This window comes from Salmo salar, chromosome ssa10 (genome assembly GCF_905237065.1).
Source record: "Salmo salar chromosome ssa10, Ssal_v3.1, whole genome shotgun sequence".
Classification (NCBI taxonomy): domain Eukaryota; kingdom Metazoa; phylum Chordata; class Actinopteri; order Salmoniformes; family Salmonidae; genus Salmo; species Salmo salar.
In genome coordinates this window covers 123385237-123529415 of record NC_059451.1, presented here as the reverse complement: position 1 = coordinate 123529415, position 144179 = coordinate 123385237, and the positions used below count along the sequence as shown (strand labels likewise).

Here is a 144179-nt window from a genome sequence, read left to right as displayed (position 1 = left end):
AATGACATCACAATACCCCATGACGACATCACAATACCCCATAATGACATCACAATACCCCATGACGACATCACAATACCCCATGACGACATCACAATACCCCATGACGACATCACAATACCCCATAATGACATCACAATACCCCATGACGACATCACAATACCCCATAATGACAAAGCGAAAACAGCTTTTTATTTTATTTTAGCAAATTTTGACGGCAGTAACGTATGTGCCTGATTATCTCCTGTCTGTTGAGTGCAGGTGTCTGGCTGAGGCTCTCTGAATCCATCCAATCCCCGCTCTTATGCTGTTGACCAATGACGTGGACGTATAAAGGCTGGAATTCGGCCCTAGCTGAAAAGGGCCGTGGCTTTGGCTAACCTCGTTTGGGGGAGGGGGGGGGAGGTAGACGCGCCTCGACCAAAAACCCTCGATACAACGGCAAATAGGCATAACTTCGATGCCTAATGTGAAAAAGGCTGAGTTTTTAGTTTATTTGTTTGACTAGTCAGTTTGGGGCACTGGGAGAAATGTTTGGATAATGGGATCGTTTGAAGAAGATGGCGGAAAAGGTAATAAGGAAGAAAGTGGAGCAAATAAATAAATATGGAGTAAGGGATTACACAGGCCTTCTGGAAGATCTGGTGAAGGACAAGATTATGGACAAGAAAAAAAAAGGACAACAGTGGAAATGGTTATGAGGGAATATGGAATGAAGGATTTCACAGAACTTTTGGAAGAACTTGAGGAAACGGAGTGTGAGGATGAGTTAGATGTGGTGGCAGGTGCAGTGATGACTGTTGAGAAGAAGTTGAGTATAAAGGGATGCAACAGTGTGGAGAGGAAGGTTGGCGTCAAGTGCAAAAAGAGAGATACGTGTTCCAGAAGATCAGAGATGGAACCTGACGAGAGTGTGGATGAAGTTCCTGCAGTAAGGACCGCCAAGGTTGGGCCTCTCGGTCAGAGGATCTAACGGATGATTCTGGCCCAGTGGGAGAAAGATTTGTGGAGAGAATGGATCCTTGCATCTTGGCTAATTCATATGTGATGTCAGGTTGGGTACTGTCGAGTTGGTGAAAGTAACTAGGAGTAGACTAGTGATGATTGTTTCTCCAGCCCAGAGTGAGCAGGCGTTCACGGACAAGAAATGTGACTTGCTTTACTCTCCGTAGCAGGGCTCTGTTGAAACGAGTGATAACTGGGGTGGCATTAAACGTTGAGGAAGATCAGTTGAAAGTGAAGATTCCCTGTGTCTGTGATGCTCGTTGTTTGGTGCAACGTAGATCCGGCGGAGAGCGTCGGGGAAACGGAGAAGACGTCTGTTCTGGAGAGTTTTGATGTACAGTCTTTGCCAGTTAAGGTAGGAAGTCCAAGTTATCCCGTGAGACCATTTGTTCCTAAGATACTACAGTGTTTTAGGTGTCAAGTTTATAGGCATGTTGCAGGAGTATGTAGGAGGGAGAGTCATAGATGTGCAGGAGACAAAGGAATATGTAGTTTCAGTGGAGAAAGTTGTTTGTTTTGTGGGGGTGCCCATTGGGGCTCGAGATGTCTGGTGAGATAATGGCAGGTTGAGGTTACTAGAAGCAGTTAAGAGAGGTCAAATCAAATTTTATTGGTCACATGGTTAGCAGATGTTATTGGTCACATGGTTAGCAGATGTTATTGGTCACATGGTTAGCAGATGTTATTGGACACATGGTTAGCAGATGTTAATGCGAGTGTAGCGAAATGCTTGTGCTTCTAGTTCCAACAGTGCAGTAATATCTAACAAGTAATCTACCAGTTCCCCAACAACTACCTAATAAACACAAATCTAAAGGGGTGAATGAGAATATGTACATATAAATATATGGATGAGCGATGGCCGAGCGGCATAGGCAAGGTGCAATAGATGGAATAAAATACAGTGTGTGTATATTTATATTTATATATATATATATATATATATATATATATATATATATATGATATGATATGATATGAGTAATGTAAGATATGTAAACGCTATTAAAGTGGCATTGTTTAAAGTGACTAGTGATCCATTTATTAACCAGTGGCCAGTGATTGGGTCTCAATGTAGGCAGCAGCCTCTCTGAGTTAGTGATTGCTGTGTAGCAGTCTGATGGCCTTGAGATAGAAGATAGTGAGTGTTCTGTTCTCCAAGACCATTGGTCAGGAGTATAATTAGATAAGGTAGATAGTGGAATGGATTTGGGATGAAAAAATGTTGTTTTTTTTTAGTTTTTCCTTTCCCCGCCAATTTTATAGTACCAAAACAAAGAACTGAATGTAGGTAGGCCGTGAATGGCCTCACACTCCAGTACAGTAGGTGGCGATGTATGCACCTTAAATTGGATGCGATCCGCCAACACAATCCCAAAGAAGAAGTCTGCTTTGTGTCTGACCAGCATCGTTCAGTGGAGGCTGCTGAGGGGACAACTGCTCACAATAACGTCTGGAACGGAGTAAATGGAACGGAAATCGTGTATTTGATACCATTCCACTCCGGCCATTGCCACGAGCCCATCCTTGTTTCAGTATGATATGTTGGATAAAGGAATAGACAGACGCCAATGTCAAGTTCAATAGCTTTGTTCAAGCGTTGTACAAATCCCTACACGCGGAGTCCGGGGAACAGTCTGGCTAGTCGATTACCTATCAACTAGACTCCGTAACAATCCTCCTCAATTAAGGTGCCACCAACCTCCTGTGTCAACGATTTATTAAATGTTATTGTTGCTAGATAGATAGCCGATTAGCAAGATAACGCTAGCAGCCTTGCTTGAATAGGTAGCTAGCTAGAGGAAGTTAGTGAGCTTACCAGGCATTACAGTCCTGTTTGTTTGTGATACACCGTTGCTATCAGTTCATGGCCTTAGCTGTGAAGTTGTTTACATTCTAGCTAGCTAGAATGAATCGGACTGTCAAACTGTTCAGCAACAACTCCGCCTACCAAAAAATGTTCTCTTTGACATGAATCACTGAAAGACTGAATAAATCGAACCATGGCCGTAGCAGATGTTTATCAACTAAAATAAAGTCGAACCCTCACGACGCATTCGGTCGGCCAGTGTGCAGAATAAGACATGGGTGGTTAGTCCACTGTGTGCAGAATAAGACATGGGTGGTTAGTTCACTGTGTGCAGAATAAGACATGGGTGATTAGTTCACTGTGTGCAGAATAAGACATGGGTGATTAGTTCACTTTGTGCAGAATAAGACAAGGGTGATTAGTTCACTTTGTGCAGAATAAGACATGGGTGATTAGTTCACTGTGTGTAGAACAAGTCATGGGTGATTGGTTCACTGTGTGCAGAATAAGACATGGGTGGTTAGTCCACTGTGTGTAGAACAAGACATGGGTGATTAGTTCACTGTGTAAAAGCATACATGAAGACCTTTTATAATAAATCAAGGTTCTAGGTTAATGGAATTAGAAGAAAGGTTGTTTCTGGACACCATTTTCAGGCATACTTTTCACAGGCCAGTGTCGTGGACTGGTTCGGTCCATTAGCAAACCACTCTCTATTCATTTTGAAACATGAGAAGATGCTGAAGCCATCCTCTGCAGCACACACCAAAATAGGCAGCCCACTGAGATGAGATGAGGAGAGTCATTAGCTGCTCCCAGATGCTGGGAAATGGTTTCCAGACCCGTCGTGAAGGGATCCCGTAGCGCTACATGTAGCACAGATAGGAGGTCCAAAAGGTCGGGGTGACATCACAAAGGACCATCGAGATAAAGTCTGATGAGTGGATAGACTGGTTGATCCAGTCTGATGAGTGGATAGACTGGTTGATCCAGTCTGATGAGTGGATAGCCTCGTTGATCCAGTCTGATGAGTGGATAGCCTGGTTGAACCAGTCTGATGAGTGGATAGCCTGGTTGATCCAGTCTGATGAGTGGATAGCCTGGTTGAACCAGTCTGATGAGTGGATAGCCTGGTTGAACCAGTCTGATGAGTGGATAGCCTGGTTGAACCAGTCTGATGAGTGGATAGCCTGGTTGATCCAGTCTGATGAGTGGATAGCCTGGTTGAACCAGTCTGATGAGTGGATAGCCTGGTTGAACCAGTCTGATGAGTGGATAGCCTGGTTGAACCAGTCTGATGAGTGGATAGCCTGGTTGAACCAGTCTGATGAGTGGATAGCCTGGTTGATCCAGTCTGATGAGTGGATAGCCTGGTTGAACCAGTCTGATGAGTGGATAGCCTGGTTGAACCAGTCTGATGAGTGGATAGCCTGGTTGATCCAGTCTGATGAGTGGATAGCCTGGTTGAACCAGTCTGATGAGTGGATAGCCTGGTTGATCCAGTCTGATGAGTGGATAGCCTGGTTGAACCAGTCTGATGAGTGGATAGCCTGGTTGAACCAGTCTGATGAGTGGATAGCCTGGTTGAACCAGTCTGAGTGGATAGCCTGGTTGATCCAGTCTGATGAGTGGATAGCCTGGTTGATCCAGTCTGATGAGTGGATAGCCTGGTTGAACCAGTCTGATGAGTGGATAGCCTGGTTGATCCAGTCTGATGAGTGGATAGCCTGGTTGATCCAGTCTGATGAGTGGATAGCCTGGTTGATCCAGTCTGATGAGTGGATAGCCTGGTTGATCCAGTCTGATGAGTGGATAGCCTGGTTGATCCAGTCTGATGAGTGGATAGCCTGGTTGATCCAGTCTGATGAGTGGATAGCCTGGTTGATCCAGTCTGATGAGTGGATAGCCTGGTTGATCCAGTCTGATGAGTGGATAGCCTGGTTGATCCAGTCTGATGAGTGGATAGCCTGGTTGAACCAGTCTGATGAGTGGATAGCCTGGTTGATCCAGTCTGATGAGTGGATAGCCTGGTTGATCCAGTCTGATGAGTGGATAGCCTGGTTGATCCAGTCTGATGAGTGGATAGCCTGGTTGATCCAGTCTGATGAGTGGATAGCCTGGTTGATCCAGTCTGAGCACAATCAAGCACCCCATTTACTCTGGTGTTAGGCTGCGCTAGAGAGCATCCTCTTCATTCTGACAGTTGGGAATTACTGAATTATTTGGACAAATACATTGAATCCTTCGGTTTCACCCAACTCCGCGGTGAAGTTTCCCCAAGATACAGATCTAGGATCAGCTACCCATAACCACTAGTGGGGAAAAAACCAAAACGTCATCCTTCACATTACACCCTTAAGATCATAGGTAAGAATCACCACTAAGTACTAAACACAGTCCAGACCAAACGGTGTCATGATCAACTAATAAAAAAAAACATGAGTGTTTTTCACTTTAATGTTTGCGTAACATCCAGACAAGTGTCTTCAGTGCAGCTAGAAGGTGCAGAACAGACATTATAAACCAGTGCAGTTTTAAAGTGTGATTGGGGCAGAGTCACACACAGTTTGAAATGGTGCACTACTTTTGACCAGAGCCCTATGGACCCCTAATCCCTACATAGTGCACTACTTTAGACCAAGGGGCCCACAGAACTCTGGCCAAAAGCAATGTACTATATACAGTGAGGGAAAAAAGTATTTGATCCCCTGATGATTTTGTACATTTGGCCACTGACAAAAAAATGATCAGTCTATAATTTTAATGGTAGGTTTATTTGAACAGTGAGAGACAGAATAACAACAAAGAAATCCAGAAAAACGTATGTCAAAAATGTTATAAATTGATTCGCATTTTAACGAGGGAAATAAGTATTTGACCCCTCTGCAAAACATGACTTAGTACTTGGTGGCAAAACCCTTGTTGGCAATCACAGAGGTCAGACGTTTCTTGTAGTTGGCCACCAGGTTTGCACACATCTCAGGAGGGATTTTGTCCCACTCCTCTTTGCAGATCTTCTCCAAGTCATTAAGGTTTCGAGGCTGACGTTTGGCAACTCGAACCTTCAGCTCCCTCCACAGATTTTCTATGGGATTCAAATCAAATTTATGTAGCCCTTCTTACATCAGCTGATATCTCAAAGTGCACAGTGGCTAGGAAAAACTCCCTAGAAAGGCCAAAACCTAGGAAGAAACCTAGAGAGGAACCAGGCTATGAGGGGTGGCCAGTCCTCTTCTGGCTGTGCCGGGTGGAGATTATAACGGAACATGGCCAAGATTTTCAAATGTTCATAAATGACCAGCATGGTCAAATAATAATAATAAATAATAATAATCACAGTTGTCGAAGGGTGCAACAAGTCAGCACCTCAAGAGTAAATGTCAGTTGGCTTTTCATAGCCGATCATTGAGAGTATCTCTACCGCTCCTGCTTTCTCTAGAGAGTTGAAAACAGCAGGTCTGGGACAGGTAGCACGTCCGGTGAAAAAGTCAGGGTTCCATAGCCGCAGGCAGAACAGTTGAAACTGGAGCAGCAGCACGGCCAGGTGAACTGAGGACAGCAAGGAGTCATCATGTCAGGTAGTACTGAGGCATGGTCCTAGGGCTCAGGTCCTCCAAGAGAGAGAAAGAAAGAGAGAATTAAGGTCTGGAGACTGGCTAGGCCACTCCAGGACCTTAATGTGCTTCTTCTTGAGCCACTCCTTTATTGCCTTGGCCGTGTGTTTTGGGTCATCGTCATGCTGGAATACCCATCCACGACCCATTTTCAATGCCCTGGCTGAGGGAAGGAGATTCTCAACCAAGATTTGACGGTACATGGCCCCGTCCATCGTCCCTTTGATGCAGTGAAGTTGTCCTGTCCCCTTAGCAGAAAAACACCCCCAAAGCATAATGTTTCCACCTTCATGTTTGACGGTGGGGATGGTGTTCTTGGGGTCATAGGCAGCATTCCTCTTCCTCCAAACACGGCGAGTTCAGTTGATGCCAAAGAGCTCCATTTTGGTCTCATCTGACCACAACACTTTCACCCAGTTGTCCTCTGAATCATTCAGATGTTCATTGGCAAACTTCAGACAGGCATGTATATGTGCTTTCTTGAGCAGGGGGACCTTGCGGGCGCTGCAGGATTTCAGTCATTCACCGCGTAGTGTGTTACCAATTGTTTTCTTGGTGACTATGGTCCCAGCTGCCTTGAGATCATTGACAAGATCCTCCCGTGTAGTTCTGGGCTGATTCCTCACTGTTCTCATGATCATTGCAACTCCACGAGGTGAGATCTTGCATGGAGCCCCAGGCCGAGGGAGATTGACAGTTCTTTTGTGTTTCTTCCATTTGCGAATAATCGCACCAAATGTTGTCACCTTCTCACCAAGCTGCTTGGCGATGGTCTTGTAGCCCATTCCAGCCTTGTGTAGGTCTACAATCTTGTCCCTGACATCCTTGGAGAGCTCTTTGGTCTTGGCCATGGTGGAGAGTTTGGAATCTGATTGATTGCTTCTGTGGACAGGTGTCTTTTATACAGGTAACAAACTGAGATTAGGAGCACTGCCTTTAAGAGTGTGCTCCTAATCTCAGCTCGTTACCTGTATAAAAGACACCTGGGAGCCAGAAATCTTTCTGATTGAGAGGGGGTCAAATACTTATTTCCCTCATTAAAATGCAAATCAATTTATAACATTTTTGACATGTGTTTTTCTGGATTGTTTTGTTATTCTGTCTCTCACTGTTCAAATAAACCTAACATTAAAATTATAGACTGATCATTTCTTTGTCAGTGGGCAAACGTACAAAATCAGCAGGGGATCAAATACTTTTTTTCCCCTCACTGTAAGGCACATGTGAAACACATTCCACAGAGGGCTGAGCGCCTGCAGGTTTATGCTCCTCCCTTGTCCTTGATTGATGAATTAAGGTCCCTAATGAGTTAACTCCCCTCACCTGGTTGTCTAGGTCTTCATTGAAAAAACTAAAACCCACAGACATTAGGCCAGGGGGGGGTCACGTTTTGCTTTTGCCCCCTCACACTACACAGCTGATTCAAATAATCAACTAATCATCAAGCTTTTGATCATTTGAAATCAGCTGTGTAGTGTTGGGGGGGCAAAAACCAAAAGGTGCACCCCTTAGGGTCCCGAGGACTGAGTTTGGGGGAACGCTGCACTAGGCCCCTCCGAGGACTGAGTTTGGGGGAACGCTACACTAGGCCCCTCCGAGGACTGAGTTAGGGGAACGCTGCACTAGGCCCCTCCGTGGACTGAGTTTGGGGGAACGCTGCACTAGGCCCCTCTGTGGACTGAGTTTGGGGGAACGCTGCACTAGGCCCCTCCGTGGACTGAGTTAGGGGAACGCTGCACTAGGCCCCTCCGAGGACTGAGTTTGGGGAACGCTGCACTAGGCCCCTCCGTGGACTGAGTTAGGGGGAACGCTGCACTAGGCCCCTCCGAGGACTGAGTTTGGGGGAACGCTGCACTAGGCCCCTCCGTGGACTGAGTTTGGGGGAACGCTGCACTAGGCCCCTCCGTGGACTGAGTTAGGGGAACGCTGCACTAGGCCCCTCCGTGGACTGAGTTTGGGGAACGCTGCACTAGCCCCTCCGAGGACTGAGTTTGGGGGAACGCTGCACTAGGCCCCTCCGAGGACTGAGTTTGGGGAACGCTGCACTAGGCCCCTCCGTGGACTGAGTTAGGGGAACGCTGCACTAGGCCCCTCCGAGGACTGAGTTTGGGGGAACGCTGCACTAGGCCCCTCCGTGGACTGAGTTAGGGGAACGCTGCACTAGGCCCCTCCGTGGACTGAGTTTGGGGGAACGCTGCACTAGCCCCTCCGTGGACTGAGTTTGGGGAACGCTGCACTAGGCCCCTCCGTGGACTGAGTTTGGGGAACGCTGCACTAGGCCCCTCCGTGGACTGAGTTTGGGGGAACGCTGCACTAGCCCCTCCGTGGACTGAGTTTGGGGGAACGCTGCACTAGGCCCCTCCGTGGACTGAGTTAGGGGAACGCTGCACTAGGCCCCTCCGTGGACTGAGTTTGGGGGAACGCTGCACTAGCCCCTCCGTGGACTGAGTTTGGGGGAACGCTGCACTAGGCCCCTCCGTGGACTGAGTTTGGGGGAACGCTGCACTAGGCCCCTCCGTGGACTGAGTTAGGGGAACGCTGCACTAGGCCCCTCCGTGGACTGAGTTAGGGGAACGCTGCACTAGGCCCCTCCGTGGACTGAGTTTGGGGAACGCTGCACTAGGCCCCTCCGTGGACTGAGTTTGGGGAACGCTGCACTAGGCCCCTCCGTGGACTGAGTTTGGGGAACGCTGCACTAGGCCCCTCCGTGGACTGAGTTTGGGGGAACGCTGCACTAGGCCCCTCCGTGGACTGAGTTTGGGGGAACGCTGCACTAGGCCCCTCCGTGGACTGAGTTAGGGGAACGCTGCACTAGGCCCCTCCGAGGACTGAGTTTGGGGAACGCTGCACTAGGCCCCTCCGTGGACTGAGTTAGGGGAACGCTGCACTAGGCCCCTCCGAGGACTGAGTTTGGGGAACGCTGCACTAGGCCCCTCCGTGGACTGAGTTTGGGGGAACGCTGCACTAGGCCCCTCCGTGGACTGAGTTAGGGGAACGCTGCACTAGGCCCCTCCGTGGACTGAGTTTGGGGGAACGCTGCACTAGCCCCTCCGTGGACTGAGTTTGGGGAACGCTGCACTAGGCCCCTCCGTGGACTGAGTTAGGGGAACGCTGCACTAGGCCCCTCCGTGGACTGAGTTTGGGGAACGCTGCACTAGGCCCCTCCGTGGACTGAGTTAGGGGAACGCTGCACTAGGCCCCTCCGAGGACTGAGTTTGGGGAACGCTGCACTAGGCCCCTCCGTGGACTGAGTTTGGGGAACGCTGCACTAGGCCCCTCTGTGGACTGAGTTTGGGGAACGCTGCACTAGGCCCCTCCGTGGACTGAGTTAGGGGAACGCTGCACTAGGCCCCTCCGAGGACTGAGTTTGGGGAACGCTGCACTAGGCCCCTCCGTGGACTGAGTTAGGGGAACGCTGCACTAGGCCCCTCCGAGGACTGAGTTTGGGGGAACGCTGCACTAGGCCCCTCCGTGGACTGAGTTTGGGGGAACGCTGCACTAGGCCCCTCCGTGGACTGAGTTAGGGGGAACGCTGCACTAGGCCCCTCCGTGGACTGAGTTTGGGGGAACGCTGCACTAGGCCCCTCCGTGGACTGAGTTAGGGGGAACGCTGCACTAGGCCCCTCCGTGGACTGAGTTTGGGGGAACGCTGCACTAGCCCCTCCGTGGACTGAGTTTGGGGGAACGCTGCACTAGCCCCTCCGTGGACTGAGTTTGGGGGAACGCTGCACTAGGCCCCTCCGTGGACTGAGTTTGGGGAACGCTGCACTAGGCCCCTCCGTGGACTGAGTTTGGGGGAACGCTGCACTAGGCCCCTCCGAGGACTGAGTTTGGCACCCCTGATATAGGGAATATGGAGCGCAGACATACTAATGCACTACAGTGGGAAAAATGTCTTTACAGTATTGCTACTCCCCTCGCCTGTCCTGACAGCGCAGGTTTCCTGGACCTCGTAGTCCGCTCCCTGAAGAGGCCTGCGAGCGCTGAATCACCTCTGTATTCAGCCCCCAGTCTCCACCAGTCTTTTGTACTGTTGAGTCGTTAAGCTTCACATCCACACAGCTTTATTAAACATGGTCTTGTTCACTTCCTGAGTTCCTTTCGACTTTCCCCTCTGAACTTTGGCCGTTTGAAGTTTGTCTCATGTCCGTTCAACCCTTATAAAGGGAGTGTCAGGGACGACGTCATCATCATTGAGGGAAAACCCGCCCAAAACCCCCCCAAAAAAACAGAAAGAAAGAAATGAATTTATATTTGTGATGGAGATCCAGTGAGTGAGTTTGTTTGTGTCTGTCGGCTGATGTAGCAGCAGCACCTGCTTTCATCTTCATCCCACCACACGCAGACCACTGTGACTATGCTGTCTGTCTCTCTCTCCACTGTCACAAGCAGCCTGGTAACTAGACCAAGGTCTGTATATCCATCTTGTTGTCGTTCATTCGTTCTTTCTTTCTCTCTCATTCCCCTCTCTGACAAGCCGTCCATTTTGTTTGTTTCTCTCCCCTCAGGTTTTCCTCAACATCCGACGTGTTTGCCAGGCGTGGAATTTATTGTAGGCCATCTGAAACATGTCCATCAGGTGTCCTGTAAGCTGTGGGAAAGATTCAAAACAAAGAGTTTAAATGATTTCACTTTATAAAAATGTAGGTATAGAAGTTTATTAGCGCCTATGTGGAATTATGATGCATTGTCTCATAAGGCATTTTGAAAAAGCTTCCATTGATAACCAGTGAGCTGTGAGAGATTCAAAACAAAGACATCTTATTCTGAGACGAAGAAGAAATTCGTTGGAGCTCTCTCAAGGGGTTAAAGGTTAAACACTCTCTGTAGACTGAGAATGATGTGCTGGAGCTCTCTCAAGGGGTTAAAGGTTAAACACTCTCTGTAGACTGAGAATGATGTGCTGGAGCTCTCTCAAGGGGTTAAAGGTTAAACACTCTCTGTAGACTGAGAATGATGTGCTGGAGCTCTCTCAAGGGTTAAAGGTTAAACACTCTCTGTAGACTGAGAATGATGTGCTGGAGCTCTCTCAAGGGTTAAAGGTTAAACACTCTCTGTAGACTGAGAATGATGTGCTGGAGCTCTCTCAAGGGGTTAAAGGTTAAACACTCCCTGTAGACTGAGAATGATGTGCTGGAGCTCTCTCAAGGGTTAAAGGTTAAACACTCTCTGTAGACTGAGAATGATGTGCTGGAGCTCTCTCAAGGGGTTAAAGGTTAAACACTCCCTGTAGACTGAGAATGATGTGCTGGAGCTCTCTCAAGGGGTTAAAGGTTAAACACTCTCTGTAGACTGAGAATGATGTGCTGGAGCTCTCTCAAGGGGTTAAAGGTTAAACACTCTCTGTAGACTGAGAATGATGTGCTGGAGCTCTCTCAAGGGGTTAAAGGTTAAACACTCTCTGTAGACTGAGAATGATGTGCTGGAGCTCTCTCAAGGGGTTAAAGGTTAAACACTCTCTGTAGACTGAGAATGATGTGCTGGAGCTCTCTCAAGGGTTATAGGTTAAAACAAAAAACACTCAGGATGCAAGGGGCTCTTTATAAAAAGGTAGATAGTCCATAGTAATATGCACTCAGCGGCAAGTTAATTCGGTACACGACCCTGTTCATGGAAATCGACCTAGCATAGCGCAATGACTGGAAGTCTATGGTTATCTACAAGCATGCTAGTAAATACCCATTGACTTCCAGTCATTTCAGAACACTAGTTAGCATTGGCTCACGAAACAACCTCCAACTTCATACTGGACACAGAGACATAATAATGGTTTCCACAAGTTCATCTGACTCTGGGTCACCAACTGATCCAGACAGACAGACAGGACCTCTACTAACTGATCCACAGGCAGACAGACAGGACCTCTACCAACTGATCCACAGGCAGACAGACAGGACCTCTACCAACTGATCCACAGGCAGACAGACAGGACCTCTACCAACTGATCCACAGGCAGACAGACAGGACCTCTACCAACTGATCCACAGGCAGACAGACAGGACCTCTACCAACTGATCCACAGGCAGACAGACAGGACCTCTACCAACTGATCCACAGGCAGACAGACAGGACCTCTACCAACTGATCCACAGGCAGACAGACAGGACCTCTACCAACTGATCCACAGGCAGACAGACAGGACCTCTACCAACTGATCCACAGACAGACAGGACCTCTACCAACTGATCCACAGACAGACAGGACCTCTACCAACTGATCCACAGACAGACAGGACCTCTACCAACTGATCCAGGCAGACAGACAGGACCTCTACCAACTGATCCACAGGCAGACAGACAGGACCTCTACCAACTGATCCACAGGCAGACAGACAGGACCTCTACCAACTGATCCACAGGCAGACAGACAGGACCTCTACCAACTGATCCACAGACAGACAGGACCTCTACCAACTGATCCACAGACAGACAGGACCTCTACCAACTGATCCAGGCAGACAGACAGGACCTCTACTAACTGATCCAGGCAGACAGACAGGACCTCTACCAACTGATCCAGGCAGACAGACAGGACCTCTACCAACTGATCCACAGACAGACAGGACCTCTACCAACTGATCCACAGACAGACAGGACCTCTACCAACTGATCCACAGACAGACAGGACCTCTACCAACTGATCCACAGACAGACAGGACCTCTACCAACTGATCCACAGACAGACAGGACCTCTACCAACTGATCCACAGGCAGACAGGACCTCCCTATAGCAATTGGAGACTATTTATTCTAGAAGGTATCATCACGTCGGGCCTTACGTTAGGACTGAGGTACTGGCGCTGAATCTTCTCCTGGAAGGGGCGGAGCTTTGTCATCTGAAATCTCTCTAGATTGGACCTCATCTTCACCAGCTGACAGGAGAGAAGACATGTTAAAAGTTATCCAACTTTTATCAAACCCAGGTGGTACTTTTCCTACAGAGACATTTTCAAACGTCACGTTTGACCGACGCCCCGCAGCAGAAACCTCTGTAAGCAGGATAGCTAACACTGATGTCGAGACCTTGACATACTGAACAGTGAGTGAGTGATGACCGTGAAAACGAGTGTAACGTTCTACTAGCTCTACTCGCGATACTCATCTTACCTCGATCGGCTTGCTAACTAATCAATCCCTCTGACGACACAGCGATGTTATAGACAATAACCACCTGTTTACCAAAACAGTGGCGGGTGACACGCTTCGTTATTGTTTGAGCTGCAGATTGCCCCTTTAAGGAGTGGTCACCTTCTCTTCCAGGAAAGGCGTGTTGACAGGAAAGCAGGACCAGAAGTGTCTCAGCAGCTCCCCAGCAGCCGTGTACAGATGCTTCAGCTCCCCCTGAACGTCGGAGGGGACCATCTCTGTAACCAAGGAAACAGAACCAATAGAACTAAGCAATAAGTAACAAGGGACAGGGGCTATACTGTAGCACGACTACAGTCACAGGTAAGAGGCAGGGGCTATACTGTAGCACGACTACAGTCACAGGTAAGAGGCAGGGGCTATACTGTAGCACGACTACAGTCACAGGTAAGAGGCAGGGGCTATACTGTAGCACGACTACAGTCACAGGTAAGAGGCAGGGGCTATACTGTAGCACGACTACAGTCACAGGTAAGAGGCAGGGGCTATACTGTAGCACGACTACAGTCACAGGTAAGAGGCAGGGGCTATACTGTAGCACGACTACAGTCACAGGTAAGAGGCAGGGGCTATACTGTAGCACGACTACAGTCACAGGTAAGAGGCAGGGGCTATACTGTAGCACGACTACAGTCACAGGTAAGAGGCAGGGGCTATACTGTAGCACGACTACAGTCACAGGTAAGAGGCAGGGGCTATACTGTAGCACCGACTACAGTCACAGGTAAGAGGCAGGGGCTATACTGTAGCACGACTACAGTCACAGGTAAGAGGCAGGGGCTATACTGTAGCACGACTACAGTCACAGGTAAGAGGCAGGGGCTATACTGTAGCACGACTACAGTCACAGGTAAGAGGCAGGGGCTATACTGTAGCACGACTACAGTCACAGGTAAGAGGCAGGGGCTATACTGTAGCACGACTACAGTCACAGGTAAGAGGCAGGGGCTATACTGTAGCACGACTACAGTCACAGGTGTTACGTTCCCCAGTTTCTGTGTTGTCACAGGTAAGAGGCAGGGGCTATACTGTAGCACAACTACAGTCACAGGTAGGAGGCAGGGGCTATACTGTAGCACGACTACAGTCACAGGTAAGAGGCAGGGGCTATACTGTAGCACGACTACAGTCACAGGTAAGAGGCAGGGGCTATACTGTAGCACGACTACAGTCACAGGTAAGAGGCAGGGGCTATACTGTAGCACAACTACAGTCACAGGTAAGAGGCAGGGGCTATACTGTAGCACGACTACAGTCACAGGTAAGAGTCAGGGGCTATACTGTAGCACGACTACAGTCACAGGTAAGAGGCAGGGGCTATACTGTAGCACAACTACAGTCACAGGTAAGAGGCAGGGGCTATACTGTAGCACGACTACAGTCACAGGTAAGAGGCAGGGGCAATACTGTAGCACGACTACAGTCACAGGTGTTACGTTCCCCAGTTTCTGTGTTGTCACAGGTAAGAGGCAGGGGCTATACTGTAGCACGACTACAGTCACAGGTAAGAGCCAGGGGCTATACTGTAGCACGACTACAGTCACAGGTAAGAGGCAGGGGCTATACTGTAGCACGACTACAGTCACAGGTAAGAGGCAGGGGCTATACTGTAGCACGACTACAGTCACAGGTAAGAGGCAGGGGCTATACTGTAGCACGACTACAGTCACAGGTAAGAGGCAGGGGCTATACTGTAGCACGACTACAGTCACAGGTAAGAGGCAGGGGCTATACTGTAGCACGACTACAGTCACAGGTAAGAGGCAGGGGCTATACTGTAGCACGACTACAGTCACAGGTAAGAGGCAGGGGCTATACTGTAGCACGACTACAGTCACAGGTAAGAGGCAGGGGCTATACTGTAGCACGACTATAGTCACAGGTAAGGGGCAGGGGCTATACTGTTGCACGACTACAGTCACAGGTAAGAGGCAGGGCTATACTGTAGCACGACTACATTCACAGGTAAGAGACAGGGGCTATACTGTAGCACGACTATAGTCACAGGTAAGAGGCAGGGACAATACTGTAGTCACAGGTAAGAGGCAGGGGCTATACTGTAGCACAACTATAGTCACAGGTAAGAGGCAGGGGCTATACTGTAGCACAACTATAGTCACAGGTAAGAGGCAGGGCTATAGCACACCTACAGTCACAGGTAAGAGGCAGGGCTATACTGTAGCACGACTACAGTCACAGGTAAGAGGCAGGGCTATAGTGTATCATGAATATTCTGTGTTTTCGGAAAGAATTCAGACCTCTTTATTTTGTCCACATTGTTACAGCTTTATTCTAAAATTGATTAAATAAAAAAAATGTCCTCATCAAGCTACACACAATACCCCATACTGACAAAGTGAGAAAAAAAATGTTTTTAATAAAAAACTGATACCTTATTTACATAAGTATTCAGACCCTTTGCTATTGAACTCTGGTGCATCCTATTTCCATTGATCATCCTTGATTGGAGTCCACCTGTGGTAAATTCAATTGATTGGACACGCCTGTCTATATAAGGTCCCACAGTTGACAGTGTATGTCAGAGAAAAAAAACCAAGCCATGAGGTCGAAGGATTGTGTCGAGGCACAGATCTGGGGAAGGGTACCAAAACATGTCTCCATCATTCTTGGAACCACTAAGATTCTTCCTAGAGCTGGCCGCCCGGCCAAACTGAGCAAGCGGGGGAGCAGGGCCTTGGTCAGGGAGGTGACCAAGACCCTGATGGTCACTCTTCCAGAGTTCCTCTGTGGAGATGGGAGAAGCTTCCAGAAGGACAACCATCTCTGAAGCACTCCACCAAATCAGGCCTTTATGGTAGGCTCAGTTGGTAGAGCATGGTGTTTGCAACGCCAGGGTTGTGGGTTCGATTCCCACGGGGGACCAGTACGGGGAAAAAAAATGTATGAAATGTATGCATTTCTGGATAAGAGCGTCTGCTAAATGACTAAAATGTAAAATGTGGTAGAGAGGCCAGATGGCAGCTACTCCTCAGTAAAAGGCACATGACAGCCCACTTGGAGTTTGCCAAAAGTCACCTGAAGGACTCTCAGACCATGAGAAACAATATTCTCTGGTCTGATGAAACCAAGATCGAACACTTTGGCCTGAATGCCAAGTGTCACGTCTGGAGGAAACCTGGCACCATCCCTACGGTGAAACATGGTGGTGGCAGCATCATGCTGTGCGGATGTTTTTCAGAGGCAGGATTGTCAGGATTGAGGGAAGATGAACGGAGCAAAGTACAGAGAGATCCTTGATGAAAACCTTTTCCAGAGCGCTCAGGACCTCAAACTGGGGCGAAGGTTCACCTTCCAACACGACAACGACACTAAGCACACAGCCAAGACAACGCAGGAGTGGCTTCAGGACAGGTCTCAATGTCCTTGAGTGGCCAAGCCAGAGCCCGGACTTGAACCCAATCGAACATCTCTGGAATAGACCTGAAAATAGCTGTTCAGCGACGCTCCCCATCCAACCTGACAGAGTTTGAGAGGATCTGCAGAGAAGAATGGGAGGAACTCCCCAAATACAGCTGTGCCAAGCTTGTGGAGTCATACACAAGAAGACTCAATGCTGTAATCGCTGCCAAAGGTGCTTCAACAAAGTACTGAGTAAAGGGTCTGAATACTTATGTAAATGTGATATCACTTTTTTTTTTATACATTTGCAAAAAATGATACAAACCTGCTTTTTCTTTGTCATTATGGGGTATTGTGTATAGATGGAAGAGATTATTATATGTTTTTTAATCCATTTTATAATAAGGCTGTAACGTAACAAAATGTGGAAAAAGTGAAATGGTCTGAATACTTTCTGAATGCACCGTAGTCACAGGTAAATGGCGTTGTTCGGCCCGACGCGAAGCTCGTCCAATCAGCATTCAGGATCCAAACAACGTGTTTCATAATAAGTTTGAAACCATTTGGGTTGATGACTGACTAATAAGTACACTGAGAAAAACCTAACATTTTTTCCACCAAGCTATAAAACACAAATGAAGCGAGATTTCAAATGTATTCATTAGATGAATAAACGTGAACTTTAGTGACATCAGTAAACTCACGGTTAATGGCTTGTTGTGCTCCTGCCTGCATGAGAACGCCCCCTGGGGAGAGGGCAGTGATGGCAGAACTGGCTGTACTGCTGGACATCACCTGTAAAAGGTAGGATCACTGTTTAAGAAGGTCATACCAAGGATAATTTAGCTGTTTGATAGAATTTTAAGACCCCTTAGAAGTATCGACAATATTTTGTGGGCCTTACTGCTATTAGCCGATACAAACGCATTGAATAACAGATTCACTTTATGGAACAACAGATAGTCCCCCTCCAAACAATCTAAAGGAAGTTTGTTCTGAAGTGTCTGTCCTATATCTGAGAGATCAGGAAACAGTTGTTAAATATTATTTTTTTTACACGTCTTTAACTGCTTATTTTTGGCACTAAACTATCTCCATATATGATTCTATTCATTTTTGTTCAACTGGTACCGGGGGACCTTCAGATGAGCCTTGTGAGGCCAGTGGGCGTCCTAGAGCAAAATAACTGAGATTCTCACGTTTCCACAGAGGTGTCACATTAGTGTGGTGCCCAAACCGTTCGGACGCTACAGACAGAAGTTGGCAGATCGGCAGACCCGACTTCAGACGAGTCCCAGGAAGCTTGTGAGGGTCGTCGAGCAAAACAGAGAACACCATCGTGTTGGTGAGAGTCTCATCTTTCCATCGAGGGGTCATAATAGTTTCTAGGCCAAACCGTTCGGACTGTTAGATTCAAATTTTTCCAGAGTAAATAACTCACGGACACTAGAGAAGCTTTAACCAAGTTTAATTCTTCCCAAAGGTTCGACGCAGCTGTATTCAGACAGCAAAACATTTCTCACCATCACAGGTATATACATCCCACTTAAGACACTCCTCCTTCTCTCCAATCCTTACATCTTATGGTTCCACAGGAAGAGGATAGTAAGCCCTTATTACTCCCTTCAGGGGATCTGACCTCAACCCCTCCTTCGCCTAATCCAGATGTCCATCTGCTTCCTCTATAGCAATCCTTTGATCTCCTCCCGTCCACCCAGCACATTCCACAGCCACTCTGTCTTTCTACAGATAACCATTACCTTCTGTCATAAAACCCAGTCTCTTTCCCTCCTTATATTCTATGCTTCTGATCGATCATTTATTTAATATCTCAATGTTCAAAGTTTAGCCCGATTCCAACAGGACGCTTCAGATGATTTTGAGAGAAGACCGATTTTCTGGATGTCTCATGGCCTGACAAACACTGCTCTAGCTGTCAACTTTCATCACAGATGCGGAAATGCGACATAGGTGAATGTGGTAGATTGAGATGCATCCAATGCAACAAAAAAAAACATATCTCTAGCTTAAACTGACAGATTTTTATGGGTAAACAAGACCTTTAGAACAAATATTACAGAATTCGACAGAAAAAGTATATTTTTTTGACTGGACAGGACCTTCAACACAAGAAGTACAGTTTGGGTACAGTATGAATTTCAACAGATATTTGTGGATAGTTGCAAAATTCTACACCAAAATCCGCTTGGTTTTCCAGGAATCCTGTTTGGAGGATGCTAGATGTCCTGCTTATTCCCTCCTGATTCTGTGAATCTTCTAAGAAGGATTTCTGAAACATCTGGAAATTTTGGAAAAGTTACCGGAATTTTGCAATGCTATTTGTGGAAAAGCATGCTATCTAACCTGAGTAAAACAGGGCTTGTAGCTGGCTAGCAGAGTGCTATCTAACCTGAGTAAGACAGGGCTTGTAGCTGGCTAGCAGAGTGGTATCTAACCTGAGTAAGACAGGGCTTGTAGCTGGCTAGCAGAGTGGTATATAACCTGAGTAAGACAGGGCTTGTACAGTAGCTGGCTATCAGAGGGGTATCTAACCTGAGTAAGGCAGGGCTTGTAGCTGGCTATCAGAGGGGTATCTAACCTGAGTAAGACAGGGCTTGTAGCTGGCTAGCAGAGTGGTATCTAACCTGAGTAAGGCAGGGCTTGTAGCTGGCTAGCAGAGTGCTATCTAACCTGAGTAAGACAGGGCTTGTAGCTGGCTAGCAGAGTGCTATCTAACCTGAGTAAGACAGGGCTTGTAGCTGGCTAGCAGAGTGGTATCTAACCTGAGTAAGACAGGGCTTGTAGCTGGCTAGCAGAGTGGTATCTAACCTGAGTAAGACAGGGCTTGTAGCTGGCTAGCAGAGTGCTATCTAACCTGAGTAAGACAGGGCTTGTAGCTGGCTAGCAGAGTGGTATCTAACCTGAGTAAGACAGGGCTTGTAGCTGGCTAGCAGAGTGCTATCTAACCTGAGTAAGACAGGGCTTGTAGCTGGCTAGCAGAGTGCTATCTAACCTGAGTAAGACAGGGCTTGTACAGTAGCTGGCTAGCAGAGGGGTATCTAACCTGAGTAAGACAGGGCTTGTACAGTAGCTGGCTAGCAGAGTGCTATCTAACCTGAGTAAGGCAGGGCTTGTAGCTGGCTAGCAGAGGGGTATCTAACCTGAGTAAGACAGGGCTTGTAGCTGGCTATTTCATGCTGTATACAGTTGACAGAGTTGATGATGTCTTGACTGGTGGTGTACTGTTGGGGCAGGAGAGGCACAGGACCATGAGAGTACCTGGGGGGGGAAAAGTTGAGGGTTTTAGATACATAAACAAAAGAACCGGAGAGAACACCAGTTCCAAAGTATGGTGTCCATAAACAAACACCAGCTAGAGAGCAGAGCAACCACTGTGTTATAGAACCCACCTGTCAGATTTCTTCAGGTTAAGAGTGACTGTCTTCTTCCTGTTTTCTCTGTGAAGGTCCTCATACTCCACGGCCTCTTGTATTCTCACCTGAAATATACCACAGCTGTAAACAACAACGTCACCTGAAATATACCACAGCTGTAAACAACAACGTCACCTGAAATATACCACAGCTGTAAACAACAACGTCACCTGAAATATACCACAGCTGTAAACAACAACGTCACCTGAAATATACCACAGCTGTAAACAACAACAAAATATACCACAGCTTAAATAGCAGAATCAACGTCATCTTGGAAAGTGCTACAGCAGAGTCTAAAGGTTCAGCTAACATCAGAGCCTGAAAGTATACCACAGCAGTAAACAACAACGTCCCTAAATAGTACCACAGCAGTAAAAAAGGTCAGTGCCTACAGCAGAGTACCAAAGCAGCTGTATACAGCAGAGCCTAAAGGTTCAGTGCCTACAGCAGAGTCCTAAGTGCTTACAGCAGAGTCCTAAAGGTTCAGTGCTTACAGCAGAGTCCTAAAGGTTCAGTGCTTACAGCAGAGTCCTAAAGGTTCAGTGCTTACAGCAGAGTCCTAAAGGTTCAGTGCTTACAGCAGAGTCCTAAAGGTTCAGTGCTTACAGCAGAGTCCTAAAGGTTCAGTGCTTACAGCAGAGTCCTAAAGGTTCAGTGCTTACAGCAGAGTCCTAAAGGTTCAGTGCTTACAGCAGAGTCCTAAAGGTTCAGTGCTTACAGCAGAGTCCTAAAGGTTCAGTGCCTACAGCAGAGTCCTAAAGGTTCAGTGCCTACAGCAGAGTCCTAAAGGTTCAGTGCTTACAGCAGAGTCCTAAAGGTTCAGTGCCTACAGCAGAGTCCTAAAGGTTCAGTGCTTACAGCAGAGTCCTAAAGGTTCAGTGCCTACAGCAGAGTCCTAAAGGTTCAGTGCTTACAGCAGAGTCCTAAAGGTTCAGTGCCTACAGCAGAGTCCTAAAGGTTCAGTGCTTACAGCAGAGTCCTAAAGGTTCAGTGCTTACAGCAGAGTCCTAAAGGTTCAGTGCCTACAGCAGAGTCCTAAAGGTTCAGTGCCTACAGCAGAGTCCTAAAGGTTCAGTGCTTACAGCAGAGTCCTAAAGGTTCAGTGCTTACAGCAGAGTCCTAAAGGTTCAGTGCCTACAGCAGAGTCCTAAAGGTTCAGTGCCTACAGCAGAGTCCTAAAGGTTCAGTGCTTACAGCAGAGTCCTAAAGGTTCAGTGCTTACAGCAGAGTCCTAAAGGTTCAGTGCTTACAGCAGAGTCCTAAAGGTTCAGTGCTTACAGCAGAGTCCTAAAGGTTCAGTGCCTACAGCAGAGTCCTAAAGGTTCAGTGCTTACAGCAGAGTCCTAAAGGTTCAGTGCCTACAGCAGAGTCCTAAAGGTTCAGTGCTTACAGCAGAGTCCTAAAGGTTCAGTGCTTACAGCAGAGTCCTAAAGGTTCAGTGCCTACAGCAGAGTCCTAAAGGTTCAGTGCTTACAGCAGAGTCCTAAAGGTTCAGTGCTTACAGCAGAGTCCTAAAGGTTCAGTGCTTACAGCAGAGTCCTAAAGGTTCAGTGCCTACAGCAGAGTCCTAAAGGTTCAGTGCCTACAGCAGAGTCCTAAAGGTTCAGTGCTTACAGCAGAGTCCTAAAGGTTCAGTGCCTACAGCAGAGTCCTAAAGGTTCAGTGCTTACAGCAGAGTCCTAAAGGTTCAGTGCCTACAGCAGAGTCCTAAAGGTTCAGTGCTTACAGCAGAGTCCTAAAGGTTCAGTGCCTACAGCAGAGTCCTAAGTGCTTACAGCAGAGTCCTAAAGGTTCAGTGCTTACAGCAGAGTCCTAAAGGTTCAGTGCTTACAGCAGAGTCCTAAAGGTTCAGTGCTTACAGCAGAGTCCTAAAGGTTCAGTGCTTACAGCAGAGTCCTAAAGGTTCAGTGCTTACAGCAGAGTCCTAAAGGTTCAGTGCTTACAGCAGAGTCCTAAAGGTTCAGTGCTTACAGCAGAGTCCTAAAGGTTCAGTGCCTACAGCAGAGTCCTAAAGGTTCAGTGCTTACAGCAGAGTCCTAAAGGTTCAGTGCTTACAGCAGAGTCCTAAAGGTTCAGTGCTTACAGCAGAGTCCTAAAGGTTCAGTGCTTACAGCAGAGTCCTAAAGGTTCAGTGCTTACAGCAGAGTCCTAAAGGTTCAGTGCTTACAGCAGAGTCCTAAAGGTTCAGTGCTTACAGCAGAGTCCTAAAGGTTCAGTGCTTACAGCAGAGTCCTAAAGGTTCAGTGCTTACAGCAGAGTCCTAAAGGTTCAGTGCTTACAGCAGAGTCCTAAAGGTTGTGCTTACAGCAGAGTCCTAAAGGTTCAGTGCTTACAGCAGAGTCCTAAAGGTTCAGTGCTTACAGCAGAGTCCTAAAGGTTCAGTGCTTACAGCAGAGTCCTAAAGGTTCAGTGCCTACAGCAGAGTCCTAAAGGTTCAGTGCTTACAGCAGAGTCCTAAAGGTTCAGTGCCTACAGCAGAGTCCTAAAGGTTCAGTGCTTACAGCAGAGTCCTAAAGGTTCAGTGCCTACAGCAGAGTCCTAAAGGTTCAGTGCTTACAGCAGAGTCCTAAAGGTTCAGTGCTTACGGCAGACTCATGGGAGAGAGACGAATGCTTTTACTCTGCATCAATGCTGTTAATATATTTATAAATCTCAGCGCTTTATCTTCACCACAGAGATATTATGATACCTTCTTCTTAATTGGAGGTTGGAAGAAGTCTGAGTCCCTTGAGTTTCCATCAGTACTGCTCGTCTCACTGGCCTGATCGTTGGGAACATCCCTAAGACAAACAGACAGGTTAACACATCGGTTTGCAGTGAAAGGCTGAGAAAAAAATCGCTTTTTTTTGAGAAAGAAATCATCTACTCACGCTTTCTTTCCGGAGCCTGCGGCCAGCACCATGGTACTGTGGTGGTTGAACCTCTTGATGATGGCAGAGTTACTGTTCTCCTTCACTGTCTTGTTAGTGTTGGACGTAGAAGGTGCTGTGGAGTTAGACCCATAACCCTGGAGAGAGGACAGTGATTAGTGTTGGCTGTAGAAGGTGGTAGACCCATAACCCTGGAGAGAGGACAGTGATTCGTGTTGGCTGTAGAAGGTTGAGTTAGACCCATAACCCTGGACAGAGGACAGTGATTAGTGTTGGATGTAGAAGGTTGAGTTAGACCCATAACCCTGGACAGAGGACAGTGATTAGTGTTGGACGTAGAAGGTTGAGTTAGACCCATAACCCTGTGATATAGTTGAGTTAATGACTTTACCTCAGACACTGATCTAAGGTCAGTTTTGTGTCCCCCCCCTATAGGTTAAGGTTAAATCTGTACCTAGGGGCAACTTTAACCTGTGGCTGACTGACAGGCAGCATTAGGATGAGAATGATCACAACCTCTCCAACATTCAACAAATTACCACACACTTTCTTGTGTCCAAGGAATACACAGCAGGGTTGAGTTCAGTAGGGCCAAAACGGAACAAAATTGCCAGAAACTGGACGTGACCATGTGAATTTGTCCAAAAAGAAAAGCTATGTATTTATTTTTGTTGCAAAACGTTTCGCTCTGGTGTGCCCTAATGAACATAACCCTGGTGTAAGGTGCCCGATAACGTTACAGTCGAGGAGTGTTCTTCTCACCTCCTCTGACGTCTTGTCCTCAAGTGACAGCAGGTCCAGCATAGGGTTCTTCACTCCTTGGACTACCATGGACTTCAAGCCTGCAGAGTAATAACAACAATTATTTGTATAGCATATTTCACAACTCAAAAGTGCTTAGCTGGGAATTGCCAAAGATCTCACGATACGATATTATCTCGATACTAAAAAGGTGCGATTCGATATGTATTGCGATTCTCACGATTCTATATGTATTGCAATAGTGCGATTTTTATTGCGATTCGATGTTCCAAACATATTGCTCACCATGTCTGCTACAGAGGGGAGAAAGAGAACAACTTTTGATCAGTCGTGTGAATAAACGCTTTAAAAAGAAGATGCTTTGAAGGAAAAATACTGGAGATTTGTGGCAGGTTCAGCTAACTAGCGCAAAAATAATAACGTGATAATGCCAGAGAAGCCGGTATTTGGAAGACATACTGTATTGACACGGGTGCCAAAAAAGCCCCCTGGCTTTTATTTTTATTTTGATGAATTTATTTATTCCATTTCATCTTTCCACGAGATATAGTCCCGACACAAATCTAAAGTTCCTATCCAATCCGGCTGGTCGTTCATTCTATCGGTTCGGTTGCAAGTCGTTAAGTTTTTGGGTTCTGTATCTATGGACGCGCATTGTTCTAAATGTTCTAAATGTTCCATTGCCATACTGGCTGGCAACGTTCTTATCCCTTGATTGCTAGCTAGCCAACTACGGCTAATTTAGTCATGTAAAAAAAAAGTGCGGCCAGAATAACATCAAAGTAGCTGCATTTGCAGCTGTTTTCTAATCCAGGCTGTATCACAACCGGCCGTGATCGAGAGTCCCATAGGGCGGCGCACAATTGGCCCAGCTTTGTCCGGGTTTGTCCGGTGTAGACCGTCATTGTAAATAAGAATTTGTTCTTAACTGACTTGCCTAGTTACATAAAGGTTCAATAAAAAAAAAAAACATACATCCATAACAACGAGCTAATGAAGTGTGATTTCACCTGCCATAGAAAATTTGCTCTCTCGTCAGGACACTGTTGTTCAGAGGAGCTCGCCAACAACACAGCTATAACACAATCACTTCAAACTGAAGCTGGTAGCAAGACAGCAAACTAGCTGCATTTCATTTAGTTTGACCTGTTTTCTATTCACATGTCTTTGTGTATATATATATATATACACATAAAAATGATGCCAGCTGATTCATGATTTCGACTGGCTGAGAAAAGCTGCCTGTCTGTCTGTCTCGTCCCGACTCGTTCAGTACTATGGGACAGCTGGAGATCGGATTTCAATATTGAAACAATTGCAAATGTCGGAGAGACAGACAACAAGGTTTATACAAATCTCCACAGTTGAAAACCAAATGTTAGTCTAAAATAATAAAATAAAATAAATGGGAGATAATGTCTAGATGCTTTTTATAGTGTAGATCAAGTTTATAAATTGCCTGGCTGGGCTGATGAGACAGTGGATTGCACAGACAGATGGAACAGAGTAAATAGGCATTTTAGCCTTGTGGAATAGACAATGGCTGGAATGCGGTTTTAACCAATAAGCAGCCAGGATAGGTCTGTCTCCAACTAAAATAAATCTGGAATGAGAGTTTAGAGTCTAGCCAGACACCTAGGTATTTGTAGTTGTCCAGATATTCTAAGTCAGAACCGTCCAGAGTAGTGATGCTAGTCGGGCGGGTGGGTGCGGGCATAGATGTAAAAACAGACTGTTTGCTTGCTCTTTGAGATGAAGAAAACATTACTTTGAGAAGCTCCACAGTGATGGGGAGTTAAGACAATCAGAAATAGTATCAGATCCCCAAATTGGCACATTTATAGGCCTACATTTGCACGCAGGCCAGGTTGCTTATAGGCCTACTTCTATGAGTGTGCCTCCTTACTCAACATTGACAGGACTGCTCCAAACAAAAGACAATGACTAAATTCACAAAACTCATAAATGGAATGAAATAAAACAAAACTTGTTTCTCACAAGTGTAGCATACACTGTATATAGAAAGTATCCAGCCCCTTCTCTTTTTCCACATTTTGTTACGTTACAGCCTTATTTTAAAATTGATTAAATAAACAAAAAATCCTCAATCTACACACAATACCAAAGCGAGAATAGATGTAGTTTTTTTTGTTGCAAAAAATAAAATAAAAAATACATAAATACCTTAATTACATAAGTATTCAGACCCTTTGCTATGAGACTTGAAATTGTGCTCAGGTGCATCCTGTTTCCATTGATCATCCTAGAGATGTTTCTACAACTTGATTGGAGTCCACCTGTGGTAAATTTAATTGATTGGACATGATTTGGAAAGGCACACACCTGTCTATATAAGGTCCCACAGTTGACAGTGCATGTCAGTACAAAAACCAAGCCATGAGGTCATTGCCCAGGGTTGTGTCGAGGCAGAGATCTGGGGAAGGGTACCAAAAAATGTCTGCAGCATTGAAGGTCCCCAAGAACACAGTGGCCTTCATCATTCTTAAATGGAAGAAGTTTGGAACCACCAAGACTCTTCCTAGAGCTGGCCTCCCGGCCAAACTGAGCAATCGGGGGAGAAGAGCCTGATGATCACTCTGCCAGAGATCCTCTGTGGAGATGGGAGAACCTTCCAGAAGGACAACCATCTCTGCAGCACTCCACTAATCAGGCCTTTATAGTACAGTGGCCAGACGGGAGCCACTCCTTAGAAAAAGGCACATGACAGCCCACTTGGAGTTTGCCAAAAGGCACCCAAAGGACTCTGACCATGAGAAACAAGATTCTCTGGTCTGATGAAACCAAAATTGATCTCTCTGGCCTGAATGTCAAGCTTCACGTCTGGAGCAAACCTGGCACCATCCCGAAAACCTGCTCCAGAGTGCTCAGGACGTTAGACTGGGGCGAAGTTTCACCTTCCAACAAGACAACGACACTAAGCACACAGCCAAGACAACACAGGAGTGGAATGTCCTTGAGTCTCTGAATGTCCTTGAGTGGCCCAGCCAGAGCTGGGTCGAACATCTCAGGAGAGACCTGAAAATAGCTGTGCAGTGACGCTCCCCATCCAACCTGACAGAGCTTGAGAGGATCTGCAGATTTTATTTTATTAGCCAATGCAATGACTCAAAGCACCCAAAGCCCCTGCCTGCACAAATAATAGTCTTTAAGTCCTCATTTGGACTAATCTTCCAAGAGTCCTTAAACATTAAAATACGATTTATAATACGATCACATTTTCACATATAACAGTGTGTTCACTGTTACAAACATTTTTATTTGTTTATTTTACCTTTATTTAATTAGGCAAGTCAGTTAAGAACAAATTATTATTTTCAATGACGGCCTAGGAACATACATAATACACTAACATATTGACCAGATAAATACTAGCCTAAAATATAGATTGATTCTTCATCGGCCATAGTGTAGCACAACTTTCCTATGTATTATATTTAAATGGTTTTAAAGTATTGTTTACATTTATATATCGAAAGGTTTCTGGTTTGCTCAGATAAATTATTCAATTTCTTTATTGCTCTAAATCAAAATCTTTAATTTGCCTATTTCTCTTTTCTGTCTGGATAACACATAGATGGTGGACAATCTATTCCTAGTATTTACTGAATGTCTGTCTCTTACCAACTGAATACTGTTGTGAATAGAGTTTGGCTGTTTTAAATGGTGTATTAGTAAAAATTAATAATTAATAGTATTATGAAATAAAATAAGCATGTTTTTTTTCTTTTTCTCAACTATCTTGTCGATTGATGACCAACCAAGAGCAATGAGCATGACTAGAACAGAAGAACCATATCTCCACCTTTGAACAGAACAAAGCAGCAAGGATTGTTCAATCTGCCTGCCTCTTAATGTCCCTTGCTGATGCATTTCCCCCCAGACCACAGAACAGTAGTTCACCAGACTCCCAATCAATGCTTGGGTTATTTGCTTAAGAATCTTCTTTTTTTCTTTTAACATAGATTAGTTATTTGAGATGACCATGATAAGCAGTTGTCTAGCTGCACTCCCAATAGTTTGGATTCTGCCATTTCTTCAATTTGTACTTATTTCCTAAACTTAATTGTATCCCAATGCTATGTTGGCCTTATCCTAGTTTTCTTGGTGTTTAAAACAAGTTTGTTCTGACAAACCCACTCCCTGATATTTTCCAAATCTACTTGTAGAGCTTGCTGTACAGTGGTGTGTGAAAGTATTCACCCTCCTTGGCATTTTTTCCTATTTTGTTGCCTTACAACCTGGAATTCAAATTCATTTTTTGGGGGGCTTGTATCATTTGATTTACACAACATGCCTATCACTTTGAAGATGCAAAATATTTATTATTGTGAAACAAACAAGAAATAAGACAAAAAAATGTTACTTGAGCGTGCATAACTATTCACCCCCCCCCCCCAAAAGCCAATACTTTGTAGAGCCACCTTTTGCAGCAATTACAGCTGCAAGTTTCTTGGGGTATGTCTCTATAAGCTTGGCACATCTAGCCACTGGGATTTTTGCCCATTCCTCAAGGCAAAACTGCTCCAGCTCCTTCAAGTTGGATGGGTTCTACTGGTGTACAGCAATCTTTAAGTCATACCACTGATTCTCAATTGGATTGAGGTCTGGGCTTTGACTAGGCCATACCAATACATTTAAATGTTTCCCCATAAACCAGTCGAGTGTTGCTTTAGCAGTATGCTTAGGGTCATTGTCCTGCTGGAAGGTGAACCTCCGTCCCAGTCTCAAATCTCTGGAAGACTGAAACAGGTTTCCCTCAAGAATTTCCCTGTACTTAGCATCATCCATCATTCCTTCAATTCTTACCAGTTTCCCAGTCCCTGCCGATGAAAAAAATCCCCACAGCATGATGCTGCCTCCACCATGCTTCACTGTGGGGATGGTGTTGTCATGACGTTGCCCTGTTGGGGGAGGTTTATGACCCCCATAAATACCTTTCCCTCTTTCCTCTCTCTCTACTCTACAGATGTGACTCTTGGAAAGCCTTTGTTAACATAGAGAGAGTCTGAAAACATCAAAAGGGTGGGGACCAGAACCATATTTCGGTAATCCAACCAGGTGAAAATATGCGTTGGTACTTAAAGAATATGATATCAGATCAGTTGTCATCTGAGACATTATTACTGATGATAGGATGACAAACTGCATCTTGGAAAGTCTACACATTCTAGTTATCAGATTCACATGGAATTGTGCAATTTAAATGTTTAAATATGAAACTATTTGTGAAAAGATTAAATGTAATTTTAGCTTCTAAATGAGAGAATTGTTTCCATAAGGTAAACTCTGCTCACTCAGAGGCCCCGCCCAAGTGAACAGACATTGGTTGTGAACTATGAAACATGCCCTTCTCTCCCCTACAACATAAGCCCTTTATTTGTGTTCCCGATGACGTGAGGACTGCTGTCCAGACATTAAAAGGGCTAATGTCAACTACAGAACTAAGCCAACCTCAGTGTGAGCTCAAAGTATGTCAACTTGGTATGAACTTTGAACTCTTATTCACTAAAGAAGTGATACCTCTTAGCCGTTGAGTTAGCAGCAGCAACTGTAAACGTGGGCTAGGAAAGGACAAACAAAGTATCTGTCTACCACACGACGACGGTACTACAACGTATCCACTCTACCACCAGACATTCTTCAGAGGACAAGAGATCCCTGCTGGGCAACCCGGCCTTCCATCTACGACCAACCTATTGAAGCGCAGCTCAGAGAAAATATTTCTTGCATTTTCCTTTTCCAAATGGGCGGGTATTTTGAATGCATAAGATTCTGTATTTACGATCGCACAGCTTCACAAGGTCTGATCAGAGACCCTTATCATTTTGTTCTTCAGTCTTCCCGCGCTTTCATTCAAACCTCAAAACCCCCTTTCTTTTTGTAACCAGCCCTCATATCGGTTCCATCCGTAAGGGACGTTTTTCTTCTATGACATAATTAGTAATCAATGTAAAATCCATCCTGTGTATATGTAATTCTGTGTGATTATTTAGGTATTTAGTAAATAAATAAACCAAATTTTGTATTGCTTGATTCAACTTGTTAGCCAGGGTTTGTGAAGATAACCAAGAATTTACGACGTTCAGACTGAATAAGGTGACGATTAATAATTGACTGCTATTGAGGTAAAAGACTACCAGGTATTTAAGAATTTATTCGGAGGATAACAGCTCTATAAACATTATTTCGTGGTGCTGAGACTTTCTAGTTAATTACATTTACATGATTAGTTTAATCAGGTAATATTAATTACAGATAAATTATTTTATAGAACAGCATGTCATATCACTTAATCCGGCATAGCCAAAGACACGACAGACATAGCCAGACATAGCATTTTCCTTGATGGCCAAAAAGTTAAATTTTAGTCTCATCTGACGAGAGTACCTTCTTCCATATGTTTGGGGAGTCTCCCACATGCCTTTTGGTGAACACCAATCTTTCTTTAAGCAATGGCTTTTTTCTGGCCACTCTTCCGTAAAGTCCAGCTCTTTGGAGTGTACGGTTTAATGTGATCCTATGGACAGATACTCCCATCTCCGCTGTGGAGCTTTGCAGCTCCTTCAGGGTTATCTTTGGTCTATTTGTTGCTTCTCTGATTAATTCCCTCCTTGCCTGGTCTGTGAGTTTTGGTGGGCGGCCCTCTCTTGGCAGGTTTGTTGTGGTGCCATATTCTTTAAATTTTTTAATAATGGATTTAATGGTGCTCCGTGGGATGTTCGAAGTTCCTGATATTTTTTATAACCCAACCCTGATCTGTACTTCTCCACAACTTTGTCCCTGACCTGTTTGGAGAGCTCCTAGGTCTTCATGGTGCTGCTTTTTTGGTGGTGTTGCAGTCTCTGGGGCCTTTCGGGACAGGTATATACATATATACTGAGATCATGTGACAGATCATGTGACACTTAGATTGCACACAGGTGGACTTTATTTAACTAATTATGTGACTTCTGAAGGTAATTGGTTGCACCAGATCTTATTTAGGGGCTTCATAGCAAAAGGGGTGAATACATATGTATTCTACATATATTACTCTACAGTCCCGATACAGTTGGATTAAAATAGCCAGGGATTCCCGATACAGTTGGATTAAAATAGCCAAGGAGTCCCGATACAGTTGGATTAACATAGCCAAGAAGTTACTCTAGTCCCGATACAGCTGGATTAAAATAGCCAGGGAGTCCCGATACAGTCCCGATTTAGTTGCCCGTTGATGTAAAGTTTATCCATCACCATGGAGTCTCGTTGATTCAGGCAACGGTTTTCCTTCATGATGGGATACAGTTTTTTTTCTCCTTTCATTTATCTCGGTGGGGAAGTGATCTTTCCTTCCAAAATCAGTGTTTCTGAGTTCTCTGGCCCCTGCTTTTCTCCGTTTCCTTTTGTTTAAAATGTTCAAAACATGCAATAATAGCCCATGTCTCAGAGGCCTTACCCATTCTGTGGACTCTGGAGAAAGTGACATTAGTGCACGACATCTCTGGGCAGTTTCAGTTGAGTTGAGCCTCTGCTCATTCTCCGGTATCCCTGAAAACATTAGATTATCCCGCATTGATCGACACTGTACATCAGCAAGGTTTCTTTGAGTTGTTTGTTCTCCCTTTGCACCACCTCCACCTTGCCATGAATAGAGTCTACAGTACCTTTCAGCTCCGCGTTCTCTTTCCTTAGATCATCAATCTGACGTTGGCTGAATTCTAGACCGGCACATAATGCATTGATGTCCTCTCGTAATATATCCAAGAATATCAAGTTTAGCAAGCCTTTCATTGATGGATTTTAACAAGTCAACATCCTTATCAGTAAACCTCTCCCCACGTGCACCCTCTTGCTGCCTGGGGATGGTTTGGTGCCATCGTTGATACCGCTTGGCCAAATTGGCTTTGGTTTGATTTGTTGATTGGTGTTTGTTGTCCTTAACAGCGCTCGAATCCTCCGAAACCAGCGACATGTTTCTTTGAGCTCGTTAAGTGTCTCTTGTCAATGAATCGTTCAAGCTCTTCAATGGATTCTGAATCATCCAGTGTGTTTGCAGGCAGAGTAAAACAAAAATAACAAAACAACAGATGTATCTTTCCGGGACATGTAAAGGCCGTCGGTAGATACACTCAATCAAAAACATTAATATTTTGTGTACTCACTCGTGGTTGGAGGAAGTGCTAGTGTTAAATAAGAGAAACACTGTTGTTTGGTTAGACTTGCTCAACTTCCCTGCTGAAATATCTTATTGGATATCATGGGAAGAATGGGAGAAACTCCCCAAATACAAGTGTGCCAAGCTTGTAGCGTCATAACCAAGAAGACTCAAGGCTGTAATCGCTGCCAAAAGGTGCTTCAACAAAGTACTGAGTAAAGGGTCTGAATACTTATGTAAATGTGATATGTCAGATTTTTATTTATTTTCAAAAACCATATTTTTTTTGCTTTGTCAAAACATTTAATCCATTTTAGAATAAGGCTGTAACAAAATGTGGAAAAAGTCAAAGGGTCGGAATACTTTCTGAATGCACTGTAGGTCGTGCACTCTGCAAACCCCGTGTCCACTCTGACAATGACAACAGGAAGACTGGAATAATAATATTGAATGCATTAACATAAATGACCGTAACCAAAAGTAACAAACATTGTAGATTAGAAATGACAGGAATTAAAGGTAAATGTACTCCTGGTGATAGATATATCTATAGATATATATATATATATTGGGGAATTGATATACACTAACAATCAAACACAAACAAATCACACAATGAAGTTAAGAAACAATGAACGTGTACAAATTGGCAAGAGAGAGAGAGCATTCTGGAGAGAGAAGAGCATTGTGCATCTGGCCGCATGGTCAATCCCACGTCTGCACTGGCCATGAGGCCGTTGGGTGATATGACCTCAGCAGAAGTCAGGACATTCATACGTCTTGCGCTTCACAGGGCAGCGCAAAGCTGCTGTCAAGGAAGTGAGTTTGTGTTTTCTACAGGATGTACCGCCCCCACCTCCCGTCAACCAATCATGTCAATGTGGAGCTATACAGAGCCCTCTGCATTGTTACAACATTTGGGGGGGCGCATGGCGATACGGTACAGAGCTGCATTTGGCCTCTGCATGTCTGGAGGCTCCACGATTGCGTCACGCCATCCATATGGAGCCTCCGACTGCATTTTCAGATCAAGCATAAATTGGCTTTTAGTCTCCACAATGGATTAGTTCACTGAGATAGGCACACATACATACATACATACATACATACATACATACATACATACATACAGTACCAGTCAAAAGTATGGACACCAACTCATTCAAGGGTTTCTCTTTATTTTCTACATTGTAGAATAATAGTGATGACATCAAAACTTCAAAAAGTTTCTGTCCGAGTCTGTAATACCAACATGTTTTAAGCAGACCACCATAGTGCCTGTGACCAAGAACACTAAGGTAACCTGCCTAAATGATTACCGACCCGTAGCACTCACGTCTGTAGCCATGAAATGCTTTGAAAGGCTGGTCATGACTCACATCAACACCATTATCCCAGAAACCCTGGACCCACTCCAATTCGCTTACCGCCCCAACAGATCCACAGATGATGCCATCTCAATTGCACTCCACACTGCCCTTTCCCACCTGGACAAAAGGAACACCTATGTGAGAATGCTATTCATTGACTACAGCTCAGCGTTCAACACCATAGTACCCTCAAAGCTCATCACTAAGCTAAGGACCCTGGGACTAAACACCTCCCTCTGCAACTGGATCCTGGACTTCCTGACGGGCCGCCCCCCAGGTGGTGAGGGTAGGTAACAACACATCTGCCACGCTGATCCTCAACTCGGGTGCCCCTCAGGGGTGCGCGCTCAGTCCCCTCCTGTACTTCCTGTTCACTCATGACTGCACGGCCAGGCACGACTCCAACACCATCATTATGTTTGCTGACAACACAACAGTGGTAGGCCTGATCACCGACAACGACGAGACAGCCTATAGGGAGGAAGTCAGAGACTTGGCCGGGTGGTGCCAGAATAACAACCTCTCCCTCAACGTAATCAAGACTAAGGAGATGATTGTGGACTACAGGAAAAAGAGGACCGAGCACGCCCCCATTCTCATCGACGGGGCTGCAGTGGAGCAGGTTGAGAGCTTCAAGTTCCTTGGTGTCCACATCAACATAAAACTAGAATGGTCCAAACACACCAAGACAGTCGTGAAGAGGGCACGACAAAACCTATTCCCCCTCAGGAGACTGAAAAGCTTTGGCATGGGTCCTCAACAGCTGCACGAGAGTATCCTGACGGGTTGCATCACTGTCTGGTATGGCAACTGCTCGGCCTCCGACCGCAAGGCACTACAGAGGGTAGTGCGTACGGCCCAGTACATCACTGGGGCCAAGCTTCCTGCCATCCAGGACCTCTACACCAGGCGGTGTCAAGAGGAAGGCCCTAGAAATTGTCAGGACTCCAGCCACCCTAGTCGTAGACTGTTCTCTCTGTTGCCGCACGGCAAGCGGTACCGGAGCTCCAAGTTTAAGTCCAAGAGGCTTCTAAACAGCTTCTACCCCCAAGTCATAAGACTCCTGAACATCTCATCAAATGGCTACCCAGACTATTTGGATTGCCCCCCCCCCATTCTGCTGCTTCGACACCGGTGCCCCCGCACATTGACTCTGTACCACTACCCCCTGTATTGTTAATTACTGCTGCTCTTTAATTATTTGTTATTCTTATCTCTTACCTTTTTTGGGGGGTATTTTTTTTTAAACGGCATTGTTGGTTAAGGGCTCGTAAGTAAGCATTTCACTCTAAGGTCTACACCTGTTGTATTCGGCACATGTGACAAATACAATTTGATATGTTTTATATTTTAGACTCTTCAAAGTAGCCATCCTTTGCCTTGATGACAGCTTTGCAGTCACCTGGAATGCATTCCCCAAATTGTTATTTATTCCCCAAATTATTTACTTTTGCACCCCAGTATCTCTACTCGCACATCATCATCTGCATATCTATCACTCCAGGGTTAAAAAAACAGAATTAACAGGTGTGCCTTGTTTAAAGTTAATTTGTGGAATTTCTTTCCTTAATGCGTTTGAACCAATCAGTTGTGTTGTGACAAGGTAGGGTTGGTATACAGAAGAAAGCCCTATTTGGTAAAAGACCAAGTCCATATTATGGCAAGAACAGCTCAAATAATCAAAGAGAAACGTCAGTCCATCATTACTTTAAGACAAGAAGGTCAATACTGAACATTTCAAGAACTTTGAAAGTTTCTTCAAATGCAGTCGCATAAACCATCAAGCGCTATGATGAAACTGGCTCTCATGAGGACCGTCACAGGAAAGGAAGACCCAGAGTTACCTCTGCTGCAGAGGATGAGTTAATTACTAACCAGCCTCAGAAATTGGCAATTAACTGCACCTCAGATAAATGCTTCAGAGTTCAAGTAACCGACACATCTCAACATCAACTGTTCAGAGGAGACTGTGTGAATCAGGTCTTCATGGTCGAATTGCTGCAAACAAAACACTACTAAAGGACACCAATAATAAGAAGAGACTTGCTTGGGCCAAGAAACACTAGCAATGGACATCAGACCGGTAAAAATCTGTCCTTTGGTCTGATGAGTCCAAATGTGAGATTTTTGGTTCCAACCACCGTGTCTTTCTGAGACACAGAGTAGGTGAACGGATGATCTCTGCATGTGTGGTTCCCACCGTGAAGCATGGAGGAGGAGGTGTGATGGTGTTTTGCTGGTGACACGGTCTGTGATTTATTTAGAATTCAAGGCACACATAACCAGCATGGCTACCACAGCATTCTGCAGCGATACGCTATCCCATCTGGTTTGCGCTTAGTGGGATTATCATTATCGTTTTTCAACAGGACAATGACCCAAAACACACCTGTAAGTGTAAGGGCTATTTGATCAAGGAGAGTGATGGAGTGCTGCATCAGATGACCTGGCCCCACATTCACCTGACCTCAACCCAATTGAGATGGTGTGGGATGAGTTGGACTGCAGAGTGAAGGAAAAGCAGCCAACAAGTGCTCAGCATATGTGGGAACTCCTTCAAGACTGTTTGAAAAGCATTCCAGGTGACTACCTCATGAAGCTGGTTGAGAGAATGCCAAGAGTGTGTAAAGCTGTCATCAAGGGAAAGGGTGGCTACTTTGAAGAATCTAAAATATAAAACATTATTTTGGTTACTACATGATTCCATATGTGTTATTTCATAGTTTTGATGTCTTCACTATTATTCTACAATGTAGAAAATAGTAAAAATAAAGAAAAACCCTAGAATGAGTAGGTGCGTCCAAACTTTTGACTGGTACTGTATATATGTGTTACTGCTCAACTAAAACAATCTTGGTCGACCAATAGCCTAACGACCAAACAATCGTTCAGTTGACTAATTGGGGTCAGCCTTAATGCAGGATTAGACCCACACATTGTATAATATTGCGATAGGTAACTGTATCGATCCCCCTCAATCACTAGTACATAAGAGAAACAATAAAATGCATAATATGGACTGACTGCTCTCCATGTGAGAAGTGGTCTCACCCTTCTCGTCCTGCTTGGCACACTCTGAGAAGATGTCCTGAAGGCTCGTGTTGATGCGGTCTCGGTGGAAGTAGTGGGACTGGAAGAACCGTGTCCAGAACTCCTTCTCTGTCAGGTTATGAGGAACGTTCTCACCATACTTCTGTTTCACTGGGAGGAAACGTTAAGTTTGTCAATGACAGGACACAAAAAAACATGACCCTTTTGGAAGGTTGGATACCTTTACTTATCCAATCAGATCAGCGAGGAAGGAAGGAAGAAAAGCAGCATTTGAAGGTAACATATATAATATAAAATATAAAAAATATAATAATATAGATCATATCTGCATTTAGCAGACTTTTTTTTTTATCCAAAAGAGACTTAGTCATGCATGTATTTATTTGAAGGTATTCCAACAGGGCCCATAGTTTCATCATGTACCTGCTTATAGTGGACAATCATAATGTATCAATCACTAGGTAGGTGGACTGACATTATTTCAACTCTTGCCATTGGTTTACATGACATAAAAGCCGAGGTATCTTACCTGCAGGGTACGTCCTGAAGATAGACTCTATTATGTCAGAGGTAAGGTTGTATCTCAGGCCGTTACAGCCATCTGTCTGAGGCTGTATGTCCGCCTGAAATAACAAAAAGATATGACCACTTTATCCATTCTCCACCATTTACACTCCCTGCATCCTAACATTCTGTGTTTTCTCCAGGAATGTGCAGTACTCTGCAGTACTCCTGCAGTACTCTGGACTCCCCACACATTTAAAAGCATTGGATTGGTGTAACCAAGGGCTAGACAGAGAAAGACAGATTAGAGACAAAGTGACAGGGCTAGACAGAGAAGGACAGATTAAAGACACAGTGACAGGGCTAGACAGAGGACAGATGAGACGCAGTGACAGGGCTAGACAGAGGACAGATGAGACACAGTGACAGGGCTAGACAGAGGACAGATGAGACACAGTGACAGGGCTAGACAGAGGACAGATGAGACACAGTGACAGGGCTAGACAGAGGACAGATGAGACACAGTGACAGGGCTAGACAGAGGACAGATGAGACACAGTGACAGGGCTAGACAGAGGACAGATGAGACACCGTGACAGGGCTAGACAGAGGACAGATGAGACACAGTGACAGGGCTAGACAGAGGACAGATGAGACACCGTGACAGGGCTAGACAGAGGACAGATGAGACACAGTGACAGGGCTAGACAGAGGACAGATGAGACACCGTGACAGGGCTAGACAGAGGACAGATGAGACACAGTGACAGGGCTAGACAGAGGACAGATGAGACACCGTGACAGGGCTAGACAGATGAGACACAGTGACAGGGCTAGAAAGAGGACAGATGACACGCAGTGACAGGGCTAGACAGAGGACAGATGAGACGCAGTGACAGGGCTAGACAGAGAAGGACAGATGAGACACAGTGACAGGGCTAGACAGAGGACAGATGAGACACCGTGACAGGGCTAGACAGAGGACAGATGAGACGCAGTGACAGGGCTAGACAGAGAAGGACAGATTAAAGACACAGTGACAGGGCTAGACGGAGGACAGATGAGACACAGTGACAGGGCTAGACAGAGGACAGATGAGACACCGTGACAGGGCTAGACAGAGAAGGACAGATGAGACACAGTGACAGGGCTAGACAGAGAAGGACAGATGAGACACAGTGACAGGGGTAGAAAGAGGACAGATGAGACGCAGTGACAGGGCTAGACAGAGAAGGACAGATTAAAGACACAGTGACAGGGCTAGAAAGAGGACAGATGAGACGCAGTGACAGGGCTAGACAGAGAAGGACAGATTAAAGACACAGTGACAGGGCTAGACAGAGAAGGACAGATTAAAGAGACAGTGACAGGGCTAGACAGAGAAGGACAGATTAAAGAGACAGTGACAGGGCTAGACAGAGAAGGACAGATTAAAGACACAGTGACAGGGCTAGACAGAGGACAGATGAGACACAGTGACAGGGCTAGACAGAGAAGGACAGATTAAAGACACAGTGACAGGGCTAGACAGAGAAGGACAGATTAAAGAGACAGTGATAGGGCTAGACAGAGGACAGATGAGACACAGTGACAGGGCTAGAAAGAGGACAGATGAGATGCAGTGACAGGGCTAGACAGAGAAGGACAGATTAAAGACACAGTGACAGGGCTAGACAGAGAAGGACAGATTAAAGACACAGTGACAGTTTAACGATGGAAAACATTGGTTTTAGGGATGTGCATCTTTCCCTTTCGATACAAAAGAGGAATTATACGTTTAGTTTGAAACGATTCGGTGCAAATTGGTTTGATTAGAGAATGACGTGATTCAATGCGATATGATGCACAAACTTTTGTTGCATAAACACATTTAATTTCCATTCTGCTGCTAATGGAGCTCATGAGCTGGGCCTGTCTGAGCTGGGCCTGTCATCTACCACCCCACTACCACTATCAGATTAGAGCCATAATGGAGACATCTACCACCCCACTATCACTATCAGATTAGAGCCATAATGGAGACATCTACCACCCCACTACCACTATCAGATTAGAGCCATAATGGAGACATCTACCACCCCACTATCACTATCAGATTAGAGCCATAATGGAGACATCTACCACCCCACTATCACTATCAGATTAGAGCCATAATGGAGACTAGACATCTACCACCCCACTATCACTATCAGATTAGAGCCATAATGGAGACTAGACATCTACCACCCCACTACCACTATCAGATTAGAGCCATAATGGAGACATCTACCACCCCACTATCAGATTAGAGCCATAATGGAGACATCTACCACCCCACTATCAGATTAGAGCCATAATGGAGACTAGACATCTACCACTACCAGATTAGAGCCATAATGGAGACTAGACATCTACCACCCCACTACCACTATCAGATTAGAGCCATAAGGGAGACTAGACATCTACCACCCCACTACCACTATCAGATTAGAGCCATAAGGGAGACTAGACATCTACCACCCCACTACCAGATTAGAGCCATAATGGAGACTAGACATCTACCACTATCAGATTAGAGCCATAATGGAGACATCTACCACCCCACTACCACTATCAGATTAGAGCCATAAAGGAGACTAGAAATCTAGCACCCCACTACCACTATCAGATTAGAGCCATAATGGAGACTAGACATCTAGCACCCCACTACCACTATCAGATTAGAGCCATAATGGAGACTAGACATCTACCACTATCAGATTAGAGCCATAATGGAGACTAGACATCTACCACCCCACTACCAGATTAGAGCCATAATGGAGACTAGACATCTACCACTATCAGATTAGAGCCATAATGGAAACTAGACATCTACCACTATCAGATTAGAGCCATAATCTACCACTATCAGATCACTTCAAATCAGCCTAGATGAAGGGGAGGAGACAGGTTAAATAATATTTTTTAAGCCTCGAGACAATTGAGAGATGGATTGTGTATGTGTGCCATTCAGAGAATGAATGGGTAAGACAAAATATTTTATTGCTTTTTTGAGCGGGGTATGGTAGTAGGTGCCAGGCGCACCGGTTTGGGTCAAGAACTGCAACGCTGCTGAGTTTTTCCACGCTCAACAGTTTCCTGTGTTTATCAAGAAAGGTCCACCCACCCAAATGACATCTAGCCATACAGTACCACCTGGCGAAAGTCACTGCTGTCCTCGTTATGAAATTATCAACTTTACCCTGTATATTTAAAATCCACCATAAAAACTACCAAAACTATTGGTAAAACTGAACACTGAAAATAAAATCTATTGTAATAATCCCCATTCAGGAAGTATAACCAGATGAGTCGTCTCCGGAAGCTTACTTTTATTACGGTAAAACAATTTTCAACAGCGCATAAAACAACAATAACCAAATTACATTGGTTGTTACACAACTAATAAATCCTCATATCGCGCAAGCCATTTTAGCATTTGAATGCTGAAGGTGCTGTTGCAGACGTGCAAGATCAGTAACAGGCGTCGGTCAGCGTGCGAAGCTGAGCCCAGTTTGACTAAAGCTACTGATATTCCCTGGTTGTTTATTTAGCATGCATAATCACGTGTAGATCAATGCCTGTCAACACAGTTCCATGCAGTTCCACGCTGAAGGAGAGGACGCATCAGTTGTCACAAAAGATGAGAGGTTATTTTCGGAAGGTAGAAAGAATGTTAATACGAGCAAAACATTTTATTGAACCGGCGATTCGTAAGTTTGAAATGACTCTCTGACCGATTGCATGCTACATTTTGATCGGTTTTGGGCTCTGCGGATCGTGGCACTTGTATCTTAAACATTTGAAATTGGGGACCAATGAGTATCGGTGAATTGTTACACGATATTCCCTTTATAAGGCACAATTTTTGACCCAGAGCCCATGGGGAATAGGGACGCAGACATTGCTTGCTGAGCTCACCAGGAAGGCTGCCGAGATGCCCACTTCCTGCTTGTTGTTGGAGAAGGAGTGGTCCACGCTGTTCATGCTCAGCCGATTGGCCCAGAACTCTTCAGCACTGATCACCTGACTTACGACCAGATCCTTGTACAGCTGGAACAGCACCGGATCTTCCTGTAACATTCTAGAGAGGGAGGTGAAATACAAAATGGTATACTAGCAGGAAGTTAGCTTACTTTGATGAACAAACACAATTAACTATTGATTTTTCTGGTTCATTAGGAAATCTGAACTTAGTTTGTGTTTTTGGTTGTCGGTTAGACCGTACCCATTTCAAGCCTATCTTTCCAACACATACAGTAAATATTATATTTTAGTCAGACAATCTAGTTTTGCTACCTAGTTTCGGGCTAAGTGGTATAGCTTTGGAATCCTTCTGAGGTTAAACCGATGGAGATCTGGGGTGTATTCATTAGTCACACACTGCTGCAAAACATTTTTGCAACAGAATTCTTTTTGCAAAGAAAACAATATTTTCTATTGTACACATTCAGGTAGGTTACACCCCGTTTCGTTCTGTTTGCTTCCTAGTGAATAGTCCCCTGTCTTCCCCCCCATCTGTCTGTGTTGTTGTTAGGGGATCCTGTAATTTGTTCCTCACCTGTTCTTCTCCTCCAGTTCCTTGTTAACCCTCTTCTTGAACTTGGGCAGCAGCTGCTGCAGGAGGTCCTTGGCTGCATCGCGGTCTTTCAGGGCAGTGCTCTCGTTGGAGAAGTGGAAGTTGGTGCTCTCCCCCGTGTGTAGGATCAACTGCAGCTGAATCTTGGCCTTGCCGTCTGGGCTGATCTTCTGACCTGCAAAGGGTGGGGAGAAAATAGGCTACTAAGTTACTACTATCAATACTACTCATTATATACATTCTGATTACTACTACCATCCAAAGTAACAACCCCCACATATAATGTCAACCATCAATGCTACCGTAGCATGGTGTAGGTGAGTACTACAAACACTACTGCCTCTGCCCAAGCTTTTATAACGTAGAGTACTGCACTTGGCTCTGCAGGATCTCTGTTACCTACGACCTCTACAAAGGCACTAGTTAACCTGTGTACGCCGTGTTCCGACTAGCCAGTGGCCTAAAGGGCAGAAGCCTCGCTCTCGTTTATATTTTATAGCGTGGGAAAACTTTCAGATTAAGAAAAATGTCCTCAAAAGAAGCAATTTATCTTACAGCAGTCATAAAATAAAGGAATATTGAAAAAAACTATTAAAATAGCAAAGACTATATACAAGCAAGTAGGCTGTGTAAGCTCCTAGACAGGATGGTAGCCCGGTAACCTACTGATAAGGGAATTTATATGTTTAAAGTAATGACTAAAGAATTCCACCCTGTAACGTAATTATTAGACTATGTGAAATGTATTAGAATAATTAAACTATAATCCAATAATGTAATGTGTGACTGAGAAATGTGTGACTGAGAAAACACAGAGGACAATTGAACTATACATGACCTGACCTGGTTGGAACTCTGAAAAACCTACGACAGGAAAGAGGCCCCTCTAATCTAGGGAGGAAGGGAACGGTATGGAACTGCCAGCTTGGTAGAATAGTGATAAACGAGGAATGTGAACTGTGGAAAAAGATACAGCTCCCCCTACTGTTTTTGTGTGTGTATATGAGGGGGGGGGTGTTATAAAGACTGCTAACATTTTGGTTGACTTTAGAAACGTTCTCTGAATAAAGAACAATGAATCTGAGTCTTTGCCTAATTATTATTAAACCCAGGGTCTTACAAACCTCTGGGAATGGTCAAAGCTTAAATAATTGTTTAGTTATCATCAGTGGGATTAAAAATTCTCGTGACACCTACTCACAGCGTATGTCAGCATACTGGTGGCTAACGGTAAAGCGGTCTTTTCCCTCTGGTCCCCAGGCTATCCTCTCTGCCATCAGGTAGAGGGTCCCGTCCTGCTTCCTCTGTCGGACCCTTTTCACCACCAGCAGCACCTCCTCCGACAACGCTGCCATGGCTGAGAGGAAAGGAAGAGGAGAGGAAGGGAATATACCTATTATTGGTTAGCTAAAAAATAACCTGATTAGAATTAGTGCTCTCAGAAAGTATTCACACCTCTTGACTTTTGCCATGTTGTGCCTGTATTAAAAATTGATTAAATATACATTATCATTCAAAAGTTTGGGGTCACTTAGAAATGTCCTAGTATTTTTTTAAAGAAAAGCACATTTTTTGTCAATTAAAATAACATCAAATTGATCAGAAATACAGTGTAGACATTGTTAATGTTGTAAATGACTATTGTAGCTGGAAACGGCAGCTTTTTTATGGAATATGTACATAGGCGTACAGAGGCCCATTATCAGCAACCATCACTCCTGTGTTCCAATGGCACGTTACTGCTAGCTAACCTGAAACCCAGATGAAGACCTAGCTAGCCAGTTACTAGCTAACACCAGACAGATGAAGACCTAGCTAGCCAGTTACTAGCTAACCTGAGACCCAGATGAAGACCTAGCTAGCCAGTTACTAGCTAACCTGAGACCCAGATGAAGACCTAGCTAGCCAGTAACTAGCTAACACCAGACCCAGATGAAGACCTAGCTAGCCAGTTACTAGCTAACACCAGACCCAGATGAAGACCTAGCTAGCCAGTAACTAGCTAACACCAAACCCAGATGAAGACCTAGCTAGCCAGTAACTAGCTAACACCGAGACCCAGATGAAGACCTAGCTAGCCAGTAACTAGCTAACCTGAGACCCAGATGAAGACCTAGCTAGCCAGTAACTAGCTAACACCAGACCCAGATGAAGACCTAGCTAGCCAGTAACTAGCTAACACCAGACCCAGATGAAGACCTCGCTAGCCAGTTACTAGCTAACACCAGACAGATGAAGACCTAGCTAGCCAGTTACTAGCTAACACCAGACATAAAGACCTAGCTAGCCAGTAACTAGCTAACACCAGACACAGATAAAGACCTAGCTAGCCAGTTACTAGCTAACACCAGACCCAGATGAAGACCTAGCTAGCCAGTAACTAGCTAACCTGAGACCCAGATGAAGACCTAGCTAGCCAGTAACTAGCTAACACCAGACAGATGAAGACCTAGCTAGCCAGTAACTAGCTAACACCAGACACAGATGAAGACCTAGCTAGCCAGTAACTAGCTAATACCAGACCCAGATGAAGACCTAGCTAGCCAGTTACTAGCTAACACCAGACATAAAGACCTAGCTAGCCAGTAACTAGTTAACACCAGACCCAGATGAAGACCTAGCTAGCCAGTAACTAGCTAACACCAGACCCAGATGAAGACCTAGCTAGCCAGTTACTAGCTAACACCAGACAGATGAAGACCTAGCTAGCCAGTTACTAGCTAACACCAGACCCAGATGAAGACCTAGCTAGCCAGTTACTAGCTAACACCAGACCCAGATGAAGACCTAGCTAGCCAGTTACTAGCTAACACCAGACAGATGAAGACCTAGCTAGCCAGTTACTAGCTAACACCAGACCCAGATGAAGACCTAGGTAGCCAGTAACTAGCTAACACCAGACAGATGAAGACCTAGCTAGCCAGTAACTAGCTAACACCAGACCCAGATGAAAGGGGAAACATATGTATCTTGGCTATAGATTAATAGGGTAAACTTAATTATATTTGCAGCCAACCTGCAGTCAAATTTTAGCACCAGTAGAGTAGCTAGTATCTGGCTATATAAACCACACCCATCTGCAAACATGCCTTCACCAATGTTGGTTACAAGGCGGTAATTATTTAAATTAGGTAAGAAAATATCATGTGCATTAAAATGAGAGTTAAGGTGATGTCACCTTAGTAATGAATCCAAGTGTTTGACATGAGAGAGGGGGACAAGTAACTTTATGATCAAACTTTATCAATGTAGAAGCAACAGTCATTTATCATACTTTGGTCTGGTTTCCTTCAAAATATCATCCAATTTCATGAAGAACATGATTTTTTTGAATGGACTACCTCATCTCTGTGCAACACACATACAATTATCTTACTATTTACAACTATGACTGATGTGGTTGTCCCACCTAGCCATCTTAAGACGAATGCACTAACTGTAGGTAACTCTGGATAAGAGCGTCTGCTAAATGACTCAAATGGAAATCTTTTAAAAGGTCCCTCAGTCGTGCAGTGAATTTCAAACACAGAATCAACCACAAAGCCTAGCAAAGGAGGGCATCTTTTGGAAGATTTTTTTGTTGTTGTAAATAAATAAATAAGATAAGAGTATCCCTTTGAGCATGGTGAAGTTATCAATACACCCAGTCACTACAAAGACACAGGTGTCCTTCCTAGCTCAGTTGCCGGAGAGGAAGGAAACCGCTCAGGGATTTCACCATGAGACCAATGGTGACTTTAAAACAGTTAGTTTAATGGCTGTGATAGGAGAAAACTGAGGTGGGAACAACAATATTGTATACTGAACAAAAATATAAAAATGCAACAGTTTAAAATATTTTACTGAGCTTCATGTTCATAAGGAAATCAGTAAATTTAAATAAATTCATTTAGGCCCTAATTTATGGATTTCACATGACTGGGAATACAGATATGCATCTCTAGGTCATAGATACCTTAAAAAAAAGGTTGGGGCATGAGTTCTCATCTATATGATTCATAGCTGTCTATTTACCACCACAGACCGATGCTGGCACTAAGACCGAACTCAACAAACTCTATAAGGCCATAAGGAAACAAGAAAATGCTCATCCAGAAGCGGCGCTCCTAGTGGCCGGGGACTTTAATGCAGGCAAACGTAAATCAGCTTTACCTCATTTCTACCAGCATGTCACGTGCAACCAGAGGAGAAAAAAAAAACTCTAGACAACCTTTACTCCACACACAGAGACGCATACAAAGCTCTCCCCCGCCCTCGATTTGGCAAATCTGACCATAATTATATCCTCCTGATTCCTGCTTACAAGCAAAAACTAAAGCAGGAAGTACCAGTGACTCTCTCAATATGGAAGTGGTCAGATGACGCGGATGCCACGCTACAGGATTGTTTTGCTAGCACAAACTCGAATATGTTCCGGGATTCATCATCCAATGGCATTGAGGAGTATACCACCTCAGTCATCGGCTTCATCAATAAGTTCATTGACAACGTCGTCCCCACAGTGACCGTACTTACATATCCCAACCAGAAGCCATGGATTACAGGCAACATCCGCATCGAGCTAAAGCTAGAGCTGCCACTTTCAAGGAACGGGACACTAATCCGGACGCCTATAAGAAATCCCGCTACGCCCTCAGACAAACCATCAAACAAGGAAAGCGTCAATAAAGGATTAAGATTGAATCCTACTACACCGGCTCTGATGCTCATCAGATGTGGCAGGGCTTGAAAACTATTACGGATTACAAAGGGAAACCCAGACGTGAGCTGCCCAGTGACGCGAGCCTAGCAGATGAGCTTAATGCCTTTTATGCTCGCTTCGAGGCAAGCAACACTGAAGCATGCATGAGAGCACCAGCTGTTCTGGATGACTGTGTGATAACGCTCTCGGTAGCCGATGTGAGCAAGACCTTTAAACATGTCAACATTCATAAAGCCGTGCGGCCGATTACCAGGACGTGTACTCAAAGCATGCGCGGACCAACTGGCAAGTGTCTTCCCTGACATTTTCAACCTCTCCCTGACTGAGTCTGTAATACCTACATGTTTCAAGCAGACCACCATAGTCCCTGTGCCCAAGGAAGCGAAGGTAACCTGCCTAAATGATTACCGCCCCGTAGCACTCACGTCTGTAGCCATGAAGTGCTTTGAAAGGCTGGTCATGGATCACATCAACAGCATCCTCCTGGATACTCTAGACCCACTCCAATTCGCATACCGCCCCAACAGATCCACAAATGACTCAATCGCACTCCACATTGCCCTTTCCCACCTGGACAAAAGGAACACCTATGTGAGAATGCTACTCATTGACTACAGTTCAGCGTTCAACACCATAGTGCCCACGAAGCGCATCACTAAGATAAGGTCCCTGGGACTAAACACCTCCCTCTGCAACTGGATCCTGGACTTCCTGACGGGCCGCCCCCAGGTGGTAAGGGTAGGCAACAACACGTCTGCCACGCTGATCAATAACACTGGGTCCCCTCCTGTACTCCCTGTTCACTCACCCACGACTGCGTGGCCAAACACAACTTCAACACCATCATTAAGTTTTCTGAAGACACAACAGTGGTAGGCCTGATCACCGACAACGATGAGACAGCCTACAGGGAGGAGGTCAAGGAACTGGCAGTGTGGTGCAAGGACAACAACCTCTCCCTCAATGTGAACAAGACAAAGGAGCTGATCATGGACTACAGAAAAAGGCGGGCCGAACTGGCCCCCATTAACATCAACAGGGCTGTAATGGAGCGGGTCGAGAGTTAGGTTCCTTGATGTCCACATCAACAATCTATCATGGTCCAAACACACCAAGACAGTCGTGAAGAGGGCACAACAAAACCTTTTCCCCCTCAGGAGACTGAAAAGATTTGCCATAAGACTGCTGAACAATGAATAAAATGGCCACCGGACTACTACATTAAACCCCCCCCCCCATTTGTTTTGTACACTGCTGCTACTCGCTCTTTATTATCTATGCATAGTCACCTCACCCTTTCTACATGTACAAATGACCTCTAACCTGTACCCCCGCACACTGACTCGGTACCGGTGCCCCCTGTATATAGCCTCGTTATTGTTATGTTATTGTGTTACTTTTTACCATTTTTTTACTTTATTTGATAAATATTTTCTGAACTCTTCTTGAACTGCACTGTTGGTTAAGGGCTTGTCAGTAAGAATTTCAAGGTAAGGTCTACACTTGTTGTATTTCGGCGCATGTGACAAATAAAGTTTGATTTGATAAGGAAATCAGTCAATTTAAATAAATTCATTAGGCCCTAATTTATGGATTTCACATGACTGGGAATACAGATATGCATCTGTTGGTCACAAATACCTTAAAAAAAATGGTAGGGGTGTGGATCAGAAAACCTTTCAGTATCTGGTGTACCCAACAATTGCCTCATGCAGTGTGACATGTCCTTTACATAGAGTTGATCAGGCTGTTGATTGTGGCCTGGGGAATGTTGTCCGATTCCTCTTCAATGGCTGTGGAATGTTGTCCCATTCCTCTTCAATGGAGTTTCTGGATATTGGCGCCAACTGGAACACGTCGATCCAGAGCATCCCAAACATGCTCAATGGGTGACATGCCTGGTGAGTATGCAGGCCATGGAAGATCAAACATCCACACCATCAGCGCTCGGGGAACGGTGGGTTAACTGCCTTGCTCTGGGGTAGAACGAGACATTTTTACCTTGTCAGCTCGGGGATTTGATCCAGCAACCTTTCGGTTACTGGCCCAACGCTCCTACCCACCCAGGCTACCTACCTGGTCTTCAGGATCTCGTCAAGTCACGGTATTTCTGTGCATTCAAACTGCCATCGATAAAATGCAACTGGGTTCGTTGTTCGTAGCTTATGCCTGCCCATACCATAACCCCACTGCCACCATGGGGCACTCTGTTCACAACATTGACATCAGCAAACCGCTCACCCACACAACGCCATACTTGTGATCTGTGCTTGAGGCCAGTTGGACGTACTGCCAAATTCTCTAAAACGTCATTGGTCCCGTGTGGCTCAGTTGGTAGAGCATAGTGTTTGCAATGCCAGGGTTATGGGTTCGATTCCCACGGGGGACCAGTACAGAAAAAAAATGAAAATAAATAAATGTATGAAATGTATGCATTCACTACTGTAAGTCGCCCTGGATAAGAGCGTCTGCTAAATGACTAAAATGTAATTGGAGGCGACTTGTAGTAGAGAAATAAACATTACATTCTCTGGCAACAGCTCTAGTGGACATTCCTGTAGTCAGCATGCCAATTGCACACTCCCTCAAAACTTGAGACATCTGTGGCATTGTGTTGTGTGACAGAACTGTGCCTTTTATTGTCCCCAGCACAAGGTGCACCTGTGTAACGATCATGCTGTTTAATCAGCTTCTGGATATGCCACACCTGTCAAATGGATGGATTATCTTGGCAAAGGATAAAAGCTCACTAACAGGGATGCAAACACGTGTACAAAATTTGAGAGAAATATGCTTTTTGTGCATATGAAACATTTCTGGGATATTTTATTTCAGCTCATGAAACATGGGACCATTACTTTACATGTTGTGTTTCTATTTGAGTTCAGTATAGATCTGAATACCACTGGAAACTGCGGTGAGAACCTGCTATCAGCTGTAATAATAGCTAGCTTGCCCTGAGACATGGCTGAGAAGGAGAAATTAGGGAGACAAAGGCAAAGAAAGGTAGAGAAGAGGACATGCTTATTATTATAGTGCTGAGCAATTCATGCTTTTTGAGGTAGGGTTCGGTTTCAGTTGGAGACATCTAATGATTTTAGAGCTTTTTTAATGAAAATTCCAAGAGCCAAAAATAGTGAGCATTGTCATTGTGTAGACATCAATAGGAAAATAGGAAATTACTAAGAAATAATACAAGATTTCATGTTTACATCAGTTTTTAATTTGTTGACGTTATTTTTCCATTCTTCGAACTCATCTCCGCTCAGCCAGCCAGCCAGCCAGCCAGCCGTTATCTGTGTTCCCAATACTGTACTGTCTTTAGTCATCCTATTTAACTAGCCTTCCTAAGTATGCTGTAGAGCTGTGATTAAATAATTTCACTAGTTCTTCAAAGTAGATAAGGCATACTTTCACAAACTGTCTGTCCCTCTCGTCATTGTGTTGTCTACATTCCGCTCTCATGCGGTCTGTGTGTATCTCGCCTAGCGACAAGACGGATCTGCTCTTCCTCCCGGGGAAGGTCTACCCGCTCCAAAATCTCTCCATCACGGTTGACAACTCCACAGTGCCCCCCTCCCAGAGTGCAAAAAACCTTGGCGTGACCCTGGACAACACCCTGTCGTTCTCTGCAAACATCAAATCAGCGAATCAGTCCTGCAGGTTCACGCTCTACAACATCCGTAGAGTACAACCCTACCTCACACAGGAAGTGGCGCAGGTCCTAATCCAGGCACTTGTCCTCTTCCATCTGGACTACTGCAACTCGCTGTTGGCTGGGCTCCCCGCTTGTGCCATCAAACCACTACAACTTATCCAGAACGCTGCAGCCCGCCTGGTGTTCAAGCTTTACAAGTTCTCCCATGTCACCTCGCTCCTCTGCACACTCCACTGGCTTCCAGTTGAAGCACGCATCCACTACTAGACCATTGTGCTTCCCTACGGAACAGCAAGAGGAACTGCCCCTCCCTACCTTCAGGCTCTGCTCAAACCCTACACCCCAACCTGCGCACTCCGTTCTGCCACCTCTGGTCTTCTCTGTCCTCGCACTCCAATGGTGGAACCAGCTTCACCCTGAAGCTCAGACAGCAGAGTCCCTACTCATCTTCTGAAAAGATCTGAATCCCTACCTCTTCAAAGAGTATCTTAAATAATCCCACAGAAACCCCCCCCACACCAAAAAAAGCCTTTTGTGAACACTCGCACTTCACTCTTTTCCCCCCTTACTAGTTGTGACTTTGCTGATAGCTACATTACTTAATTTAGGAAACATTTACTTACTTGGTTGTTGAACCTAGCTAAGATTAATGCACTAACTGTAAATCGCTCCGGATAAGAGCATCTGCTAAATTACTAAAATGTAAAGTAGCAGCCTCCAAGACGAAAAGAACATGTGCAATGGATTATGGTCATTGTAGTTAATTACCACATTTTTGCGCTGAACTAGGTTAAATATTTGGTCAATGAAAACTACAACTCCCTTCAGCCTAGCGTCCCACATTGACTTGATCGCTCTCCTGAATGATTTGATTTCTCTCCAGAGAAACTGCACATTGGGCAAAAAAACTAAATGGACCCCCCCATACAGAAAAGACTGTTTGGTTAATCACTCAGCACTATTATACGTTAAGGTATTAGTTAGTTGACTAGTCCAGATCCATGAATGTTGTGTAGGAGTCTACAGCCATGTCTCAGGCAGGGCAACTACAACTAACGTTAACTAGATCGGGTGACACTGATTAGAAGTTGCAGTCAATAACACTAGCTAGGTTAGCTAGCTAGGTCAATGGGATTGCGAATTTGTAAAGGAAGCAAAACGTGATGTGCTTTTACCAACTTTATAGTTACTGATAGTTACCCTTACTAACACACAGGCAAGTCAGCTTAATGATTGAACACAACATTTTACGTGATCAACAACACTTCTGCACAGTAGGTGGCAGCATGCACAAACGTGTGAGTTTTGTTTTAACAGGATATTTTCTAAATAAAAAGACTCCAGTGTTGCCAAATTAGCCACTTTACCACAAGCTGTATTTAGCGAGTTTTAGACCCCTTTAACGTGGTAAAAGACTGTGACAAAGACGTTGACACCAAGGGTTTCATTCTATAGCATTTAATAGCATTTGACGACTTTTCCCACTCAAATTCTGAAGCGAGCGTGAGAGGTTAGAGTACCGGCCAGAGTATATCGACTGGTGAGCGTACTAATGTTAACGAGCTAACTGGCTGGCTAGCTAGCTACAGTTAGCCGGCTAACTCAGTCGCAATGGTAGCGGACTAAACTCCACTCCACGGTAAGGAGGGAGTTCATCAGAAACTTCATTCGCCGTGGAGTTTAGTCCGCTATCGCATTGGCAGAGAACATACATCATGTAACGGTAGCTAAAATAAAATCATGACGTTAACGTCACCTCAAACTTCAACGCTGTTGCAGTTGATTTATTGGTTTTTCGTGTTGTGTCGATGTGAAGAATACAGTTTTAAGTGCAATTGTTATTTAAACGTTATATTTATTATACAATTGTGCTCCTTCATCGACACGGCTGCCAAGTTGTGCAACATTGAAATTGTTCCAGTGGAATACCAAGGAAAGACGGTGGATAAATAACATTGTTTCCTCCAGGCCGTTTATTTACCGTTTTAAAAAAAATGGCCGCGGTTCCCGTCTGTGTAAGTGGGCGTTTCCTGTCTCGCGAGAGCATACATTTTCCTGCGTGAGCTCAACGGTTCCTCCATAATATGTGGAATGTTCACGCGAGAGAGAGGGAACAGCGGGAACAAATTGACTATCGTTAATTTGTTTTATTGATAACAAAAATAAGCTTTTAGTTTTTAATTTAAGGTTAGAGTCAGTCATAAGGTTAGCAGTGTGGTTAAGGTTAGAATTAAAATATATATGTATATTTTTAAAGAAGATCAATTGTAGACATGGGCGGGGTTTATGACTTTGTGGCTGTGGTAACTAGTGACGACCATGGGAAAACTCCGATAAGTTTCCCGGATGTAACGTATCCTATTTATACAAGAACACTCGTAACAACCTAACCATAAGCCACACTTAGCAAATAAGCCATTAAATATTTTGTTAACCAAATTCGACACTGTCATTGACAACTATAAAAATAAAATAAAAATAATAATAATAAAAAACAGTCCGTGCTGCTAGGAATCCTTGGGACGTCCATCCTACCCCAGTGAAGTTGAAATGTATCATGGTATGGGTTAGTTTAGAGTAGCGACTTCACAAGTATTCTGGATAGAACTGACCATACAAAAACTCCTCGCATGGTGAGCAAAAAAATAAATAAACGCTAGCTGCAGGAAAATACCTATTTTAGGCACAGTTGACCCTCTCGCTTCGCCTCTTCCTCTCTGGTCAGGCTTAAAATCTTCTTCTGCGAGGTTTATCGGTGGTTGGAATCCAACGTTATGGTACATTACAGCCACCTATTGTACTGGAGTGTGGGCCAGAGACAGGACGAACTAAATCCTACCTGCCAGCCCGTTTCCCATTTTATTTATTTATTTTTTAAGTATTTGAGACCAGGGCTTACCATTTTTGTAATTTGTTATAGGCTGTTTTTAAGGACACGTAAATGTGGCTCATTTGACCAATATCCTTCCTTTATTGATGGCGTTGGCTGTGCCAGGTCGGATCTGAATGCATATGGATGCATGTACATTTCTGGTAAATTAAAATCTTCATGGTCAACGATTCCGCCACCAAATTTTAGAAAAGGAAAGTCTGAAATGCTCATATTGTTTTTATGCAGATTGTTGAATATTTGCATGAATTGGATGGGAAACCTAGATATAGACACCCTGAAGGAAACATATCTATAGGCACCTTTTAGGTGTACACATTATGGTTCACCAGCAGCCCCAAACATCTAAACAATATGCTACAGACCAGCCAAACAAGCTTGTAAGATTTGTACGAAAACTCCCCCCTCATGCTGTACTCATCTGGAAGTTGAGCATTTTTTCGTCAATCTATGTAATGTGTCTGTATCTACGTAATGTATCTGTATCTATGTAATGTATCTACAGTTGAAGTTGGAAGTTTACATACATTTAAGTTGGAGTCATTAAAACTCGTTTTTCAACTTGTTAACAAACTATAGTTTTGGCAAGTCGGTTAGTACATCTACTTTGTGCATGGCACAAGTAATTTTTCTAACAATTGTTTACAGACAGATTATTTCACTTATAATTCACTGTATCACAATTCCAGTGGGTCAGAAGTTTACATACACTAAGTTGACTGTGCCTTTAAACAGCTTGGAAAATTCCAGAAAATGTCATGGCTTTAGAAGCTTCTGATAGGCTAATTGACATAATTTGAGTCAATTGGAGGTGTACCTGTGGATGTATTTCAAGGCCTACCTTCAAACTCAGTGCCTCTTTGCTTGACATCATGGGAAAATCAAAAGAAATGAGCCAAGACCCCAGAAGAATAATTGTAGACCTCCTGAAGTCTGGTTCATCCTTGGGAGCAATTTCCAAACGCCTGAAGGTACCACATTCATCTGTACAAACAATAGTACGCAAGAATACACACCATTGGACCACGCAGCCGTCATACCGCTCAGGAAGGAGACGCGTTCTGTCTCCTAGAGTTGAACGTACTTTGGTGCGAAAAGTGCAAATCAATCCCAGAACAACAGCAAAGGACCTTGTGAAGATGCTGGAGGAAACAGATACAAAAGTATCTATGTCCACAGTAAAAACGAGTCCTATATCGACATAACCTGAAAGGCCACTCAGCAAGGAAGAAGCCACTGCTCCAAAACAGCCATAAAAAAAGCCAGACTACGGTTTGCAACTGCACATGGGGACAAAGATTGTACTTCTTGGAGAAATGTCCTCTGGTCTGATGAAACGAAAATAGAACTATTTGGCCATAATGACCATCTGTCACGACTTCTGCCGAAGTCGGTCCCTCCTTGCTGAGCGGCCTTTCAGGTTACGTCACCGGCTTTCTAGCCAACGCCGATCCACTTTTCATTTTCCATTTGTTCTGTCTTTGTCTTATCACACCTGGCTTCACTCACCAATCACTTGTTTATTATTTAACCCTCTGTTCCCCATTTTGTATCTGTGAGTGATTACGTGGGTTATTGTCAGGCGTTGCACTTTTGTTTTAGACCGTGTTTTAGGCACTTGTATGTGTTATGTGCTGTCATTTGGTAACCGGTATTAAAGTGTGCCTGTTTATTATACTCCGCTCTCCTGCACTTGACTTCGCCTCCCATATACACATGCATTACACCATCGTTATGTTTGGAGGAAAAAGGGGGAGGCTTGCAAGCCGAAGAACACCATCCCAACCGTGAAGCATGGGGATAGCAGCATCATGTTGTGGGGGTGCTTTTCTGCACGAGGGACTGGTGCACTTTACAAAATAGATAGCTTCATGAGAAAGGAAAATTATTTGGATATATTGAAGCAACATCTCAAGACATCAGTCAGGAAGTTAAAGCTTGGTCGCAAATGGGTCTTCCAAATGGACAGTGACCCCAAGCATACTTCCAAAGTTGTGGCAAAATGGCTTAAGGACAACAAAGTCAAGGTATTGGAGTGGCCATCACAAAGGCCTGACTTCAATCCTATAGAAGATTTGTTAGCAGAACTGAAAAAGCGTGTGCGAGCAAGGAGACCTACAAACCTGACTTAGTTACACCAGCTCTGTCAGGAGGAATGGGCCAAAGTTCACCCAACTTATTGTTGGAAGCTTGTGGAAGGCTACCCGAAACGTTTGACCCAAGTTAAACAATTTAAAGGAAATGCTTCCAAATACTAATTGAGTGTATGTAAACTTCTGACCCACTGGGAATGTGATGAAAGAAATAAAAGCTGAAATAAATCATTCTCTCTACTATTATTCTGACATTTCACATTCTTTAAATAAAGTGGTGATCCTAACTGACCTAAGACAGGGAATTTTTACTAGGATTAAATGTCAGGAATTGTGACAAACTGAGTTTATGTCACGTCCTGACCAGCAGATGGAGCTATTGTTCTAGTTTTGGGGTAAGGACGTGGCAGTTTTGTGTATGAGGAATGTTTGTATTGTTGATTGGGACTTCCAATTGAAGGCAGGTGTGTTGAGTTGCCTTTGATTGGAAGTCCTATATAGGTGTGTGTGTTTTTCTTTGGGGTTGTGGGTGGTTGTTTTCGCACTGCGTTTAATAGCCTGCAGAACTGTTGCTGCCTTTATTGTTTTGTTAAGTGGATGCTTTACTCCTTATTTGAAATTAAATATGAGTATTCACATACCTGCTGCGCCTTGGTCCATTTCTGAAGACAGCCGTTACAGAACCACCCACCAAACCAGGACCAAGCAGCAGAAGAGGAGGAAGCCACAGGAGAAGAAAAGGGAGGAATGGACATGGGAGGACGTCCTGGACGGCAAGGGAGCCTACACCTGGGAAGAGATCCTGGCTGGAAGGGATCGCCTCCCATGGGAACAGGTGGAGGCACTCAGGAGAGTGGAGGCAGCTGGACAGAGGAACCAACGGGAACGTTATGCTGGAACACGGTTGGGTAGGAAACCCGAGAGGCACCCCCCAAGAAATCTTTTGGGGGGGCACACGGGTAGCTTGGCCAGGCCAGGGAAGAGCCGTAAGCCAGCTACCCGTGACTACAGGGAGGTGCGTATGAGGTGGAGGGCGCCATGTTACGCTGAGGTACGCACCATCTCGCCTATACGGACGCACAGCCCAGTGCGCCCAGTACCAGCGCCCCGCAGGTGCCAGGGCAAGGTGAGCATCGAGCCGGAAGGGGTGATGCCAACCCTGCACTCAAGACCGCCAGTGTGCCCTTTCGGTCCGGTGTTTCCCGCTAGACGCACTAGCATGGAGGTGCGTGTCTCCAGGCTGGCACGTCCAATACCAGCCCCACGCATCAGGAGTCTAGTGTGTCAGCCCAGCCTCGCCAGTCAACAGTCGCCAGAGCTGCCCGCCAGTCAACGGTCGCCAGAGCTGCCCGCCAGTCAACAGTCGCCAGAGCTGCCCGCCAGTCAACGGTCGCCAGAGCTGCCCGCCAGTCAACGGTCGCCAGAGCGGCCAGACTGCCCAGTTCTGCCAGAGCGGCCAGACTGCCCGGTTCTGCCAGAGCGGCCAGACTGCCCGGTTCTGCCAGAGCGGCCCTCCTGCCCTCCGGCCCAGCCAGAGCGGCCCTCCTGCCCTCCGGCCCAGCCAGAGCGGCCCTCCTGCCCTCCGGCCCAGCCAGAGCGGCCCTCCTGCCCTCCGGCCCAGCCCGAGCGGCCCTCCTGCCCTCCGGCCCAGCCCGAGCGGCCCTCCTGCCCTCCGGCCCAGCCCGAGCGGCCCTCCTGCCCTCCGGCCCAGCCCGAGCGGCCCTCCTGCCCTCCGGCCCAGCCCGAGCGGTCCGTCTGCCAGGGTCAGCCCGAGTGGCCCGTCTGCCCGGCGCAGCTATCGGAGCCACCAAAGTGGGCGACGCCGAAGGTGGAGCGAGGTCCACGTCCTGCACCTGAGCCACCTCCAGGATAGGTGGGTTGGGGAGGGAGGGTGTAGCACAGTGCCGTCGGTGACGGCAGCCACCCTCCCTTCCCTCCCTTATTGTTTATGGGTTTTTTGTTGGTGTTTTCTGTTGGTAGGTGCATTCCGGGGTCTGCACCTTGGGGGGGGTACTGTCACGTCCTGACCAGCAGATGGAGCTATTGTTTTAGTTTTGGGGTCAGGACGTGGCAGTTTTGTGTATGGGGAATGATTGTGTTGTTGATTGGGACTTCCAATTGAAGGCAGGTGTGTTGAGTTGCCTTTGATTGGAAGTCCTATATAGGTGTGTGTTTTTCTTTGGGGTTGTGGGTGGTTGTTTTTGCACTGCGTTTAATAGCCTGCAGAACTGTAGCTGTTGTCACCTTTATTGTATTGTTAAGTGGATGCTTTACTCCTTATTTGAAATTAAATATGAGTATTCACATACCTGCTGCGCCTTGGTTCATTTCTGAAGACAGCCATTACAGTTTAAATGTGTTTGGCTAAGGTGTATGTAAACTTCAGACTTCAACTGTATGTAATGTGTCTGTATCTATGTAATGTTTCTATGTAATGTGTCTGTATCTCTGTAATGTATCTGTATCTCTGTAATGTATCTCTAATGTGTCTGTATCTATGTAATGTGTCTGTATCTCTGTAATGTGTCTGTATCTATGTAATGTGTCAGTATCTCTATCGCTGTAATGCATCTCTATCGCTGTAATGCATCTCTATCTATGTAATGTGTTTATGTAATGCATCTATGTATAACATAGGGACCACAATGGAAATAAGTCCCTGACTTTATTGTGCAGTCCCAGTCACTTAAACAATCTTTGTGTATTTATTTTATTTTACCTTTATTTAACTAGGCAAGTCAGTTAAGAACAAATTCTTATTTTCAATGACGGCCTAGTGGGTTAACTGCCTTGTTCAGGGGCAGAACAACAGATTTTCACCTTGTCAGCTCGGGGATTCGATCTTGCAACCTTTCGGTTACTAGTCCAACGCTCTAACCACTAGGCTACCCTGCCGCCCCGTACCCTGCCGCCCCGTGTATATACTCTATGTGTTTTTTTTTTTACTGATAAAATCAATCAATCAAAACTGTGTAGCGGCCATTTGATGAATGGAAAGAGACATCTGTTACAAAACACCAAAAAGTTAAGTTACATTTTGAGATTGTCAAGCCAAGCCTTCCATACTGGGTATGCCTACAATCAAATTTTCAATCAACTTTTATTTATGTAGCCCTTCTTACAGCAGCTGATGTCACAAAGTGCAGTACAGAAACCCAGCCTAAAACCCCAAACAGCAAGCAATGCAAGTGTAGAAGCACGGTGGCTAGGAAAAACTCACTAGAAAGGCCAGAACCTAGGAAGAAACCTAGAGAGGAACCAGGCTATGAGGGGTGGCCAGTCCTCTTCTGGCTGTGCCAGGTGGAGATTATAACAGAACATGGCCAAGATGTTCAAATGTTCATTGATGACCACCAAGGTCAGATAATAACAATCACAGTGGTTGTCAAGGGTGCAACAGGTCAGCACCTCAAGAGTAAATGTCAGTTGGCTTTTCATAGCTGATCATTCAGAGTATCTCTACCGCACCTACTGTCTCTAGAGAGTTGAAAATAGCAGGTCTGGGACAAGGTAAGGAGTAGGGCTGTCCCAGTCTTGGTCGACCCAGAGTAGTCTGTTCTTTCAACCAATCAAATGTTAAAAGGTGTATTTTTCCTTAGGCCTATAAAAACCACCTTATGTGTTTTAATAAAATCCACTCTGCACTGAGCTTGTCTGATACCTTAAGCACACTGTTTGATGAAATAATATAGAAACACAAATGACTCCAGAAGGAACCCGACCGCAATTGATTTGGGCCGGGCTCGGGCTTGCCACGTTGTGTGAAATTTGTTTTACATTAATTACCCTAGATGAATGGACTAGTAATTATCCTAGATGAATAGACTAGTAATTACCCTTGATGAATAGACTAGTAATTACCCTAGATCAATAGACTAGTAATTACCCTAGATCAATAGACTAGTAATTGTGACTGGAGCACTTTCTTTCTCTCCTCCCTGCTGCAGCGACCAGGGACCAGCGACTAGGGACCAGCGACCAGGGACTATAGCATAGGATAGCAACAGTGCTTATAATGCTGTTTGTGGTGCTGAAGCAGCAATATAATTACAGCCATTTCTAGTTTCTTACTTATATTTTCTCTGACTGACAAATTCTGTTACCAAAATCCCTCATTTGTTTTTGGAAAAACATTCCCTATTCCCTCAACCATTGCTCTCTGTGACATGTATGCATCGCATGCACGTGACCAAAAGGGCCTGACCTATAGCACATCATAGTCACATCAATAAGTTGGATATAACAAAGTCCAACACTGTAACACATGTAATGGATGCGTAGGATGTGAAAAAGAAAAAGGGGAATGTTTACTGGTTGCTCAGGAGGGAAAGGGTAAGTACGACTTGTGGAAGATATTTGACTTCCGCTATATATACAAAAGTACATAAATGATAGAATAATACTATTTTACCAAGATTGAGTCAAAACACATAATCAAATAAACTAAATTGTCAAAAGTATGTGGACACCTGCTCGTCGAACATCTCATTCCAAAAATCCTGGGCAATAATATTGAGTTGGTCCGCCCTTTGCTGCTATAACAGCATCCACTCTTCTGGGAAGGCTTTCCACTAGATGTTGGAACATTGCTGCTATAACAGCCTCCACTCTTCTGGGAAGGCTTTCCACTAGATGTTGGAACATTGCTGCTATAACAGCCTCCACTCTTCTGGGAAGGCTTTCCACTAGATGTTGGAACATTGCTGCTATAACAGCCTCCACTCTTCTGGGAAGGCTTTCCACTAGATGTTGGAACATTGCTGCTATAACAGCCTCCACTCTTCTGGGAAGGCTTTCCACTAGATGTTGGAACATTGCTGCTATAACAGCCTCCACTCTTCTGGGAAGGCTTTCCACTAGATGTTGGAACATTGCTGCGGAGACTTGTTTCCATTCAGCCACAAGAGCATTATTGAGATTGTGCACTGATGTTGGACGATTAGTCCTGGCTCGCAGTCTGCATTCCAATTCATCCCAAAGGTGTTCGATGGGGTTGAGGTTAGGGCTCTGTGCAGACCAGTCAAGTTCTTCCACTCTGATCTCAACAAATCATTTCTGTATGGACCTCGCTTTGTGCACGGGGGAATTGTTATGCTGAAACAGGAAAGGGCCTTTCCCAAACTGTGGCCACAAAGTTGGAAGCACAGAATCGTCTAGAAATGTAATTGTATTGTGTGGCGTTAAGATTTCTCTTCACTGGAACTAAGGGGCCTGAACCATGAAAAAACAAACCCAGACATTATTCCTCCTCCACCAAACTTTACATTTGGCATTATGCATTGGGGCAGGTAGTGTTCTCCTGGCATCGGACTGTCAGGTGGTGAAGCGTGATTCATCACTCCAGAGAACGCCTTTCCACTGCCCCACAGTCCAATGGCGGCGAGCTTTACACCCCTCCAGCTGATGCTTGGCATTGCGCATGGTGATCTTTGGCTCGTGTGCGGCTGCGCAACCATGGAAACCCAGTTCATGAAGCTCCCTACAAACAGTTTTTTTGTGCTGACGTTGCTTCCAGGGGAAGTTTGGAACTCTGTAGTGAGTGTTGCAACCCGAGGACAAACGATTTATTTGCACTTCAGCACTCACTGGTCCTGTTCTGTGAGCTTGTGTGGTCTACCATTTAGTGGCTGAGCCATTGTTGCTCCTAGACGTTTCCACTTCACAATAACAGCATTTACAGTTGACGGGGCAGCTCTAGCAGGGCAGAAATTTATTAAGACACGGACTGACGTCACCTTTCATTATAACCTCAAGAGAGGACAGATCAAAACAACAGTTTAGTTCAGTTCATTTTTGTTTCAGGAAATCCAGACAAGCATTGACAATATGATAAATTATGACTTTTACCAATTATTCTTAATGCCAAAGTCTATAACATGTTAACCTGTTGGGGCTAGGGGGCAGTATTTTCATGGCCGGATAAAAAACGTACCCGATTTAATCTGGTTATTACTCCTGCCAGAAACTAGAATATGCATATAATTATTTGGAACCAAAACAATTTTTTTTTGTTGAAGTAGAAGTCCTGGGAGCGGATTCTGACGAAGAACAGCAAAGGTAATCCAATTTTTCTAATAGTGATTCTGAGTTTAGGCTGCCCCGACGTTGGCAGGTGTCTGAATAGCTAGCCTGTGATGGCTGAGCTATGTACTCAGAATATTGCAAAATGTGCTTTCGTCGAAAAGCTATTTTAAAATCTGACTTAGCGGTTGCATAAAGGAGTTCTGTATCTATAATTCTGAAAATAATTGTTATGTATTTTGTCAACGTTGATGAGTAATTTAGTAAATTCACCGGAAGTTTTCGGTGGGTATGCTAGTTCTGAACATCACATGCTAATGTAAAAAGCTGGTTTTTGATATAAATATGAACTTGATTGAAGAAAACATGCATGTATTGTATAACATAATGTCCTAGGTGTGTCATCTGATGAAAATCATCAAAGGTTAGTGCTTCATTTAGCTGTGTTTTGGGTTTTTGGGACATATATGCTTGCTTGGAAAATGGCTGTGTGATTATTTTGGTCTATGTATTCTGCTAACATAATCTAATGTTTTGCTTTCGCTGTAAAGCCTTTTTGAAATCGGACAATGTGGTTAGATTAACGAGAGTCTAATCTTTAAAATGGTGTAAAGTAGTCGTATGTTTGAAAAATTGAAATTATTACATTGTTGAGGTTTTTGTATTTCGCGCCACGCTGTTCCATTGGATATTGGCTAGGCGTTCCGCTAGCGGAACGTCTTTCCACGACAGGTTTTAACACATTATTATAGCCTTATAATTTCTAATACATTTCAACAGGTTATATGGTTTCTGAGTGAAATAATTTAGTCAAACCTTTAATCATATAATTTCCATTACAATCCACCCTATTGGCTAAATATTTCACATACACTATAACACATCTATTTTTATTGGATTCAGAAATTTCACACAAAATCAAACTAATTCAGAAATGTCACACAAAATCAAACTAATTCAGGACATCAAAGAAAACAAATGCATATACTGTCAACACATACTTATCGATGACTGTTCTAAGCCTATCTCCAATCATAACTCTTCGGATTCGGATTTTTGTTATGACCTTCATTTAAAGAAACAGTCTTCCTAAACACTAAAGATGCTCTCATCTAACATGGGCTCCTCATAATTGAATGAATCCTCCACCAGGCTCAGCGGTAGATATTTGTCGTTCCACTGGTCTGAACTTGGAATCGGTCCATATCTCACCATCTGCTTCGTCATCGATCTCTCCAGAGCTCTGGAAATGAGACCTCTCATACAAGGGACCAAATAACCACACAATACGAACACAATCATACAGGTGAAAGCAGCCCACAACACAGTGATTACAACACTGATCCGTCTGGAGTTGTGTTTATTAAAAAAAATAACCGTACAGCAATGAACCCCACTCATTCTACATACCCCGCCCTTTTCTGCCAATAACATATCGAGAGTCAATCTATTTTACCAGGTCATGAGGGAGGTGGCGGATAATTGGTCAGAGAACCCCTTTACTGCATCCCCGTGCTTCACTCATGAATCTCTGTTGATTATAATAGATGTCATTAATCCAATGATGTCATTAATCCAATGATGTCATTAATCCAATCCACATTTTTAATTCTTGTCAACTACCAAAAGAATGTAGTGGTAAAGTCTTCACCCATTTGATTCACAGCTTTCTATTCATCTGGAACTTCCCTGAGGACGCCAATAGCATCATTCTAGACAAAGCTATTCCCATCCTGGTCAAAACTACTCCTGTGCCTACTTTAGCCTCCTATAACTGGCCTCTGATGACTAACTCGAACTGGTTGGACCAATAACCCCGGGGCGCAATTTCCTATCCACCCTTTTTGGTCATTTCTGTCGTATGCGTCCTTTACTGGTACTAGCCCACCCTACCTCAGTTATAGGTGCTGTGAGGTTAAAACATTTCTCCTTTACTTCCAAACCTAAGTCAGTCACATAAACGATTGCATTATAGCCATTAAAATCATCTAAGTTCTCGGTGCCATTCTTGTATCTATAACACTGGTACTCATCAGGAATTAACGTGAACCGAGGTGGGTTGGCTGAGTACCTCAATCTGGCCAACCCAATCCCTGTAAAGTTATTTGCTTTCCTAGGGATTTGTTTAATGTTTACCTTAAATCCTACAGTGTGGGGAAAAAAGTATTTGATCCCCTGCTGATTTTGTACGTTTGCCCACTTACAAAGAAATGATCAGTCTATAATTTTAATAGTAGGTTTATTTGAACAGTGAGAGACTGAATAACAAAAAAATCCAGAAAAACGCATGTCAAAAATGTTATAAACTGATTTGCATTTTAACCTCTATGGGCTAGGTGGGACGCTAGCTGTTTCAGTATGATATATTGGATAAAGTAATAAAGACAGACACCAATGTCTAGTTCAATAGCCTTGTTCATGCATTGTACAAATCCCTACACGCGGAGTCCGGGGAACAGTCCGGCTAGTCGATTACCTATCAACTAGACTCCGTAACATCATCCTTTTCAATAGAAAGTGCAAACATAACAGCATAACATTAAATTCTTAACAATCAAGTCATAACAATTAAGAACGCATGACATTTTCTTTTTACTTCAGTTGTCATCTTCCTTTCTTTTTACATTTTATTTTTCTTTTTCTTTTTTCTTTATTTTCTTTTATTTTCTTTTTTTAAATTTTTTTAAATGTTTATTTTTATAAACAGGAGGACAAGTTAACACAGTCTCTTGCTTACAGAGTAAGCCTGTCCGGTGGCTTGCACAGCCGACCCACCCGTGAGTAAGTATTGGCTCTGACAGAAGGCGTTGTGCTGGGCTGCTGTCCATGTTTTCGGTGGGTGTGTTCCTCCACTGTAAGATCGCTTTCCATGGGTCGTTGCTGTCGCGCGCGGCCCTGCTTAACAGGTTTTTTGCAATCTTGACAGCTGACTCTGCCTTGACATTTGCTTTTGGGTGTCTTGGAGAGGAGGTTACATGGTCAAACTCCCATTCTGAGGCGAAACGCTTGAACTGTGCAGTGAATTGTGGGCCATTGTCCGTGATTACCTTGTCAGGCTGACCTTGCCTGGCAAACTGCGCCTTGCAGCGCTTTATGACCGTCTCTGCAGACAAGTCAGGGAGCAGTTCAATTTCCCAAAAGTCAGAGTAGTGATCCACAATGAGAAGATAGTCCTTTTGTCTGTGGCTGAATAAGTCCATGCTGACGATTTGCCAGGCCCTTGTGGGCAGTTCGTGTGACATCATGGTTTCCTTTTGCTGTTCATGAGCGTACTCGTTGCACGTGGTACAGTTGCTGACAAAGTCTTTAATTTCTGCTTGCATGTTTGGCCAGTATAATGTTTCACGAGCCTGGCGGTAGCATGCGTCACCTCCAACGTGACTGGAGTGTATGCGGGTAAGCATCTCTGGACGTAGTGATTTGGGAATAATGACCTTCTGACCTCTGAACAAGACGCCATTTTGCACGCTGATCTCATCTCGAAAGGTCCAGTATTCTCTCACTGTGAAAGGTGTCTCCTCTTTCAGGTATGGCCAACCTGCGAGAGCCATGGACTTCAGTGATTGTAGGTGTTCGTCCTTGTCAGTGTGTTGCCTGATCTGGGCTAGGCGGTGATCTGTGACGTTTAAGTAGTCTGCCTGATTGATCTGTTGAACATCTTGTTGTTCCTGCTGTAGCGAACAGATGGCCTGCCGCTGATAGGCAGTGCCTCTGCCTGTACATTGTGCCGTTGCCCTGCTCAGTGTGTCGCTGATGTACATCTCTGGTCCTGGCTTGTAAATGACCTTCAGGCTGTAGTTTTGCAGAGTCAGGAGCATGCTTTGAAGCCTCTTGGGCGCGTTGAGGAGAGGTTTACTGAATATGGCAATGAGTGGTTTGTGGTCAGTTTCAGCGGTGACCAGCTCTCGACCATACAAGTAGTGATGGAATCGCTGGCAAGAGAAGACGATGCTGAGGCACTCTTTCTTAATTTGTGCATAGTTCTGTTCGGTGGGGGTGAGCGCTCTCGAGGCAAACGCAACGGGTTGGCCTTCCTGCATAAGGCAGCATCCAAGTCCCCTTTGAGGGAGTCGCTCTGGATTGTGACAGGCTTCGTGACGTCGTAGTAGCGCAACACTGGCATGGATGAAGCCAGAGATTTCATCTCCTGCACCGCTGCCTCGTGCTTGGGTAGCCAGTGCCATGGTGTGTCTTTGTCCAGCAACCGGCGCAGAGGCTCACAGACTGCTGATAGGTGTGGCATGAACTTTGCAAGATAGTTTGCAAAACCGATGAGACGCTGTACTCCTTTTGCATCAGATGGGTTTGGCATGTCGAGGATCGCTCGGACCTTGTCTGGGTCCGGCTTCAGGCCTTTTGCCGAAAGAATGTGGCCATGGAAGTGGACGTCTTTCACCTTGAACTGTAGCTTCTTCAGGCCAAGACTGTTCGACAGCGCTCCATCAGTGCCAGGAGCTTCACATCGTGGTCGCGTTCTGCTTCATCGTCTGTGTCACCACAGCCTACGATCAGGACATCATCAGCGATGGGTTCAATGCCCTTGAGCCCAGCCAGTAACTCGTGCTGCTTGCGTTGGTATACCTCAGGTGCCACTGAGACACCAAACGGGAGCTTGAGCCAGCGTTTCCGACCCCAGGGGGTCCAGAAGGTAGTCATGAAGCTGCTTTCTTCGTCCAGCTTGCATTGAAGGAATGCATCTCGGGCATCCACCAAGGTGAAAATCCTGGCCTTGGGAAGCTTGTAGAGGACATCCTCTAGTGTCGGCATGATGTAGTGGGATCGTTTCAATGCTTGGTTCAGATGCTTTGGGTCGATGCAGACCCTCAGCTTCTCTGTTTTTTTCACTATGACCATATTGCTGATCCAGTCAGTTGGTTCGGTCACAGATGTCATGTGGCCATCGGCCTCATACTTGTCCAGCTGGGCCTTCACAGCCACTTTCATTGCAATGGGCACATTGCGAGGAGCACACTGGACTGGAGTGATGCTCTCATCCACTTCAAAGTGTACCTCACCAGGCACTGATTCAACGGGCATGTTGAATACATCGTCATATCTGCTGAGTAGTTCTTTGGACAGGGGTCCATGCTGGACATGATCCACAATGTGCAGGTCATTTGGTACAGTGAACTGCATCAGTCCCAGGCGTTCGCATGTAGAGCCTGAGAGGAGAGGATGTTGACTGGTTTTCACAATCTCAAACTCCAGCTTGTGTTTGCGTCCCCGAATAACACATTCGGTCTCAAAGGTGCCCATAGAGCTCATTAGCTCTCCTGAGTACAGCTTTAGTCTAGTGTCGCTGGGCAATAGATGTGTGTCAGGTGCCAGATTGATTTTGTCTTTTGTAGCTCATTATGTTGCACCGGAATCCAGTTGACATTGTTGTTGCTTGTTGTGTAATCGTAGTGTCACGAACCATTTCTTCCCTCTTGAGTGTACAGCCCCAGTGGATTCATGCATGTAAATGTCACTTTCACTGTTCAGCTCTGAACATTGAGTGACATCATCAACACAGTGAGTCTTGCCCTCGCTCACCCTTCTTTTGCTTTTGAGACACACTTTTGCAAAGTGATTATTAGTTCCACAAGCTCTGCATGGTTTTCCATAGGCAGGGCAGTGCTCTTTGCCACGTGTGTGCGTATTCCCACAGTATTTACATGCTACTGGGCTCTCTGTGTTCACCGTTCGTGGTGAATTACTCTGCCTTGATTGGTTTTGCCTGAATGTCTGCCTAGCAACAGCGTGAACAGTGTCAACGTCGGAGCGTGGGGTTTCGATTTCCATTGCTCTCATTCTCATGTCAGTGACTTCAGCAGTGCGGCACATTTCGATGGCAGTTACTAATGTTAAGCCTCTCTCTCTGCAATTCCCAGTACTATTTTGTCACGAATCAATTCATCTTTCAATCCCCCGTATTCACAAGTGGCGGATTTTTCTCTCAAACGGGTTACAAAGTTGTGTACTGACTCACCCTCTTCCTGTTTGCAGCTTCCGAAAACGAACCGCTCGTAAATTACGTTTCTGGCGGGTTTGAAGTAATTCTCCAATGCATCCAATATAGCCTTTGCATCACACTGTTGTCGCGCTGTGAGGGTGAGATTGTGCCAGTAGATATGCCTGCATTCGCTGCCCATTAAACTCCTCAGAGTTGCCGCTTGTACCTCGTTGGGTTTCTCATGTAGACCGGTCGCCAGCGCATAGTCCACGAATTCATCCCTGAAATTGTCCCAATTAGTATTCCAGTCCCCTGTGAGAACCATGGGATTAGGTGGCGGAATGTTCGCTGCCATAGCAATGGAATAGGAGACTTCTTTGCCTTCAGTCATCGAGGTAGGTAGTGATGCTAGCTAACCAGCTAACAACTAGTTGATCAGTGTTGTGAGTAGGAATCGGCGTGTGTTCGCATATGGAACGTAACCGCGCCTATACTGTACTTAGCTACAAAAATAACAAACGTATGGTTTTCGAGCCACTTCTGATACCATGTTTCAGTATGATATATTGGATAAAGTAATAAAGACAGACACCAATGTCTAGTTCAATAGCCTTGTTCATGCATTGTACAAATCCCTACACGCGGAGTCCGGGGAACAGTCCGGCTAGTCGATTACCTATCAACTAGACTCCGTAACAGCAGGTGCATTTCAAGAGTGGCAAATTTGAAACCAAATAAATGTCAAAATTCAAATTTTTCAAACATACACCCTTTGAAAGATAAACATCTCCTTAATCTAACCACGTTGTCCGATTTCAAAAAGGTTTTACGGCGAAAGCATAAAGTTAGATTATGTTAGGAGAGTACATTGACAATAGCTGTGTGTAATGTTTTGTCAATTCAAAGACAGGGTCACCAAAACCATAAAACCAGCTAAAATGATGCACTAACCTTTTACAATCTCCATCAGATGACACTCCTAGGACATTATGTTAGACAATACATGCATTTTTAGTTCTATCAAGTTCATATTTATATCCAAAAACAGCGTTTTACTATGGCATTGATGTTGAGGAAATCGTTTCCCTCCAATAACCGGCAGTCAAGTCAGCACCACAAATTAAATAATTAAAGTTAGAAAACATTGGTAAAATATTATATTGTCATTTAAAGAATTATAGATTTACATCTCTTGAACGCAATCAACTTGCCAGATTTAAAAATAACCTTACTGGGAAATCACACTTTGCAATAATCTGAGCACTGCGCCCAGAAAAATATGCTTTGCTATACAGACAAACGGCCATGTTGGAGAGATCTAAAATCGAAAATACTATGTAAATAATCCATTACCTTTGATTCTCTTCATCAGATGTCACTTCCCGATATCCCAGGTCCATAACGAATGTAGTTTTGTTCAAAAAAGCTCATCATTTATATCCAAAAAGATCCGTGTTGTTAGCACATGATCTAAGCCAGCCGGACTTCTCGTCATGAACGAGGGGAAAAAATATATTTACGTTCGTTCAAACATGTCAAACGTTGTATAGCATAAATCATTAGTGCCTTTTTTAACCAGAACATGAATAATATTCAAGGTGGACGAATGCATTCTCTTTTATAACGTATTGGAACGAGGGTACCCAACATGAACTCGCGCGCCAGAGTCTAATCGGCCATCACCGTTCCATGGCTCTTGTTCGGTCAGATCTCACAGTAAAAGACTCAAAACACTTTGTAAAGGCTGGTGACATCTAGTGGAAGCAATAGGAAGTGCCAAAACATTAATCAACCCCTGTGTGTTTCAATGGCATAGGCTTAAAGGTAATTCAACACATCAGGTATCCACTTCCTGTCAGAAAATGTCTCAGGGTTTTGCCTGCCAAATGAGTTCTGTTATACTCACAGACACCATTCAATTTAGAAACTTTAGGGTGTTTTCTATCCATATATAATAAGTATATGCATATTCTAGTTACTGGGTAGGATTAGTAACCAGATTAAATCGGGTACGTTTTTTTATCCAGCCGTGAAAATACTGCCCCCTAGCCCCAACAGGTTTTAATGAGGGAAATAAGTATTTGACCCCTCTGCAAAACATGACTTAGTACTTGGTGGCAAAACCCTTGTTAGCAATCACAGAGGTCAGACGTTTCTTGTAGTTGGCCACCAGGTTTGCACACATCTCAGGAGGGATATTGTCCCACTCCTCTTTGCAGATCTTCTCCAAGTCATTAAGGTTTCGACGCTGACGTTTGGCAACCTGAACCTTCAGCTCCCTCCACAGATTTTCTATGGGATTAAGTATCACTGTTCTATCTGAAGTATCACTACTCTGTTCTATCTGAAGTAGAAATACTCTGTTTTTTAAGTGTCATTGCTCTATCTAATGACTGATATATAAAATGTAGAAATGTAGAAACTTGTGCTTGATTATCTTATTAAAAATGCAACTTTCAAAAACCTATGCCCCTTGTTTGGCTTACTGTAGAAGTGCTTGTACTTCGTCTGGCAAAGTTTAGTTTGAATGTTGGCCGTCAGTCAGTGAAGCATTACATTATGATACACACTGAGTGTACAAAACATTATCAACACCTGCCCACTACTCTGTTCTATCTGAAGTATCACTACACTGTTGAACTTTAAGTATCACTGTTCTATCTGAAGTATCACTACTCTGTTATATCTGAAGTATCACTACTCTGTTCTATTTTAAGTATCACCGCTCTATCTAAAGTATCAATACTCTGTTCTGTTTTAAATATCACTGCTCTATCTGAAGTATCACTACTCTGTTCTATCTGAAGATTCACTACTCTGTTTAATCTGACGTATCACTACTCTATTCTATCTGAAGTATCACTACTCTATTCTATCTGAAGTATCTCTACTCTATTCTATCTGAAGTATCTCTACTCTATTCTATCTGAAGTATCACTACTCTGTTATATCTGAAGTATCACTACTCTGTTATATCTGAAGTATCACTACTCTGTTATATCTGAAGTATCACTACTCTGTTATATCTGAAGTATCACTACTCTGTTATATCTGAAGTATCACTACTCTGTTATATCTGAAGTATCACTACTCTATCTGAAGTATCACTACTCTTATCTGAATTATCACTACTCTATTCTATCTGAAGTATCTCTACTCTATTCTATCTGAAGTATCACTACTCTATTCTATCTGAAGTATCACTACTCTGTTATATCTGAAGTATCACTACTCTGTTATATCTGAAGTATCACTACTCTGTTATATCTGAAGTATCACTACTCTGTTATATCTGAAGTATCACTACTCTATCTGAATTATCACTACTCTGTCCTATCCGGATTGTCATTACTCTGTTCTATCCGAAGTATCATTACGCTTTTCTATCTGAAGTATCACTACTCTATCTGAAATATCACTACTGTGTTCTAACACAACAGACATCCTGTTAGTACAAGTATAGCTCTGAAATATGTCAGTGAATTATAATTGAGCTGAGCTTGTCACCTCATCTTCTACTGTGTAGTGTGTTCACCAAAAGCTGATGATGGATTGTAAATAAGTTCCTAAGTCAATATTTGGTCATGTCTTGTTAATGCTTCATTAGCGAACTGAGTACTTAGAAATGATTGAGTGGTGGTGTTGTACACTGAGTGTACAAAACATTCCTAATATTTAGTTGCATGCCACCCTTTTGCTTTCAGAACAGCCTCAGATCGTCGGGGTACGGACTCTACAAGGAGTCGAAAGCGTTCCACAGGGATGCTGGCCCATGTCGACCCCAATGCTTCCCACAGTTGTGTCAAGTTGGCTGGATGTCCTTTGGGTGGTGGACCATTCTTGATACTCAAGGGAAAATGTTGAGTGTGAAAAACCCAGCAGCGTTGCAGTTCTTGACTCAAACCGGTGCTCCTGGCACCTACTACCATATCCCGTTCAAAGGCACTTAAATCTTTTGTCTTGCCCATTCATCCTCTGAAAGACACACATACACAATCCATGTCTCAATTGTCTCAAGACTTAAAAATCCTTCTTTAACCCGTCTCCTTCCCTTCATCTACACTGATGGAAGAGGATTTAACAGGTGACATCAATCAGGGATCATAGCTTTCATCAGGAGTCTTAATGTTATGTACACTCATTGTATAGGGAATGAAGAGCACTTTAGGGACGTACCCTACATATCAGGAATATCGATAGTTACCCAGGGATAATTATGATTAATACCTTTACACAATGTCAATTACAGTAAAGGTAATCCTACCTCTGACAGACAGACAAACAGAACAATGCTAACACCTAAAGTTTGATCAGTTCCCTCCTTAGATACAGAATCAACTATCCCAGCATCATCAAGGTTCTTCCTTGAGTGTAGTAGTTTAAAAGGAGGCAACTGGTGACTCACAGTATCAGTAGGAACAGGAAGAGTACCTGTTCAGGTGGACCAGGAGGACTCGTTAGAAGAACCATGATGGCACTGCAATGGGTGAAGCCGTGGATCGCTCTCGTCTTCGGACTATCTGCTGCACATTCTGAGACTGGTAAGAAAAGACAAGACAAGATATGATGAAATACAATTTAACATCACTTTTGGATAACCCATGTAGCATAGTCTTGTGGCCAGTTGGTAGGTGTTTGCAACGCCATCATGGTGTGTGCAACGCCAGGGTTGTGGGTTCGATTCCCACAGGGGCCAGTACAAAAAAAATAAAAAAATGCATGAAATGAAATGTATGCATTCACTACTGTAAATTGCTCTGGATAAAAGCGTCTGCTGAATGACTAAAATGTAAAAAAAAATGTATAGTTTAGGAACTATAGAGGAGCTGGATTAGAAGCAAAATAAGACTTGTTCCCTGTCTATTTCCAGTTATGATTCCAGATATGACTTCCATTGGGAGTCTATATGATTCCAAACTGCAAATCTTATCAGGTAATTTGTTGTTGTTGAATATATTTCACCAAATACTCAAATATCTATATTCTACTGTACTGTTATACTATACATCTTATATTCAGACATGGATGGTGCAACTATACTGTACATTTCCCCCCATGCAGCAGGAGTGAGTCCCACTCATAACGGGCAGGTCTGCAGCACATGGGGTAACTACCACTACAAAACCTACGATGGAGACTTCTTCCAGCTGCCCTACACCTGTAACTACGTGCTGTCGTCATTGTGTAAGAGCAGCAGTGGCTACGAGGCCTTTAACATTCAGCTGCAGCGCGGGGAGGTAGATGGGCTGCCCACCATCACTAAGGTATTCCTTTGTGATCAGTCTTTTAATTATTTTTAAATTTCACTATTGATTAATTGTTTTTAAATTGCACTATTGATTAATTGTGTTTAATGCTCTATGATCTTAATGTAAGGTGACCTTGAGGGTCCTGAAAGGCGTCTGTCAAATAAAATGTCCTACCGTTATTATTATTATTAAGGTTTCTTTGAAGCTGGATGGAACCTTCGTGGAGCTGGCCAACGGTAACGTCAGCGTCAACGGATTAAAGTGAGTTCCCAGTCTAGTCAACAATGGATCTCAGATGTGTAAAACCATTGGCTCTTAGATGTGTAAAATATATAGTAATACAGGAAGTAAATGATACGGGGGTTTGTTATCACTTAACTACATCCAATGGGATTCATTTTATTCAGAGATCCATCTTTTTTTGTTTCGTTCAATTGCATTTATCAAATGTAGGGGTAAAAAAAGAAAGGAATGTATTTTATTTTTCACTTCAGTTGCTACTTTTGTACGAAGACTTGAGGTAAAATTCATAAGTTAAAAAAAATGGATGCAGTGCTGCATCATCATTTAACTCATCTTGAGATCAACTTTTTGCTGTTTTAACAATTTGTACATAATGTCAGTTTCAACGGGCAACAGTGAGTTCATCAGCGATCTAAAAGCATTCAGAGGTAAAACTCCCATTCTGAAGTTTAGTTGATGTGCATTTACAGATGAAAGTTATCAAGCTGAAATTCCATTTGATGAAATCCTACTGTATACAGACATGTTTACCTAGTACAGTCTCAATAGGGGAGGAAGAAAAATACAAAGAAAATACTTTAAAGGACAATTTCGACCCTCGTTGAAATACCGACTCTCCTCTCTGATGAACACTTTATTGTTTGTCCCCCTAGGGTCACCATACCATTTGGTCAGTTTAACATCTTCATTGAGAGGACTGTTTCCTATGTGAAGATCACAGCCAAGCTGGGGTTAGTCGTCATGTGGAATGAAGATGATTCCCTCTGGGTATGTGTTCAGTATGCTTACTCATCTCCATACGTCTTCTGTTACACTACAGTGATATGTGGTTGTTTCACCTGCTTTGGTTCAATACACTGATTGTAAATCGCTCTGGATGAGAGTGTCTGCTAAATGTCAAATGTAAATGTGATGCTTTGGTGCAATATTCTGGTCCTGATGAAAACGGTCTGTAGTTAGCTAGTGACTGTTGGGAACATCAGTGTTAGAGGAACTGTTGGGATAAGAGTGGGAACATCAGTGTTAGAGGAACTGTTGGGATAAGAGTGGGAACATCAGTGTTAGAGGAACTGTTGGGATAAGAGTGGGAACAGAGTGTTAACCACTGATGGGACAGGACAGACCAATAATCAATCTACCTCCTGGGTTATATTTCTGCACGGTGACATACAACATTCTTACATTAAAAGTTGTTTTATTCAGTCTAACGATCATACCAACAGTTGTGGTCTCTTTAGTAAGGCCACAGATTGGCAGGTAAAGTGATATTAGAATAGGCTTTGCTCCAATCAAGGATGTGGACCAATGTATTTCCTCCAACAACCCATCATCTAGGCTTCAGTGAAAAAAACTCCGAAAATTGTTGTCCTAAATGGCACCCTATTCCCTTTATAGTGCACTACTTTGGATTAGGGCACATAAGGCTCTTGTTGAAAGTTGTGTACTATATAGGGAATAGGGTGCCATTTGGTGGGGACAGTATGGAAGAACGTATTATTTTAATCAGTTCACAGAGTGTGATTAGATCAGAAAGTCACGATATTGTCTCAATATCTATTGACATTGCAGTGAGTAAATACTGTATGTATCATCGTTCCCCTTCGTGTGTACGTAAATAATCCCAGTGTACTCAAACATCCTAACCTCAGACTAAAACTAAATTGCATAGCAGACAGACCAGTTTCCAGACAACTCACATTCAATTTAATGAGGAAAACATCATGAATATGATGCTTCATTTATTATTATTCTAAATGCACGCAGGAAAATACAAAACAACATGATGAGAGTTTAAAAGGTTTTAACAACATGATGAGAGTTTAAAAGGTTTTAACAACATGATGAGAGTTTAAAAGGTTTTAACAACATGATGAGAGTTTAAAAGGTTTTAACAACATGATGAGAGTTTAAAAGGTTTTAACAACATGATGAGAGTTTAAAAGGTTTTAACAGCATGATGAGAGTTTAAAAGGTTTTAACAGCATGATGAGAGTTTAAAAGGTTTTAACAACATGATGAGAGTTTAAAAGGTTTTAACAACATGATGAGAGTTTAAAAGGTTTTAACAACATGATGAGAGTTTAAAAGGTTTTAACAACATGATGAGAGTTTAAAAGGTTTTAACAACGTGATGAGAGTTTAAAAGGTTTTAACAACGTGATGAGAGTTTAAAAGGTTTTAACAACATGATGAGAGTTTAAAAGGTTTTAACAACATGATGAGAGTTTAAAAGGTTTTAACAGCATGATGAGAGTTTAAAAGGTTTTAACAGCATGATGAGAGTTTAAAAGGTTTTAACAACATGATGAGAGTTTAAAAGGTTTTAACAACATGATGAGAGTTTAAAAGGTTTTAACAACATGATGAGAGTTTAAAAGGTTTTAACAACATGATGAGAGTTTAAAAGGTTTTAACAACGTGATGAGAGTTTAAAAGGTTTTAACAACGTGATGAGAGTTTAAAAGGTTTTAACAACATGATGAGAGTTTAAAAGGTTTTAACAACATGATGAGAGTTTAAAAGGTTTTAACAACATGATGAGAGTTTAAAAGGTTTTAACAACATGATGAGAGTTTAAAAGGTTTTAACAACATGATGAGAGTTTAAAAGGTTTTAACCTCTTGGGTCGAGACGTTCCGCTAGCGGAACCCCGTTCCGCCGTCGGAACCCCTAGCCAACAGCCAATGGCATCGCATGGCGCGAAACACAAAACCAACTAAAATACCACAATTCAATTTTCTCAAACAATCAACTGTTTTACACCATTTTAAAGATAAGACTCATTAATCTAACCACATTGTCCGATTTCAAAAAGGCTTTACAGCGAAAGCAAAACATTAGATTATGTCAGGAGAGTACATAGCCACAAATAATCACACTGCCATTTTCAAAGCAAGCATATATGTCACAAAAACCCAAACCACAGCTAAATGCAGCACTAACCTTTGATGATCTTCATCAGATAACACTCCTAGGACATTATGTTATACAATACATGCATGTTTTATTCAATCAAGTTCATATTTATATCAAAAAACAGCTTTTTACATTAGCATGTAATGTTCAGAACTAGCATACCCACCGAAAACTTCCGGTGAATTTACTAAATTACTCATGATTAACCTTTGACAAAATACATAACAATTATTTTAAGAATTATAGACACAGAACTCCTTTATGCAAACGCTATGTCCAATTTTAAAATAGCTTTTCTGCGAAAGCACATTTTGCAATATTCTGAGTACATAGCTTGGCCATCAAGGCTAGCTATTCAGACCCGCCAACGTCGGGGCAGCCTAAACTCAGAATTACTATTAGAAAAATTCGATTGCCTTTGCTGTTCTTCGTCAGAATGCACTCCCAGGACTTCTACTTCAACAACAAATGTTGTTTTGGTTCTAAATAATCCATAGTTATATCCAAATACCTCTGTTTTGTTCGTGCGTTCAGGTCACTATCCGAAGGGTAACGCGCGAGCGCATTTCGTGACAAAGAAATTCAAAATATTCCATTACCGTACTTAGAAGCATGTCAAACACTGTTTAAAATCAATTTTTATGCTATTTTTCTCGTAAAATATTGATAATATTCCAACCGGGCAACGTTGTATTCATTCAAAGAGTGAAAGAAAAAAATGGAGAAGTCTCGTGAACGCGCATCTCAGTCTCACTGACCACTTACAAATTCTGCTGCTGTTCTTTGCCCAGAGACAGCAGACACCCCATTCCACTTTCTGGCGGCTGAAATGCTTGTAACACAGGTACAAGGAGTGGAATGTTAGCATAAACTGACTGGTACCCAGGCTAGAACAAGGATTGGAATGTTAGCATAAACAGACTGGTACCCAGGCTAGAACAAGGAGTGGAATGTTAGCATAAACAGACTGGTACCCAGGCTAGAACAAGGAGTGGAATGTTAGCATAAACACACTGGTACCCAGGCTAGAACAAGGAGTGGAATGTTAGCATAAACAGACTGGTACCCAGGCTAGAACAAGGAGTGGAATGTTAGCATAAAGAGACTGGTACCCAGGCTAGAACAAGGAGTGGAATGTTAGCATAAACACACTGGTACCCAGGCTAGAACAGATGAAGCATTTGAAATGTCAGTACATATGAACTGCTGTAGGTGCATGTACAGCTAGCTGTATGTGAAATGTCAATATATATGAACTGTTGTTGGCGCTTCAATAGCTAAATGTATGTGAAATGTCAATATATATGAACTGCTGTCAGGGCATGGCCAGCTAGCTGTATGTGAAATGTACATATTTGCGATGCATTAACCCTCAGACATCTTCCATTGGTTTTATAGGTGGAGCTGGACTCAAAGTTCCAGTGTGTGATTAGATCAGAAGTCACGATATTGTCTCAATATCTATTGACATTGTAGTGAGTAAATACTGTATGTATCATCGTTCCCCTTCGTGTGTACGTAAATAATCCCAGTGTACTCAAACATCCTAACCTCAGACTAAAACTAATTTGCATAGCAGACAGACCAGTTTCCAGACAACTCACATTCAATTTAATGAGGAAAACATCATGAATATGATGCTTCATTTATTATTATTCTAAATGCACGCAGGAAAATACAAAACAACATGATGAGAGTTTAAAAGGTTTTAACAACATGATGAGAGTTTAAAAGGTTTTAACAACATGATGAGAGTTTAAAAGGTTTTAACAACATGATGAGAGTTTAAAAGGTTTTAACAACATGATGAGAGTTTAAAAGGTTTTAACAACATGTTGAGAGTTTAAAAGGTTTTAACAACATGATGAGAGTTTAAAAGGTTTTAACAACGTGATGAGAGTTTAAAAGGTTTTAACAACATGTTGAGAGTTTAAAAGGTTTTAATAACATGATGAGAGTTTAAAAGGTTTTAACAACATGATGAGAGTTTAAAAGGTTTTAACAACATGATAAGAGTTTAAAAGGTTTTAAAGGGAAGAGTGCATGTGCAGGAGAGGTAAAAACAGAGGGGATTGTAAGACACCTCCCCCTTTCAGATGTTTATAGAACACAAACCAACAAAAAATAGAATCCTGATTATTAAAAGAATAAACAAATAGTTGGGAAGATTCATACAGTGAATGTATTGGGTATTGTTGTTCAGATCCTATCCATTTCATGTCAGACCAGAATAAAACTACAGTGAAACAGGTTTCCTATTGTAGATATATTGTACACGTGATCCCTAATCCACATAATTCACTTTAATGAATAACCACTTGGGTAAACAATACATTAAACATTGAATAATATTAGCAAAGTCCTGGGCACACTTTTGTATTTGTTTTAGGTATCCTAATGCTCTGTATTGATCCTATCTGTACATACCTAACCTGAAACACAGTGCCTGTTTTGTGCTCACATTCCACTCCTTGTACTCAGCATCATATGCCAAACATAGGTATATCAAATCAAATTCTACTGGTCGCATACACATATTAAAAAGATGTTATTGCGGAAGTAGCGAAATGCTTGTAACACAGGTACAAGGAGTGGAATGTTAGCATAAACTGACTGGTACCCAGGCTAGAACAAGGAGTGGAATGTTAGCATAAACTGACTGGTACCCAGGCTAGAACAAGGAGTGGAATGTTAGCATAAAGAGACTGGTACCCAGGCTAGAACAAGGAGTGGAATGTTAGCATAAACAGACTGGTACCCAGGCTAGAACAAGGAGTGGAATGTTAGCATAAACAGACTGGTACCAAGGCTAGAACAAGGAGTGGAATGTTAGCATAAACAGACTGGTACCCAGGCTAGAACAAGGAGTGGAATGTTAGCATAAACAGACTGGTACCCAGGCTAGAACAAGGAGTGGAATGTTAGCATAAACACACTGGTACCCAGGCTAGAACAAGGAGTGGAATGTTAGCATAAACAGACTGGTACCCAGGCTAGAACAAGGAGTGGAATGTTAGCATAAACTGACTGGTACCCAGGCTAGAACAAGGAGTGGAATGTTAGCATAAAGAGACTGGTACCCAGGCTAGAACAAGGAGTGGAATGTTAGCATAAACAGACTGGTACCCAGGCTAGAACAAGGAGTGGAATTCTAGCATAAACAGACTGGTACCCAGGCTAGAACAAGGAGTGGAATGTTAGCATAAACAGACTAGTACCCAGGCTAGAACAAGGAGTGGAATGTTAGCATAAACACACTGGTACCCAGGCTAGAACAAGGAGTGGAATGTTAGCATAAACAGACTGGTACCCAGGCTAGAACAAGGAGTGGAATGTTAGCATAAAGAGACTGGTACCCAGGGTGGAACAGTTGATGCATGTGAAATGTCAGTACATATGAACTGCTGTAGCTGCATGGCCAGCTAGCTGTATGTGTAATCTACATATTTGCGATGCATTAACCCTCAGCTATCTTCCATTGGTATTATAGGTGGAGCTGGACTCAAAGTTCCAGAATCAGACTTGTGGGCTGTGTGGAGACTTCAACGGAGTCCAGATTTACGACGAGTTCATTAGTCATGGTAAACAAAATCACCAAATGTCTTAGAGGGGCGGATTACGCTCCTGTTCTGCTTATCAATGTATAGGTTCAATCTATGGGTTAGGAAGGGGTTATAAAGTATTTTTCTAGGTACCATTTTAAGAAAGGGTTATCAAAAACACAAAACACATGATGACAGAGACTGTTTGTTAGGGGAAATAAACAGGTAAGATAAAACTATGTTTATTTTCCTACAGGTGATCATCTGAAGACAATCGACTATGGTGATATTTGGAAGATGAATGGCCCAACAGAGACCTGTACAGAAATCCCTGGTCACACTGAACAGTGTGAAGAACAGGTATTTACAAGCCTAGATCTGAGCTGAACATTTAAGATTTCTAATTCATTACATTTAAACATGACTGTTAGTTTAAAATATCAATATCAACATCATCATGGCTGACATTTGATCAGTTCATAATCCCTCTATGTTGCCTCTAGTAATTCTTCTTCTTCTTCATCCTTTCAGACCGAACTTTGTGAGCAGCTTCTCACCAGTCTTGCCTTCAGTAGCTGTAAGGACCTGATTGCCACAGACTCCTTCATCAAGGCCTGTGCAGAAGACATGTGTCACTGTGGCAACAGCAGCAGCAGTTCCTGCGCCTGCCCCACCATGTCTGAGTACTCCCGCCAGTGTGCTCACGCAGGGGGGAAACCCCAAGAGTGGAAGACCGACCAGTTCTGCAGTAAGGGAATCTATTTTGCATATCCTTTTTGTTTTCATTTTGGATTGTTTGTTTGTATTTCTCTGTTGGTAGTTTTGATGTGGGAGGGGAAAAAAATCCTCAGCCAGAGCTTTGTTGTAACTCAAAGTAAACACTTTTGACATGCAATAATGCTTTGCCTTAGGTAATCTATAGTGTCTTCTTCTTTGACATGCTAGTATTTACATTTATGTGACTGAAAACTGAGGAGCAAATCCACATTTTCACTTAGTCTTCCAATGATTTCAATAGAAGAATATGTGAAAATGTGAACTAATGAAGACTCAGAAACAGATTTGTGACCAGGGTTATTTGTCTGTGTTGAGCAGTGAAGACGTGTCCTTTAAGCATGCAGTACCAGGAGTGTGGTAGTCCCTGCACTGATACCTGCTCCAACCCAAAGAGGAACCAGCATTGTGAGGAACACTGCACCGACGGATGCTTCTGCCCTGCTGGTACATGCACTCATTTACTGAATACAACATCATATGTCAGCTATGTAACTATTTTAAAGTAGCTGAGTACAACATTAAATGTCAGCTATGTAACTATTTTAAAGTAGCTAAATACAACATCACATGTCAGCTATGTAACTATTTTAAAGTAGCTGAATACAACATCATATGTCAGCTATGTAACTATTTTAAAGTAGCTGAGTACAACAGTTTCGAGTAAAGTCCAAAGTAATAATGCGTAAGTCCCAAGTAAAGTTCCACAGCTCATGTCGAGTAAAGTCACAAGTCCCTGTGATTTCTGTGAATCTGATTGGTCAAGACACAGAACAAAACGCACAGAACCTGCAGCACTCTGATTTAAAATACCAGACAGGTTTACATGCGCAAGATGACAAATCGAGTCATACAGCTCAAGTCCAAGTTAAATTACGAGTCATACAGCTCAAGTCCAAGTTAAGTCACGAGTCATAGATGCTCAAGTCCAAGTTAAGTCACGAGTCATAGATGCTCAAGTCCAAGTTAAGTCACGAGTCATTAAGTTGAAGTCTAGTGTCAAGTGTTTTACTTTTTGTCAAGTCTCAAATTGCAAAAACTTGGGACTATAGAGTCCAAGTCACACGTCCCTGTATTTTAAACCAAGAAGACCGAATAAAACCTCATGTCAGTTATGTGCATAGCTGCGGGAAGTAGGGGTGCTGAGTGTCCTGCAGCACCCCTTAAAAAATCATAATAATAAAAACAATATATATAAAAAATGTACACTGGGCCTTTAATAGTCTTTAATAGTTTAATAGTTAGTGTCAGTTATGGGATCAGGTGACTAAATGTTTTGAATGTCATTTATGGGATCAGTTGACTAAATGTAATGTATTGAATCTAATTTACGGCATCAGTTAACTAAATGTAATGTATTTAATCTAATTTACAGCATCAGTTGACTAAATGTAATGTATTTCATGTAATTTACGGGATCAGTTAACTAAATGTAATGTATTTAATATAATTTACAGCATCAGTTGACTAAATGTAATGTATTTAATCTAATTTACGGCATCAGTTGACCAAATGTAATGTATTTAATCTAATTTACGGCATCAGTTGACTAAATGCATTGAATGTAATTTACGGGATCAGTTGACTAAATGCATTGAATGTCATTCTCGTAGGAACTGTGTTTGATGACATCACTCATAAAGGCTGTGTAGCTGTGAACCAGTGCTTTTGTCTCCACAACGGACAATCTTACCAACCTGGACAATCATTCTCAAGAACATGCCATGAATGGTAAGAGCTGCATTGCGTTTATATACACTGAATTATTGTGTGTGTTGAGGCGGATGTGTTGAGACGGATGTGTTGAGCTGGATGTGTTGAGGCTAAACTGGATGTGTTGAGCTGGATGTGTTGAGGCTAAACTGGATGTGTTGAGGCTAAACTGGATGTGTTGAGCCGGGTGTGTTGAGCTGGATGTGTTGAGGCTAAACTGGATGTGTTGAGCTGGATGTGTTGAGCTGGATGTGTTGAGGCTAAACTGGATGTGTTGAGCTGGATGTGTTGAGGCTAAACTGGATGTGTTGAGGCTAAACTGGATGTGTTGAGGCGGATGTGTTGAGCTGGATGTGTTGAGCTGGATGTGTTGAGGCTAAACTGGATGTGTTGAGGCTAAACTGGATATGTTGATCCGGATGTGTTGAGCCGGATGTGTTGAGGCTAAACTGGATGTGTTGAGCCGGATGTGTTGAGGCTAAACTGACTGTCTCTGTCTGTTAGTACCTGTAACCAAGGCCAGTGGAGTTGTGTGGATCTAGATTGCCCAGCTACCTGCTCCATAGTGGGAGGTTCCCACATCACCACCTACGATGGGAAAGCCTACACCTTCCATGGAGACTGCTCATATGTCCTGTCCAAGGTAGGGATCTAACCTGCTGTATGGAGTGATATTAATGCCAACAGAAATATTGAATAACAATGTGATGTCTTCCATTGTGGCTCAGTTGGTAGAGCACGGTGTCTGCAAAGCCATTATGGTGTGTGCAATGCCAGGTTTGTGGGTTCGATTCCCACGGGGGGGGCCAGTACAAAGAAAATGCATGAAAAGAAATGTATGCATTCACTACTGTAAGTCGCTCTGGATAAGAGCGTCTGCTAAATGACAAAAATGTAAATGTGATTTTTTTTCAAGCAAATTCACAGTGATTCAATTCAGATTCCATGTCAGTTGGCAGTAATATGACTCCATCCTGACATGTTCTGTATGTTTAGTAGATTTAACTCCTAACTCGCTAGCGAACATGTACTGGCCCACGAACGGGCCACATCAAGCATAGGTTGCGGCTGACAGCTGGCAGTCACTTGCATTGGAGGTGCTTATAGATACCATTGCTATCACTATCCATATTAATCTCATAAATAACATCAGACTTTTCAATCAAGTTGAATCATAATGTACAGTGGCCTTCAGAAGGTATTCACACCCCTTGAAATGTTCCACATTTTGTTGTGCCTGAATTAAAAGTGTATTAAATAGTGATTTTCTTTTTGGGGGGGGGGGTCACTGGCCTACACACAATATTCCATAATGTCAAAGTCAAATTCTTCTTTTCAAAATTGAACTAATTTATTTAAAAGAAAGATCTGAAATGTTGAATCAATAAGTATTCAACCACTTTATGGCAGCCGAAATAAATTCAGGAGTAAACATGTGCTTAACAAGTCACATAATAAGTGTCATGGACTCACTCTGTGTCCAACAATAGTGTTTAACTTGATTTTTGAACAACTACCTCATCTCTGTACCCCACACATACAATTATCTGTAAGGTCCCTCAGTCCAGCAGTCAAACACAGATTCAACCACAAAGACCAGGGAAGTTTTCCAATGCCTCGCAAAGAAGGGCACCTATTGGTAGATGGGTAAAAATTAAAAAGCAGACATTGAATATCCCTTTAAGCATGGTGAAGTTATTAATTACACTTTGGATAGTGTATTAAAACACCCAGTCACTACAAAGATACAGGCGTCCTTCCTAACTGAGTTGCCAGAGAGGAAGGAAACCACTCAGGGATTTCACCATGAAGCAAAAGGTTACTTTGAAACAGTTACAGAGTTTAATGGCTGTGATAGGAGAAAATTGAGGATGGATCAACCACCTTGTAGTTACACCACAATACTAAACTAATTGACAAGTGAAAATAAGGAATCCTGTACAGAATAAAAACATTCCAAAACATGCATCCTGTTTGCAAGAAGGCACTAAAGTAATACTGCAAAAAAATGTGGCAAAGCAATTAACTATTTCTTCTGAATACAAAGTGTTATGTTTGGGGCAAATCCAATACAACACATTACTGCGTACCACTCTCCATATTTTCAAGCTTTGTGGTGGCTGCATCATGTTATGGCTGCATCATGTTATGGGGATGCTTGTAATCATTAAGGACTGTGGAGTTTTTCAGGATAAACGGTCAACAGAATGGAGCTAAGCACAGCAACAATCCTAGAGGAAAACCTGGTTCAGTCTGCTTTCCATCAGACACTGGGAGAGAAATTCAGCTGGATGATGACCTAAAACACACAGCCAAGTATACACTGGAGTTGCTTACCAAGATGACATTGAATGTTCCTGAGTGGCCTAGTTACAGTTTTAACTTAAATCAGTTTTAAAATCTATGACAAGACTTGAAAATGGCTGTCTATCAGTGATCAACATCCAACTTGACAGAGCTTGAAGAATGTACAAAAATAAATAATTGCAAATATTGTTCAATCCAGGTGTGCAAATCTCTTAGAAACTTATCCAGAAACACTCACAGCTGTAATCGCTGCCAAAGGTGATTCTAACATGTATTGACTCAGGGGATGAATACTAACGTAAATAAGAAATTTCTGTATTTCATTTTCAATAAATTAGCAAACGTTTTTAAAAACATGTTTTCACGTTGTCATTATTGTGTGAAAAAAAACAATATTTAATAAATTTTAAATTCAGGCTGTAACACGACAAAATGTGTAATAAGTCAAGGGGTGTGAATACTTCCTGAAGGAACTGTAATTCCCTAGAACCGAAAGTAGGCAAGTAGTAAGTAGTGTGTTACAAAAAATTAGTTCCCTTAGCTTTACTGTCATACCTTAACTTTCCTATCATACCATAACTTAACTGTCATACCTTGTACCAATTGTCCCCAGCAAACCAACAAGACTGCTTTCACAGTCCTGGGTGACATAGTGAAATGTGGGAAGACGGACGTTGAGACCTGCCTAAGATCTGTAACCCTGGTGACTCCAGAGTCCATGGTAAGTTAGCCTTTCTGCAGTGACACACCCACCTGATAGTGTCATATTAAAATATATCAACATCAAACCATGTTGTATATGTTCAGGGGAAAAAAGCTCAATGTTGAGACTTCTGCTGCTGTCAGTGACTCGTATCACCACTTCAGGGTTGGAGTAAATCCCATTTAAATTCCAGTCAATTCAGGCAGTCCACTGAAATTCCAATTCCAATGCTCTTCATTGTTTTTTCAGTGAGGAACATTTGGAATTGGAATTAGGTTTACTCTCTGAATTGACTGGAATTGACTCCAACCCTGTTCCACACTTCTTATCACCTGGGGAGTCGCTTTTACTCAAGTTGTAATTTGTCACTTGCAGATTATCGTCATCGAGGCCAGTGGAAAGGTCTTTGTCAACAAGATGTTTTCTCAGTTGCCGCTTTTCATGGGTGAGTGACTGATTGATGGCTGCTTGAGAAAAGAGATACAGAAATGTGATATCTGTCTATTTTTTGTAGTCATTAATCAGTATAAACGTATGTTTGAAACCCTTCCCGTGCAGTACGTACCGTACCAGAAGTTGTCTCTTTTTATCGTCTTTCTTTCCTTGTCTAGCAGCATGTAACACCATAAGCATCCCACAATAGGGAAGTGGGAGCTAAAAGTTCATGGTAAACCAGATTGTGACTAGAACTTGTGTATATTTTCCACAGCGGATGTAAAGATCTTTCAGCCCTCTACGTTCTACATCGTTGTGCATACCTCTTATGGGCTCCGACTAGAGGTGCAGATAACACCTATAATGCAGGTCTACATCGTAGCTAGCAGTTCACACAAAGAAAAAACCCAGGGTATGTTTCTCTCTGTTCATTTAACGTCTTTGTGAAAAGATAAGCGTCTTTGAAAAGCGCTATATGAATCTCATGCATTATTATTATTATTATTATTATTATTGCTCCTAATCTCAGCTCGTTACCTGTATAAAAGACACCTGGCAGCCAGAAATCTTTCTGATTGAGAGGGGGTGAAATACTTATTTCCCTCATTAAAATGCAAATCATTTTATAACATTTTTGACATGTGTTTTTCTGGATTTTTTTCGTTGTTATTCTGTCTCTCACTGTTCAAATAAACCTACCATTAAAATTATAGACTTATCATTTCTTTGTCAGTTGGCAAACGTACAAAATCAGCAGGGGATCAAATACTTTTTTCCCTCACTGTATAAAAGCTGATTGGTTATCAAATTATTGTTATTGTTACATGTGTCACTATACCAGTTGTTTGAGTGGTTCGGTCAAACCTCACCTGAAACAATTATTAATAAACTAATGATACTTGATGCATTGCATCTTCAGTCAATGTTACTTCAAACCCCCTGTTATAATGTTTTGTACATCTTATCCAGGTCTTTGCGGAGACTTTAACAGCGTCCAAGCTGACGACTTCAGAACCATCAATGGACTGGTGGAAGGAACCGCTGTAACATTCGCCGACACGTGGAAGAACAAAGCAAGCTGTCCTGATGTGGCACAGAGCTTTGAGATCCCATGCAGTCTGAGTGTAGAGAACGGTACTCCTTCAACCTTTTTAAACACTAACATATGTCTAATGCAGTGGGTTTCAAACTAGGGGTCACGACCCCATGTGATGTCACTTTATATGAAAATGGGGTCACGGGAGAATTTCCAAAATACAATAAAATATATACACTGAACAAAATATAAACGCAACATGTAAAGTGTTGGTCCCATGCTTCATGAGCTGAAATAAAAGATCCCAGACATTTTCCTGACGCACAAAAAGCTTATTTCGCTCAAATTTTGTGCACAAATTTATTTGCATCCCTGTTAGTGAGCATTTCTCCTTTGCCAAGATAATCCATCTGTCTGACAGGTGTGGCAGATCAAGAAGCTGATTGAACAGCATGAGAATTACACAGGTGCACCTTGTGCTGGGGTCAAACAAATTGCACTCTACAATGTGAGGTTTTGAGGGAGTGTACAATTGGCATGCTGACTACAGGAATGTCCACCAGAGCTGTTGTCAGAGAATTGAATGTTCATTTCTCTACCATAAGCCACCTTCAACATCATTTTAGAGAATTTGGCAATACATCCATCAGACCTCACAACCGCAGAAGACAATCAGAAATACTGTTCATGTTTTTCAATTGACTGCCATCATTTCCCCAAATAAAAAGGTTAACACTGACTGTTAATTACATATTTTTTTCACATGGTTGCCGTCGCGAGAATTTTCTAAATGTGGTCGTGGGCCAAAAAAGTTTGGGAACCCCTGGTCTAATGAAACAATACCCAAACTCGCTTCAGCCCATCTTGAACAAAAAGGGAATCGGGTGCTCGACTGAGGGACTTGATAATACCAAAACTATTCCTTACTAGTAGTAGAAAAAGTATCACTCTGTGCATAGACCTGAGTTTATTTTCTAACCTCTTGGGGCTATGTGGGACGCTAGCGTGCCACTCGTGGTGCACCCTATCAACAGCAGGTGCATTTCAAGAGCGGCAAATTTGAAACCAAATAAATGTCAAAATTCAAATTTTTCAAACATACAACTATCTTACACCCTTTGAAAGATAAACATCTCCTTAATCTAACCACGTTGTCCGATTTCAAAAAGGTTTTACGGCGAAAGCATAAAGTTAGATTATGTTAGGAGAGTACATTGACAATAGCTGTGTGTAATGTTTTGTCAATTCAAAGACAGGCGTCACCAAAACCATAAAACCAGCTAAAATGATGCACTAACCTTTGACAATCTCCATCAGATGACACTCCTAGGACATTATGTTAGACAATGCATGCATTTTTTGTTCTATCAAGTTCATATTTATATCCAAAAACAGCGTTTTACTATGGCGTTGATGTTCAGGAAATCGTTTCCCTTCAATAACCGGCAGGCAAGTCAGCACCACAAATTAAATAATTAAAATTAGAAAACATTTGTAAAATATTATATTGTCATTTAAAGAATTATAGATTTACATCTCTTGAACGCAATCGACTTGCCAGATTTAAAAATAACCTTACTGGGAAATCACACTTTGCAATAATCTGAGCACTGCGCCCAGAAAAATACGCTTTGCGAGGGTACCCAACATGACCTCGCGCGCCAGAGTCTAATCGGCCATCACCGTTCCAAGGCTCTTGTTCGGTCAGATCTCATAGTAAAGACTCAAAACACTTTGTAAAGGCTGGTGACATCTAGTGGAAGCAATAGGAAGTGCCAAAACATTAATCAGCCCCTGTGTGTTTCAATGGCATAGGCTTAAAGGTAATTCAACACATCAGGTATCCACTTCCTGTCAGAAAATGTCTCAGGGTTTTGCCTGCCAAATGAGTTCTGTTATACTCACAGACACCATTCAAACAGTTTTAGAAAGTTTAGGGTGTTTTCTATCCATATATAATAAGTATATGCATATTGTAGTTACTGGGTAGGATTAGTAACCAGATTAAATCGGGTACGTTTTTTTATCCAGCCGTGAAAATACTGCCCCCTAGCCCCAACAGGCTAATTAACCATTTAAATTGTTTCATTATGTTTCGGCATAGAGAGCCTTTATCAGAGCCTTGGAATACTTCTTGGGGCTTACACTTACATATGTCTACTGAGATGCCGAGATAAAAACTCTTTGTACTTTGTGAAATGTTGCTAAAATCTCATATGTTTTACAGAGAGATATGCCAAGCACTGGTGCTCGATGATGTCAGATCGTGCAGGAATATTTTCCCAATGCCACACTGAGATCAACCCAAATTACTACAAGGAAGTAAGTGTGATGATGTTAATTAGTCAATTGCTCTTTAATTACAGAGTTATCCCAAAAGCTCTAAGAATATATATTTAAACAATTATTTAAGAAGTTCTATATCAAAATGATATAATATTAATTTTATTTATCTCAAAACATCTAATCAGATTTGTATGATACTATTGTCCTGTGCTTGTGTGTGATTTCAGAAAACAGTAGTTTTCTTCATTAACACATCTCATAACTGAACCTTCTTCTTCTGTTTCTTCTTCTCTCCCTATAGATCTGCCAATATGACAGCTGTAACTGTGAGAGGAGTGAGGAGTGCATGTGTGCTGCGGTCTCCTCCTACGTCCATGCATGTGCTGCTGCAGGCGTCCTGCTCAGTGGATGGAGAAACACCACCTGTGGTAAGATAAACATCAGATACTGAATATATTTATTTATTTATTAATTAAAGAAGGGTTTCCCCTTCTATTAACCCACAGTCTCCAGGGTTTACCCTCCTATTAACCCACGGTGTCCAGGGTTTCCCCTCCTATTAACCCACGGTCTCCAGGGTTTCCCCTCCTATTAACCCACGGTGTCCAGGGTTTACCCTCCTATTAACCCACGGTGTCCAGGGTTTACCCTCCTATTAACCCACGGTGTCCAGGGTTTACCCTCCTATTTACCCACGGTGTCCAGGGTTTACCCTCCTATTAACCCACGGTGTCCAGGGTTTACCTTCCTATTAACCCACGGTGTCCAGGGTTTACCCTCCTATTAACCCACGGTGTCCATGGTTTACCCTCTTATTTAAAAACAAAATACCCCAAAACATGTAATTAAATGTTGAATCACCATACTGTTTTCCACAGGGAAGTACTCCTCTAGCTGCCCTGACACGATGGTCTATGACTACACCATGACCAGCTGTGACCGGACCTGTCGTTCACTGAGCCAGCCAGACTTTACATGCCAGGTGCATTTACATGGACATCTCATTTCTATTAATATAATTTATTTAATATTATTATTGTTATTATTATTCATTTTATTAATGTCTTGTTGTCGTTTTCTTGTTGTTGCTGTTTTGTTGTTGTTGTGTATGTTGTTGTTGTCTTGTTGTTGCTGTTGTTGTTGTCTTGTATCTTCTTGTTGTTGTGGATGTTGTTGTTGTTGGAGGCAAGCCCAAAGTAATTTCCCATCATGGATAAAACATTTTTTATTTAATTGAACAGTTAGACCATGTGTCTGTGGACGGCTGTGGCTGTGCCGAGGGAACCTACCTGAACGACCAGGGAGAGTGTGTCCCTGCCTCACGCTGCTCCTGCTACCATGGAGGCACAGTAGTACCCCCTGGAGAGGTCACCAGTATCTATGGGGTTACTTGGTGAGGACTTGGTTGGCATGTGAAAGAAAGTCTCTGAAACTCTGATGGTTTTCTATGTTGTGGGTCTACTAAAATATTTAGAAATCGAATGTCTTCTTCTGAAGTCTTGGTTTACTGCAAGAGGCTTGTTAAACCATGCTTAACCCCCTCCTCTTGTACCCCTCTTAACCACCCAGCTCATGCAGACAAGGGAAATTAAGCTGTGCTGGAGAACCAAAACAATTATGTGAGTACTCTGAAATTCAGAACACATCTTTATTTTGCTAAATACAGCAAATCACTTCACCACTAAGACTCTGTACTTTAGTCACTACTAACCTATAAAGCCTACTTTTGTTCCCTACAGCCTGTGAAGAACCAATGGGTTTCTTCAACTGTTCAAGTGCAGGGCCCGGAGCCAAGGGCTCAGAGTGTCAGAAGAGCTGTCAAACACTAGACAGTCACTGTGTAAGTCTACAATGGAACATGCCTTACAACATGTTAAAAACATGCCTTACAACACGTTAAAAACATGCCTTACAACACGTTAATAAAAACATGCCTTACAACACGTTATTTTATTTATTTTATTTGTATTTTTATTTCACCTTTTATTTAACCAGGTAGGTAAGTTGAGAACAAGTTCTCATTTACAACTGCGACCTGGCCAAGATAAAGCAAAGCAGTTCGACACATACAACAACACAGAGTTACACATGGTGTAAAACAAAAATACAGTCAATAACACCGTAGAAAAATAAGTCTATATACAATGTGAGCAAATGAGGTGAGATAAGGGAGGTAAAGGCAAAAAAAGGCCATGGTGGCGAAGTAAATACAATATAGCAAGTAAAACACTGGAATGGTAGATTTGCAGTGGAAGAATGTGCAAAGTAGAAATATAAATAATGAGGTGCAAAGGAGCAAAATAAATAAATAAATACAGTAGGGGAAGAGGTAGTTGTTTGAGCTAAATTATAGATGGGCTATGTACAGGTGTAGTAATCTGTGAGCTGCTCTGACAGCTGGTGCTTCAAGCTAGTGAGGGAGATAAGTGTTTCCAGTTTCAGAGATTTTTGTAGTTCGTTCCAGTCATTGGCAGCAGAGAACTGGAAGGAGAGGCGGCCAAAGGAGGAATTGGCTTTGGGGGTGACCAGAGAGATATACAGGTGGGTGCTGCAGGTGGGTGCTGCTATGGTGACCAGCAAGCTGAGATAAGGGGGGACTTTACCTAGCAGGGTTGTGTAGATGACCTGGAGCCAGTGGGTTTGGCGACGAGTATGAAGCGAGGGCCAGCCAACGAGAGCGTACAGGTCGCAGTGGTGGGTAGTATATGGGGCTTTGGTGACAAAACGGATGGCACTGTGATAGACTGCATCCAATTTATTGAGTAGGGTATTGGAGGCTATTTTGTAAATGACATTTAAGAGCAGTTGGAGGCCACGGAAGGACAGTTGTATGGCATTGAAGCTCGTCTGGAGGGTTTACACAGTGTCCAAAGAAGGGCCAGAAGTATACGGAATGGTGTCGTCTGCGTAGAGGTGGATCAGATACTCACCAGCAGCAAGAGCGACATCATTGATGTATACAGAGAAGAGAGTCGGCCCAAGAATTGAACCCTGTGGCACCCCCATAGAGACTGCCAGAGGCCCGGACAACAGGCCATCCGATTTGACAAACTGAACTCTATCAGAGAAGTAGTTGGTGAACCAGGCGAGGCAATCATTTGAGAAACCAAGGCTATTGAGTCTGCCGATGAGGATGTGGTGATTGACAGAGTCGAAAGCCTTGGCCAGGTCAATGAATACGACTGCACAGTATTGTTCCTTATCGATGGCGGTTAAGATATCATTTAGGACCTTGAGCGTGGCTGAGGTGCACCCATGACCAGCTCTGAAACCAGATTGCATAGCGGAGAAGGTGCGGTGGGATTCGAAATGGTCGGTAATCTGTTTGTTGACTTGGCTTTCAAAGACCTTAGAAAGGCAGGGTAGGATAGATATAGGTCTGTAGCAGTTTGGGTCAAGAGTGTCCCCCCCTTTGAAGAGGGGGATGACCGCAGCTGCTTTCCAATCTTTGGGAATCTCAGACGACACGAAAGAGAAGTTGAACAGGCTAGTAACTCAAAATAATCTCCCACAAACACAGGTGGGAAAAACAAATACTTAACCTCTTGGGGCTAGGTGGGACGCTAGCGTGCCACCCGTGGTGCACTCCATCAACAGCAGGTGCATTTCAAGAGCGGCAAATTTGAATCCAAATAAATGTCAAAATTCAAATTTTTCAAAAATACAACTATGTTACACCATTTGAAAGATAAACATCTCCTTAATCTAACCACGTTTTACGATTTCAAAAAGGTTTTACGGCGAAAGCATAAATTTATAGTATGTTAGGACAGTACATTTACAAGAGTTGTGTGTAATGTTTTGTCAAGTCAAAGACAGGGTCACCAAAACCATAAAACCAGCTAAAATGATGCACTAACCTTTTACAATCTCCATCAGATGACACTCCTAGGACATTATGTTAGACAATGCATGCATTTTTAGTTCTATCAAGTTCATATTTATATACAAAAACAGCGTTTTACTATGGCATTGATGTTGAGGAAATCGTTTCCCTCCAATAACCGGCAGTCAAGTCAGCGTCAGAAATTAAATAATTAAAATTAGAAAACATTGGTAAAATATTATATTGTCATTTAAAGAATTATAGATTTACATCTCTTGAACGCAATCAACTTGCCAGATTTAAAAATAACCTTACTGGGAAATCACACTTTGCAATAATCTGAGCACTGCGCCCAGAAAAATACGCGTTGCGATACAGACTAGACGTCATGTTGGGGAGATCTAAAATCGAAAATACTATGTAAATAATCCATTACCTTTGATTCTCTTCATCAGATGTCACTTCCAGGTATCACAGGTCCATAACGAATGTAGTTTTGTTCAAAAAAGCTCATCATTTATGTCCAAAAATCTCCGTCTCGTTAGCACATGATGTAAGCCAGCCGGACTTCTCGTCATGAACGAGGGGAAAAAAATATTTCCGTTCGTTCAAACATGTCAAACGTTGTATAGCATAAATCATTAGGGCCTTTTTTAACCAGAACATGAATAATATTCAAGGTGGACGAATGCATACTCTTTTATAACGTATTGGAACGAGGGTACCCAACATGAACTAGCGCGCCAGGTGTCTAATGGGACATCACCGTTCCATGGCTCTTGTTCGGTCAGATCTCCCTCCAGAAGACTCAAAACACTTTGTAAAGGCTGGTGACATCTAGTGGAAGCAATAGGAAGTGCCAAAATATTCCTAAACCCCTGTGTTTTTCAATGGGATAGGTTTAAAGTCAATACAACACATCAGGTATCCACTTCCTGTCAGAAAATGTCTCAGGGTTTTGCCTGCCAAATGAGTTCTGTTATACTCACAGACACCATTCAAACAGTTTTGGAAACTTTAGAGTGTTTTCTATCCATATATAATAAGTATATGCATATTCTAGTTACTGGGTAGGATTAGTAACCAGATTAAATCGGGTACATTTTTTTTATCCAGACGTGCAAATGCTGCCCCCTAGACCCAACAGGTTAAATATGATCCCCAATTAGAGACAACGATCACCAGCTGCCTCTAATTGGGAATCATACAAAACCCCCAACATAGAAAAAAGAAACTAGAACACAACATAGAAAAATTTAATTAGATAAACATGATCTAGAATGCCCACCCAAATCACACCCTGACCTACCCAAATAGAGAAATAAAAGGCTCAGGGCGTGACAGTACCCCCCCCCAAAGGTGTGGACTCCGGCCCGCAAAACCTGACTCAATAGGGGAGGGTCCGGGTGGGCATCTAGCCTCGGTGGCGGCTCCGGTGCGGAACGTAGACCCCGCTCTGCTCTTGGATCTGCCATCCTCGGTGGCGACTCTCTTTCGGGGGTCGTCGCCGACAGCTCCGGACCGTGGATCGTCGCCGGAGGACCCAGACCGTGGATCGTCGCCGGAGGGACCGGACCGTAGATCGTTGCCGGAGGCTCTGAACTGGGAACCCCCGCTGGAGGCTCTGACCTGCCGATCGTCGCTGGAGGCTCTGACCTGCCGACCGCCGCTGGAGGCTCTGGACTGCCGACCGCCGCTGGAGGCTCTGGACTGCCGACCGCCGCTGGAGGCTCTGGACTGCCGACCGCCGCTGGAGGCTCTGGACTGCCGACCGCCGCTGGAGGCTCTGGACTGCCGACCGCCGCTGGAGGCTCTGGACTGCCGACCGCCGCTGGAGGCTCTGGACTGCCGACCGCCGCTGGAGGCTCTGGACTGCAGACCGTCGCTGGAGGCTCTGGACTGCAAACCGTCGCTGGAGGCTCTGGACTGCAGACCGTCTCTGGAGGCTCTTGACTGGGGACCGTCGCTGCAGACTCCGGACTGGGGACCGTCGCTGCAGGCTCCGTGCCATGGATCATCACTACAGGCTCCGCGCCATGGATCATCACTGCAGGCTTCGTGCCATGGATCATCACTGGAGGCTTCGGGCCATGGATTATCACTGGAGGCTCCGGGCTATGGATTATCACTGGAGGCTTCGTGCCATGGATCATCACTACATGCTCCAGGCCATGGATCATCACTGGAGGCTTCGTGTCATGGATTATTACTGGAGGCTCCGGGCCATGGATTATCACTGGAGGCTTCGTGCCATGGATCATCACTACAGGATCCTGGCCATGGATCATCACTGGAGGCTTCATGCCATGGATCATCACTGGAGGCTTCGGATCATGGATCATCACTGGAGGCTTCGTACGTGGAGCCGGAACCGGTCTCACCAGACTGGGGAGACGCACTGGAGGCCGGGTGCGTGGAGTAGGCACAGGGCGTACCAGGCTGGAGACACGCACTGGAGACCGGGTGCGCGGAGCTGGTACAGGATATACTGGGCCGTGGAGGCGCACTGGAGGTCTGGAACATAGGGCTGGCACAACCCGTCCTGGCTGGATGCTCACTTTAGACCGGCAAGTGCGGGGCGCCAGCACAGGATGAACTGGGCTGTAAAGGCACACTGGCGACACAGTGCGTAGAGCTGGCGCAGGATATCCTGGACCGAGGAGGCGTACTGGAGACCAGGAATGCTGAGCCGGCACAATCCGTCCTGGCTGAATGCCCACTCTAGCACGGCAAATGCGGGGCGCAGGTACAGAGCCCACCGGGCTATGAATGCACACTGGAGATACAGTGCGCATCATCGCATAACACGGTGCCTGACTGGTCACACGCTCCCCACAGTAAGCACGGGAGTTGGCTCAGGTCTCATCCCTGACTCCGCCAATCTCCCTGTGTGCCCCCCCCCCAATAAAAACTTTGGGAGCTGCCTCTCGGGCTTCCTTCGTTGCCATGCTAATTCATCGTATCGTCGCCACTCCTCCCTTGCTGTCTCCGCCTGCTTCCATGGCAGGGTCTTGTCCCCTGCCATTACCTCCTCCCAGGTCCAGGATGTCCTCCACTCCCTTTTCTCCCGGGCCCAGGGTCCCTGCGCCTCCTGGGCACGCTGCTTGGTCCTTTGGTGGTGGGAGATTCTGTCAAGTCCGTCGTAAGGAGGAGACCAAGGCACAGCGTGAATATCGTTCCACATCTTTATTATGTTGTGAAACTTAGCCAAACAAACAAATACACTATAAACAAACAACAAACCGTGATGACAGAGGTGCAATATGCACTAACTCAAAATAATCTCCCACAAACACAGGTGGGAAAAACAACTACTTAAATGTGATCCCCAATTAGAGACAATGATGACCAGCTGCCTCTAATTGGGAATCATACAAAAACCCCAACATAGAAAAAAGAAACTAGAACACAACAGAAAAATTAAACTAGATAAAAACATAATCTAGAATGCCCACCCAAATCACACCCTGACCTACCCAAATAGAGAAATAAAAGGCTCTCTATGGTCAGGGCGTGACACTCTTTCAGAACATCAGCTGACTGGATTTGGGAGAAGGAGAAATGGGGAAGGCTTGGGCGAGTTGCTGTGGGGGGTGCAGTGCTGTTGACCGGGGTAGGGGTAGCCAGGTGGAAAGCATGGCCAGCCATAGAAAAATGCTTGTTGAAATTCTCAATTATAGTGGATTTATCGGTGGTGACAGAGTTTCCTATCATCGGTGCAGTGGGCAGCTGGGAGGAGGTGTTCTTATTCTCCATGGACTTTACAGTGTTCCAGAACATTTTTGAGTTTGTGTAGCAGTAAGCAAATTTCTGCTTGAAAAAGCTAGCCTTGGCTTTTGTAACTGCCTGTGTATATTGGTTTCTAACTTCCCTGTATATCTGTTCCTGGTTCTACATTTCTTGAATGGGGCATGCTTGTTTAAGATGGTGCGGAAGACATTTAAAAAAAATAACCAGGCATCCTCTACTGACGGGATGAGGTCAATATCCTTCCAGGATACCCGGGCCAGGTCGATTAGAAAGGCCTGCTCGCTGAAGTGTTTCAGGGAGCGTTTGACAGTGATGAGTGGAGGTCGTTTGACCGCTGACCCATTACGGGTGCAGGCAATGAGGCAGTGATCGCTGAGATCTTGTTTGAAAACAGCAGAGGTGTATTTAGAGGGCAAGTTAGTTAGGATGATATCAATGAGGGTGCCCGTGTTTACGGCTTTGGGGCGGTACCTGGTAGCTTCATTGACCATTTGTGTGATTTTGAGGGCATCAACCTTGGATTGTAGGATGGCTGGGGTGTTAAGCATGTCCCAGTTTAGGTCACCTAGTAGCACGAGCTCTGAAGATAGATGGGGGGCATCAAGCTTAGATTGTAGGATGGCTGGGGTGTCACCTAGCAGCACGAGCTCTGAAGATAGATCAAATCAAATCAAATTTATTTTTATATAGCCCTTCGTACATCAGCTGATATCTCAAAGTGCTGTACAGATACCCAGCCTAAAACCCCAAACAGCAAGCAAAGCATGTGAAGAAGGACGGAGGCTAGGAAAAACTCCCTAGGAAACTCCCTAGGAAAAACTCCCTAGAAAGGCCAAAAACCTAGGAAGAAACCTAGAGAGGAATCAGGCTATGAGGGGTGGCCAGTCCTCATTCTGGCTGTGCAGGGTGGATATTATAACAGAACATGGTCAAAATGTTAAAATGTTCATAAATGACCAGCATGGTCAAATAATAATAATCATAGTAGTTGTCGAGGGTGCAACAAGCACGTCCGGTGAACAGGTCAGGGTTCCATAGCCGCAGGCAGAACAGTTGAAACTGGAGCAGCAGCACAGCCAGGTGGACTGGGGACAGCAAGGAGTCATCATACCAGGTAGTCCTGAGGCATGGTCCTAGGGCTCAGGTCCTCCGACAGAAAGAGAGAATTAGAGAGGGCATATTTAAATTCACACAGGACACCGGATAAGACAAGAGAAATACTCCAGATGTAACAGACTGACCCTAGCCCCCCGACACATAAACTACTGCAGCATAAATACTGGAGGCTGAGACAGGAGGGATCAGAAGACACTGTGGCCCCATCCGATGATACCCCCGGACAGGGCCAAACAGGCAGGATATAACCCCACCCACTTTGCCAAAGCACAGCCCCCACACCACTAGAGGGATGTCTCCAACCACCAACTTACCGTCCTAAGACAAGGCCGAGTATAGCCCACAACGATCTCCGCCATGGCACAACCCAAGGGGGGGGCGCCAACCCAGACAGGAAGACCACGTCAGTGACTCAACCCACTCAAGTGACGCACCCCTCCCATGGACGGCATGGAAGAACACCAGTAAGCCAGTGACTCAGCCCCTGTAAAAGGGTTAGAGGCAGAGAATCCCAGTGGAAAGAGGGGAACCGGCAAGGCAGAGACAGCAAGGGCGGTTCGTTGCTCCAGCCTTTCCATTCACCTTCACACTCCTGGGCCAGACTATACTTAATCATAGGACGACCTACTGAAGAGATAAGTCTTCAATAAAGACTTAAAGGTTGAGACTGAGTCTGCGTCTCTCACATTGGTAGGCAGACCATTCCATAAAAATGGAGCTCTATAGGAGAAAGCCCAACCTCCAGCCGTTTGCTTAGAAATTCTAGGGACAATTAGGAGGCCTGCGTCTTGTGACCGTAGCGTACGTGTAGGTATGTACGGTAGGACCAAATCGGAAAGATAGGTAGGAGCAAGCCCATGTAATGCTTTGTAGGTTAGCAGTAAAACCTTGAAATCAGCCCTTGCCTTAACAGGAAGCCAGTGTAGGGAGGCTAGCACTGGAGTAATATGATCAAATTTTTTGGTTCTAGTCAGGATTCTAGCAGCCGTATTTAGCACTAACTGAAGTTTATTCAGTGCTTTATCCGGGTAGCCGGAAAGTAGAGCATTGCAGTAGTCCAGCCTAGAAGTAACAAAAGCATGGATTAATTTTTCTGCGTCATTTTTGGACAGAAAGTTTCTGATTTTTGCTATGTTACGTAGATGGAAAAAAGCTGTCCTTGAAACAGTCTTGATATGTTCTTCAAAAGAGAGATCAGGGTCCAGAGTAACGCCGAGGTCCTTCACAGTTTTATTTGAGACGACTGTACAACCATCCAGATTAATTGTCAGATTCAACAGAAGATCTCTTTGTTTCTTGGGACCTAGAACAAGCATCTCTGTTTTGTCCGAGTTTAAAAGTAGAACGTTTGCAGCCATCCACTTCTTTATGTCTGAAACACAGGCTTCTAGCGAGGGCAATTTTGGGGCTTCACCATGTTTCATTGAAATGTACAGCTGTGTGTCGTCCGCATAGCAGCGAAATTTAACATTATGTTTTCGAATGACTTCCCCAAGAGGTAAAATATATAGTGAAAACAATAGTGGTCCTAAAACGGAACCTTGAGGAACACCGAAATGTACAATTGATTTGTCAGAGGACAAACCATTCACAGAGACAAACTGATATCTTTCCGACAGATAAGATCTAAACCAGGCCAGAACTTGTCCATGTAGACCAATTTGGGTTTCCAATCTCTCCAAAAGAATGTGGTGATCGATGGTATCAAAAGCGGCACTAAGATCTAGGAGCACGAGGACAGATGCAGAGCCTCGGTCTGACGTTATTAAAAGGTCATTTACCACCTTCACAAGTGCAGTCTCAGTGCTATGATGGGGTCTAAAGCCAGACTGAAGCGTTTCGTATGCATTGTTTGTCTTCAGGAAGGCAGTGAGTTGCTGTGCAACAGCTTTTTCAAATTTTTTTGAGAGGAATGGAAGATTCGATATAGGCCGATAGTTTTTTATAATTTCTGGATCAAGATTCGGCTTTTTCAAGAGAGGCTTTATTACTGCCACTTTTAGTGAGCTTGGTACACATCCGGTGGATAGAGAGCCATTTATTATGTTCAACATAGCAGGAAGCAGCTCAGGAAGCAGCTCTTTCAGTAGTTTAGTTGGAATAGGGTCCAGTATGCAGCTTGAGGGTTTGGAGGCCATGATTATTTTCATCATTGTGTCAAGAGATATAGTACTAAAACACTTTAGTATCTCCCTTGATCCTAGGTCCTGGCAGAGTTGTGTAGACTCAGGACAATGGAGCTTTGGAGGAATACCCAGATTTGCATCTAGGGTATTGCGCAAGGTTAAATTGAGTTCCTCGGTTAGGTGGTTAACTGATTTTTGTCCTCTGACGTCCTTGGGTAGGCAGAGGCAGTCTGGAAGGGCATCAAGGAATCTTTGGGTTGTCTGAGAATTTATAGCACGACTTTTAATGGGGTCAATCAGTTCACATATGGTGTCCAGAGCACAGCTGAGGGCAGAGGGTGGTCTATAGCAGGCGGCAACGGTGAGAGACTTGTTTTTAGAGAGGTGGATTTTTAAAAGTAGTTCAAATTGTTCAAATTCAAATTGTTTGGGTACAGACCTGGGTAGTAGGACAGAACTCTGCAGGCTACCTCTACAGTAGATTGCAACACCGCCCCCTTTGACCGTTCTATCGTGTCTGAAAATGTTGTAGTTAGGGATGGAGATTTCAGAGTTTTTGGTGGTCTTCCTAAGCCAGGATTCAGACACGGCTAGGACATCCAGGTTGGCAGAGTGTGCTAAATTAGTGAATAAAACAAACTTAGGGGGGAGGCTTCTAATGTTAACATGCATGAAACCAAGGCTATTACGGTTACAGAAGTCATCAAAAGAGAGCGCCTGGGGAATAGGATTGGAGCTAAGCACTGCAGGGCCTGGATTCACCTCTACATCACCAGAGGAACAGAGAAGGAGTAGGACAAGGGTACGGCTAAAAGCTATGAGAATTGGTCGTCTATGTCGTCCGGAACTGAGAGTAAAAGGAGCAGGTTTCTGGGAGCGATAAAATAGCTTCAAGGTATAATGTACAGACAAAGGTATTGTAGGATGTGAATACAGTTGAGGTAAACCTGGCATTGAGTGATGATGAGAGAGATATTGTCTCTAGAAATATCATTGAAACCAGGTGATGTCATCACATGTGTGGGTGGTGGAACTGAAAGGTTGGATAAGGTATAATGAGCAGGGCTAGAGGCTCTACAGTGAAATAAGCCAATAAACACTAACCAGAACAGCAATGGACAAGGCATATTGACATTAAGGAGAGGCATGCTTAGCCGATTGATCATAAGAGTTCAGTGAGTAGTGAGGTTGGTTGGGGTCACGGCGATTCAGACGGCTTGCCGGGCCATGGCTAGCAAGCTGGCAGAAGATGGTCTGTTTTTAGCCACCTCGTGCGTTTCCGTTGGTAGATGGGACCAATCCAATTGGCAAAATAGTTATAGTCATAGTGACCAAGAAAATTGTCCGATAGACCTATTCAGATAGCAGCCGATAAGACAGCTAACGATTAGCGGGCCACAGATGGGCGTTCAGGTTACGTCGCGACGGAGGGGCCAGTTGGATAACTCCCTCGGGCAGATAACGTCGGTAGTCCAGTCGTGAAGGCCCGGTGGGGCTCCGCATCGGCAGTAAAACGGGTCCGGATAGGTGATCGTAGCCCAGGAATGGCTGATGGAATTCTTCAGCTGGCTAGCTCCGGAATAACTGATGTTTGCTCAGGGACCGACGTTAGCCAATAGTCACTCGAATAGCAGCTAGCTAGCTGCAAGATCCAGGTGTAAATATCCAGAGCGGTAGAAATCCGGGGATATGTAGAGAAAATAGGTCTGGTATGCTCTGGTCTGAGTCGCGTTGTAAAAAATTTCAGATTTGAGGTGAATAATACTTTTTTTTTATTGATGAGGCGGGTTGCAGGATAGTGTTTTGAAGTTGAGTTTTTAGAAGAAAAAATATATATATTGAAAGATATGTGAAGAAAAGATGTAAATATATATATACATGTGACACGACAAGACGAGGACAAAGGACGTCTGACTGCTATGCCATCTTGGAGAGAAAGTTAATTAAAACATGCCTTACAAAACGTTAATAAAAACATGCCTTACAACACGATAATAAAAACATTCCTTACAACACGTTAACCTCTATGGGCTAGGTGGGACGCTTGCGTCCCACCTACTCAACAGCCAGGGTAATCCCGTGGCGCGTTATTCAAATACCTCAAAAATGCAAAAACTTCCATTTTTCAAACATATGACTATTTTACACCATTTTAAAGACAAGACTCTCGTTAATCTAACCACACTGTCCGATTTCAAAAAGGCTTTACAACGAAAGCAAAACATTAGATTATGTCAGCCGAGTACCCAGCCAGAAATAATCAGACACCCATTTTTCAAGCTAGCATATAATGTCACATAAACCCAAACCACAGCTAAATGCAGCACTAACCTTTGATGATCTTCATCAGATGACAACCCTAGGACATTATGTTATACAATACATGCATGTTTTGTTCAATCAAGTTCATATATATAGCAAAAACCAACTTTTTACATTAGCATGTGACTAGCATGTGACTAGCATTCCAGACGGAACACTGTCGGTGAAATTAATTAAATTACTCACGATAAACGTTCACAAAAAAAAAAACAATTATTTTAAGAATTATAGATACAGAACTCCTCTATGCACTCAATATGTCAGATTTTAAAATAGCTTTTCGGTGAAAGTACATTTTGCAATATTCTCAGTAGATAGCCCGGCATCACAGGGCTAGCTATTTAGACACCCAGCAAGTTTAGCCTTCACCAAACTCCGATTTACTATTGGAAAAGTTTGATTACCTTTGTTGTCTTCGTCAGAATGCACTCCCAGGACTGCTACTTCAATAAGAAATGTTGGTTTGGTCCCAAATAATCCATTGTTATATCCAAACAGCGGCGTTTTGTTCGTGCGTTCAAGACACTATTCGAAAGGGTAAATAAGGGTGGCGAGCATGGCGCATTTCGTGACAAAAAATGTCAAAATATTCCATTACCCTACTTAGAAGCTTGTCAAACGTTGTTTAAAATCAATTTTTATGCTACTTTTCTCGTAAAATAGCGATAATATTCCAACCGGGCAACGTTGTATTCATTCAAAGAGTGAAAGAAAAAAATGGAGAAGTCTCGTGAACGCGCATCTCAGTCTCACTGTCCCCATGCTGACCACTTACAAATTCTGCTGCTGTTCTTTGCCCAGAGACAGCAGACACCCCATTCCACTTTCTGGCGGCTTTAGAGAGCCAATGGAAGCCTTAGAAAGTGTCACGTTACAGCACAGATGCTGTAATGACGATAGAGATGCAACAGAAAGACAACAAATTGTCAGACAGGGCACTTCCTGTATAGAATCTTCTCTGGTATTGGCCTGCCATATGAGTTCTGTTATATTCACAGACACCATTCAAACAATTTTAGAAACTTTAGAGTGTTTTCTATACAAATCTACTAATTATATGCATATTCTAGTTTCTGGGCAGGAGTAGTAACCAGATTAAATCGGGTACGTTTTTTATCCAGCCGTGAAAATACTGCCCCCTATACCACAACAGGTTAATTAAAGCATGCCTTACAACACGTTAAAAAAATGTCTTACAACACGTTAATAAAAACATGCCTTACAACACGTTTTAATAAAAACATGCCTTACAACACGTTTTAATAAAAACATACAAGGACAATGTTATGTTTACACAGTGTCAGATTGATCAAATTGTTTATTACCTTAGACATAGCTATGCCCAGGTTCCAAACGATATCCTCTGATGAGATATACTTTTTAGAGGGTTTCTGTTAGAGCAGACATCTGTAACGTTTACAGAGAACCTCATCTCCATGAACCTCAAGGAGATCATCCTTAAAAGTCATCCTTGTGTCTTTTCAAACACTTGATCAATTGATCCATTTGACAAATAATGTCCACATCTTATACCCTGGAGGGTGGAGGGACATAGAGGCACATAATGCCCACATCTTATACCCTGGAGGGTGGAGGGACATACAGGCACATAATATCCACATCTTATGCCCTGGAGGGTGGAGGAACATACAGGCCCATAATGCCCACATCTTATACCCTGGAGGGTGGAGGGACATACAGGCACATAATATCCACATCTTATGCCCTGGAGGGTGGAGGGACATAGAGGCACATAATGCCCACATCTTATACCCTGGAGGGTGGAGGAACATACAGGCACATAATATCCACATCTTATGCCCTGGAGGGTGGAGGAACATACAGGCACATAATATCCACATCTTATGCCCTGGAGGGTGGAGGAACATACAGGCACATAATATCCACATCTTATACCCTGGAGGGTGGAGGGACATACAGGCACATAATGCCCAACTTAAATTCATGTCAGTCCTTCCCTATTTCATTGTATGTTATAGATCAGTGCAGAGTGTGTGTCGGGCTGTGTATGTCCTGATGATCTGCTGTCTGATGGAAACGGAGGATGCATCAAGGAAGACCTATGTCCCTGTTCTCACAATGGAGTCTACTACCAACCTGGACATGTGCTCAAAGTAGACTGCAATACCTGGTAAAATCAACTTCTATCACTCTTCTTCTTCTTCTTCTTTGGATATGTCAAATGCTTCCCTCTAAAATCTTGCCATGTGATTATGTTTGCGTCATTGTAGCACCTGCGAAGGGAGAAAATGGCAGTGTACCAATAAGGAGTGTGATGGGATGTGTGCCATATATGGAGATGGGCATTTCATCACTTTTGATGAGGAAAGGTTCACTTTCAATGGAGATTGTGAATACACTCTTACTCAGGTAGGGCAATAATCATTTGTATTTATGATTTTATTTGTATTTTAATAAAACCCTTACTTTAAGTATGATGCACATATTTTCTAATTATGAGTAAGATGAAGTAAAGACAACTAAGAGGTTTTCTGATTGTGTATTTTAATACATCCTGCAGGACTACTGCAGCAACAATCCAAACGGTACCTTCAGAGTGATCACAGAGAACATTCCCTGTGGAACCACTGGCACCACCTGTTCCAAGGCCATCAAGCTCTTCTTGGGGGTAGGAACTACTGTTCATAAACAGCTTCATAAATGCATTAAAGGTACATTTGACAAGTCTGGACATTTGATACAATGTCGACACCGGTGGCTGTGAGGGGAATTGCATATTGAACTCTGGATGCACTTATCTCGTCCCCCCATGCGTTTTGTTAGCAGATTGACAGGGCTGTCTGACGGAGTGTCTGCTTAGAATTCTTGTCTGGCAGATTTGATAGCAGCACAAACATCACCCCTATGTATTAGGGTTAGCTATGGGTTAGGGTTAGCTATGTGTTAGGGTTAGGGTTAGCTATGTATTAGGGTTAGGGTTAGCTATGTATTAGGGTTAGTGTAAGCTATGTATTAGGGTTAGGGTTAGCTATGTATTTGGGTTAGGGTTAGCTATGTATTAGGGTTAGAGATAGCTATGTGTTAGGGTTAGCTATGTTTCTGGGTTAGGGTTAGCTATGTATTTGGGTTAGGGTTAGCTATGTATTAGGGTTAGGGTTAGCTATGTATCTGGGTTAGGGTTAGCTATGTGTTAGGGTTAGCTTTGTATTTGGGTTAGGGTTAGCTATGTATCTGGGTTAGGGTTAGCTATGTATTAGGGTTAGGGTTAGCTATGTATTTGGGTTAGGGTTAGCTATGTATTAGGGTTAGGGTTAGGGTTAGCTATGTATTTGGGTTAGGGTTAGCTATGTATTAGGGTTAGGGTTAGCTATGTATTAGGGTTTGGGTTAGCTATGTATAAGGGTTAGAGTTAGGGTTAGCTATGTATTTGGGTTAGGGTTAGCTATGTATTTGGGTTAGGGTTAGCTATGTATTTGGGTTAGGGTTAGCTATGTATTTGGGTTAGGGTTAGCTATGTATTTGGGTTAGGGTTAGCTATGTATTTGGGTTAGGGTTAGCTATGTATTTGGGTTAGGGTTAGCTATGTATTTGGGTTAGGGTTAGCTATGTATTTGGGCTAGTGTTAGGGTTAGCTATGTATTTGGGTTAGGGTTAGCTATGTATTAGGGTTATTGTTAGCTATGTATTTGGGTTAGGGTTAGCTGGGTATTTGGGTTATTGTTAGCTATGTATTTGGGTTAGGGTTAGCTATGTATTTGGGCTAGTGTTAGGGTTAGCTATGTATTTGGGTTAGGGTTAGCTATGTATAAGGGTTAGAGTTAGGGTTAGCTATGTATTTGGGTTAGGGTTAGCTATGTATTTGGGTTAGGGTTAGCTATGTATTTGGGTTAGGGTTAGCTATGTATTTGGGTTAGGGTTAGCTATGTATTTGGGTTAGGGTTAGCTATGTATTTGGGTTAGGGTTAGCTATGTATTTGGGCTAGTGTTAGGGTTAGCTATGTATTTGGGTTAGGGTTAGCTATGTATTTGGGTTAGGGTTAGCTGGGTATTTGGGTTATTGTTAGCTATGTATTTGGGTTAGGGTTAGCTATGTATTTGGGCTAGTGTTAGGGTTAGCTATGTATTTGGGTTAGGGTTAGCTATGTATTTGGGTTAGGGTTAGCTGGGTATTTGGGTTATTGTTAGCTATGTATTTGGGTTAGGGTTAGCTATGTATTTGGGGTAGTGTTAGGGTTAGCTATGTATTAGGGTTAGGGTTAGCTATGTATTAGGGTTTGGGTTTGGGTTAGCTATGTATTAGGGTTAGGGTTAGCTATGTATTAGGGTTAGGGTTTGGGTTAGCTATGTATTAGGGTTAGGGTTAGCTAAGAATTTGGGTTAGGGTTAGCTATGTATTTGGACAGTTGAATTACAAATCGACATGTTGGATCTGTGTACAAACTGAACAGTATAAACCCAGCATCACCACAGTATAAACCCAGCACCACCACAGTGTAAACCCAGCACCACCACAGTGTAAACCCAGCACCACCACAGTATAAACCCAGCACCACCACAGTATAAACCCAGCACCACCACAGTATAAACCCAGCATCACCACAGTATAAACCCAGCACCACCACAGTGTAAAACCCAGCACCACCACAGTATAAACCCAGCACCACCACAGTGTAACACCCAGCACCACCACAGTATAAACCCAGCACCACCACAGTATAAACCCAGCACCACCACAGTGTAACACCCAGCACCACCACAGTGTAACACCCAGCACCACCACAGTGTAAAACCTGTCTACTAGTACTACATTAGCAATGAACACTTTGTTTCTTTCTTTCAGAGCAATGAGATCATACTAGCAGATGAATCTGTAAAAGTGATCAAACAAGAGAACGGGGTAGACGTGCCATACCAGGTCCACTCTATCGGTCTCTATGTTGTTGTTGAGGCTGAAAATGGCCTGATCCTCATGTGGGATAAGAAGAATAGCCTGTTCATCAAACTCAGCTCTACCTTCCAGGTGAGTGACTAGAATAGGACATTTTGAACCAGTGATTGAACTGTATCTTTGTTTAGCAATTGCATTGGCATACCATTTAAAAAAATATGTTTTATTAGCTACTTCATGTTATTCTTTTTAAATGTTTAATTTCCTTCCAGGGCCAAGTGTGTGGTCTGTGTGGAAACTATGACGGTAATGGAAAGAACGACTTCACGTCCAGAAACCAGGAAGTGGTGGTTGAAGCTCTGGAGTTTGGAAACAGCTGGAAAGTGTCACCCAGTTGCCCCAACGCTGATGTCATAAAAAACCCATGCACTTTAAGATCATACAGGCAGTCCTGGTCTCTCAAACGCTGCAGCATCATCACCAGTAAGGTTTTCTCAGCCTGCCACTCACAGGTACAGTACACAGCAGATACTATTCAAGATAGATTCAATACTTTATTGCCATACCAACCAAAGTTGTTAGGAAGTTGACGTAGTGCAGCTCATTAAAACAAAGATAAAAAGACACACGTATAAATACTTTCATTTGCGTAACCTACACATTCAATAGAGAGTACAGCAGATACATTCAATGGACAGTACAGCAGATACATTCAATAGAGACTGCAGCCTATACATTCAATAGACAGTACAGCAGATACATTCAATAGAGAGTACAGCAGATACATTCATTTGCATAGCCTATACATTCAATAGAGACTGCTGCAGATACATGCAATAGAGAGTACAGCAGATACATTCAATAGTGACTACAGAAGATACATTCAATAGTGACTACAGAAGATACATTCAATAGTGACTACAGAAGATACATTCAATAGACAGTACAGCAGGTACATTCAATAGACAGTACAGCAGGTACATTCAATAGACAGTACAGCAGATACATTCAATAGACAGTACAGCAGATACATTCAATAGACAGTACAGCAGGTACATTCAATAGACAGTACAGCAGGTACATTCAATAGACAGTACAGCAGGTACATTCAATAGACAGTACAGCAGGTACATTCAATAGACAGTACAGCAGGTACATTCAATAGACAGTACAGCAGGTACATTCAATAGACAGTACAGCAGGTACATTCAATAGACAGTACAGCCGATACATTCAATAGACAGTACAGCCGATACATTCAATAGACAGTACAGCCGATACATGCAGTCGGCAGGTTAAAACAAGCTGAACAGAGGCTATCGCTTGTGTATCTTGGCTACATTGGTATTTACATTTGGTGAAAATTGTAATTTTCTCTTAAAAGTCTAAGTAGTTGGGGGGGGGGGGGGATTACATATGGAATTTTTTAAGATACCATTGATCATTTAAATATTTCATTTATAATTTTAGGACCCCTTTATGTTTCAAAAATACATATATGAGAAAGAAAAACATTTAAAATATTGAATTTGGCCTTTACAGGCCATAACAACATTCATAAATGGCAAAAAAGACAGTCAAAAATAAATCATAACGAATAAGATTTTAAAGTATCTTAAAAGTATTTTAAAGTAGGATTAAAAAATAAAGCCTAAATCCCTCTGGTTGTTGGAGCTTGTTTGGGGAACTTGGCCTTCATCAAGGTTTATTTGTGAGTAAATCTGGCTTTGATAATAACCAGTTGTTAACCTCTTATGGCTAGGGGGCAGTATTTGCACGGCTGGATAAAAAAATGTACCCGATTTAATCTGGTTACTAATCCTACCCAGTAACTAGAATATGCATATACTTATTATATATGGATAGAAAACACCCTAAAGTTTCTAAAACTGTTTGAATGGTGTCTGTGAGTATAACAGAACTCAAATGGCAGGTCAAAACCTGAGAGATTCCTTTACAGGAAGTGGCCTGTCTGACCATTTCTGGAACTTCTTTGCCATCTCTATCTTTTACTAAGGATCTCTGCTCTAACGTGACACTTCCTACGTCGTCCATAGGCGCTCAGAGCCCGGGAAAAACCTGAATGTCGTCATCCCAGCCCCAGGCTGAAACACATTATCGCCTTTCTCAAGTGGCCGATCAAGGGACTGTGGGCTTAGGCGCGTGACCTGGCCTCCCCCGTCTTTGTGATTTTTTTTTCCTCTGTTTGCCGAAAAGGAGATTCCCGGTCAGAATATTATCGCTTTTCTACGAGAAAAATGCCATAAAAATGGATTTTAAACAGCGGTTGACATGCTTCGAAGTACGGTAATGGAATATTTAGAATTTTTTTGTCACGAATTGCGCCATGCGCACGACCCTTCTTTACCATTTCGGATAGTGTCTGGAACGCACGAACAAAACGCCGCTATTCGGATATAACGCTGGATTATTTTGGACCAAACCAACATTTGTTATTGAAGTAGCAGTCCTGGGAGTGCATTCTGACGAAGACAACAAAGGTAATGAAACTTTTGTAATAGTAAATCGGAGTTTGATCAGGGCTAAACTTGGTCGGTGTCTAAATGGCTAGCCGTGATGGCTGGGCTATCTACTGAGAATATTGCAAAATGTGCTTTCACCGAAAAGCTATTTTAAAATCGGACATATCGAGTGCATAGAGGAGTTCTGTATCTATAATTCTTAAAATATATATTTTTTTTTTTTGTGAACGTTTATCGTGAGTAATTTAGTAAATTCACCGGATGTTTGCGGGGAGTATGCTAGTTCTGAACGTCACATGCTAATGTAAAAAGCTGGTTTTTGATATAAATATGAACTTGATTGAACAAAACATGCATGCATTGTATAACATAATGTCCTAGGGTTGTCATCTTATGAAGATCATCAAAGGTTAGTGCTGCATTTAGCTGTGGTTTTGTTTTTTGTGACATTATATGCTAGCTTGAAAAATGGGTGTCTGATTATTTCTGGCTTGGTACTCTGCTGACATAATCTAATGTTTTGCTTTCGTTGTAAAGCCTTTTTGAAATCGGACAGTGTGGTTAGATTAACGAGAGTCTTATCTTTAAATGGCTGTAAAATAGTCATATGTTTGAAAAATGGAAGTTTTTGTATTTTTGAGGAATTTGTAATTCGCGCCACACCTATCATTGGATATTGGAGCAGGTGTTCCGCTAGCGGAACGTCTAGATGTAAGAGGTTAACCAGCCACTGACCCCTCTGCACGTTACTGCAGTATAGGTAGTAGAAAAGTTAATCTGCAATATAAATATGGACCTGAGATGTGAGTCAGGAGACTGAGGGCTCAACTCTAAAAAGGCTAGATTCCCTATGGTAAACGCTGCATTTGTTGGCTCAATTGCGCTATAACACGGATTGAATCTAGGCCTTAAAACCTCTCTTGGGTAGGGGGCAGTATTTTGACGTCCGGATGAAAAGCGTGCCCGTAGTAAACTGCCTGCTTCTCAGGCCCAGAAGCTAAGATATGCATAATATTTGCATATGATTAGTAGATTTGGATAGAAAACACTCTGAAGTTTCTAAAACTCTTTGAATGATGTCTGTGAGTATAACAGAACTCATATGGCAGGCACAAAACAGAAAAAATTCAACCAAGAAGTGTGGAAATCTGAGGTTTGTTGTTTTTCAAGTGATTGCCCATCTAATATACAGTGTCTGTGGGGACATTTTGCACTTCCTAAGGCTTCCACTAGATGTCAACAGTCTTTAGAACATTGTTTCATGCTTTTACTGTGAATGGGGAGAGAATAAGAGCGCTTGGAATCAGATGACTGAGAAAATTACATGAGCTCAATCACGCATGTTCCCGTGAGAGTAAGGTGTGTTCCTTTTCATTTCTGAAGACAGAGGAATCGTCCGGTTGGAATATTATGGAAGATTTATGATAAAAACATCCTAAAGAGTGATTCTATACATCGTTTGACATGTTTCTACGAACTGTAATATAACTTTTTTGACTTTACATCTGAACTTGCATTTGGATTACTCGGCTGAACGCGTGAACAAAAAGGAGGTATTTGGACATAAATGGACTTTATCGAAACAAAACAAAAATTTATTGTGGAACTGGGATACCTGGGAGTGCATTCCGATGAAGATCCTCAAAGGTAAGTGAATATTTATAATGCTATTTGTGACTTCTGTTGACTCCAAAATGGCGGGTGTCTGTATGGCTTGTTTTGATGTCTGAGCGCTGTACTCAGATTATTGCAAAGTTTGCTTTCGCCGTAAAGCTTTTTTGAAATCTGACACAGCGGTTGCATTAAGGAGAAGTTTATCTATAATTCTGTGCATAACACTTGTATCTTTTATCAAAGTTTATTATGAGTATTTCTGTAAATTGATGTGCTCATTCACAGGAAGTTTCGGAGGCAAAACATTTCTGAACATTACACGCCAATGTAAAATGGGGTTTTTGGATATAAATATGAACTTTATCAAGCAAAACATACATGTATTGTGTAACATGAAGTCCTATGAGTGCCATCTGATGAAGATCATCAAAGGTTAGTGATTCATTTTAGCTGTATTTCTGGTTTTTGTGACACCTCTCCTTGCTTGGAAAATGGCTGTGTGGTTTTTCTTGTCTAGTTGCTGTCCTAACATAATCTAATGCTATGGTTTTGCCGTAAAGCCTTTTTGAAATCGGACACTGCGGTTGGATTAACGTGAAGATTATCTTTAAAATGGTGTATAATACTTGTATGTGTGAGAAATTTGAATTATTAGATTTTTGTTGTTTTGAATTTGCTGCTCTGCTATTTCACTGGCTGTTGGCGAGGTGGGACGCTATCGAACCACATACCCTAGAGAGGATTTATTAAAGGCCTTATTTACAATTCCTAACAACCTAAATCTGATTTTCTTTTTATAGCCAATATGTTTTTCTGACTGTCCACGCTTAGTTTTACATGTGGCCAATATCAGATTGGTTCATTCACACTCTTGTAGGCTCTGAAGTAGCATACCGATGGAAAGCTCATTTCCTGTCCTTTACATTTTGGGGTGGTTGTCATGGTTATGTAAGGTTGTCATGGTAATGGCCGGTTGTCATGGTAATGGCAGGTCATGTGCAAAACAAACACATTAGAGCAAAAGCATCAGATCTGAGCATCCAGACAGAGATCACATGGAGAATAGGATTTGAATGAGGATTGAGATCCACATATGTAAGTGGTATAAATCAGAGCTCAAAAGATCATATTCCATGTGTTTTTTGTTTGCTGTTTACACATTAAGGACAAGATCACATAGGTATTAAATATGAAAATTATTGGTAAAAGATCTGAATTGGACTGCCTGTGTAAACACAGCCAAAGTGGAAGTGCGTAAGTACAAGAATATGGTTATAACCTGTTGGGGACCCCTTCCCGCTCTGATCCCGTTAACGGGATTGCTTGACAAGATACCATGGCGGGAAATTCAAAACTGCAAGAATCTAATAATTTCAATTTCTCAAACAATCAACTATTTTACACCATTTGAAAGATAAACATCTCCTAAATCCAACCACATTGTCCGATTTCAAAGAGGCTTTACGGCGAAAGCATAAAGTTAGGTTATGTTAGGAGAGTACATTGAAAATGGCTGTGTGTAATGTTTTGTCAATGCAAAGACAGGCGTCACCAAAAGCAGAAAACCAGCTAAAATTATGCACTAACCTTTGACAATCTTCATCAGATGACACTCCTAGGACATTATGTTAGACAATACATGCATTTTTTGTTCCATCAAGTTCATATTTATATCTATAAACAGCATTTTACATCGGCGCGTGATGTTCAGAAAATGTATCTCCCCCAAAAACTGCCGGTGAATTTAAAAAAAGACTCATTATAAAACGTGGATAAAATATTAAACTGTTATTCAAAGAATTATAGATTAATATCTCGTGAAAGCAACCGCATTGACAGATTTCAAAATAACTTTACTGGGAAAGCACACTTTGCAATAATCTGACTACTGCGCTCAGAAAAATAGGCTAGGCTATACAGTTAGCCGGCATGTTGGAGTCATCTAACATCATAAATAACATTAGAACTATTCCCTTACCTTTAATAATCTTCATCAGAAGGCACTTCCAGGAATCCCAGGTCCACAACAAATAATGTTCCTTTCGACAAAGTTCATAATTTATGTCCAAATAACTCCAAGTTGTTCCATGTTGTTAGCGCGTTCGGTAGGCTACTCAAAATGTAGGGCAGGGGAGGGAAAAGTCACGACAAAAAAAAAAAATAATAATCTATTTACGTTCGTTCAAACATGTCAAACGTTGTTTAGCATCAATTTTTAGGGCCTTGAGAACGTGAAACTGATAAATATTTCAACAGGACCTCTCCTGTGTCTTGATAAACGTTTGAAATACAAAGTCTCATCTCACATGAACGCGCAATAATGAAGTGACGACATCCCAGGGACGTCAACTTCCCTTCCTTCTCATCCGGTCTCTGTTCATCATAGACGCTTCAAACAACTTTATAAAGATCGCTGACATCTAGTGGAAGCCGTAGGAAGTGCAAAATGAATCCTTTGTCACTGTGTGTTCTATTGGCAATGACTCGAAGATAGTACAGCCACAGAATTCTCATTTCCTGCTTGTATTTTTCTCAGGTTTTTGCCTGCCATATGAGTTCTGTTATACTTACAGACACCATTCAAACAGTTTTTAGAAAATTCAGAGTGTTTTCTATCCAAATCTGTTAATAATATGCATATCCTAGCTTCTGAGTTGGTGTAGGAGGCAGTTAAAAATGGGCACATATTTTTTTCAAAATTCTCAATACTGCCCCCTAGCCCCTAAGGCATCAACAAGAGTTAATTTACCTCACAGCTTCAGGGTCATTATATGGTGGAATTTATAACAACCGATAATTTTATGGCACAAGTCTTGGGCTAACAGGTTTTCTATAAGGTCACACAATGACAAGCAGAGTTGCATGATGGAAAAATTACAATCTTTCTAAAAAAATTGGTTTGTCAATAATCATGTGGATGTCCATACAGTCACCATAAAAGACAACAACCAACATCAAAAGTAGTACTGAAACAGATAACAAAAACATAAAGTCAACCATCCAACCCAATAATAATCATCGTCAATAGTTCATCTGTAGTCTGTTTAACAAGCTGAGCAATGCATTGAATAAATAAATGATGGCTTAATGCATCTTCCTTAAAGGTGGACCCCACGCCATTCCATGATGCCTGTGTGAGGGACTCGTGTGCCTGTGACACTGGGGGAGACTGCGAGTGTTTCTGTACAGCTGTAGCAGCCTACGCCCAGGCCTGTAACGAGGCAGGGGCTTGTATCAAGTGGAGAACACCAGATATCTGCCGTGAGTCATTTGCTTTGAGTGGGACAATTGATTGATGGATAGGTGGGATTGTTTTGCTATAGGGACAAAATTCAAATTTATGATTTGTATGTGTAACTTTTCAATCAATCCTCTTTTGGGACCCTGGTTAAAATGTGACATGTTTTTAATTTCACCAGCTCTGTTCTGTGATTTCTACAACCCTATTGGTGAGTGTGAGTGGCATTATAATCCATGTGGATATCCCTGTATGAAGACCTGCAAGAATCCCTCAGGAACATGCTCCAGTCAGATCCCTGCGCTGGAAGGTAACTAATAGCCCTTCATAACAGCTTGGCCGTTTGATTTTGACAATTTACATTCCAAGATGTTAAACAAATGCACAGTATAAAATATGTAATGCCCTCCCTTGTCCATCTATACTGAAAACGAAATACAAATATTGAAATATCATATCCATTACAGCTTTGGTGAACTAGATACCATGAGGATGATCTAATCTGTGCAGGTGTCCTGGATTAAATGGACTGTTTATATCTTAAAGGTTGCTATCCAAAATGTCCTTCGGCCAAGCCTTATTTGGAAGAAAGTTCCATGAAGTGTGTCCCTATCGTGGACTGTGGTTGCTACGATGGAGATGGAACTCATTACAGCGAGGGAGAGGTTATACCTTCCAAGGAGAACTGTCAGAGATGGTATGTTTTCAGATCAACATTTTGATATATACATAGATACTGTATTTACATTACATAGGATTTAATATGGTTGGTATAAGCCTTAAGGTAGCCTGTATTTCTGGTGAGATAAGGCAATGTCAATAGTCCCCCTACAAAGAGGTTTTCCTACCATTCAATTGATTTTGCTTTTCAAAGATTGTGATTTGACCTGTTTTACCTTATTGGGATTTGACCTGTTAAAACCTTATTGGGATTTGACCTGTTTATAGCTTATTGTGGTTTGACTTGTTAACCTTATTGTGAATATAACATATAAAAAATGTTGTACTTCATAACAAATAGCTCTTAATATTTTATTTGACTTTGAAATGTACTGTAACCTTCTTTCTCTTTCAAGTCTTTGCTCATCAACTGAGGTCAGATGCAGCTATGATGTCCAAGGTAAGGAAAACCACTACAAACTGAAACATTAGCCTACATTATTACCAAGATGGTAACATGACAAGATGATTACACGATAATAACTTGTGTTCCGTGTGAAAATCCTATTGCAGCTTGCTATTGTTTATACGACGGCAGAACGTACCCGTATGGAGCGACCATATATCACACATCTGATGGTGATGAGACCTGTATTGCTGCCACCTGCAAAGAGAACGGAACCATTGTCCGGATTATGAATCCCTGTCCCAGCACCACAACTCCACCAAGTGTTACAACAACACAGATATCCACTCAAGCACCGACCACCACAGTATTTGTTTTCTCAACTCCTACCACTACCCCAACCACAACTCCTACCACTACCCCCACAACAACCCCTACCACCTACACAACCGCTACCACTACCCCCACAACAACCACTACACCGTCAACAACCCCTACCACTACCCCCACAACAACCCCTACCACTACCCCCACAACAACCACTACTTCACCAACAACCACTTCACCCACTACTACTCCACCCTGCCTGATCAAGACTGTCTGTGATTGGTCAGACTGGATTAGCAAATACTATCCCTCTGTTGGACCAGAAGGAGGAGATTATGAAACCATAGAAAATATAAGGAAATCTGGTATTGATATTTGTAGCCAACCTCAGGAAGTAGAATGCAGAGCCGAAGAAAACATCGATGTTCCTTTGGCCGAACTAGGTCAAAATGTTAAATGCAATCCCTCAGTTGGACTGATATGCCACAACAAGGATCAAGGCATCCCACCAATATGCTACAACTACGAGATCAGAGTCAGATGTTGTGTTGATGTTTGTAGCAATGAGACAACTACCACCTCAGAAAGGCCCACAACAATCATTACAACATCAACAACTATCCCAACAACAACAACAACAACAACAGAAAGTCCAACAACAACAACTACCCCAACAACAACAACAACAACAACAGAAAGTCCAACAACAACACCAACAACAACACCAACAACAACAACAACAGAAAGTCCAACAACAACAACTATCCCAACAACAACAACAACAACAACAAGAACAACAACTATCCCAACAACAACAACAACAACAACAGAAAGTCCAACAACAACAACTACCCCAACAACAACAACAACAACAACAACAACAACAGAAAGTCCAACTACCCCAACAACAACAACAACTACCCCAACAACAACAACAACAACAACAACAACAACAGAAAGTCCAACAACAACAACAGAAGGTCCAACAACAACAACAACAACAACAACAACAACAACAACAAACACCACAGGAAGTCCATCAACCACAGTAACGGCTGAGACAACAACATATTCCACAACAAGCGAAACAACAGGGGAAATTACAACTGGTCCAGAATCAACAACACCCACAACAACCATTACACCAACAACAACAACAACAACAACAACAGAAAGTCCAACAACAGAAAGTCCAACAACAACAACTACCCCAACAACAACAACAACAACAGAAAGTTCAACAACAACAGAAAGTCCAACAACAACAACTACCCCAACAACAACAACTACCCCAACAACAACAACAACAACAACAACAACAACAACAGAAAGTCCAACAACAACAACAGAAAGTCCAACAACAACAGAAAGTCCAACAACAACAACAACAACAACAGAAAGTTCAACAACAACAACAGAAAGTCCAACAACAACAACTACCCCAACAACAACAACAACAACAACAGAAGGTCCAACAACAACAACTACCCCAACAACAACAACAACAACAACAACAGAAAGACCAACAACAACCATTACAATCAGAACAACTACTCCAAAAACAACCACCACAGAAAGGCCTACAACAACCACACCTACTACTGAAATAACAACCACAAGTCCAACAACAACCACTACTACCCCAACAACAACTACTTCAACAACTAAACCTTCCACTACCCCATCAACTACTGCAACTGCTTCAACAACTAAACCTTCCACTACCCCATCAACTACTGCAACTGCTTCAACAACTAAACCTTCCACTACCCCATCAACTACTGCAACTGCTTCAACAACTAAACCTTCCACTACCCCATCAACTACTGCAACTGCTTCAACAACTAAACCTTCCACTACCCCATCAAATACTGCAACTGCTTCAACAACTAAACCTTCCACTACCCCATCAACTACTGCAACTGCTTCAACAACTAAACCTTCCACTACCCCATCAACTACTGCAACTGCTTCAACAACTAAACCTTCCACTACCCCATCAACTACTGCAACTGCTTCAACAACTAAACCTTCCACTACCCCATCAAATACTGCAACTGCTTCAACAACTAAACCTTCCACTACCCCATCAACTACTGCAACTGCTTCAACAACTAAACCTTCCACTACCCCATCAACTACTGCAACTGCTTCAACAACTAAACCTTCCACTACCCCATCAACTACTGCAACTGCTTCAACAACTAAACCTTCCACTACCCCATCAACTACTGCAACTGCTTCAACAACTAAACCTTCCACTACCCCATCAACTACTGCAACTGCTTCAACAACTAAACCTTCCACTACCCCATCAACTACTGCAACTGCTTCAACAACTAAACCTTCCACTACCCCATCAACTACTGCAACTGCTTCAACAACTAAACCTTCCACTACCCCATCAACTACTGCAACTGCTTCAACAACTAAACCTTCCACTACCCCATCAACTACTGCAACTGCTTCAACAACTAAACCTTCCACTACCCCATCAAATACTGCAACTGCTTCAACAACTAAACCTTCCACTACCCCATCAACTACTGCAACTGCTTCAACAACTAAACCTTCCACTACCCCATCAACTACTGCAACTGCTTCAACAACTAAACCTTCCACTACCCCATCAACTACTGCAACTGCTTCAACAACTAAACCTTCCACTACCCCATCAACTACTGCAACTGCTTCAACAACTAAACCTTCCACTACCCCATCAACTACTGCAACTGCTTCAACAACTAAACCTTCCACTACCCCATCAACTACTGCCACAACAACAACTCCTACCACTACCCCATCAACTACTGCCACAACAACAACTCCTACCACTACCCCATCAACTACTGCCACAACAACAACTCCTACCACTACCCTAACAACTACTACCACAACAACAACTCCTACCACTACCCTAACAACTACTACCACAACAACAACTCCTACCACTACCCTAACAACTACTACCACAACAACATCTCCTACCACTACCCTAACAACTATTACCACAACAACAACTCCTACCACTACCCTAACAACTACTATTGCAACTACTTCAACAACATCTCCTACCATTACCCCCACAACTCCTTCAACAACATCTCCTACCATTACCCCCACAACTCCTTCAACAACAAAACCTACCACGACCCCAACGACTCCTTCAACATCAAAACCTACCACTACACCAACAACAAAACCTACCATCACCCCAACCACAACCCCGGGCTGTGAATATGTCATTCCACCAAGAAAGGTAATGAAATAAAGTAAACAGAATAATTGTGTTTCTTAGTTCATAGTGCTGTGTAGTTCATAGTGTTGTGTAGTTTACAGTGCTGTGTAGTTCATAGTGCTGTGTAGTTTATAGTGTTGTGTAGTTTATAGTGTTGTGTAGTTCATAGTGTTGTGTAGTTCATAGTGTTGTGTAGTTCATAGTGTTGTGTAGTTCATAGTGTTGTGTAGTTCATAGTGTTGTGTAGTTTATAGTGTTGTTTAATTCATCGTGTTGTGTAGTTCATAGTGTTGTGTAGTTCATAGTGTTGTGCAGTTATAGTGTTGTGCAGTTATAGTGTTGTGTAGTTATAGTGTTGTGTAGTTATAGTGTCGTGTAGTTATAGTGTCGTGTAGTTTATAGTGTCGTGTAGTTTATAGTGTCGTGTAGTTTATAGTGTCGTGCAGTTATAGTGTTGTGCAGTTATAGTGTTGTGCAGTTTATAGTGTTGTGTAGTTTATAGTGTTGTGTAGTTTATAGTGTTGTGTAGTTTATAGTGTTGTGTAGTTCATAGTGTTGTGTAGTTCATTGTGTTGTGGTGTTCATTGTGTTGTGGTGTTTATAGTGTTGTGCAGTTATAGTGTTGTGCAGTTATAGTGTTGTGTAGTTATAGCGTTGTGTAGTTTATAGTGTTGTGTAGTTTATAGTGTTGTGTAGTTTTAATGTTGTGGTGTTCATAGTGTTGTGTAGGTTGTAGTGTTGTGTAGTTTATAGTGTTGTGTAGTTATAATGTTGTGTAGTTTATCCTCTCTGGGCTAGGTGGGACGAATTCGTCCCACCTACGTAACAGCCAGTTTAATCCTGTGGTGCGATTTTCAAAACGTTTGAAATGCTATTACTTCAATTTCTCAAACATATGACTATTTTACAGCTATTTAAAGACAAGACTCTCGTTAATCTAACCACACTGTCCGATTTCAAAAAGGCTTTACAACGAAAGCAAAACATTAGATTATGTCAGCAGACTACCCAGCCAGAAATAATCAGACACCCATTTTTTAAGCTAGCATATAATGTCACAAAAACCCAGAAGACAGCTAAATGCAGCACTAACCTTTGATGATCTTCATCAGATGACAACCCTAGGACATTATGTTATACAATACATGCATGTTTTGTTCAAACAAGTTCATATTTATATCAAAAAACAGCTTTTTACATTAGCATGTGACGTTCAGAACTAGCATACCCCCCGCAAACTTCCGGGGAATTCGCTAACAATTTACTAAATTACTCACGATAAACGTTCACAAAAAGCATAACAATTATTTTAAGAATTATAGATACAGAACTCCTCTATACACTCGATATGTCCGATTTTAAAATAGCTTTTCGGATGAAGCACATTTTGCAATATTCTAAGTACATAGCCCGGCATCACAGGGCTAGCTATTTAGACACCCAGCAAGTTTAGCATTCACCATAATCAGATTTACTATAACAAAAATGGTCTTACCTTTCCTGTTCTTCGTCAGAATGCACTCCCAGGACTTCTACTTCAAGAACAAATGTTGGTTTGGTCCCAAATAATCCATCGTTATATCCGAATAGCGGCATTTTGTCCGTGCCTTCCAGAAACTATCCGAAATGGTAAATAACGGTCGCTCGCATGGCGCATTTCGTGACAAAAAAATTCTAAATATTCCTTTACCGTACTTCGAAGCATGTCAACCGCTGTTTAAAATCAATTTTTATGCCATTTTTCTCGTAGAAAAGCGATAATATTCCGACCGGGAATCTCCTTTTCGGCAAACAGAGGAAAAAATCACAAAGACGGGGGCGGCCAGGTCACACGCCTAAGCCCACAGTCCCTTGATCGGCCACTTGAGAAAGGCGATAATGTGTTTCAGCCTGGGGCTGGGATGACGACATTCTGTTTTTTCCCGGGCTCTGAGCGCCCATGGACGACGTAGGAAGTGTCACGTTAGAGCAGAGATCCTTTGTAAAGGATAGAGATGGCAAAGAAGTTCCAGAAATGTTCAGACAGGCCACTTCCTGTAAAGGAATCTCTCAGGTTTTGACCTGCCATTTGAGTTCTGTTATACTCACAGAAACCATTCAAACAGTTTTAGAAACTTTAGGGTGTTTTCTATCCATATATAATAAGTATATGCATATTCTAGTTACTGGGTAGGATTAGTAACCAGATTAAATCAGGTACGTTTTTATCCAGCCATGAAAATACTGCCCCCTAGCCCCAACAGGTTAAAGTGTTGTGTAGTTTATAGTGTTGTGCAGTTATAGTGTTGTGTAGTTCATAGTGTTGTGTAGTTCATAGTGTTGTGTAGTTCATAGTGTTGTGTAGTTTATAGTGTTGTGTAGTTTATAGTGTTGTGTAGTTCATAGTGTTGTGTAGTTTGTAGTGTTGTGTAGTTCGTAGTGTTGTGTAGTTTATAGTGTTGTGTAGTTATAATGTTGTGGTGTTCATAGTGTTGTGTAGGTCATAGTGTTGTTTAGTTCATAGTGTTGTGTAGTTTATAGTGTTGTGTAGTTCACAGTGTTGTGTAGTTCACAGTGTTGTGTAGTTCGCACTGTTGTGTAGTTTGTAGTGTTGTGTAGTTTGTAGTGTTGTGTAGTTTATAGTGTTGTGTAGTTATAGTGTTGTGTAGTTTATAGTGTTGTGTAGTTTATAGTGTTGTGTAGTACGTAGTGTGTTTACTTTCAGGACTAAAACATACATTTTCAACTTTAGGATGGTGAGACTTGGAAGACAGACAACTGCACTACTCAAACTTGCCACAGTGGTGTAATTACCACAAAGTTTGTGGTCTGTGAGTCTGCAGAAACGCCTGTGTGTGAAAATGGATATCCACCAGTGAAAGTCTATGACGAATCAGGTTGCTGCTATCACTACGAATGTGAATGTAAGTTCAAAACTTAATTAAAAACATTATCTTCTCTCCTTCAACAAATACTTATTTCTCCAATTTTACTTGTTTTAAAGACATCCTCCAGTGATTTTTGAACATTTCCTGTTGGAAAGTGATATTCCAAATGTAAATACAGTAAAGAAATACAATATGTTTTGAACAAAATTGTGTTTTTTTTGGACACAACTGCAAACTTCAAGGAGTTGGTCTGATCCAGGGGTGCAACTTTGGTTTTAGAAGTGGGGGGGACGAAGTAGTATTATTATTATTTTCATCCAGTTGGATAAACACACCAAACAGCCTACTCGACCACTCAGAGGCGTCCGCATGGTCCTAAAGCACAGTGTTGCCTTGTTTTGAAACACATTCCAATGATAAAACTGTGTGGGGGGGGGGACAAAAATGCAATTTCAGAATGTGGGGGTGACATGCTCCCTGTAAACCCACCGTCCCCCCATCCCCAGTGAACGTTGCACCCTTGGTCTGATCTGATGGTGACATTGTGATGTTATCAGCTTGTGCCATTTCATGAGGATACCTAGACCACCTGTTGTGTTCAGTAAATCAGGTGTTAAATGAGGTGAAAAGGAGACTGGAGTAGGATTTTAAACTCTTGTATTGATGAGTGATCTATCTATTTGCTACCTTTATCTGTTCTATCTCTCAGGTATATGCTATGGATGGGGAGACCCTCACTACGTCACATTTGATGGCCAGTATTACAGTTTCCAGGAAAACTGCACCTACGTTTTGATGAAAGAAATAGTTCCTCGACAGAACTTCAGTGTCATCATCGACAACTATAACTGCGATCCGTCTGGACATGCGACCTGCCCTCAGTCTCTGATTGTCTATTACAAATCCTATAAAATCGTTCTTATTCCGAAGAGATTAAACGTGACAACAAATGTGGTAATTATAACTGTGCTATTGTACACATGTATACACTAAAAACAGTGCACTTTGATACAGACATTCTTTGACACAGACATTCTTTGACACAGACATTCTTTGACACAGACATTCTTTGAGATAGACATTCTTTGACACAGACATTCTCACTTAAAATAATCTAGCTTCATATTTTGAAATGTATTATTTACTTTTTGTAAATTGGGGGTATTGATTAATAATAATATAATATCTGATCTTGTCGACTACGACAAATGTAATTTGCAGTACTACACTTCAGTACTTACAAATAGTTATTTAACAACATTACATATTGGTTAACCACTTTGATGATGCCATCACGTTAACTCAAAAACCATCATCAAGGTATCTGAAACAGCCCCATGACATTTCAAAGAATTTAATTTTATTGACAAAAGATTGACAGACTACCAACTCTTCTTGTGACTTCATTTAGTTCTGGAAACCGTTCAAATCTGATCTACAGTATTTTAATGTTATTCTGTTCTCTATTCTCATTCATTATGTAATGTTTTTACTTATCATTCACAAGGTTTACATCAATGGAAATCAGATCTTCCCGACCTTTTCTAATGAAGACCTCATGATCACCAGCACTGGCGTAGAGTTACTGTTGAAGATCCCTGCCATTAAAGCAACAGTGATGTTTAAGTCCATTATGTTCAGTGTAACCCTGCCAAACTCCCTATTCCACAACAATACAGAGGGGCAGTGTGGTAAGTATGTAGGCATTGTCTGCATCCCAAATGGTACACTGTTCCCAATGTAGTGCACTCATTTTAACCACCTTTTAACCAGGGGGAATAGGGTCCCAATGTAGTGCACTCCTTTTAACCAGGGGGAATAGGGTCCCATTGTAGTGCACTCCTTTTAACCAGGGGGAATATGGTCCCATTGTAGTGCACTCCTTTTAACCAGGGGGAATAGGATTCCATTTGGGATGCACCCATTATGTAGACAATAAACACTTTCAGTATGAATCAGAAGAACAGCTTGTAGTACTCTGTGAGTAAACTGAACACTTGTTGCAATGATTTGATGTTATTTTGTTGCATGTTATTGCTTTTCCATGGCATGAAAAAGTTCACTGTACAGTTAGAATGATAGCATAACCAATTAAAAGATACTGTAGGTAGGCTTAAAGTTATAAGCGTTTCTAACATCAAAGAAGTTGGGTTTATTTCTCATTCCCATATTCATTTTACCTTTATAAAGGTACCTGTGACAATATCAGGAAAAACGATTGCAGATTACCGAATGGACAGATTGATCCATCATGTCCTGGGATGGCTCATGAATGGAAGATTCCTGATGATAAAAAACTCTACTGTAAACTGCAACCCCCTACCCCACCTACCCCACCTACGCCTCCACCTACACCCTGCCCGTCAGGAAAGACATCAATCTGTGACATCATACTTAGCCCGTAAGACGTGCAACCTTGTAATAACACAAAGAGACAGCTATATTACAAAGGGAATCTGATTGAGGTTGCTATGACACTGTATACATACAAGTCTGTAAACTTTCCGTTAAAGGCATGGGTTGTTGTTCCATAACTTAGTACCAAACTTATCTTACAGACTTTTTATGCCATATAAAATATGTCATATTCTTAAGAACTTCATAGATGCTTCACAAATAATTTAGCGTGTAAGGCATACAGTAATCAATATTTGTAAGTGTTCTGTTGTGACTTGTTATATGCCCCATTTGGGTTAGGCCTATATAATAACTTAAATGGGTTCTTTATTTTGGAAGGGTCTTTAAGCAATGCCATGACGTTATCCCACCACAACCCTTCTTTGAGGCCTGTAAGTTTGATGTCTGCCACATGCCAAATATGTCAATCGGCTGCTCCAGCCTGGAAGCCTACGCCGTGAGGTGTGCAGCAGCTGGAGTCTGTATCGACTGGAGGAACTCAACTAATGGAAAATGTGGTAGGGAAGGACTTTCATATCAAATAAAGGTTGTGTCACAAATGGGTTCCTATTCCCTACATAGAGCACTGCTTTTGACCAGGCTCTGGCCAAAAGTAGTGATCTATGTAGGGAATAGGATCCCATTTGGGATGCAGGCAAGATGTTAACACGGTTTTAAATTATTGTAATAACTTTAAGATTTATCATAATTATTTTTATTTTGGCAACCTGCATTTACAAATTGTTTTCTTACTGTTTTGTCTTTCATTCCATCTTGACCATATTATAGAACTGACATGCCCTAAGACCAAAGTGTATAAGGCATGTGGCTCTACTATCCAGCCAACATGCAATTCAAGGTATCCATCTCATTCCCATCTCATCTCATTTCATTCCCATATCATCTCATTCTCATTTACATTTAAGTAATTTAGCAGACGCTCTTATCCAGAGCGACTTACAAATTGGTGCATTCACCTTATGATATCCAGTGGAATAACCACTTTACAATAGTGCATCTAAATCTTTTAGGGGGGGGTTAGAAGGATTACTTTATCCTATCCTAGGTATTCCTTAAAGAGGTGGGGTTTCAGGTGTCTCCGGAAGGGTTACAGGGTGAGTTAAAAGAGATGATGGAGACAGAAGAGGGGCTAACCAGACTATGGCTTTTTGTTTGAAGTGGCAGGTGAGTTCTTTGACTAATAAAGAAGGCATGAGGGAGTTAAGACAGGTGGTGCGGGAGCTTGTTCCACCATAGGGGTGCCAGAGCAGCGAACAGTTTTGACTGGGCTGAGCGGGAACTGTGCTTCCTCAGAGGTAGGGGGGCCAGCAGGCCAGAGGTGGATGAGCGCAGTGCCCTCGTTTGGGTGTAGGGACTGATCAGAGCCTGAAGGTACGGAGGTGCCGTTCCCCTCACGGCTCCGTAGGCAAGCACCATGGTCTTGTAGCGGATGCGAGCTTCAACTGGAAGCCAGTGGAGAGAGCAGAGGAGCGGGGTGACGTGAGAGAACTTGGGAAGGTTGAACACCAGATGGGCTGTGGGCTGTGGCGTTCTGGATGAGTTGTAGGGGTTTAATGGCACAGGCAGGGAGCCCAGCCAACAGCGAGTTGCAGTAATCCAGACGGGAGATGACAAGTGCCTGGATTAGGACCTGCGCCGCTTCCTGTGTGAGGCAGGGTCGTACTCTACGAATGTTGTAGAGCATGAACCTACAGGATCGGGTCACCGCCTTGATGTTAGTGGAGAATGATAGGGTGTTGTCCAGGGTCACGCCAAGGTTCTTAGCACTCTGGGAGGAGGACACAATGGAGTTGTCAACCGTGATGGCGAGATCATGGAACGGGCAGTCCTTCCCCGGGAGGAAAAGCAGCTCCGTCTTGCCGAGGTTCAGCTTGAGGTGGTCATCAGTCATCCACACTGATATGTCTGCCAGACATGCAGAGATGCGATTCGCCACCTGGTTATCAGAAGGGGGAAAGGAGAAGATGAATTGTGTGTCGTCTGCATAGCAATGATAGGAGAGACCATGTGAGGATATGACAGAGCCAAGTGACTTGGTGTATAGCGAGAATAGGGGAGGGCCTAGAACAGAGCCCTGGGGGACACCAGTGGTGAGAGCACATGGTGTGGAGACAGATTCTCGCCACGCCACCTGGTAGGAGCGACCTGTCAGGTAGGACACAATCCAAGCGTGGGCCGCGCCGGAGATGCCCAACTCGGAGAGGGTGGAGAGGAGGATCTGGTGGTTCACAGTATCAAAGGCAGCAGATCGGTCTAAAAGGATGAGAGCAGAGGAGAGAGAGTTAGCTTTAGCAGTGCGGAGAGCCTCCGTGACACAGAGAAGAGCAGTCTCAGTTGAATGACCAGTCTTGAAACCTGACTGATTTGGATCAAGAAGGTAATTCTGAGAGAGATAGCAAGAGAGCTGGCCAAGGACGGCACGCTCAAGAGTTTTGGAGAGAAAAGAAAGAAGGGATACTGGTCTGTAGTTGTTGACATCGGAGGGATCGAGTGTAGGTTTTTTCAGAAGGGGTGCAACTCTCGCTCTCTTGAGGACGGAAGGGACGTATCCAGTGGTCAAGGATGAGTTGATGAACGAGGTGAGATAAGGGAGAAGGTCTCCGGAAATGGTCTGGAGGAGAGAGGAGGGGATAGGGTCAAGCGGGCAGGTTGTTGGGTGGCCGGCCGTCACAAGTCGCAAGATTTCATCTGGAGAGAGAGGGGAGAAAGAGGTCAAAGCATAGGGTAGGGCAATGTGAGCAGGACCAGTGGTAGAAAGTGGACCAGCGGTGTCGTTTGACTTAACAAACGAGAAGCGGATGTCGTCAACCTTCTTTTCAAAATGGTTGACGAAGTCATCCGCAGAGAGGGAGGAGGGGGGGGGAGGATTCAGGAGGGAGGAGAAGGTGGCAAAGAGCTTCCTAGGGTTAGAGGCAGATGCTTGGAATTTAGAGTGGTAGAAAGTGGCTTTAGCAGCAGAAACAGAAGAGGAAAATGTAGAGAGGAGGGAGTGAAAGGATGCCAGGTCCGCAGGGAAGCGAGTTTTCCTCCATTTCCGCTCGGCTGCCCGGAGCCCTGTTCTGTGAGCTCGCAATGAGTCGTCGAGCCACGGAGCAGGAGGGGAGGACCGAGCCGGCCTGGAGGATAGGGGACATAGAGAGTCAAAGGATGCAGAAAGGGAGGAGAGGAGGGTTGAGGAGGCAGAATCAGGAGATAGGTTGGAGAAGGTTTGAGCAGAGGGAAGAGATGATAGGATGGAAGAGGAGAGAGTAGCGGGAGAGAGAGAGCGAAGGTTGCGATGGCGCAATACCATCCGAGTAGGGGCAGAGTGAGAAGTGTTGGAGGAGAGCGAGAGGGAAAAGGATACAAGGTAGTGGACGGAGACTTGGAGGGGAGTTGCAATGAGATTAGGAGTAGCAGTGTTATCCGTGGTAATCCATGTTTCCGTCAGCGCCAAGAAGTCGAGAGACTGGAGGGTAGCATAGGCTGAGATGAACTCTGCCTTGTTGGCCACAGACCGGCAGTTCCAGAGGCTGCCAGAGACCTGGAACTCCACGTGGATTGTGCGCGCGGGGGCCACCAGGTTAGAGTGGCAGCGGCCACGCGGTGTGAAGCATTTGTATGGCCTGTGCAGAGGGGAGAGAACAGGGATAGACAGACACATAGTTGACAGGCTACAGAAGAGGCTACGCTAATGCAAAGGAGATTGGAATGACAAGTGGACTACACGTCTCGAATGTTCAGAAAGTTAAGCTTACATTGCAAAAAATCTTATTGACTAAAATGACTAAAATGATACAATACTACTAGCTGGTGAAGTAGGCTAGCTAGCAGTGGCTGCGTTGTTGACTTTTGTTTGAAAGTGTAGCTGGCTAGGTAACCTCGATAGTTTCAGTACTACACCTTTGTCATGATACAAAGGCAACTATGTAGCTAGCTAACATAACACTAATCAAGACGTTCCTTTGTAATGTATTTAGTTTCTACAATGCTGCTCGTCGGTAATAGTTGGCTAGGTTTGGAAAAGGGCGTCGCGGAGGACGAAAATAGCTGGCTAGCTAACCTCGATAATTACTCTAAACTACACAATTATCAAACTATGACAAAGACAACTATGTAGCTAGCTAACACTACACTAATCAAATCGTTCCGTTGTAATGTATTAGTTTCTACAGTGCTGCTAGTTGGTAAAGGTTGGCTAGCTAGCAGTGGGTTTGATGTTGACTAGGTGTGTTGACTAAGTTTGGAGAACGGCGTCGCAGCGGACGAAAATAGCTGGCTAGCTAACCTCGATAATTACTCTAAACTACACAATTATCAAACTATGACAAAGACAACTATGTAGCTAGCTAACACTACACTAATCAAATCGTTCTGTTGTAATGTATTACTTTCTACAGTGCTGCTAGTCGGTAGAAGTTGGCTAGCTAGCAGTGTTGACTAAGTTTGGAGAACGCCGTCGCGGCGGACGAAAATAGCTGGCTAGCTAACCTCGATAATTACTCTAAACTCCACAATTATCTTTGATACAAAGACAGCTATGTAGCTAGCTAAAAATTGCTCAGATCAAACAAATCATACCGTTGTAATGTAAAGAAATGTAATATTACCTGCGGAGCGAAGTACTCGCACGACTACTCGCTCCAAACCCCTCATCTCATTCCCATCTCATCTCATTCCCATCTCATCTCATTCCCATCTCATCTCATTCCCATCTCATCTCATTCCCATCTCATTCCCATCTCATTCTCATGTCATTCTCATGTCATTCTCATTCCCATCTCATTCTCATTCCCATCTCATTCTCATTCCCTTCTCATTCCCTTCTCATTCCCTTCTCATTCCCATCTCATTCCCATCTCATTCCATTCTCATTCCATTCTCATTCCCATCTCATTCCCATCTCATCTCATTCCCATCTCATTCTCATTCCCATCTCATTCCCATCTCATTATTTTACAACACTACCTAATGGACATACATTCTTAAATGTTTCCATTATATTAAAAGTTTGTAGTCTGTAATGAATTGTTTTTTCTTGTCATAGATACAATGACAAATATGTGCATTCATGTCAGGGAGCACAAATGACCCGTGACTTTGTATGTGACTCATTCATGGAGGGCTGTTTCTGCCCTGATGGTACCGTCTTGTTCAACACATTCTCTGACACCTGTGTTCGTGACTGTGGTAAGGATGTTTCAGTTTGAGAAATACATTGTTTAATTGTGTCTCAAAGTACCACAATGTATGACCTAAGATATTATTTTCCCTTCAAGGATGTACAGGACCCGATGGAAAACCCAAACAGGTAATAATGTAGATGTATACCACAACGAATCTGTCAGAAGAAATAGTTCAACAGCTCACTTCACATTCTAGCCCACAAAAAGGTTCTGTATAGAACCCCAATTATTTTAAGCAGTTTACTAGTTTCATTGGGGCTTGTTAGAGGTCCAACCCCTTAAGAGGCTGGAGCCCTATTGTTATTATTAATCAATCAAATGTATTTGATAAAGCCCTTTCTTCATCAGCAGTGGTCACAAAGTGCTTTACAGATACCCAGCCTAAAACCTCAAAAAGCAGGCAATGCAGAGGCAGAAAGAGTGGCTAGGAAAAACTCCCTAGAAGGAAGGAACCTTGGAATAAACCAAGAGAGGAACCAGGTTCTGAGGGGTTGCCAGTCCTTGTCTTAATAAGTTTCAAGTCTCTGCTAACAGTGTTTGTTTTGTCCCAACACAGTTTGGTGAGACTTGGAACAGTAACTGCCAGAAGTGCACGTGTAATGCTGACACACTGAGTGTCCAGTGTGAACCAGTGAAACGTCTGCCACAAGAAATTGTTACCTGTAAGAAGTACGGTGAGGTGTTGGTCAACGAGACGGTGGACTGCTGTCAGATAAATAAATGCGGTGAGTAGAGACAGGATCTGAGTTGAGACCGGATAGAGGCACCTTAACGTGCCAGCAGGTTAGCTGGGTACAAGTCTGTGTGTGCTAAATGTTTGGCATATGACAAGGAGTACAAGGAGTGGAACGTTAGCACAAAACAGGTCTTCATTCTAGCTACTTCATAAAGCCTTCATAAGCACTACATAAATGTGTTACAAAGCATCTATAACATGCTTTATAAAGGGTTCATAAATGTAGCATAACTCTGTGACATAATCACTAGACTGTGAATAGTGTAGCTTGTCCCTGAGCTGGTGGACCAATGGTTTCTTAACTCTCTTTCTGCTGGAGGTACTGCATGTTGATTCCAACCTTAAAAGTAACAACAAAGAAATTTAGCAGGTGTGTTAGGAAATGCCTTTGTCACACCAATTCAATTAAATTTAAGGTCTTTATTGGCATGGGAAACATATTTTAACATTGCCAAAGCAAGTGAAGTAGATAATAAACAAAGGTGAAATAACCTCTCTAGGCTAGGCGGGACGAATTCGTCCCACCTACGTAACAGCCACTTGCAGCCTGTGGCGCGATTTTCAAAACCTTAAAAATCCTATTACTTCAATTTCTCAAACATATGACTATTTTACAGCCATTTAAAGACAAGACTCTCGTTAATCTAACCACACTGTCCGATTTCAAAAAGGCTTTACAACGAAAGCAAAACATTAGATTATGTCAGCAGAGTACCAAGCCAGAAATAATCAGACACCCATTTTTCAAGCCAGCATATAATGTCACCAAAACCCAGAAGACAGCTAAATGCAGCACTCACCTTTGATGATCTTCATCAGATGACAACCCTAGGACATTATGTTATACAATACATGCATGTTTTGTTCAATCAAGTTCATATTTATATCAAAAACCAGCTTTTTACATTAGCATGTGACGTTCAGAACTAGCATACCCCCGCAAACTTCCGGGGAATTCGCTAACATTTTACTAAATTACTCACGATAAACGTTCACAAAAAGCATAACAATTATTTTAAGAATTATAGATACAGACCTCCTCTATGCACTCGATATGTCCGATTTTAAAATAGCTTTTTGGTGAAAGCACATTTTGCAATATTCTAAGTACATAGCCCAGGCATCACGGGCTCGCTATTTAGACACCCGGCAAGTTTAGCACTCACCATAATCATATTTACTATTATAAAAATGTCATTACCTTTTGTTGTCTTCGTCAGAATGCACACCCAGGACAGCTACTTCAATAACAAATGTTGGTTTGGTCCAAAATAATCCATCGTTATATCCGAATAGCGGCGTTTTGTTCGTGCGTTCCAGACACTATCCGAAATAGTAAAGAAGTGTCACGCGCTTGGCGCAATTCCTGACAATAAAATTCAAAGTATTCCATTGCCGTACGTCGAAGCATGTCAACCGCTGTTTAAAATCAATTTTTACGTCATTTTTCTCGTAGAAAAGCGATAATATTCCGACAGGGAATCTCCTTTTCGGCAAACAGAGGAAAAAATCCCAAAGGCGGGGGCGGTCGGGGTCACGCGCATAAGCTAGTGTCTCTTGATGGGCCACTTGAGAAAGGCGATAATGTGTTTCAGCCTGGGGTTGTAATGACGACATTCTGTTTTTTCCCGGGCTCTGAGAGCCTATGGAAGACGTGGGAAGTGTCACGTTAGAGCAGAGATCCTTAGTAAATGATAGAGATGGAAAAGAAGTTCAACAAATGGTCAGACAGGCCACTTCCTGTAAAGGAATCTCTCAGGTTTTGACCTGCCATTTGAGTTCTGTTATACTCACAGACACCATTCAAACAGTTTTAGAAAATTTAGGGTGTTTTCTATCCATATGTAATAAGTATATGCATATTCTAGTTACTGAGTAGGAGTGGTAACCAGATTAAATCGGGTATGTTTTTTATCCAGCCGTGTCAATGCTGCCCCCTAGCCCTAACAGGATAAACAATAAAAATGAACAGTAAACATTACACTCATAGAAGTTCCAAAAGAATAAAGACATTTCAAATGTCATATTGTGTCTATATACAGTGTTGTAAGGACGTGCAAATTATTTGAAATAACAACTGAGATAGATTACTTATTGTAGCAAAGTAATCTAACTCAACACTTAACCACTATAAACTCATTCAAAATTACAATAAATATATGTTAATTATTCATAAGGCTTTTATTAAGCAGTGCTTATGCCACCGTTTAGAAAGCACAGGTTTGTCTAATTGGACACAGTGGGTTATGTCATACAGTTATGTCACATTTATGAACCCTATATAAAGCATGACATATGGTTATAGATGGTTTGTAACACATTTCGGTAGTGTTTATGAAGCCTTTATACTGACCATGTCATTGGACCCTGTCATTGGACCATGTCATTGGACCCTGTCATTGGACCATCACGCACCATAATTTCAAAACTGTGTATAGTGATAAAACAGTGACTTCATATTTCTATTCCTAGAACGTGGAAAGGCACAGCGCTCACTCAATCATATCATAACATAGACTTTAACCTGGAGCTAATTATTAAGGATGTAAATATTGTCATGAACATGGTGCAGGTGTCGTGATGGTAACGCGGTGCAGGTGTCGTGATGGTAACGCGGTGCAGGTGTCGTGATGGTAACGCGGTGCAGGTGTCGTGATGGTAACGCGGTGCAGGTGTCGTGATGGTAACGCGGTGCAGGTGTCGTGATGGTAACGCGGTGCAGGTGTCGTGATGGTAACGCGGTGCAGGTGTCGTGATGGTAACGCGGTGCAGGTGTCGTGATGGTAACGCGGTGCAGGTGTCGTGATGGTAACGTGATGGTAACGCGGTGCAGGTGTCGTGATGGTAACGTGGTGCAGGTGTCGTGATGGTAACACGGTGCAGGTGTCGTGATGGTAACGCGGTGCAGGTGTCGTGATGGTAACGCGGTGCAGGTGTCGTGATGGTAACGCGGTGCAGGAATTGTGACTAACTTAACTGTTCAACAACTGTAATGTCTCAACCATTGTCTGACCCTTTTATTGTGTGTTCTCTCAGTACCCAAACCTGTTTGTGTCTACAATAATACTGAATACACGGTGAGAAGTAACACTTTTTTGATATCACTCTGCACAAATATAATTTGCAGGCAGAACAGAGCAGTATTACAATAAATCATTTGTAAATTGTGTATAAAATAAACCTAAATATTGATGTGTCAATCACAGATTGCCCCTTTAAGTAATCCTGAGAGCCACTGTGGCCCCAAGCTTAATTTTTGCTTCAGTACATGATACTAACTCTTGCTTGCATTCTCCAGCTTGGTGAAAATGTTCCCAGCGGCACCTGTGAGGAGTGCAAGTGTGGCCCTAATAAGGATCCAGTTTCCAAGCTGTATGTTGTAGACTGTGTCCAAATCAACTGTTCCACCACTTGCCAAACGGTACTGTACTCGGGATAATTGCAAACTCGGTTTAACATAAGTGAAACATTTTACATGGTAGGCTATACAGTATAATATTCCAGGTATATATGAAGGAAATCCACTAATGATGTCACCTTGTTGATTCTCCTCCAGGGTTATGAGTATGAAGTCGTACCTGAGAAATGTTGTGGAACGTGTGTCCAGAAGGACTGTGTTGTAGTTCTCCCAGATGCCACATCTCACATCATTCAGGTGACGTTGATGAGATAATGCACCCAAATTAGATTCTTTTTAATATCAGATATCTTTGTTATATCTCAAAGGGACGAATTACATCACTAATGAGAACATTTAAATGCTTACAAATGTTCATAAATGCTTCTTAAATGATCATAAATGTTAAAGGTGTAAATGCTTAAGAATTGTACTGCTTGTTTACATTTTCAAATAATGAAGAACTTATTTCTGAAAGTTTATAAATTATGTATCACTTCTTATTTATTGAAGTTTTTATAACATACACTATTAATTTATCAACATTTATGTTTTGCTACTTGACAGCTTGGGAAGTTTTGGTTACCCCCTAGTGACCGCTGTGTGAAGTATGACTGCTCAAAAACAAACAAACAGCTCATCGTTGTGAAATCCAAATTGGAATGCCCAGTGTTCCGTCCAGAGGACTGCGTCCCTGTAAGTAGATGAGGAAACTGGTTGAATGTGTTTGTTTGAAGTAAAGTAACTATACCTAAATACACTGGTTGCTTCATTTGATAGTAACTTTTAGGTTATATTGAATTTACATCCGAGTAGCATATTCATAGATGATCATAGTTTAAGACCATGGTGATTGCCTACGGAGCTGTGAAGGGAACGGCACCTCCATACCTTCAGGCTCTGATCAGGCCCTACACCCAAACAAGGGCACTGCGTTCATCCACCTCTGGCCTGCTCGCCTCCCTACCTCTGAGGAAGCACAGTTCCCGCTCAGCCCAGTCAAAACTGTTCGCTGCTCTGGCACCCCAATGGTGGAACAAGCTCCCTCACGACGCCAGGACAGCGGAGTCAATCACCACCTTCCGGAGACACCTGAAACCCCACCTCTTTAAGGAATACCTAGGATAGGATAAAGTAATCCTTCTAACCCCCCCTTAAAAGATTTAGATGCACTATTGTAAAGTGGTTGTTCCACTGGATATCATAAGGTGAATGCACCAATTTGTAAGTCGCTCTGGATAAGAGCGTCTGCTAAATGACTTAAATGTAAATGTAATAGTTTTCCATTATAACATCTATACTGTGTTCTCTAGCTCAATAGACTGTAACTAGTCATATCCAAATTGTGCTGAACGCTATTATTTTTGACAGGGAACTGAGAAAACTGATGCAAGTGGATGTTGCACAACCTGTAAGTTAAAACAATATACTGATTCATTTATAAATATTCATGATTGTGTGAAGTTGTATTTATTGTTTACACATCAGATCTACTAGTCAAACCTAACCTTTTATGAACCTAACCTCTTATGAACATAACCTCTTATGAACATAACCTCTCATGACTTAATAAATCAATGTTGAGTTTCTGTGGATGAAACTGAATACAGATATGATGTGATATACTTTTTCAAGTTGCTCAAAGTCTGTGCACTTTACATTGTAAGTGGGAAACTCAGCACTTTAAGATGTCTTCCTTAACTCTGTCTACCTAAACAGGCACTTTACGTAGTCACTGTGATGTGACTAACACCACCACCTACCTAGAGGTGAATAACTGCAGGTCTACTGTGCCGGTGGAAATCTCAGCCTGCGGGGGATCCTGTGGAACGTCTTCTATGTGAGTACAAACTCTAAATAAGAACACACACACACACACACACACACACACACACACACACACACACACACACACACACACACGCCAAAAAAGCACACAGAGGTCTTGCAGAAATTTTTACTTGGGGAATTGGATTGAAGGGTGAGAAATCAATGGGAGCTGACCTATGGCAGAATAAATGTGGTACTGTTTCTAACAGTGATGTTTGTTGTGTCCTGTTTGCTAGGTACTCTGCAGAGAAAAACACCTTGATGCACTCCTGCTCCTGCTGTCAGGAGATGTCTACCAGTGAGAGGAAGGTGGAGATGCTCTGCCCTGACGGGAAGAAGATCATGCAGAACTACATTTACATTGATAAGTGCGGCTGCCATGACTCTGAGTGTGACAAGAAGAACCACGTAGATTAGGAATTGAAGAATTAAGTATTTTGAAATGTTCTTATTTACATTAACTGCATGGAATATTAAATACTTTTATCTAAAGGGAACCAATAGGGGCTGTCTAATTATCATATAGGCTACTTTCATGAACTGTATGTCCTTTCTCTCTACACTATCATAGACATTATGCAAACGTATTAAACTGATGAAGAAGCATGAAGTCATTATCTTTCTTGTTTTATTTCATATTGTCAAGTGCATCAATGTGTGACTAGGTAAAAAGTACACATAGTATTTAATAAAGAACACATTCATTACATAACTGTTACGATTAGAAGGGACAATCTGCGAATCAAACAATAACATATTGGCCAACCTGCCATTGTTTTGGCAAGAAGCTGAAGGATGGGGCTGGAGAAATGTAACCACTCTAAAATTCATAGACAGGGCCATGGATGCAAGGACTGACCATCCATGATATCAACATTATAGTTGTAAATCATGTTTTGAGGCTATACAGTGTTTGTTAACAATTATGTTGTTTTCAAACAATGGAGTAAAACAATCTTATATTCTGGGTTCTGATGAGCTACGACAATTGAGCTCAGCTCATTAGGCATTTATAAGTTATATTCTTCAAGAAACAATGGGTATCATCAATTTAAAAGTCAAAAGGACATGGAGCAGAGAGATGGGAGCTTGTTGGTGTTCTTTAAAACCTCTTGAGGATACCCTAGGATAGGGGGGCGCCACAGCGCATTTTGAAAAAAAATCGTTCCCATTTTCAATGGCCTACTAATCAAACTCAGAAGCTAGGGCATGCATATACTTATTATATATGGATAGAAAACACCCTAAAGTTTCTAAAACTGTTTGAATGGTGTCTGTGAGTATAACAGAACTCAAATGGCAGTCAAAACCCCGAGACCGATTGAAACAGGAAGTGGAATTCAGAATTGTGGACTCGACTTCTCATCTTTCCCTATAAATCACACCGTTAACCATGGTTCAGTGAGCACTTCCTATTGCTTCCACTAGATGTCGCCAGTCTTTTCACAGTGGTTTGAGCCTTATACAGTCGAAACTCAGTGAATGAGACGCGTTGGAAATTGGTCACAGGGGATGGGCCATCACCATTATGACGCCGGCGGCCATGTCTACCCCACCTTTGGAAACGGTTTGAAAGGCAATGAAATCATCCCCCTTGAATCTTATTGGCTCTCTTGGTGTTACAGGCCCTGAAGATTAATGTTTTACAACGTTTGACATGTTTGAACGAACCTACAGGCGGGAGAATCTCATTTTATCCGGAACTTCAGCCCTGCGCTTGGAGAGAGCCTTAGGACGCGCTACCAACAGCAGGCTAATGGAACGTGAAGTATGGACTTTTTCGACCGAAAATACATCTGTTGTGGACCTGGGATTCCTGGAAGTGCTTTCTGATGAAGACAACTAAAGGTAGGCGATTATTGACAATATTATACAAGATGAGATGTGACATGCGATTGTTCCAAGATGGCGCCGAGCTCTGTATATTAGCTCATTTTCTGAGTATCGCATCTCCTTTTATCGCAAAGTGTGATTACCCAGTAAAGTTAATTTAAAATCTGGTATGACAGGTGTTCTCAAGAGATATTCATCTATAAATGTTAGATTGACAATATAAATTTAAAAAATCGTTATCGGATAGTAATTTAGGGAATTGTAGCATTGTTTACCGGGACGCATTTGAGGGGAAATTATTTAGTCAACGTCAGACGCCGATGTAAAATGCTGTTTTTATATATAAATATGACCTTTATTGAACAAAAGAATGCATGCATTGTATAACATGATGTCCTAGGTGTGTCATCTGATGAAGTTTGTAAAAGGTTAGTGCTGCATTTAGCTGTTTTTTGATTATTTGTGATGCAAGTGGTTGGTCGGAAAATGGCTATGTTGCTGTTTTTTTTACGATGGACTCATCTAACATAATCTAATGATTTGCTTTTCCTGTAAAACCTTTTTGAAATCGGACGACGTGGGTCGATTCAGGAGAGGTGTATCTATAAAAAAAAAATTAAAAATTAAAAAAAAAATTAAATTATGATTTTTTTTTTAATGCTAATTGGCGATATGATTTTTCGCTGGATTTTGATCCCGCTAACGGGATCAGACGCTGGAGAGGATAAGGACATGGTGCAGAGAGATAAAGCCAAGAAAATAGGGAGGTATAGGTGTTTGCTTAACCTGTTAGGGCTAGGGGGCAGCATTTGCACGTCTGGATAAAAAAAAATTACCCGATTTAATCTGGTTACTAATCCTACCCAGTAACTAGAATATGCATATACTTATTATATATGGATAGAAAACACTCTAAAGTTTCTAAAACTGTTTGAATGGTGTCTGTGAGTATAACAGAACTCATTTGGCAGGCAAAACCCTGAGACATTTTCTGACAGGAAGTGGATACCTGATGTGTTGTATTGACTTTAAACCTATCCCATTGAAAAACACAGGGGCTGAGGAATATTTTGGCACTTCCTATTGCTTCCACTAGATGTCACCAGCCTTTACAAAGTGTTTTGAGTCTTCTGGAGGGAGATCTGACCGAACAAGAGCCATGGAACGATGATGTCCCATTAGACACCTGGCGCGCGAGTTCATGTTGGGTACCCTCGTTCCAATACGTTATAAAAGAGTATGCATTCGTCCACCTTGAATATTATTCATGTTCTGGTTAAAAAAGGCCCTAATGATTTATGCTATACAACGTTTGACATGTTTGAACGAACGGAAATATATTTTTTCCCCTCGTTCATGACGAGAAGTCCGGCTGGCTTAGATCATGTGCTAACAAGACGGAGATTTTTGGACATAAATTATGAGCTTTTTTGAACAAAACTACATTCGTTATGGACCTGTGATACCTGGAAGTGACATCTGATGAAGAGAATCAAAGGTAATGGATTATTTACATAGTATTTTCGATTTTAGATCTCCCCAACATGACGTCTAGTCTGTATCGCAACGCGTATTTTTCTGGGCGCAGTGCTCAGATTATTGCAAAGTGTGATTTCCCAGTAAGGTTATTTTTAAATCTGGCAAGTTGATTGCGTTCAAGAGATGTAAATCTATAATTCTTTAAATGACAATATAATATTTTACCAATGTTTTCTAATTTTAATTATTTAATTTGTGACGCTGACTTGACTGCCGGTTATTGGAGGGAAACGATTTCCTCAACATCAATGCCATAGTAAAACGCTGTTTTTGGATATAAATATGAACTTGATAGAACTAAAAATGCATGCATTGTCTAACATAATGTCCTAGGAGTGTCATCTGATGGAGATTGTAAAAGGTTAGTGCATCATTTTAGCTGGTTTTATGGTTTTGGTGACCCTGTCTTTGACTTGACAAAACATTACACACAACTCTTGTAAATGTACTGTCCTAACATACTCTAAATTTATGCTTTCGCCGTAAAACCTTTTTGAAATCGTAAAACGTGGTTAGATTAAGGAGATGTTTATCTTTCAAAGGGTGTAAAATAGTTGTATGTTTGAAAAATTTGAATTTTGACATTTATTTGGATTCAAATTTGCCGCTCTTGAAATGCACCTGCTGTTGATGGAGTGCACCACAGGTGGCACGCTAGCGTCCCACCTAGCCCATAGAGGTTAACCTGTTAGGGCTAGGGGGCAGCATTGACACGGCTGGATAAAAAACATACCCGATTTAATCTGGTTACCACTCCTACCCAGTAACTAGAATATGCATATACTTATTACATATGGATAGAAAACACCCTAAATTTTCTAAAACTGTTTGAATGGTGTCTGTGAGTATAACAGAACTCAAATGGCAGGTCAAAACCTGAGAGATTCCTTTACAGGAAGTGGCCTGTCTGACCATTTGTTGAACTTCTTTTCCATCTCTATCATTTACTAAGGATCTCTGCTCTAACGTGACACTTCCCACGTCGTCCATAGGCGCTCAGAGCCCGGGAAAAAACAGAATGTCGTCATTCCAGCCCCAGGCTGAAACACATTATCGCCTTTCTCAAGTGGCCGATCAAGAGACACTAGCTTATGCGCGTGACCCCGACCGCCCCGCCTTTGGGATTTTTTCCTCTGTTTGCCGAAAAGGAGATTCCCTGTCGGAATATTATCGCTTTTCTACGAGAAAAATGTCATAAAAATTGATTTTAAACAGCGGTAGACATGCTTCGAAGTACGGTAATGGAATACTTAGAATTTTATTGTCACGAATTGCGCCATGCGCGTGACACTTCTTTACTATTTCGGATAGTGTCTGAACGCACGAACAAAACGCCGCTATTCGGATATAACGATGGATTATTTTGGACCAAACCAACATTTGTTATTGAAGTAGCAGTCCTGGGTGTGTATTCTGACGAAGACAACAAAAGGTAATGAAACTTTTATAATAGTAAATATGATTATGGTGAGTGCTAAACTTGCCGGGTGTCTAAATAAGCGAGCCCGTGATGCCTGGGCTATGTACTTAGAATATTGCAAAATGTGCTTTCACCAAAAGCTATTTTAAAATCGGACATATCGAGTGCATAGAGGAGGTCTGTATCTATAATTCTTAAAATAATTGTTATGCTTTTTGTGAACGTTTATCGTGAGTAATTTAGTAAAATGTTAGCGAATTCCCCGGAAGTTTGCGGGGGGGTATGCTAGTTCTGAACGTCACATGCTAATGTAAAAAGCTGGTTTTTGATATAAATATGAACTTGATTGAACAAAACATGCATGTATTGTATAACATAATGTCCTAGGGTTGTCATCTGATGAAGATCATCAAAGGTGAGTGCTGCATTTAGCTGTCTTCTGGGTTTTGGTGACATTATATGCTGGCTTGAAAAATGGGTGTCTGATTATTTCTGGCTAGGTACTCTGCTGACATAATCTAATGTTTTGCTTTCGTTGTAAAGCCTTTTGAAATCGGACAGTGTGGTTAGATTAACGAGAGTCTTGTCTTTAACCTCTATGGGACCGGCGGGACGAATTCGTCCCACCTACGTAACATCCACTGCCAGCCTGTGGCGCGATTTTCAAAATCTTCAAAATCCTATTACTTCAATTTCTCAAACATATGACTATTTTACAGCCATTTAAAGATAAGACTCTCGTTAATCTAACCACACTGTCCGATTTCAAAAAGGCTTTACAACGAAAGCAAAACATTAGATTATGTCAGCAGAGTACCAAGCCAGAAATAATCAGACACCCATTTTTCAAGCCAGCATATAATGTCACCAAAACCCAGAAGACAGCTAAATGCAGCACTCACCTTTGATGATCTTCATCAGATGACAACCCTAGGACATTATGTTATACAATACATGCATGTTTTGTTCAATCAAGTTCATATTTATATCAAAAACCAGCTTTTACATTAGCATGTGACGTTCAGAACTAGCATACCCCCCGCAAACTTACGGGGAATTCGCTAACATTTTACTAAATTACTCACGATAAACGTTCACAAAAAGCATAACAATTATTTTAAGAATTATAGATACAGACCTCCTCTATGCACTCGATATGTCCGATTTTAAAATAGCTTTTTGGTGAAAGCACATTTTGCAATATTCTAAGTATATAGCCCAGGCATCACGGGCTCGCTATTTAGACACCCGGCAAGTTTAGCACTCACCATAATCATATTTACTATTATAAAAATGTCATTACCTTTTGTTGTCTTCGTCAGAATGCACACCCAGGACGTCTACTTCAATAACAAATGTTGGTTTGGTCCAAAATAATCCATCGTTATATCCGAATAGCGGCGTTTTGTTCGATGCGTTCCAGACACTATCCGAAATAGTAAAGAAGTGTCGCGCGCTTGGCGCAATTCCTGACAATAAAATTCAAAGTATTCCATTGCCGTACGTCGAAGCATGTCAACCGCTGTTTAAAATCAATTTTTACGTCATTTTTCTCGTAGAAAAGCGATAAAATTCCGACAGGGAATCTCCTTTTCGGCAAACAGAGGAAAAAATCCCAAAGGCGGGGGCGGTCGGGGTCACGCGCATAAGCTAGTGTCTCTTGATGGGCCACTTGAGAAAGGCGATAATGTGTTTCAGCCTGGGGCTGGAATGACGACATTCTCTTTTTCCCGGGCTATGAGAGCCTATGGACGACGTGGGAAGTGTCACGTTAGAGCAGAGATCCTTAGTAAATGATAGAGATGGCAAAGAAGTTCCAGAAATGGTCAGACAGGCCACTTCCTGTAAAGGAATCTCTCAGGTTTTGACCTGCCATTTGAGTTCTGTTATACTCACAGACACCATTCAAACAGTTTTAGAAAATTTAGGGTGTTTTCTATCCATATGTAATAAGTATATGCATATTCTAGTTACTGAGTAGGAGTGGTAACCAGATTAAATCGGGTATGTTTTTTATCCAGCCGTGTCAATGCTGCCCCCTAGCCCTAACAGGTTAAATGGCTGTAAAATAGTCATATGTTTGAGAAATTGAAGTAATAGGATTTTTAAGGTTTTGAAAATCGCGCCACAGGATAGCAGTGGCTGTTACGTAGGTGGGACGAATTTGTCCCGCCTAGCCTAGAGAGGTTAAATGTTACAATGTAGTGATCTTGACATAAGAGGAAAGTTGTCAGGAAATAACCCATGTGTTAGTGTGTATGTCCTCAGGAGAAAAAACAGCACACAAGAAGCCAGAAATAACCAAGGGCATGGGCTGAATTCTGGAGATTGAGTGTACATCAAGATACACCAGGCTGGGGGTATACTTCTTACAGCACCTGCAGTGGTAAAGATCATCATGTCTCTCTTCGGTGGGCGCATAATTCTCACAAGAAGTAAGGTCCAGCTGAATAATGGGTGAGCTTGAAAACACCATGACAGAGGACGTGGAGAGCGCGAGAGAGACTAGATCCACTGTAGACATACAGTTGTTGGGTTTGGGAGCTACTTATTTTATTGGTTAATGCATCATATGAAAAAGGACAGATGTTAGGGTAATTGTGCTCTAACCTCTTACATCTAGACGTTCCGCTAGCGGAACACCTGCTCCAATATCCAATGATAGGCGTGGCGCGAATTACAAATTCCTCAAAAATACAAAAACTTCAATTTTTCAAACATATGACTATTTCACAGCATTTTAAAGACAAGACTCTCCTTTAACTAACCACACTGTCCGATTTCAAAAAGGCTTTACAGCGAAAGCAAAACATTAGATTATGTCAGCAGAGTACCAAGCCAGAAATAATCAGACACCCATTTTTCAAGCTAGCATATAATGTCACAAAAAACAAAACCACAGCTAAATGCAGCACTAACCTTTGATGATCTTCATCAGATGACAACCCTAGGACATTATGTTATACAATGCATGCATGTTTTGTTCAATCAAGTTCATATTTATATAAAAAAACAGCTTTTTTACATTAGCATGGGACGTTCAGAACTAGCATACCCCCGCAAACATCCGGTGAATTTACTAAATTACTCACGATAAACGTTCACAAAAAACATAACAATTATTTTAAGAATTATAGATACAGAACTCCTCTATGCACTCGATATGTCCGATTTTAAAATAGCTTTTTGGTGAAAGCACATTTTGCAATATTCTCAGTAGATAGCCCGGCCATCACGGCTAGCCATTTAGACACTGACCAAGTTTAGCCCTGATCAAACTCCGATTTACTATTACAAAAGTTTCATTACCTTTGTTGTCTTCGTCAGAATGCACTCCCAGGACTGCTACTTCAATAACAAATGTTGGTTTGGTCCAAAATAATCCAGCGTTATATCCGAATAGCGGCGTTTTGTTCGTGCGTTCCAGACACTATCCGAAATGGATAATGTGTTTCAGCCTGGGGCTGGGATGACGTCATTCAGGTTTTTCCCGGGCTCTGAGCGCCTATGGACGACGTAGGAATGTCACGTTAGAGCAGAGATCCTTAGTAAAAGATAGAGATGGCAAAGAAGTTCCAGAAATGGTCAGACAGGACACTTCCTGTAAAGGAATCTCTCAGGTTTTGACCTGCCATTTGAGTTCTGTTATACTCACAGACACCATTCAAACAGTTTTAGAAACTTTAGGGTGTTTTCTATCCATATATAATAAGTATATGCATATTCTAGTTACTGGGTAGGATTAGTAACCAGATTAAATCGGGTACGTTTTTTATCCAGCCGTGAAAATACTGCCCCCTAGCCATAAGAGGCTAAACAACATGTTGAAGGCAATAATGTGAAAGCATATACAGTGTTGAATTAAGAAGATAAGATATAATGTTCATTAGGGATATGCCTATCGGGTGAAATGGAGCAGATGGGAAACAAAGTGAAAATTACATGATTTGGGAACACCTCTCAGAACCTGGGGCCGAAAGGGAAAGACAGGGTGGAAGCATGAGGAAGCTTTTTAGTGCTTTTATTTTTGTGGATTCCAGCAGAAAAGTATCCTGGAGGCATAGAGTCAGGTGAAGAGACAGTGGGAATTGTCATGGTCTCAGATTTCAGTTTTCATGAATATATTTGTGCATGACATATCACATTGTCGATACTGTTGTGTTTTTGTTTTTCACTTTCTAAGTCTTAGGCTTAGGAACCAGAAGTAGAGGGGTCGCCAGCTTCAGCTGGAATGTTAGTTGGTGTATGACGAGTGATGGAAATAAGTGGATGTATGGTGTAATCATAAAACAGAGGCCATAAGTCTCTAAGTTTGAATGCCTCACAGAAAGAAGGCAGAAACCTGAACCAGGACCAGAGGTACCACGTCTGGTGATCCAAGAGACCAGGTCCGAGTGTTCCGGAAGAAAGGAATGAGCCAAGGAGGGAGGGTCCCTACAAGGTGGCTCGAACAACATTAACTGCTGTCCAGGTGAAAGGAAGCAACACGTGGTACCATCTAAATCACTGTACCAAAGTCCCGTCGGAAAGGAGGGGACAACCACCAGGCCATGAAGACGCAGAGGTTGCTGGTACACCAGGTGGGTGTCCAAAGGGAACGGGAGCAGAGGAAATCAAGGAGCCAGGCAGGAGACAGGCAGGAGACAGGCAGGAGCCAGGCAGGAGACAGGAAGGAGGAGCCAGGCAGGAGCCAGGCAGGAGCCAGGCAGGAGACAGGCAGGAGACCTGCAGGAGACAGGCAGGAGACAGGCAGGAGACAGGCAGGAGCCAGGCAGGAGACAGGCAGGAGACAGGCAGGAGCCAGGCAGGAGACAGG

The 144179-nt window shown here is 42.9% G+C and overlaps 2 protein-coding genes across 7 annotated transcripts; one reads left to right on the top strand and one right to left on the bottom strand.

The window, feature by feature from the left end:
* Window positions 1–9842: 9842 nt before the first annotated feature.
* On the bottom strand, window positions 9843–52799 carry LOC106561818 (general transcription factor IIH subunit 1). 6 transcript variants are annotated; one of them, XM_045688666.1, is made up of 15 exons: window positions 52714–52799; window positions 42881–43036; window positions 41662–41854; window positions 41022–41184; window positions 37109–37202; window positions 36580–36729; window positions 24004–24083; window positions 23242–23378; window positions 23061–23151; window positions 20345–20433; window positions 20096–20213; window positions 17639–17729; window positions 13677–13792; window positions 13208–13300; window positions 9843–11020 (listed from the first exon to the last, which is right to left on the bottom strand). In XM_045688666.1, exons 2-15 carry the CDS (start codon window positions 43032–43034, stop codon window positions 10934–10936), a joined length of 1656 nt encoding a protein of 551 aa, XP_045544622.1. In that variant the 5' UTR covers window positions 43035–43036; window positions 52714–52799; the 3' UTR covers window positions 9843–10933. The 6 variants fall into 6 exon arrangements, with proteins under 6 accessions (XP_045544622.1, XP_045544620.1, XP_045544621.1 ...); XM_045688664.1 differs by lacking the exon at window positions 52714–52799 and adding an exon at window positions 51796–52500; XM_045688665.1 differs by lacking the exon at window positions 52714–52799 and adding an exon at window positions 50663–50804.
* An 18604-nt stretch (window positions 52800–71403) lies between these two features.
* Window positions 71404–134988, top strand: LOC106591675 (mucin-5AC). The gene is made up of 41 exons (XM_045688772.1): window positions 71404–71519; window positions 71849–71911; window positions 72040–72242; window positions 72421–72488; window positions 73124–73238; window positions 78877–78967; window positions 79185–79288; window positions 79460–79676; window positions 80024–80149; window positions 81316–81433; window positions 81920–82058; window positions 84336–84443; window positions 84801–84870; window positions 85135–85272; window positions 85830–85994; window positions 88124–88218; window positions 88484–88610; window positions 89061–89164; window positions 89424–89575; window positions 89752–89801; window positions 89922–90022; window positions 103323–103474; window positions 103575–103713; window positions 103865–103972; window positions 106145–106324; window positions 106465–106704; window positions 113394–113550; window positions 113709–113837; window positions 114074–114224; window positions 114604–114647; window positions 114761–116159; window positions 128470–128612; window positions 128702–128733; window positions 129165–129333; window positions 132381–132421; window positions 132643–132765; window positions 132901–132999; window positions 133309–133437; window positions 134113–134152; window positions 134461–134581; window positions 134808–134988. The coding sequence occupies exons 1-41, from the start codon at window positions 71447–71449 to the stop codon at window positions 134986–134988; spliced, it is 6204 nt and encodes a 2067-aa protein (XP_045544728.1). The 5' UTR covers window positions 71404–71446.
* Window positions 134989–144179: the final 9191 nt, after the last annotated feature.

Bases quoted from the DNA above. Each gene is read 5' to 3' on its own strand.
- LOC106561818 (XM_045688666.1), bottom strand. From the start codon at position 43,034: ATGGCAGCGTTGTCGGAGGAGGTGCTGCTGGTGGTGAAAAGGGTCCGA. The intron at 36,730-37,108 runs GTAAGATACCTC...GTTTCCTCCCAG, and splicing joins CTTCAGGACGTACCCTGCAG to TGAAACAGAAGTATGGTGAG. The intron at 17,730-20,095 runs GTTAGATACCCC...TACCTTTTACAG, and splicing joins ACAAGCCCTGTCTTACTCAG to GTGATGTCCAGCAGTACAGC.
- LOC106591675 (XM_045688772.1), top strand. From the start codon at position 71,447: ATGATGGCACTGCAATGGGTGAAGCCGTGGATCGCTCTCGTCTTCGGA. The intron at 88,219-88,483 runs GTAAGTGTGATG...CTCTCCCTATAG, and splicing joins ACCCAAATTACTACAAGGAA to ATCTGCCAATATGACAGCTG. The intron at 89,165-89,423 runs GTGCATTTACAT...TTAATTGAACAG, and splicing joins AGCCAGACTTTACATGCCAG to TTAGACCATGTGTCTGTGGA.